General features: G+C 42.1%; 2 protein-coding genes and 1 non-coding gene across 11 annotated transcripts in view; 2 read left to right on the top strand and 1 right to left on the bottom strand.

The window, feature by feature from the left end:
• Positions 1–686: 686 nt before the first annotated feature.
• Positions 687–63,156, bottom strand: PCYT1B (phosphate cytidylyltransferase 1B, choline). Of its 3 annotated transcripts, none has more exons than XM_019495134.2 (9): positions 62,002–63,156; positions 29,474–29,573; positions 27,367–27,483; positions 24,454–24,605; positions 23,475–23,553; positions 17,178–17,320; positions 15,489–15,545; positions 11,536–11,724; positions 687–4,001 (listed from the first exon to the last, which is right to left on the bottom strand). In XM_019495134.2, the coding sequence occupies exons 1-9, from the start codon at positions 62,071–62,073 to the stop codon at positions 3,789–3,791; spliced, it is 1,122 nt and encodes a 373-aa protein (XP_019350679.1). In that variant the 5' UTR covers positions 62,074–63,156; the 3' UTR covers positions 687–3,788. The 3 variants fall into 3 exon arrangements, with proteins under 3 accessions (XP_019350679.1, XP_019350678.1, XP_019350681.1); XM_019495133.2 differs by lacking the exon at positions 62,002–63,156 and adding an exon at positions 45,431–45,729; XM_019495136.2 differs by lacking the exons at positions 15,489–15,545; positions 62,002–63,156 and adding an exon at positions 45,431–45,728.
• A 7,800-nt stretch (positions 63,157–70,956) lies between these two features.
• The window catches only part of POLA1 (DNA polymerase alpha 1, catalytic subunit), a 301,656-nt gene continuing 250,716 nt past the window's right edge, over positions 70,957–121,896 (top strand). For 2 of the 7 annotated variants that reach the window (XM_059720836.1, XM_059720835.1), the window contains exons 1-24: positions 70,962–71,121; positions 75,344–75,468; positions 77,483–77,579; positions 78,220–78,300; positions 79,277–79,386; positions 80,083–80,145; positions 83,810–83,899; positions 88,612–88,819; positions 89,001–89,166; positions 90,349–90,527; positions 96,403–96,515; positions 97,007–97,123; positions 101,225–101,299; positions 102,569–102,707; positions 108,847–109,001; positions 111,319–111,403; positions 112,721–112,782; positions 114,187–114,276; positions 115,317–115,433; positions 116,884–117,059; positions 117,457–117,586; positions 118,028–118,147; positions 119,635–119,731; positions 120,588–120,712. In XM_059720836.1, coding sequence (XP_059576819.1) covers positions 71,094–71,121; positions 75,344–75,468; positions 77,483–77,579; positions 78,220–78,300; positions 79,277–79,386; positions 80,083–80,145; positions 83,810–83,899; positions 88,612–88,819; positions 89,001–89,166; positions 90,349–90,527; positions 96,403–96,515; positions 97,007–97,123; positions 101,225–101,299; positions 102,569–102,707; positions 108,847–109,001; positions 111,319–111,403; positions 112,721–112,782; positions 114,187–114,276; positions 115,317–115,433; positions 116,884–117,059; positions 117,457–117,586; positions 118,028–118,147; positions 119,635–119,731; positions 120,588–120,712 — 2,748 coding nt within the window. In that variant the 5' untranslated portion in view covers positions 70,962–71,093. Of the gene's footprint in view, positions 71,122–75,343; positions 75,469–77,482; positions 77,580–78,219; positions 78,301–79,276; positions 79,387–80,082; positions 80,146–83,809; positions 83,900–88,611; positions 88,820–89,000; positions 89,167–90,348; positions 90,528–96,402; positions 96,516–97,006; positions 97,124–101,224; positions 101,300–102,568; positions 102,708–108,846; positions 109,002–111,318; positions 111,404–112,720; positions 112,783–114,186; positions 114,277–115,316; positions 115,434–116,883; positions 117,060–117,456; positions 117,587–118,027; positions 118,148–119,634; positions 119,732–120,587; positions 120,713–121,896 lie in introns of all 7 variants that reach the window. The other 5 variants (XM_019495021.2, XM_059720837.1, XM_019495025.2 and 2 more) reach the window with 5 other exon arrangements.
• Positions 120,021–120,156, top strand: LOC132248051 (small Cajal body-specific RNA 24). Its single transcript, XR_009459406.1, has one exon. It is a non-coding gene; the product is annotated as a small Cajal body-specific RNA 24 (non-coding RNA).

The following is a 121,896-nucleotide window of genomic DNA, read 5'->3' as shown; positions in this document are numbered from 1 at the left end:
ACAGGTTTAAACAAGTTTCCAATCACTTAAACTGGTTTATATGTAACTTTTGTCCCTAGCCTTGGGCGATAGGACTGTCAACAAGCATGTCTCGTCCAACACTGCTAGGGATGTTTAGATTTGAAAAAGTGAGAAGATGAGGCCCAAAGCCAGAAACATTTCATGCCCCTGAGTAAACTTTTACTGCGGAGCAAGAGGGGGAAATCCAAAGTTTGGTGTAGAGAGCTGCATATCATATGCAGCTATATCAAAACTTTTCTGCTGGAGTTTTCCATCAAAATGGGAAAGCTGCAGATTCAGTTCATTTGGCGTGTTTGGGAAGTGGGATGCAGCACTCTGTTTGGTGACATTTTATCTGTTTCTGGCTGTCTCTTGCATGATATTGGAAAAAGGAGCAGCTTGATTGTTGAGAGTTCAAGGTCAAGATCACAAGGTGTGGAGTGACAGGAAGTAGCGGTTGCTCAGTGCGGTCAGAAGCCAATGATGGGTCAGCAGAGCTTTGGGCAGGTGGCAGTGGCTGACTACATTGCTTTAATATTATTTAGTGTCGTGGCTTTACAGAAATTGTGGGGACGACCACAAATACAGCCACTGGGGATTAGCAGGTGGGCTTGATGTAAATGAGAATGGTCTTGTAATGACCTATCAAAGACATGCTAATCAAGTGAAGTTGACAAGCAGCCATATCTGTTGTACTTCCATTTATTTTCTACATGGAACTTGGCCTTATAAATAGGATCATGCTAATGCAACACTCATTACAAATAAAAAAAAATAAATCCTGACCATGACCAGAAAGTGCAAAATCACTGTCCTTGCGTCCAGAGCCAATGGCAAGTTTGCCGCCCTATCTGTGAGCAGTTGGAGACCGTATGGATGTTGGTGTTTGTACTAGAACAAAGGCTCATGCTTATCATTATCCTAAATGCAGACAAAATGTCTGGCACAGCTCTGTGCCTTTGTCACTGGGCAAGCAGCCCGTGAATGAGAGAGCGTGAAGGTCGTTTCGGTACATTTCTTCTTCCAGCTTCCCATTATGAACCAAGCCTGGTGTTTTCTTTTTACATGCCCTGCTGCATGGTGAATGGTTTCAAAATGAATGTGTGTGTACATGCTGAAACTTGACTGCCTCCACTTTGTTTGGCCATGGCTTCTGGTTGTAAATTGCATCAGTAGAGAGCAGGCTGTTCTCGCTGTGAAGGGGTGGTTGGGATGGGAGGACTGAGACTCGCTGAAATCGTAGAAACTATCAAGTGCACCCCACATCTGAAATCACAGCGGCATGTCGTCTAAGGCAGATGGGAAGGTTTTTAATCACATGATCCAATCACACACGGTAGGCAGCAGTCAAAATGGCTATAGCAGTCTTGTCACATGAATGAAGTCATTCACCTGGCATTGTGTTAGTGCCCATTGTTGCTGTGTTGTATAGGGACTGTTTTTAATCCCCAGAAAGGTAGTTATGCAACATGAGCTTTCCCTCATAGTCTTGTGACAGTTGGCTAAGAGCCTGGCTAAGATTGCTTCAGAGAAAGCTGCTGGTTTTTATGGAGTGAATTCATATGGGGGGTGGGGGACAGAGTGACTCAGGGCTGGCTTGGAGCCTAGTACAAAATGCTTCCCGGTGACTGGGGAACCTGCTGATGGCAACTAATGTTTCCAAGCTTTCTTTGCCACAGCAGATGCAGCTCTACCCCTGCCTGACTCTCTTATGGTTCCTATGACCCTGTACCCAGCAGTGTGTTTGGGGTTTGAGGGTGAGATGTTGCCCCCCCCACCCTAAAGAGGCTTTGCTGTGGAGGGCTGAGCCCTGCGTCAGATGCGGAGGAGAATGGGGCATAAGGAGGAGCCCTTGGGGAGTTCATGCTGGTACCTGTTCCTCAGCTGTAGCAGCCTGAGTCCACCCTCCCCTCTGCTCTCCAGCGGTCAGTATAATCCCATTCCTACCTCCCTTGCTCCAGCTGCTGAAAGAGATCACTATGCCTCTGTGGGCAGGAAACCAACAAAGTGAAGGATATTCAAATTTATTATAAGTTTCAGCCTGGAACATAATCGTAGCTCAAGGGAACCCAGTGGAACAGATAGCTTTTGCTCCTGTTGGTCATTGCTTCTCTTGTTCTGGCTTTTCTACAGGCTGCATACAGAAAATATTAGGGTGCCTGCCTTTTCTGGTTTGGTGCCCCAAATGCTCAAAGAAACATCAAGTATTGTGCAGAATCCCCTAGAGGATGAAGCAGATTTCAGTCCTATTGAGATATTGAAGCTACCAAAAATCAATTTCTAACTCGCTTTCTGGGCTGGAAGGAACAGGGAGCTCAGAAGAGCAGGTATATAATCTCAGAAGAACTTCTCCAGGTGGTTACTGAGAAGGTATAGGTGGAGCCTGAAGCCAGTTGCATCTGGATGCAGAATGTTTTCAACAAGGCACAGTAAAAGGGAGAAAACTCCTTAAAGTTGTTGTCCTTGTGATTCTTTTAAGGATTTAGGGATACTCTTCTGGAAAGCAGAAAGTCCTAGTCCCGAATCCCATTCATGAAGTTTTCAATATTTTTCCGGTTGGGTGTCCCCAGGTTTGGTTATCATGAGGCCAGAAGGCCATTTGCCAGAATCCCAAGCTGGGAATGCAGCATGTATGGCTGTGTATACATGTATTGTATATGCTGTTATAAAAAAGCATAGCATGTACAGATTTTCATATTATTCAGAGATTTGCCCAAAGTTTTACTTAAGTTTGATATTACTCATAATACATGGGAGGGGGAACACTATTGCATTTACAGTCTGACAATTTTGTGGTTGTTCCAGGAAAAGAGTGTTTTGAGGGCCTCTGGGTCCTGTTTATACCTTTAAATTGAGCAATAAAATAACCAACTTGATAAAATTATTTTTCCCCTCCAAACAAAAAAATCCCAGCCTGGACATTCTCCTATTTACTTTGCAGCCTTCAAATCAACACCAAGGAGAAAAACAATGTACAGCAAGTAGCGTTTGAGGCATGAGGGACCAAAGATAAGATTGATAAAGCAAGTGGGATTCACACAGTCTCAGCCTTTACAAATGCCCTGTACAAAGGCTTGGTCAACAAGCAACAGTCCTCAGATTGACTATATTCGACATATTACTAGTGCCCATTACACAAGTTTCCCATTCCCCAGGCATGGTTTGGTGGGGTTTTTTGGTTTTGTCTTTCTTTCTTTCTTTCACGAATTCGTGAAGCGTTCTTTCGTTCTTTCTTTCGTTCTTTCTTTCTTTCTTGTTTTTTAAAGGGGAAAAATAGTTCCTGGATTGAAGAAGCCTTCAGTTGCTGAAAAGAGATACTTAGTTGCATACAAGTTTAGTAGGGTCCAGGTGAATGCAGGTGAATCATCTGCTTCCCACAGTATCACTGCTGCTTGGCCTGTCTGTATCTGGGGCTCCCCTACACTGCTCAAGATGGTCCCTGACACTTTTGGCCAATCCTGCTGGCAGCAGCACTAAATATTGATTAACAAGAGGTACTGGTGCAAAGGTTTATGTTTCAGTGAGGTGTCCAGTGCCATTTTGGCAAATGCCATTTAAGGCATTCCTGAGCACCATGAGGAAATGAGACGGGGGAAGCTGTTCCTGAGATCCTGTCTCTGGCAGTGCTCCAGTCTCCAGACAATGTCTCCTCATTAGTGCACATTTCCATCTGTCAGAAATATCCCCCTTGTTGTTCTTCTCCCTCCATCCAGTTGCAGGTTACATGACTGTTTTCTTTTTTGTTTTGTGTTTGGGGTTCTTTTGCCCCTTTTAAAATGACTCTTACTTTATTTTTCATCCTCATCGCCCTCACTCATGCTGCTAATGGAGGCTGAGGCGGCTTTGGGAGAAGAAGGAGGCGAGGCTTTATTGGAGAGCCATGGGAAGGGTGGTGATGGAGAGCGGGATGGTGAGCGGCCTCGTGTTGGGCTGCTGGTTGGGCTCTGTCTTGGTGAGAAGGCCTGGAGCATCCGTCCACTTCGCTCCTGAAACATCTGTTTCTGAAAGGCAATTTGAGAAGAGACCCTGTGACTAACTCACCATGGTTGGATGGTTTGCCCACCTGGAAGCCCAGTTTAGGGGGAGGGCTGTTTTCTGCAGAGCAAGAGGGCAGGGGTGGATCCAGGGGAGGTGTATGGGTGCACTTGCACCCCCTTTTGATTTTTGCTGCACTGAAAATTTAAAACCAACTACCTGGCAGTGGCAGCAGCATTTCTAGTCAGGCAGCGTGGAGAGAATCACTTGACTTCCTGGCTCAGTATAATTTCTCTGATCCCTTCTGAGTGATTCATTCTAATGAATCGAGTCTGTGTTGATGCGCTGGAATGCCAACATGCTGGAGCAGCCTCCATGTTTGTATATAGGTGCCCCATGCTCTTTAGTTAATGTGCATTCAGACAGGCTAATGCACATTCTCTTAGTAACTCATAATGGAGGTACTAGATTTAATGCGCATTAACTAAAGCATGTTAATGTATTTGTAGACGTGCCCACCAAGTACAGGATTTGAGCCTACTGTTGTAATGCAGTTAACAGTTCTACTGATGGACGGGCAGAATAGATCTATTTACTACTGCCCCTAATGGGTTGCTTCTGCAATACCACCAGGAATCAAAAGTTATTGGAAGCCCATGGTCAGATTTTGCAAGCCTGGTGCAGCACTGGCAGTTAACTGCATGTGAGCACACCTTTGACCTTCACCTTGTCACTGTAGCAAGGAGAGAGGAAAAATACTGCATATAGGCATGAAGTGAAATCCAGCACTCGTTCAAATTAATAGGGATTTCCCTACCGATGTCAGTAGGGCCTGAATTTCAACCAAGGAAAGGACTTTGTAAACCAGAAGATGCCATTCTTTTTTTATACAGCATCTTTATAGACACCAAGTCAGAGAGAGCCCCTGTCCTCCAGACAGAAAAAAAATGAATGCTACTGGACCATTTATGGAGCTAGCAAAACATTTATACTGAAAATAACGTCAGTGAGGATTGATAGAGAAAACTCTTCATGCTTAGGAATATTATTCAAGTTTAGTTGAAATATGGCAGGTCTGGAAAAGCCTGAGCATCACTGCACAAAAATTTGCCTCATATAGCTAAATAAAACGTTAATTTATGCAAGATACTTACTATATTCCCACTTGCTGGAGATAATTTCATTCATAGCCTACACTCACTCCCCTTCACCCTGCTCTGCTGCCTCTCTTGAGGTTAACTTTTAACTTCTCCACTGTGAGTTAAAAACGAAGTCATCGAATTACAGAGGATCATAGTATCATTGGGAAATAGAGCTGGAAAGGAACCTCTAGCGATCATGTACTCCAACCCCTTCCCTGAGGCAGGATCACCCCTTTCCAAACTATCATATACAAATCCTTTGTCTAACCTGTTAGCAAACCTACATAGTCAATCCTCACACCACACAAGTCCTAACACCCCAACCTGCCACAGCTAAAGCAGAGGGACCACAATGGCTAATGCCCTGCTGCTGCACAGGTTGTTAAAACATGCTTCAGAGAGCGCAGGAAAAGGGCCACATCCCTGCTGCAGAAGAAGGCAAACTCTCCCACAGTCCATGCTAGTCTGATAATGGAGTGCAATTCCTTCCTGACCCCAAATATGGTCTGACCCTGAGCAGTGGGGCAAGACCCTGTGGCCAGGAACCTCCAAGTCCCAGAAGGAGCACTGGCACACCCCAGTCCAAATCCCAACTCTGGGTTTCAGCAAACACCCAATGCCTCTGAGGAAGGGTTAAAAACAACAGCAACAAAAAAGCCTGATGTAGCAGAAAGAAGGGGACAATTCTTTCCTGGTCCCATAGGGAAACCAAAGCCCAAAAGCATGGGAAATGCCCAAGGCAGAACATAGGCATAGCTACATCTTGATCATCCCTGAAAATCCTTATCCAGTCTATTCTCAAACACCTCCAAAGATGGAGAGTCCACAACTTCCCTAAGCAGTCTATTCCACCGCCTCACTTCTAACAGTGAAGACGATTTTCCTGGTATCAACTCTAAACCTACTTTTCTGCAACTTCAAGTCACTAGTCCATGTCTCTCTGTAGCAAGAGAGAAAAGGTGTTTTCCCTCTTTCTTATGGCATCCCTTCAGGTATTTGAAGACTACTATCTTAAATTATACTCTCTGTTGTGAGGGCCTTGTACTTTAAGGCACCCAGTTCCCACCACTTGCTCATGTTCACCTTCTAACCACCTGGCCTCCTCTGACCACAGTCGCACACTGAGGTGTGTCTGGACAAAGACAATAGATCATGCATGAATATGTTTGCCGCTATGTCATCTTTAGCATGTTTCTAAATAGGAATGTAGATCATGTTTAAGACATGTTAACATTGGCCAAGAAGAGTTGATTTTATTCTTTTCTCTAAGAATGACCACGACTAAATGACTTAGATTTAAAAGTATTAAAAGCTTATCTAAACCACTGGCTAGAAACATGCTATTTTAAATGTGTTAGGTAACATGCTTTTTAAATATGTCCTATTTTCCTAGATGCAGAGGGCAAAAGCTAGTGGCTGATGGCAGCCAAGATTCAAACAAACAAACAAACAAACAAAAAGGTCTTTTCATGCAGAAGTTGAAGTTGTACCACTACTCTAGATTTGTTTTCAAGCTGATTGAGTTACAGTAGTTCAGTCTCTATGTAGACACTCTTTTTATTTGGCTTAAGAACTAAAATAGACTTGTGTTGAACTAAAATTGAAATATGCAGCCAGTCTGTTCAGTCTGTTTAACTGAAACAATTTAGAAACATACCTGAAATGAAAATACTACAGCTTTGTCATGTAAACAAACCCTAAAACTTTGGAACAAATTATTTATATGCAAAATCAGAAGAAGTGTTTTTTTTTAGCTAACAGTTTTCAAAGCAAGATGAGGGTCTGCCAGCTGTTGTCCAATGAAATGTTGTAATGTATTCTCAGTCAACCTGGGGAAATGTCATCTGCCTGTTTTAAACCACCAAACCACTTTTAGTTCAAGAAGCCTGTTGTGTATTTGTCTAAGTTTCAAGCGTGGCCCAAATATAGAGCACTTCCTAAATCTCAGCAGGGAGATTGCTCTCTGCAGAAGCTGCTAGCCTACCAATCTGAGGCAGTGTTCAGGCAAGGGAGTGGGTTCATCGTACCAACAACTGCAGAACACTGTAAGGATGTAATCAATGCTGGCAAAGATCCTGTTGCCTAGAGCAGCGTCACAAACAATGGAAACAGCCCTAGCAAGGAGAGGCCTTCGTGGGGACTGGGGCACCAGCTGGATCTCCACGTAGGGCAGTGCAAGTAATGGAACATTTCGGTTTAGCTGCCAGGTTGAAAACCTGTTTTGGATCAAATGAAATTTGTATTTGCTCCTGATGAACATGAAAAACAAAACAAACAAAACCTAGGCTATTCAGGGTGGAAGTACTCTCCAGCCCTCCGGTCCACACTGTTCTACTCTGCATAAAACCTGCCTACTCTGGTGCTGGGACTGGCATCCAGATGTCCCACTTGCTATGCTATATTGTACATTAGGTGGGTTCCCTTTGTTCCTGTAAGTGGCAGGTCACGCCTACAGAAGAATTAAGTATTCACTGAGACAATGAAGCGGCTAAGACATGCACCTGAGAGATTGACTGGTGTGGTTCCACCTCTTGTTCCAGTGAATGTTTAATTATTTGAACAAGAGGGACTGTAGTCACCATATCCTATGATATCCAGGTTTTACTGGTTAAAAGAACTCTGCTGGAAGGTGGGAGATGGGGTCTTCAATAGGAAGAGGTGGGACATGGACCTACGTCATCCTTGGTGAGTGCTTTAACCACTTAGTTATGTAGAAGTGGAAGCGACGAAACCAATACCTTCACCAGCACTATGTTTAGCACTTTGTAAAGCTGGTCTTGACATTTTGGGGGTTCCCTCCTTCCCCCCCCCCCCCCCCAGCTGAAACTAATCAGCAAATTTAGATACAATTTTCAAACCATTTTTGAATGACCAAAATGGTATTTTGGGAAAATTTGCTATTTGTCACAACACTTTTGCCCAATTATATTTATACAATCAATCAGTGCATTAGTGCTGGCTATAGTGGAGCCTTTATTGGGTTTAGGTCTTAGGAAGCTACATGAGGTAGTGCCAGAATTGTATTTACTGTGTGTGGAACTCTCCATGTCTTTAAGAAAGAAAAGTGACAGCATGAAGTTTTGAGTGTGACCACTCATGAGTTTTAGAGTCCATACTAAATATCTAGCACATGCTAAATATGGGTTTCCAGTTTGGGATTTTGATTAGATTGAGCATTAGCAGTTGAATGACAGCTTGGACACTGGCCATCAAACCCTTCATTGGTCAGGGAAACTCTGCAAAGGCTGAGAAGTTACCAGAGGCTGTTTTTTTGAAAAAAATCTCAACAATGTGGATATAAATTTGAATATATTTTTTAAATGACACCTTTTGGAATATCTTCAATCTAAGTCAGAATAGCAGAAGATGTTACACCCACCAGTCCCATGCTGATGTTATCTTTTTCACTGCTACTGAGCCAGAGTACCTTTCACTATATGGTTAGTGCTTTACTTTGGTATGCAAGTAGGAGACTGTATGACACCTGTCAGCCTGGCTGGGAGTTTTTCTACCCCATTCATCACTGTGGTATTGGAGCACCCCTGTGACTCTCTAAAGGAAATGAAATGTGTATAAATCTCTCTTGGTGAGCAAAATTATAAGTAAATAAAATATCTGCATCCTTTGCAAGTTTGAAAACTGACATTTTTGACCTTTTCTAGAAATTGATATTTTGGTGGGTTGTTCAGCCTTTACCTTCTAGAAAATTGATGCTAGCACAAAGTGTATTATTTCACAAACAGTTATTATAATAATAGCGTATTAATGGGATGCAAATTACTGATCTAGGAATCTAACATGCCTATAACTATTTCTGTACTTTTAACGTCAACATTAAAAGCAACATCTAACTAACTGTGTTATGGCAAATTAACATTAATAACAGTTTTGACACTAATAGCAAGTTATCATTAGGGGAAAAGAAAGCCTTTCCAGTTGCCAGGTTTAAGTTGATTTAAAAAAAACAACCCAAAAAAACAACCAACCTCCACTCACTGTCACTAGAGCTTTCCCTAGAACAATTCCAGCTGTGATTTCACTCTTTAGTGGACACTTTTATGGGATGTTGCTCTGCAGTTGTCTTTATTGTATATCTGGCATCCAGGAGCAGATCCAGGGAGGGTGCAGTTGTACCCCTCTTTTGATTCCTGCTCCACCCCTAATTTAAAACCAGCTGTCTGAGAGGGGCAGTGACACTTCTTTGAGACAGCGCTGAGGGACTTCGTGGCTCATTGTAACCTAGCTAATTCCTGCTACTGTCTCTTCACTCCACAGATGTTAATGATCCTCTCTCCTTTTTAGTGGTCTTCTCCCCTTTTTAATGTTCTACTAATCACGCTACCCTTTCCTCAGCAACTTTGCTGTCTGTTAGCCATTCCTGGTAATATCTCTTTCCTAATTCACAACCCTGCAGTGTGTGACGTGGGCAAAGTGTTACTTGTGTGCACACAGCTATACTGACAAGACTGCACTTCAGTTGGCATAGTTTAGTCTCCCCACCCTGAAATGAAATAAGCTTTACCTTTAAAAGAGAAGTTTTGCTTGTACAGTTGTATCTGCGTTTGGAAATTCTTTCAGCACAGCCATGTTGGTCAAAGATGGCACCTCTCTGCACTACTACCAATACAGCTGTGCCTTCTGCACAAGCAAGCCATAGTCCCTTGTTCTGAATGATTTACAATCTCATTTTAGACCCAGCATAATACATTAGAATACTAAACAATGTGGCCAACTGAGGGAACTGGTTAAGCTGCAATCGAGCAAAGATGCTTAGATTCACATATATGTGTTTTGATACTACTCTTTTTATATTTTTCATTTATAAAGCAGATGTAATGCAATCTAACTTCTCACGAAGTTGGGAAACTTAACTGATGTTTGCAAAACCTGCTGATATTCTGCTTCAGGTCAGTATTAACCTTACAGTATTAACTTTGCACCTGAAGCAGAAGCACAACAAAAACAGTCAGCATACGAATTTAATATTCTTTTTGTTTTGATAGACTAACAGCAATTTACATTTACTTCTTACAGTTCTAACTTGTTGAATGCAGTGGTTGTTCCCCTCATCTTTTAACCTATACATGATTAAAACTTTGTACAAGTTTCAGCTACAAGGTTCATTTTGAAATGAATGGGAACTGTATGAATGAATCCATACCCACTGCCTTTGCAATGCACTTTTGATCAATCCCACATACTCTGGGGTACATTTTGGTGGGCAATAGCTTGCTTACACTATTACCTTGAGTTAATTTGCACATTGTCTATTCATGTCACTAGGAGGTCCTCTGCTGGGTTTATTTTTAATATGACCCTGCAAAACCCTTAAACAAGTGCATAACTTTAAGCATGAGACTTAAAACTTTACAAATGTTTTAGGGTTTTGCTAGATGGCCCAGATTCCATATATACCATAGATTTGGTTGGGATGGAATTAATATGTTAACACCACTTCCAAACCACTGTTTGCTTTTACATGAACATTAAGGTTTTGCAATTAATTATACCATCACAAAGAAGCAGACATGAGAATTATCTCAAAAGATGGAGTAGACTGCATCCCTTGGGTTAATTAGAAAATAGAGCTGGGTGACAAAGACTCGTGGGTGGCTTCTTCTCCTAACTGTCACTAATTCATTCATGATGTGGTTTGGGGTGTCTCAGTGCCTTTTTGTGGAATTATAGCTTTTTTTTAAGCCTTTGAAGAGCAACTTGAGCTCTTTGAATAAAAAGTGTTATGTAAAGCTGAATGAATCATTGACAAGAGATGAATTAACAAAACTTTGAAGTCCTGCCTGAAATTGCCTTGCTGGTTGACAAGTACCTGAAATTCATTTTTGAAGGTCTCAAATAATTCCTCAATGTAAGTTTATATAATTTTTTTCTTAACTATAACAGTGGTCACTATACCACATAGAACAGACAATGAGAGAGAAGGAGAATTATTTGAGTTTTAAATAATCCAAAATTCAGATTTTTATACTTTGCCCCTCTGCAACAATTTTTTATGGTATCATCTCACTCTGCTATATGTGTTTAATTTCTTCTTAATGATAACAAAAGGAGAACTATTCCTACAGCGAACTACAGGGAATAGTTTTCCTTGTACTACTGCATAATATGTATGTTAACATGCAGAATGTAACATACCTGGGCAGTGCATAAATGTTACCAGAGCCTTACGAAAGATAAAAGTACAGCAGCAGTTCAAAAGAGACTTTCAAACTGGGAGATCTTTGCAGTGTGGTTTTGACACATGTTGTTGCTGGCTGAGATGAGTGGAATTGTTTTTGGTTTGCTCTACTGACTTTCAAAATGAAGGCTGCAGCCTACTGTAACCTACTGTAAGTTTGTGCAATAACAAAGAAAATAAATAAAAAGCAGACATTATGCCTGGAATGATGTAGATACATACCCATGCTCCATCAGGTCCAAACAGCTCTAAAAAGTTGCCAATGAACTCTCTGGATTTCTCTTCCCATTTCTGGATGAGGTCGTGGCTCTTCTCTTCCACTTTGTTAACAAATTCTTTTGATTTTTCCTCAACATTCTTAACTTTTTCCTTCATTTTGTCTACCTGGTTCTGAAAGCGGTATTTCTTCTCCTGGGTGAAAAGTACATATGGATGGATAAGAGATAATCAAGTGAATGTGGGGGGGAAAAAGAAGAGAGTATTATTGATAAAATGCACAGGATCTATATGAATATTATCCTTTAATATTTTAACACACACATCTATTATTGTTCAGTGCTTTATCACATGCTACCACTTTCCACCAAAAAAATTATTAGACAGGTGGGTGTGTAGATACACATATGCATGTGTGCACACACACAGATACAAACTTCCCACAGGAAAGTATGCTTGCATGTTGTTTACTACATGACTGAGTTATTTCCCCACTTGCATAGGTACTGCATTTATACTATGTTTAAAAACACCTTAAGCTCTCTCTCTTTCTCTCACTCATATAATGTGAAACATAACATAATTATATAGATTAGCTAGGTCATTGTTTAAAGCTGCTGTAAATTTAGTGCTTATGCAAGTCAAGAAATAACTCAGTCTTGTGGTAGTCAACATAAAAACTTCCCACAGCTTCCTGCAAGTGCCATCCCACTATTGCCTTGCAGCCCTTTGTGCTATCTCAGTCTGAAGTTTCTCTTGTGAAAAGAGAAAAGTCTTCAAAAATAGGCATTTGGGATAATAGGTGTTCCCCTAGTTATAACATAAATAAGCGCTGAGCCACTGCCCAGGTGTCCTTCCAGTGAAGAACTGGAGAGGAAGAGGGAGCTGATTAGTACGTAATGCTACACAGCACAGCAGAAGAGACAGATCTGGGTTGACATGCCTATTTCACAAGAAACTATTGTCCAGAAGGACCACTCCAACATCTTTTGCACCTCATAGCCACAAAACATCCAAATAACATAGGAGAAAATCAATTTATTGCAATCATCTGGAAAAAAGGATCATGTTCCATGCTACAGAAGGCAGCAGTCCCAGTGGTCCTTGCCAATTTGACCTGTGGGAAGATTCCTTCCTAATTCAGATCTGGCTGTTGATTTGGCACTATGTGAGCAAGACCTTCAAAGGTAGGAACCTTTGAGCAGGGGTAACTGGTGCCTCCTGAGTGTGTGTGTGTAGTGGGGGGTGGAGGGAAGGGGGCAGGCACAATTTGTGGATGGGCCTGGGGACGGGCCAAAAGCCCCATATCCACTCCTATACTTCTGTGCTGTGGCTTAGTGCCTCCCCATCCCCAACATGCTGCTGGCCTGCGTGGCAGAAAAACTGCCCTGTCCTGAGCAGCTCTGAGTTGGGGCCAATCTCAGGGGGGACACGTGCCCCCCCATGTCCCCTCTACCAGTCTCCTGTGCCTGTGCAGTTTCTCTCTTCCATTAGGAAAACCAGCACTGCCAAGCCAATGGCTGGTGCTTCAAAGGAAAATGACAAACAGAAGCAGTGAAGCATAGGATTACAAGACACCTCCTACATATGCGAACAACCCTAAGGGAGGTTGGTCCTGCCACCTCCTGAACTTCTCAACACTGAGGTTTTAGAAGAAAATTTCTGAGCTCTTTGGCAGCTCAACTTATCACATAAAATGTTAAAGGCTCTGTAGGACTGAAGTTGTTTTTCTGAAGATGATATGAACCCTGAGGGAGCAGATTTTTCAGTCAGTTCATCACCAACTGTGAATTTTGTTTAACTGGAGCTGAATAAATGGCAGTGCTATTAATTTCTCTCGAGGAAAACCGTTCTTTAGCTCTCCTAGGGCTGTTCAATACGGCAAAGTACATATATGGTAAAAAAAATGGCAATGTAAATTTATGACTCAACAGAATCTGCTGCTTGTGTATGTTCAGACTAGTTTCTTATTTTTATCTTTGCAGTTATGAAAGTGTGAAATGGTGCCTACGCTAGCTCCTGGCTCAACGATACAACTGATTAGATATCAAGCAATGATGCATAAGCCAGAAAATACAGGGTTTGGCTCTTAAATTTTAGTTTGTATTTTTAGGGCTGGCATGAAGACAATCAATTTTTTTTAAAGCCTGTAAATTGATCGAGTATGATATAAGGGTTCATTTCAAATGTGATCATACAAATGCATATGATGTATACATTCATAACACTGAATGCTGTAGAACCACAAACGGTTGATGTTCTCAGTGTGCATCTTAGATGGTTGTTTCTATGTGTAAGTATTCAAGTCAGATACTGTGGGAAATGCACAAAACAGACATTTAAATACATAGTGGTATGTGCACCTGAGCTTTTAAGAACTGGCACTGAAATGTAATAAAAATGATTTTTTGTTGCTATTATAGAAGTACTTTTCAAAGTATAAGTGCACTTTAAAATTTACAAGCTAAAAATATGCCCAAACTGCTGCTCAGTAGGGGGTCTTTTAATGCCAACCACAATGTAGAATTAGTATTTTCATTTTATTTTTAATTCAGTCAGGTACTTCTGTAAATCCTCCTGTATGCCTAACTTCCTTTGAAAGGCATTGGGCCTAATTTAAACCAATTATTCCCCATTTTCAGAAGCTGTTTAAAAGGACATCCTGAAAAAACTACATTTGCATGGAATAAGTTTGCCAGTTATTGGAACAAGGAGCTGAGAGCTTAAAATGAGATCCTTATCTTACTATCTGTTTCCCTATTTGTTTCCTTTGTGTGTTTGGGAACTATCTGTGTTCTGGCACTTTTCTCTGTTCTTTATGTAGATCTACAATGCAGCAAAAGGAACAAGAAAGGAAAAGAAATGAATAGGAAAAGCATAACTGGCAGCAGACTTGAGGCAGGTGTAACACCCAATAATATCTTTGATTAGTTTTAAAAAAATAAGTTAGATATCAAATTGAGAGTAATATTACAGTAAAGGTAATCAAATAAATATAACCACCCTTATCAAATAAACAGGGGAAATATGTTTTATGATGCATCGCTTTTCCTTCAAAGAAAAAAAGAAGTCCTCATTAAGTACCCATATTCAGATAATAATTCCCAGTTATTCGGGTAAGTGGGAAGTTATGTTCTGGAATAATATTCCAAGAACTTAGTGGGGGATGAAGAACATGAATCTATTCAAGATGGGATTTGACCAGTTCAGGGAAAGAATAGTGTGATAGTGTAGAGCCGTGGTGCTCAACCCATCCAGCCTGATGAGTGACGTGAGGTCACCAAATCTTGCCCCTTCCTGACCCCAGATCTGGCAATCCATTTAACCATGAGCAGAAGAGAAAGACATCTTAGCCAGATGCCTGAAAAGTTTTAAAATACTGATGGGAATACCAGTGTATCCTTGTCAAAACTCCCACCCTGTAATTATGGCCTATCGCCAGTGCTTTAGAGAAAAAAGCAAAAGACAGACATGCATACATGCACACCACACACAGAAACCAATAAAATCTTCATAAGGGGAAAAAAAATTCCTTCCTGGCCCCAATAGACAACCGGCAAAGGCCCTGAAGCCTGGTATTTTCAAGCACCTTCCATAGACAGAGTTACTGCCCATCCTTACCATGGGGATTGCAGATAAGTACTTGAACCCATGTATCACATGCACCAATTACTGATCCAAGGACCCTATGTACCAGTGGTGCTCAGCCTATGGCCCACAGGCTGGATCATGGCCATGGAGCTGGGTCATCCAACATGTGCTATTTCCCACAGGTCCAGAAATTTAGTGGTTTGCTGTTTACCTTTTGTGATTTGACTTTCAGGCACCTGACTAAGCTGTCTTTCTCTTCTGCTCATAATAATTAAACTGATTGCCACATCTGGGGTCAGGAAGGATTTTTTTTCCCCCTAGCTTCACAAGGACTGTGGTTTGTTTGTTTTGTTGGGGATTTTTTTTACCTTTCTCTGCAGTGAAAGGCATGGTCCTCTTCCTAAGATCTTCTGAGCACAGATTAACTGCAAAATACTTGGAGTGTCAGAGCACTGGCAGTGTGCTAGTCTCCTCTGCTTTTACTTGTGGCATGTTTTGTGGGGTGTTATTTTGTTTTCAATGGATGCCTATACACGTGCAGGGCAGGCGTATCCAAAGGTGCTGTAACTTTCGTGCTTTACTTAAAGTGCTTTAGGTACAGCGCCTTAAAACTTAGTTGATGTTCCATGGCTTGGTGTGAGTTTCATGCCTTGCTGTAGTTCTGTAGAGTAGGAGGCGCTGGACACTGGTAGGAGATCTAAGTACCACTTTAAAAAGCTCCAGTTAAATACATGTGCAAAAAAGAGAAACCAGGTAGTCTGAGGCTCAGTACTGCAGTTCGACTTGCATTTAAAATGCATACAACAAGGTTTAATTAAGGCAACTACCACCCTTTTAACAACGTTCTCAAGTTGCTGATGTGTATTATGTGATGGCTTTAGAACACTTTAAATGGCAAAAACTGTCACGTGTAAAGGCACCCATAATGTGCTTTGAGTTTTGTGGCATATGCAAGGTTGGATTAAATCAGGGATGTTCAACTCATTAGGCTTCGTGGACTAGATGAGTGATGCTGAGCCAATCTGTGGGTGGATAAGAAGCACAGGCTGGCCTGTGGGCCAGATCGGGCCAGCAGACTGGCCCCATATCCTGGATCCAATGTATGGGTGTTGCATGCAGCAGGCACCCTGGACCAGCCCTGCGTGCCGCATTCAGGATGCCCCAGCCCTGGTCCCAGGTCCCGCATGCACAGTGCACGCCAGAGTGGCCCTACATGCTGAAGAGCCCTTTCCAGACCTGTGTTCCTAAGCTTTTCTTTAGTACAGAACAGGACAGAGGAGCATTTCAGTAATGTGACTTTCATGGGGTTCTGATTTAAGATTTGACAGAGAAAATGGAGGACAGTAGAAAGAAGATGTGTCCTTCACATCTTTACTATTCCTTGGTTGGCATGGACAGTTAGTTCTGTCTTTAGAAATAGTTTAATTTGAAAGCAACTTTTTCTAATGTAAGCCTCAGCCACTCTAAGTTTTTATATTGGTACCTTGGCTTACATTTTGTGTTGCATAAAAGTGACTTGGTGATGCTCTCTGATTTCTGCAACTTCTTGCTACAGAGCTCTTGATTCATAGGATTGCCTTAAGCCTTTAGCTTCCATCTTTTTTTTTTAATTGCTTTGTAGAGGAATGAATTTGATAGCAGAGCTTGTGCTTTCTACATATTTATTTCTGCTCTCTAGTATCTGTCCCTGTCCCTAGCAGCAATAATGAAACACAAACTCTTGGCTACTGCTTGAAAGACTGCCTGGAAACTTGTTTTTAATCTGCTAGGCTCATTAGCAGCAGCTTAATAAGAAGTATGCTGTAGTTCACAAATACAGTAGGCAATTGGGGGTGCTGGCTTCCTCTAAACAGCTATACTTTCAACAAGCACTGACAAATGGTATGTGACAATGATAACTGCCAAGACAATTAAGGAAAAAAAACCAAACTCACAAGTCTACCAGTATCTCCTAATACATTATCCTTCAGCTTGTTTTAACTAGGTCTTGCTCTATTTTATCTCCTGTTCCAACTTGGGCTTCTAAGGTCCATCAGAAGAGAGTGCAGCATACTTACATTTATAAAACTAACATTCAGCTCTTTGGCAGTGTATCCTCTTTGGAGGTTGCGTCGGGCATAGACGTCATAATCTCGTACAATTCTAGTAATAATGTCTGAGGTTGAGATACCTTCAGTTCTTTGTGTTGGTACAAACATTCCTGATTAAAGTGGGACAAAAACGCCAGAAAAAAATAACACTGTTAGATGTCACAGCAGCTAGGAAAATGTGAATATTTAAGCACAGATATTTAAGTCCTGTGGGGGCGTGTCAGTTTGGAGCTGAGAGACTGGGCTTTTTTGCAGTGAATAGACTGCTGTCATTGATTTTGACAGAGTCAGGATTTCACCTGTTCTTGTTTCGTTCCTGGCTCTTCCTGGCTCTGTCATGGGGGTTGTTTGTTTGTTTGTTTGTTTGTTTGTTTGTTTGTTTGTTTGGGGTGTTGATTTTGTTGTTTTTTTTCATGATCTGTATGTAGAAAATTCATTTTGGGCATGTGTGTATGACACAAGGTAGTGCTGTAGAGAGATACCTGAGTTAGCATGATGTAACTGCAGAAAAGGGGAGCCATACAGACGAGATAAACTGTCTTGAGCCAGCACTTGCAAAGCTGGTGTAGACATTACTGCATAGTCCTTCCCTGTGCTGTGTAGATCAGGTCCATGACCTATACCTATACCAACTCTTTTATTTATTTATTTATTTATTTATTTTTGTGCCCACGCAACTCTTTAGCTTATATAGCTCTTCTCCCTCCCCTGTATTTGTTCCTAACCCCTATCTTAATGTATTTATAGAGAGCAATCATACTCCCTCTCAACCACATTTTTGCTAAGCTAAACAAGCCAAGCAGCTCGCATTGTCTATAAGATTTTTAGATTTCAGATAATTTTTTTAGATTTATTGAAGGACAGCTGTTATATATGGCTGTTCTCATGCCTTAAAGCAGGGGTGGGCAATTATTTCAGGCGGAGGGCTGCTTACTGAGTTTTGGCAAGGCACTGAGGGCCGCATGACAGGCAGCTAGGGGCAGAAAAATATTAATTTTCCAAATTTTTTATGGGCCCCATGGGCCGGATAGAATGGGCTGGCGGGCCGCATCTGGTCCATGGGCTGCATTTTGCCCACCCCTGCCTTAAAGTATCTGAAGCATCAGAGATTCTGCATTACATTATATGGGAAATGTGCAGCAGGTGCTGTTTCCTTGTTCTGTCTCACAAGGTCACATGAAGTTGTCAACATATCTTTATTACTGGCCTATTTCCTCAAAAACATTTCTGACTTTTATTATTTGCCACTAAGTTGAGCTCACTTCTACTGCCTACCACAAAAAAAGCAGAGACAGCCATACCAATGAGTGCTAGTATGCTTTGGTTGAATAACCTATAAACTGGCTCTTACCATTGAGGCACAGGATAGGTGTCACAACAAATATGTAACTGCAACATGAAATTGCCAGTGATATGAAGTTGTGAGGCTGGGAATAATAAAGAACAAATTATTTTGAAATAATGGTACTAAAAATGGTTGTACAAAATTTATCTACACAGCATCCCTGCCTTACTGCATGGCTTGTTAACCCAGTTTCATAGGATGAGGACGTTTCAGGGAGGGCGTCAAGATATTTAGCAGCCACTTGTGTTTTTAGGATGAATGTGCCTTTTTTCCAAATTCTAATTAATACTCTGCTAAAAATAGACCATTTTAATCATGATTACAGAAGTTTCCCCTATCATGCTTTACGGCATTGCAGCAGTTGCTTAGGAACCTATTTTAGGAAGCATTTAAACACATCTCTAAGAAGGAGGATTTAACCACAGATAGGAGCTAAGAAAACTCTTTTAGAAAATAAACCTAATTCTGATTTAGATTCATTTTCATTAACCTCTCTGTGTTTTTAATTTAGTTTGTTTTGCATACTGGAGGCTGATTGATAACACCAATTTTTATTAGCAGAACTATTTACAGATGTGCTAGGATTCCAGCCATATATAGCCTGACTGACGTCCTGGTGCCTCAGTCAAACTCTCTCCTCACTGTAACCTGTCCTGTTTCCTCTGTGCTCTGTGCAGATTGCTACATCTTCCTTTCAATTCTTTTTGTTGTGATGATGCCAGCATTTGAAGATTCACCAGCAACAGAGGTTATTATTGTTCAGCTTGCTATAGGGACATGTCTTTAATGCCAGCCCTCTGTAGCCTTTTAGGTATCAGAACTCTTTAAATGATTCTGCTCTTTCATCCAATCTGTCACATCTTGGTTTTGGTTTTGCCATTTGTGGAGCATTTGTTTGCATACTTGTTCTGTCTTCAGTCCATTGGATGGTATACTGTTGGTCATCTGATTGCTCAGATAGCTCATATAGCTAAAGGTTGATATTCTTTCTATACCTTCCTGGTTTCTAGCCAGGGCCCTGTTTGTTTGCAAGTAGCATTTGCCTGTAACTATTCCATGGTTGTCTTTGGTTTGGTCTCCACTACTATCCTGAGTCTGTAGCTGTCTCATATGAAATGTGGCCCACTGTGGCTTGGACTGTTGCCTTTGGTTATTGTCTTGTGTGGAAGTTTGCTGGTAAGAGTCAGACTTGCTCTCTGCCTCAAAGCTTTGGCTCTGTTGTAGCAGGCTGCCTGCTCAAGTTGATATTCTCGTACACTGTCCAGCTGCTGGGCTGGAGTGAACAGTCCTCCATGGACAGCAGAGTTCTCTGGTCCCCATGACCCTGCCCTGAGCTACCGTCTAGTCTAATGGCTCTCAACTGAGGTGCCACAAGACCCTTGTGAGCTGTTCCATGGTGCAGGTGCTCCCCAGAGCATCAGCTAGGTGAAACTGCCCCATGTGCCTCAGACACAGCCTGCTTGGGAAGGGCTGTAGCAAGAGTGCATGCCCATGCCTGGCTTAGGGTTATCTGATAACCCTAAAACCAGCAGAAGCACCTGGTCTTGCCACAGCCCTTCCCAGACCAACTTTTCCCAAGACTTTTCTTGAGCATCCTGGAAACAGAGGAATCTGGGGCAGATGGAGCTGTCTTGTGCACCTCATTTTTGGAGGTGGGCTGGGAGGGAGGGAGGAGTGCAGACTGGGAAGGACTGTGGCAGAAGTGGGCGCTCCTGCCTGCTTTAGGCTTATCTGGCTGCACAAAGGGTGAATGGGGCAGTTGCACTTGGCTGTGGTTGTGGTGATGCTAGCTCCCTAGTTGAAAACGATTGGGGAAAGCTGCGGCAACACAACAATGGTTCTCAACTGAGGTGCTGCTGAATTCCAAAAATGTATGGAGGGGCACCCTGAATTTAAAAGGCTGAGAACCACTGGTCTAGTTGTTGGAAAACTACCTTGTAATAGTTTAACATTGCCAATTAGCATTCCCTTCCCATCTGTTTTGCCTTTTACCTGTCTTCATTGCTGGCTCTGCTTTCCCGTTATCTTGTGCTCATCCAGGGAAGATATCTTGTGTTCAGATTCCCATTTGGTCCTGAGTAGTCTGAATTCTGCAACAGTACATAGTGGCCTGTTTTCTGAGAACAGTGTATCAAGGTTTACCAAGTCTTGAAAAAGACTTCCTTCACTTTCTGGATCAGATTTCTCGTCTAGGTGTTCTCCAAACAGTATACCTCCCAGAAACAGGAGTGACCACAATGTGCCTGTTGTCAAAAGCGAACAGGTCTGCTCCATCCTTTTACCAAAGGTGAACTGATGGTATTGTTTTATTCCAAATAGCACAGCCTGCAGCTGAGCACGTTCTCCATCAGTGTCTGCTGGACTTGCATCAGTGCTCGCTCTTTCTAAGCCTCTTTCTGAGGTACCATAGTGGTGCACTAGGTGCTCATCAGTTTTATATGAAGTTTATTTCACCACATTACTAATGTGAACAGGTTGCCTTATGGCAATATGAACATTGTCTTTTCTTGCAGGCTTGCCAGTTCCTCCTTTAGGAGTTCCACCAAGTCTCATGGAACTTGTGTAGCAAAGAATACCAGGTGCCGAGATGACAAAAGCAGGTAGGGATCATCAGCTTCTTCAGCTTGCTGCTAAGGGATGCCTCTCTTTAAATAAAACTTGCATTCTCTCAGACTACCAGGCTGTTCTTCCTTCTCTCTTGCACTCAGGATAATCTGTTGTTTTGCCATGATCAAATTGATGGTTAGTTCTGCCTTTCTGAACAGCCCTACGACACTCATGTAAATCAATTACTAAAAATTCCAGGCAGTAACACCTCTCTTTTCAGGGTTTATTTTTATCATCCAATAACAATTTGGCCTCAAACTGGTTTTATTATACATCTTCATCAATTTATTTTATTATATGTCTTGTTTCTCTGATATTGCTATTGCTGGGAACGTGTTGCATCTAATAGCAAAACTGCAAGTATGGCAGTAGAATGGCTAGCAGCCTTTTTCTGGAAGGGTACATATATTGAGAGTCTTTGGAAAGATTCTGCAAACAATCTGCTCTTCATTGGAAATCCCTTTGACAGTCACTACTTTCCTGGGGCAGCTGCAGCATTTGGACATAAAGTCCTCTTCTGCACTTCCTGCACATTGTCTACAACACGGATATCAGGGACTGAATCTGACCTGCAGAGCTGCTCCATCTGCCCAGCTTGGCTATTGGCAGGCCAAGTGACTTGGGACTGTGGCCAGCAAGATCGAGGGCTACTGTGGAACCCTGGACCCCACAAGACATGGGCACCATTGGCAACTGGGCGAGGGAGGGCTATGCCAATAACACAACTGTGTGACCTGCCACCAACACTGCTTGTGCTGCCTCCATCCTGGCAAGTAGCTGCTGGCCCAGCTGCAGTTGATGCTTCCTTGGCTGCTGCTGCCACCACAGTTTGTGGTCCCTTTGACACCATTGCTGCCTCCACTGTAGCCGCCACTTCCCTTGCAAATCCAGCCGATGAGGAAGCCCTACGGTCCGAATCCAGACTGAGGTATGGGATGAATTTAACATCTCTGTTTTATAGGTTGGGTATTTTCATTCTCACAGTATACTTGCTGGACCATGGATATTTGCATTCTTGGTGCTCTATCTCTGTCCTTTTTCCTGAGTTAGTTCAACATGATCCTACATACTTGTTCTATATTTGTGGGTATTGATCCCCTCTCTGGATAGTTTATTTGCTCTTGCTATTTGGAAGCATTTTTCTAAGGTGAGATCATCCAGTAAACTGGAATTACAAATCCCATGTGATGCTCTTGTCTTGAATTATGCAATATTTTATGCTTCCAAAGTTGCACATGGATATTCTCCATATTCTCAGCTCTGTATAGATTCCTCCTTCTGGTTTAAGGTTTTATATATATAGTAAACCGAATCTCTCTACAGTTACACTCTGTCTGAAATCATAGTACTCAAACACTTATTAATTGGTAGTATTTAGGGCTGATCACATATCTGATATCTGCCCCCATGCCTAACTAAGGCAGTAAACAAAGCTTTCCCTTCATTTTCTCATCATTATTTTTCCTGGTCAGCTCTCTGTACAAACTCATTTCTTCTTATCTGGGGGAAAGAAGGGGAAAGGGAGTTTGAAAATCAGGCATTCTTAGGGGTTGAGTCCCTTAATGCTGCCTGTTTGCTCTGTTTTTAGATGCTGTTTGTTTAACTGTTAATCACTCTCTCTTCCTTGCTGAATTTTTCATTAAACTGACTGCTGGAGGATAACATTAGAGGACCCATAGTTTTAAAAATAAGTTGGCTGTCTATAAAGAGAATAATTTAAACAGGTGCTACATCTTCAGCCAGTGTTCTAGCCTTGTGCATGCAGGCTGATTTCCTAGCATCCCCTTCTAACTCTTCTCTTCTGACATCTTTTCTCTTATATCCAAGTTCCAGGTAGGTTTCTGCATCACTCCTTTTAACTATTTTTGCTGTTCCTTTTGTACTAGCATTTGTCGATCTGCTGGAGATGACAAGACAACTGTTCCTTAGCTCAGGATCAGAAGGTGACTGAATACTGGATCTGTTACTATTAGTACATGGAGAAGTGATTCCTTTTTCAGCATTCCAGTGCTGCTACTGAAGCACTGAAAAGTACTGTAATAACCCAGGCAGGAAATGTTTTGTGATCAGCTGAATGGCTTCCTCACTGTTACAATGGGAATCAATTTTTTTAACAGCCAAGGTCATTACTTGTGGTTTCAGGGAGACACCCTTCTGTTGAAGTCAGCAACACTTACCTACTCATAGGTCACGAAGGAATGTGCATTTATTTTTTTCTTCCTGAAGTTGCAGTTACAAGGCAGTTGCATACTTAGATGGTTCTGAAAATAAAGGCTGAAACAGCAGAATTAAAAAAGTAACATGGCCCTCACCTGCCTCCTTTATGTGCTTGTACACATCATCCGAACCAGCGGAGGAGTATGGAATGTCATCGTGGGCTACAAAATCAATCTGCAAGTGACGGAGGGGAAGAGACAGTCAGGTGTAGCTAACAATTAAGACAGCACAGGACCTTTGGGCTTCTAAGCACTCTAGCTTTCTGTGTGTGATGTTGTTCTTTACATGCAGAGAAGCTGCCTCACCTAAGGAAGATTTTTTTTACCACTAGTGGCAAAAAACTGACTTCTAAAACAAAGGAAGAAGGTTTCTAGTTCCAGCTTCCTGGTGTTTCATGTGAATGTGTGCCTATCTAGCACTTAACTGTTAAAGGTTTATAACCACTGCCCTTGAGCTAATGTAAATTCCAGTCAGCTATAGTTGCATGAGTATTTATATATACCACGGATTAGCCAGTAAAATGTAAAAACAGTCACATACACTTGAACAGTCAAAATTTTTATGCATTAGATGGCAGTGACTCATGTATATATATCTGCTCAATTATAGACCTATTGACAATGGGAGATTACCCCTTGATCTTATAGGAACAGGAGTAAGATGCTAGTTATTACATAGTAGACTAGTCCATTCTCCCATTCTGCACCTGCAATTTGTGGTTGCAAATGGTTTTTTAGTGACTCCATGCTACTTGATTTTCCTCCTATGTAAATCAGACAGATTACACCAAAGGTTTTCTAGGAGTGCAAGTCTATATTGGCAGATAAGATGTTTTGGGTAAATGCGATATCTTTTATTAGATAACTAAGTAGTTATCCCCACCCCCCCACTTTTTACCTATTTTTCAGGTTTAAAAATATATAAGCAGAAAATTTTCTGATATAGTAATGGGCAGATGATGCCTTATGTTTTCTGAGCCTGAAGTTGAATGAATTAATTTATTTCAGTTACTTGAACGTCATGTCGTTTTCTTTCTAGCAGTTTTAGCAAGCGAGGAAGGAGGAAGAAAAGTACCTTGTGTTTTTCCAAGAACTCTGGTGTGAGCGTCCATGGAGCATCTCTGATGACTTCATCTACATAGCGACAGTGCCTGAGGGCCTCATACCGTTCTGTTTCATTCATTACAGTGAAGCCTTTAAATTTGTGGGTTAGATCATCGCTGCAAACTGACAATGGTAAACAGTCAACAAAATACTGCTACACAGATTTTGCAAAATGATTACATCCGACAGTTACTAGTTATTTTTTTTCAATTCTCCTGGTTAAACTTGTTTATTGGGTTATACTTTTGAAGTATTCAAAACCAAATACAAATAAAAATGTGCATATTCTTGTCCTTGGAATAGAAGCAAGTACTGCACCATAATGAGAGAAATGCTCCATAACATTCTAGAATGAGTAATGCTTTTAAAGCGAACAGAAAAATGTAGTGCCTGCAATCATAAAATGTTCATAAATTTCATTAACTTGGCAGTCAGATTTTGAATTTGCCAGCACAACTCTAAATCCCTGTTGGAAAGCTGCTTTAAAACCAGTGCATACTAAACAGGAAACAAAGGCAGTCATTGCATCTTGGGCTACAAGTATAGTAAGTTTAATTGCAAGTGGTATTGGCCTTGATGAAAACTCAAGCTGAAAATCTCTGAAGAAAAACCCATGTATAGGATTATCTGTGACAGCTTACTCTGAAGGAATGAACATTTGGTTTAGGATTTTTGGAAATCCTATATTTCAGTCCTGATTGTGCCACTGTTGTGTGGCCTTTAAAATGATGGGAAAGAATCAAAGGCATAACTATGAAGCTTTATACTGTAGGTGGCAGTGGTATCTGCCATTCTGGCACCCCCTCTCAGTCAGCTTCCATGTGCCTCATTCATGGCATCCCTTTTGTCCCCCTCCTCCCCAGCAAGGAGGCTACTCGGAAATAATGCCTATATCATAGAGGTGTTATGGAGATTAATAACATTTGTATAGCTTTTTGAAGGTATAAAGTGTAAACAAATGCTGAATACTATTTTTGGAGCAGTAAAGAGTGTTGGTAATTCAGGAGGTGGACACTTACTGAATTAGAGAATTAGCTGATCTGATGCTCCTGTGTGGTCCTATTGGGCACTATTCTACTGGCGGTATCATTGTTTGAATAAGGTGTGAAACAGAGTGTTTGCCACTATGGTCATAAAAGTTTTAAAGCACCTTTTACCAATATAGAAGGCCTTAGTTACTCTGAGAGTCATGGCCAAATTCTAATTATCAACATAATTGTATTTTTAAATGGACAGGTGATGCTTCCCTTCCTCTATAATTGCTTTGGGATATGTTGGCAACAGATGTTCCACAGATCAATGCATTTTCAATGGCGAGTAGAAAGATCCCTCTGGGATTGTATTTATACTTATTTACTGTCTGTAAATCGCATGAGAGTCTGGTTCTCCTGGAAGAAACATGCCATGTAAATGTCACTGATTATTAGCAGACAGCACTTTTTAATTGTCAACAAATATATTTCCTTTTAATAGTGCTTTATTTAAGGTACAAATTCTTTAGCTACTAAGGCACTCTTTTTGGTTACCCCTTTCTTCCTGATCATGCATTCATTAGGTATCCATAAGTAATATTTTGTGACTGACTTGTTTGTAGTTAAGAATTAAAAACTAATTGTCACCAAAACAAGAAATAAGTTGAGAGCGGGGAGGAGGGAATGGATACAGGGAAGCACAAAACACCCAGCTCTGTTACAACACAGCATTTTTAAAGGAGTCTAGAATTTCCTGCTTTACACACCTGTCAAGACAGCACATTACTGGGGAGAATCTCTTATCCCAAGGAAATCAACAGGAGGTTTGCCTTAAACTTCAGTGGGGCATGAATGTTGCCCATAACTGTCCCCTTAGTTTTAGAGAGAAGTCTCAAAGGAGCAGTTCCCATTTTTGAAATCCCTTCCCTGGCAGTCCCACTTATCTTTTCTTTCTGCTCAACTGGAAAAATACTGCGGACCAATGTGTGAAGTGTTTCCTTCATTTACAGAACAGATCTCCATTCCTTTATACAAAAGTACTATCAGAAAGCTCCAGCTGAATTGTAATCATTTAAGTATAACACTAAAGTGAGCATAAGGACAAGATTCCAATTTTCCTGGGGGTTTTTTGTTTTGTTTTGGGTTTTTTTTGCAGAGCTGGTATTATAATAAAACTATGTTTCTGATTATGCATTTGAATGCATGTTCACTTCTGTCATATTCACAGCCCCTTCATAACCACATTCATGAATGTTCGTGTAGGAGACTTCTGCTGTCAAATATTTGTGAAAAGTAAATTTCAAAGCCACAGGCACTGTTATTCAAAAGCACCAAATATATTCACCAAAAATTCCTTGCACAATTGCCAATAGAAACAGAAGCATTACCACATGCCGCCTTTGACATATAACACTTTTTGAATATCTCTTATCAATTTACACATGGGAAAAAACCCCCAACAAAGTTCACTAAATAAATTTAAATGAAATCTGAAAGAAATCACAATCTGCTCCCAGATATTTTGAGAACTGCAAAAAATGTTAACATCATTAATTCTATTATGAACGTGGACTTCCCTCATCCCTACCTCTTTTACAACACTTACACAATAAATAAAGAAGATAAATACTCATTCAGATACATTCTGCCTTTAGAGCCATTCTGGCCTTTCCCTTTAAATAGAATGTGAATAACACACATGCTGCTAAGGAAAGAATGTGACTTTTAACTTTAATTGATGCAATTTTAAGATACGCTCAAGAAAAACAGTATATGGAACACCGCGGAGAGAGAAAGTAGTGCTTGGAGTCACAGTGTAAAAACAGTTGGGGGTGAAGGCATAGAAACAGCTCTGCCTCTGCTCTAGAAAACAGAGGCAAAAACTCTGTTTGGTAAATAGCTCTGAATCTTACCTCCTACTAATAAGTAGCTATTTGGGAATAGAGTTTTGGCTTGCATAAGAGCTCGAGCGTGGCCGGAGTGGAAGAGATCAAATATTCCATCTGCATACACTCTGACAGGTCTGTCAACTGTAGGGAAACAAGCACAAAAATGACTTCCAGCTTAAATATGAGTCATGCCTAAGTCCTCTTGATTTGTTTTTGGACCTCAGATGAGAATATATTCCCCTGGTATTAAATATTATAGTTTGTGAACTTACAGCATTATATTTTCTGGTTATTATTTATTTCGGTATCCTTTTTTCTAGTTTTTTTCTTATATGTGTCCTCTTTATTACTCTCCTCCATTATTCCTGCATTCATATTTGGAGAAAATGTCATCTTCCTATCTGGCTCCCAGTCTTGCCATATGTCTTGTTTGTTTTTTTCCTTCTGTTTCTATATCCCTCACTTCTTCATTTTCGGATTTTTTAAGTTTCTATCTTTGTGCTCTTACATCTTCCTTCTTTATTCTACAACTTACTGCTGTATGCACCTGTTGGTTACTTGTATTTATCCCTTTCCTTTTCCCTTTCTCTTCACCCCTCTCAGGGTCTTCTCAGTCACCTTCCTGTCAGTCCCATTCTTTCTGACTTCTCCTGCTCCTTTCCCCATATCCCTCTCTTTTTGTACACCGCTCGCGTCTTAGTGGTGGCCTGCAAGCCAAAACAGGAAGAGCCTTGCAGAGTGGCATGCCCAGCAGCTATGCTAATATAGGAATTCACGTTCCCTGCACATCTACGAGACCAATGCCGTGGTCCTTGAGCTTCACAGAGGCTCACTGCTGTGCTGCATAAAGAAGTGTCTGCTGTAGGGTGCTACACATCCCACGCCTCAAGTAAAATGCAGAGAAAACTCTGTTTCATATGAAACTGATGGGAGAGCTAAGGAAACTCCCCTGAAGTGGGGAATAACAGTTAACTGCTCAAATTAAAAAGAAATACATCAATAAAAATATTCCCTTTCTTGCCTCTTGTAAAATATGCTGTTTTATGCATATGTTGGGCTTCCTGTAAAGCCATTCCATTGGGATACTCCCAACTACCTACAAGACCCAAGATCTAGGGCAGCAGTAGGTGACATTTCCTAGCAGCCAGCCAGAATGACCTAGCACAAGTTTGAGGTGGGCTGGCACTATGATCTAGCTGCTGCTGCTACTGCCACTTCTCTTCACAGCCCAGCAGTGGCATGAGCAAAGCTCTCCAGCTCTGGAGCATTGCTGAAGCCCCCTGGCTGCATGGCTGGATTACCACTAATCAGTGATAGAAATCACTTCTACAGAAAGGGCAATAGGCAACATGGTCAAAACCTGTATGTATGTTTTAGACAGAATAAAAGAAATATTGGATCAATCTGTCCTTTAAAACAGGCAAGGGAACGTGTGATGTAACCAACAAGGGTTTCAATAAAGGAGAAGTCAACTTGACTCTTTAGGGTCTCTTATTATTGCCAGTCACTGTGAACAAGTTCATATTCCACAGCATCTGGAAATGGGACTAGGCACCAAACATCACATTAACTGTGTAGGATGCTAAAGATTGGCTGTACATCAAGCCCTGAATTTAAATAACATAAAAAGGGACTAAATACATGCTAACCATGCTTCATATATGTTCTCTGACAAGAGTGCACAGATAGGTTTATGAGCTAAAGTATTGTAACGAGTGATACTCTAGAACTGTGAGGCAGAGGCTATGAAGTATAACTTAAAAGTGTAACAAAACCCATACATTTTACTATTAACCAAATACGATTGCATCATGCAAGTAAGATCTGAGTGTTGATTTTGCCAATGTCTGAATATCATGGCCCAACAGCATTCATTTAAAAAGTAACCTGACCATGAACAGATGCTTAAAACATTCACCTGAAAGTGTTTTTCCCCATGTGTTTTGCTAACAAAAGGTGAATATCTTTTCTTGTTATGTTTCCCTCATCCACAATCAGGCACAATCTTTCCTTTTTTTTCCAAGTGAAGGTTGCAAGAAAAGAGGAAAATCCTTTTATAACTGAAAGCTGTCTGCCCTTGGGTCCTGTTCAAGTGGATCTCAGCAAAGATAGCTTATTAATCAAGACTGACCTGGCGTTCCCAGGCGAGCTTGAGCGATGGTTAGCTTCTCATGTGGAGCTTGGCACTGACAGCTTGTTTCATCTGCAAATGGAGCAGGTGCAGTCAGAGTCTGGAGGGAGAAGCAGAGAGGGGGGAAAACAATGGAAATGGGATGAGCAAATATCCAGTTTGTTCTTTTAGTGGAAAGTCAAAACAGAATCCTTCCTTCTATGTCAGCGCACTCTCATTGCACATCATCCGGGCTTGTTTTCCCTTCTGGGTGTTTTTAAGTCATTCATAAACTCACAGAATTGATACAGATCTGTAATTAGAGTTGAAAAGAGTAAGATGTTTTAAAAGACAGTCATGCAAGCTAATTCTTCATCTTGTTAAAAAGCTTTAAAGTTTTGGAGGTGGCTACAGGCAAATCAGCAATGTATGTGAAGGCTGAATCCACCTCTGTCTGGTTACATGCCCAGAGTTTAAGTAGCTTAGTTCTTGGACTGGCTTTCTTTTTCACTGGGCAGTACACTAGGAATTCCAGAATCTGTAGCCTGACTGCATCTTGCCTGCATTTCTCAGACAAAACATCTGATTTTTGTTTTGATCTAGTGGGAACATGTGAAATAGGGTCCCCTCCACACATTACATGTATTATGGCATTAACTGGTTATTATGCAATTAACCAATTTAGATAGGCTACATGTGAAAATTAACTATCATGCCATAAATAGGTCCATCCAGATATAAAGTTAGAACTGGAAAATGTATAATAATTTTATAGCTGGTTTCTATCTAGCTTTAATTTGCATGTGTAGCAATGTATGGTCCCATGGCTGGGAGCCCTGTCAGGTGGGGGACTCACAACAGTGGGAGCTTGCTATTTGCTGGTGCAGGGGGAGCCCGGGATGGTGATAGATTGTGATTAGATCTGATGCTGGACCCCACAATCATGCATCTTGCCATGCACATTTGGCATGGCAGGAGGTGTGATTGTGTGGATCGCACTTCAGATCCTATCATGCCTTCATTCAACATCTAGAGGGGCTGTAGGAGAATTCAACTTAGATTACTTCAAATAACCATGAAGAAAACACTAAAATGACCTATATTAGAGATAACTGAAAAATGGAATAGACACAAGTATTTCAGAAGACCATGGCTTGACCACCACCTGACCTGCTTTTGAGTGTGGTATACTGGGCACATATACACGAGATGCTTTACTGTGCAGTAGACTAATTTGATGCACAGTAAAGCACCACTGCCTACATGTGTGCAGCATTTACTGCACAGTAAATTAGTCTACTGCATGGTTATCTACTACCTGTAAATACAGGTAGATTTATTGCACAGTAGCTACTATGCAGTAGTGCACATGTAGACAGCTGACCAGAAGCAAATTGCTCCCAGTCAGCCTATGCAGCAGGGTTGGGAGAACAGTTCCTTCCCCCAGGGAGATGCCTGCTTCCCAGCCCCCACTCTGAGATCTTGGAGTAGGAGTCTGGCAGCAAGCAGCTGCCTGGAGCAGGGGTGCCAGGCTGGGAGGCAGCTGGCTGGGAGGCAGGACAGCTCCTCCACCCCCCTGGAGCCCAGGCCTGACCTCAGTGGCCCCTGCCAGCTGGGGGCTAGTGCCCAGGAGAGCCTAGAGCTCCCCCTGGCTGCTGTAGGGGAGCAGAGCAGGGCAGGAGTAGCCCTGCACTGAAGTGCTCCCATCAGGAACAAATTTGCTCCTAACAGGGACATGTGTAGATGTGCTCTCAGGGAAAGCTTACTATGCAGTATTTTACTGTGCAGTAAGATTTCAGAGCATTAACAGCACATGTAGATGGTCCCACTGAATACCAGTTTCATGCCCAGGCAATAATTAGAAACATATAACCTGTGCTAATTTTTTCATCAGAAAAGAGGCCTTAATGTTTTTTTAAAAGGCATGCTAAATAAGGGCTGGGATGAATTAGGAGAGTCCAGTGAAAGTATGGCCAATTCAGAAGGTTTCCTTCCACTACTACTACTTGTATTTAGTAGTTTTTAAAAGTTCCAGCTGAGATCAGAGAGAGACTGTTATGTGCCCCGGAGTTGTAACTAGGAAATTTGGCACCATTGGTTAGGGAAAAGGATACTGAGCACTGGAGACTCCTACCTTGTTGCATTGGGCTGCTGCCACTGCTGTTCCAACTGCAGTGTGGGCTCTCCTCACATGGGCTTACTGTTGTGGCACAGACACCTCAGGGGCTGCCCTTCTGCTCTCCCCTCTAAAACGGCACCCAGGACTGGTGCCACTTTTGCCCCTCACACCCTACAGTTATGCTACAGAGGTGCTGTAGAGGATACCTCCTGTCCTGAAGAGTTTACACTCTTAGGGCATCTTTACACTTGCTTAGGGGTGGGGGGGGGTTGGGGGGGAGAGGTGCTTTAATTAGAGCAGCTCTCGGGAGCTGCTTTAATTAAAGGTCCCACAGTGCCTCATATATTTAGTGTCCTGTGCTTCAAAATGGCAGCAGGGGCACTTGAAGTAAAGTTCTTTCAACTATAAGGTGCCCTTATCGTCCAATAAAGATAAAGGATGAGGGAAATGAGGTGAATAACTATTCGAGCCTAGGTCACCCACCCAACAATCAGAACCACTAATATAGCATCATGCATCTTGTGACTTGTTTTGGAAAATTCTGCAGTGTTTCCCTGATAGCCTGACATCTCCAGGGCTTCAAAGAATAAACAAATTAATAATAAGTTTTCTTTGAGAAAAACACATATATCTCTGATTGGCTTTTGCTATAAATTACATGGGATTTCATGACCTTGCATCAACTCTGTACTGCTCTTTGGCAGGAACTTTGTGAATCCTATTAAGGATTCACTGCTCTTTGTGTTGCTGTACTGCTCTTTGTGTTGTCCTATATGTCATCTGAGTTCGTGCCGGCCAGAGCAAAATATTCCTTGCTCTTTATGAACAGGTGTTATGCATTTAGGTGTTTGCTTTTTTGTTCAGTGGTCATATCTTTTCTGATTGTTGCTATATCATTTGAACCTAGATCCCCAATGGTAGTTGGGCACCTAATTTGCATTGGTTTCTGGTGCTATAGGCTGGTTTAAATGAGGGAGCTAGGGCCAAGTAAGCTAGCATACATATTTACAGTTTATTAGGTACTCTGAAGATACACCAATGTAGATACACTGGTGCAAGAGTACCTTTGCATGCTGAGGTCCAATATGCATTGGAAGTGTGGACAAAACATTTTTACATGTGGAGTTAATGTGAAGTAACTCCTGGATGTAAACTCGTATCTTGGGTTACACTGCACTAACTTTCCACTGGAGACAAACCTTCAGTGTCTCCTTTTAGCAAAATCTCTTACTTCTACCTAAAATTGGTAGTACAGTCTCAGTTTGATGTCTGCTTCTTGCTTGCTCTTGCAAACTACTTCCTTCTAATGACAATTCATCATAACTGAGAGACTCTTCTTTTACTTAACTGTGGAGCCTTTTGTTTCTCAAACTGAGAGAATAGTTTCCACTGAGACAGTGAAAGTCTAAAGTAAATGTTGGGATTAGTTTTTAGCTTATCCTGATTTAAATTCACTATTGATATTTCTTTCAAAAAGTTGTCATCCATTACATACATATCCTTTTTTTTAAATCTCTGACATGGTATTGTAACATATTTGTGGCTGTATCACTTCACTCTGCTAAATACAAGTTCAATACAATGACACTATTCAAAATAAACAGAATATGGCAAAATTAAACTTCTGTTCAGGATCCACAGAAGGGAATCCTGCTCAAGCTGGCCACCCACATAGCACAGTGCACAATATTACACACGATCATGCATCATGGGCTCTTTTCTTTATTTTCTAAATACCATCTTTCTGCCTCTGTCTTTATGATTGTTGAGTGCTAAACTGTCTTTTTATCTCCAAGCAAGATCAAGTTAGACAACATCCCATACAGCCTGGCTCATGCTGGGATAAAGGAGAAGGCAAGGATGTTAAAACAATAATGGCTATGGTCTGAAGCCTATAACGGGTAATCAGATCCTAGCTAGGTGGAAGCTGTTTCCTGGGAGATTATTTGAAGAAAATAGGCCTCACTTGCAGCAAGAGACTTCCCGCCCCACCCCTCATTTAAACTCTTCTGCAATATTGAAAAGCTCTTGGTTCTTGCTGAAGTCAAGACAAGCTTGTGTTAACTTCTTATCAGTCCGGTTCTTGTAATCACTCAGCAGCAGGGACCCTAATTTTCTCTTTGCCACAGAAAAAACTGTGGAATCCACATTTTTCCATGACCTACAGAAAGCACAACAGTGTCCCATGGTGAGCAGTGCTATTTCTGTTCTATTTTTCCCATGGTTTGGCCTCTTGGCCAATCAGCAGTAGGGTTAGGAGAAGAAGGGTGGGGAACAGTGCTGATTGGCTCAGAGGCAAAAACCGCAGGAAAAAAGAAAGAGAGTAGAAATGGTGCCACTTGGTGTGGTACACCACCACACTTTCCATAGGTCATAGAAAAATACAGATTTTTGTGTTGTCCAAACAGGGGTCTTTTGCTTTTTTCCCCACAGAAAATTAGGATCCCTGCTCATCAGTGTCACAACCCAAAGTTGTGGGTTTTTTTGTTTGTGTGCGCTTCGGCACTGCTAAATTATTTTCCCGCCAATTGTAGCTTTCTTTGCACGATAGAGTTCTCTGCTGCGGGAGAGAACTCTGGTGCAACGGGGATTTCCTGCCAAATTACAGCTTCTTTGCAGGGTGCATTTCTTTTGCATACTGGTAATGCACATTGCAAAGGAGTTCCCGTCATTTGTATTTGGATTCACGCCACATTATTGGCCAGTTCCAAATGTAGGCACATGTGGCGGCTAGCTATTGGCTTGCTAGCTGTACAAAAGGCTTGGGTAGTTTCCGCCCAAGTCGGAGAGGGAGAGGGAGAGAGAGAGAAAACTGGAGAGAGATAGAACTTGCCAGGAGGAGGAGACTTCGTGCTGTGTGAAGATCTCCAAGCGCTGTGGACCCTTGCGGACCCAACGCGCCTCTCTCAAGCTTAATAACCGAACCCGCGGAGCTTTCGCTTCTAGCCTCTCCCCGTCGCCGATCGCAATCCAAGATGTATCCCTTTCCTGTAAACCCAATTTTCGAACCCATGGAGCCTAAACAACTCCGGGGGACCAGGGAACTGAACCGAACCCGCGGAGCCTAAACAACTCCGTGGGAGCAACCGAATTTGTCGTAGTCCTCTAGCGAGGATTTAAGCGGAGCTGCACCTGGAAACCTGTCCAGCCTACACCACTACCATCTTTGGGTGTAAGTAAACAACCTTTTCAATCAACCACTACGTGTTTGTGACTAATTCTAGCTCGCCACTGGTTTTCTCCGACCCCGCATGCCCGGGCTGCTGGCCACAGCCCGCGTGCGCAAAAGACGGGCCGCGGATCGCCCCCCCCGACTCGCACTTGGCGGCGGGATCGGGGCCCGGCCCGCACAATCAGTAATGCCTACTTTACAACAAATGGCTTAGGAAAAGATGTTGGCAATGCTTTTCTTATTACGTGAACTCTAGCAACTAGGAACAATAGATGAAAATCAAGAATATCCTGTCAAAGAGGAACATACATTATAGGTATATGTGTGTGTAACTGTGTGTGCGTGTATGGGTGTGTACACATCATATATATATGATGTAGTGTGTTTAGAAACCAACATAATACAACGATGATTATGTGTCAGTAGCTATGAATGTGAAATTGGATCTAGTTTAGGAAAAACTGGGGGCTTCTACAAATGTGCTTTGCTGTGGAGTTGACTAATTAGCTCAGGGGTGGGCAGTAATTTCAGGTGAAGGGTCACTTACTGAGTTTTGGTAAGCTGTTGAGGGCCACAAGGGTAGCCCCACCCCTTGACAGGTGTCCCACCCCCGGTCACCATTTTGGGACCAGAGCTCCCGGCCCCTAACCCTTTACCTTTGGTCCTCCCCTGGTCCTCGCCCACGGTCCTCCTCTGCCTTTACCCCATTCTTATCTGAATTTCCCTCTCTGGTGGAGGCAGGAGGGGAACAAACCCAGGGTCCCAAGCCAGAAGCCTCTGCTAGACTTCCAGTTGGGGGTGGGGGGCTAGGGGTGGGGCGGGGCCAGGTGGGTCTTGCTGCTGTGGCTTCTGGGTCCTGCCACTGGCTCCCCTTGGATCCTACTGCCCCTGGTGCCTTGTCATCTTTGACAGGCAGCCAGGGAGAGACAAATATTAATTAGCCAGAGTAAACTAATTAACTCTGCCATTGGATAGTACTGTCCTATGGCAGAATTATTTAGTGCACTGTAACACATGTGTAGACAGTGACTGAGGCTGGCTGGGGCATGAAGGTACTACAGACTGGGGGCTGCCTGCTAGCTAACCTTGCACTGTAGCACCCTCATGCCCCAGCCACCCCTCTGCAGCATGTTGAGCTGGGGTGGAGAAGTTCTGAGCTAGCAGGCTGACCCCCTTGGGCTCCTTGCACCACCCTGGTTCAATGTGCTGCAGTGCTAGGCACACATGTAAATGCTGTGCCCAGAGGCAATAACTCTGGCATGAACGGTGCTCACTCAGCTGAACCAAGCAAATACATCTTGGGCATGTCTACACATGCTATTAATACACAGCAATAAACTCTGGTGCAATATGCGCTGGAGTTTATTGCATCTGGGCACCACATTTAAACATGTGCCCAGAACCACAGCACATTGAGTTGGGGTGGAGAAGTCCTAGCTGGCAGGGGGCCCAAGGTGTTGGTTTCCCAGCCAAGGCCTGCTCTGACCTGGCCAATGTGCTGCGGTGGGGCTGGCTGGGGCACAAGAGTGCTTCAATGTAGAGTTAGCCAGCAGGCAGCCCCCGCATTGCAGATCCCTTGTGTCCCAGCCAGCTCCATTAGCATCTATACGTGTGTTGCTGTGGAGTAAAAAACTCTCCTACAAGACAGAACTTGTATTTACAAGTACTAACCTATTGCATAGTTAATTAGTTAATTCTGTCCTAATAGCACTGCACGTGCAGACACTGAGATGTTTACTTTGGAGCTAATTAGGCAACTCCACAGTAAACATCTCATATAGATGCACCCCTTATGAAACAAAGTCAGATATGGCTACATCGCTTATGCATAAAAGGAGAAGATAAAATGTTGTTTTTAGCTGTCTCTTTATATTTTTAAAAGCAGAATCAATGGCATTAAGAAAAATCTCAAGAAACCTTAAAATTGAAATTCAGTGTAAAACTGTTCAACCTGTCTTTTTACATGAGTATGTATCCTGGATGTTGACAAAGGCAAATGGCTGAAAGTGTTTGTAAACAAAATTACTAAGGAAAATATTTTGGGCAGGACAAAAAACAGAGTATGAAAGACAAGACTTAATCAAGAGCCTGTGAACCTTTACAAAAGACCTGATGTCCCGAGCAAGACAAGAGCATAGAAAGTGAAATGGGCAGGGCATGTTGCAAGGGCCAGTGGGACGCAGATTTTGGAATCTGAAGTGGAGGGTATCAGACCTCAGAGGAAAGCAAGGCAATGATAGAAAGAGAATATAAAAACTGATCTGGAAGAGACAGGCAAAGATGAAAGGTGTAAGGAGACTGTACAAGACAGAAGAAGATGGAAGACTGTAGTTAAGGTGGTTATAGGGCATTGAGGCCTGTAAGAGCAGAGAGAAGGTATACATAGAAGGTTTTTTCCTATGTATTTGTATTTCTTCCTATTTCTTTACCATATATTCCTGCAGAAGTGGCTTCAATTTCCAATTACATTCAGTATGTGACCCCTGAATAATTTGGGCTGAGAGAAACAGCAAATAATTTATGTAGCCCTTCCTTCTGTTTGATTAATTCACTGACACTTTCTTAAATGTATTACATTTTCACATATAATCATATTATGAACATGAACACATTCTGAAAGTGTATTTCTGATTGTTTGTTTGACGATTATTCCTATCATATTTATCTTTGAATATTCACTAGGTGTTCATGTTTTGTGACTGGGCAAGGGTGTTTTTCTAACTCCATGAACAAATACTTTTTAAGGTGTTAGGTGCTGCACTACTCAGAACTACAAAGCCTAAGTCACTAAATCACATTTTCAGAAGTCATGTAGGTATGTAGAGGTCTCCTTGATTTTCTACTTAGAATAGGATTGAGATTCCACCTTGGACTTTTTTAAGACTTGGCTAGACAAAGACTTGGCTGGGATGATATAGTTGGGGACAGTCCTGCTTTGAGCAGAGGGTTGGACTAGATGTCCTCTTCAGGTCCCTTCCAACTCTAATTTTCTATAATTCTATGATTCTATGGGCCCAATTAATTGAGCGTGCTGGAGCATGATAATTACCATGCTTCAGCAACCTCCAACGTCTCATGTGTCAACCTTCCTGCTTTTAAAAATGGCAGTGGGGGTACTTTATCTAAAGTTCGTTCAACAAACTTTAGGTAAAGCACCCCCCACCACTAGTTTCCAGTGTGGGGGCGCTGATACATGAGATGCTCCTGGCGCTTTAATTACAGCAGCTCTCAGAGCCGCTCTAATTAAAGCACCTCCCACGCCCCCCACACCCCCCCCCGGAGCACATATAAATGCCCTATGATTCTAAGTTCTATTCTTGGTGCAGTTTTGATGTCTGAAGCATGTAGTGGAACAGTGGCAGTATATAATCTGGTTTGCTAGTGCTATCTCGTTAGTCTTCCACTTTATTTTTTTGTGCTTGGTTTCATTGAACCCTAGTTGATTTGCCATGAGCAAGGACAGAAGCAAATGGAGGTGAACTGGAGGCAATAGGCCATAAAAATACTGGGACTAACTACATTTAAATAAATAAACAAAAGGGGAAGTATATGAAGTATGTCAGTTCACTTCCTCTGATTCTCTGCTGAAACAAGAAATAGGAACTTCTGCAGGCAGGAAGAAATATCCCCGGAGAACTCTTGCCAGAAATAAAGCCCGTGCTCCTTCTTCTTAACAAATGGAGCTAGACATCCAGCTTCACTCCTCTTGCCAGGCAAATTTTCTAGGAGGGTTTATCTCAGATTGCAATGAGTCTGCTGCAATTTCCGCAATTACTTTGAATAAGCTCATTAAGCCAGAGAAAACAGAACAGCTCCACAAGGAGGAATTTGGCCTGTTGATTACTACAAATGTTCTGCATCCATGTGCCATGCAATATTAGCACTGTTAGATGTGCAAACACCTACATACGTTAGATGTGCAAACACCTACATATGATTCACAAGATAAACCCAGAGATTTCATATAAAAATCTATAGGGTCAAAAACATTCTGACCTTTTGTGGTCTTTCTGAGTTTTTTGCCACAGAATTGCTCTGTTATTTATTGTAGTCAAAAAGTGAGTGAAAGCTAAGAGCAGGCATTTTCTGAGAGGTGGTTAGAGCAAAGAAAGGTTGAGAACCACTGCCATAAAAGAACAATCTGAAAGCAAGACATTGTTTCATCAGTTAAACCAACTCAGTACTTTTGACTGGAGCTTAACCAGTCAGTCAGATATCTCAGGATTCAGAAGAAGTATGCAATGCTTTGCGATGGTGAAATATGAGGCCAAATTCCCCAGTCCTCTAAGGGCACTCTGTGCCTTCGTGGGATATAGGATAAAGTATCTTGCAGATAATGTCAACCTGAAGTTCTTGATTACAAAAGTTTGCTTCTTTTTTTGCTTGTACACTAACATACGTGCATAATGTATAACCATACAGCAAGAGGATCAAATTCAGCCTTGGCTGAGGAGGGGCACATCTACCAAAGCCACCTGAGTTGTAACAGTTTACATTAGGGAAGAATTAGATGTCATATGTTCTGCACATCTGCATCTGTTGCAGTTTATGCCTATCTGATATCCCACCTCAGATATCTTCTGCATGAACCATGACCTGTTTGTTCAGGAAGATTTGAAATAGAGATATGTGGAAGCAAAAATATTCTTTTTCTGATCATACTAAAGGTATTTTTTGTACAGATATGTTTTTCTTTCAAATCCCTGTTGCGAGCATGGAATCACTACCCCACCTCCCCCATATTTTTTTTTATATCGAAGATGTGCTGTAACAGATAACAGCCCTGTGGCTTTCATGAAACCATTTTGACCCTGTGTCTTCAGTCTTTGTGTGGAAAATGAAAAACAAATGATGTGAAAAGGAAGGTATATGGGTATCTAGTGGCATATAGCTTTGTTGGGCAAATGCTTGTATATGATCTACCTTCTGGGGTCCATTCTATAGCTGTGCTTCCACCAAATGTGATTAGTACATATATCTCCTTGCCATGGGTTTCCTCTTATTTGTATGTTTATTATATAGCAAGAACCTTGTTTTTACTGACTTGAAAGGCCACTGTAACTAGTCATCTTCTTTTCGAATGTCATGTAGATTCACAGTTATTGAAAGCAGCAATGTGCTACTTGACACAGCTAGCTCCAAATAGCATGACACCTGTGTATGTAAAATTACAATAAATTGTGCAGGGTATATTATACACCCCCTGCTCTCATATTTGATTTGTGGTTCTTGCAGTCAAATATGTAGAACTACTGAATTTTGTCAAATACATATTGTAGCATTTAGGGACAGGAGCAAGGGTGTTGTGTGCTTCAATGAAGTGACAGGCAAATTACAATCTAGCTTTTCAGTGATGACTTACTGTAGAAAAAAATTACAAAAATGTGTAAACATGTGTCAGATAAAGTTATACACACAGAAATGGAAGCTGGGTTTGGCAGCCTTTTAAAATTTTGGTTCCCAAACTGCACAGATGAAAATGCTCTAAATACTGGGCTTTTAGTTTTTCTTTTTCACTCTGTCCCAAGTAATATACATTTATTCATATAAAAATGGAACAGCTCAATCACAAAGAATGTGTGAGACCCACTCCAGAATACAGTCACTCAGGATGTGGGAGACTTAGAACTGGCAGAGCAGGAAAAGAAACCTGGTTTCCATGTATCAAGTAAGTGCTGTAACCACTATGTCACTGGCTATTTTGGGTGTCTGTCAGTCTTTTTCAAGATGGGAATACTGGACTTTTGCATCTAACACCAGGAGGTGAGGCTACAATCCTCTAGTGCAGTGGGACCAACATTTTTGACAGGAGTGCCGGAAATTAGCCTTGAGTACCACTATGATCCTCTTCCTCTGCCCAGTCTTCTGCTCTACATTCTTCTTTTTTCCTTGTGCTCCCTGCCCCATCTGCTGCTTTGCTTTCCACTTCCTGCCCTATCTGCCACTATGCTGTGTGTTCCCTTCCTGATGTACCACATGCCACACACAGAGGTTGTCTATGCCACCTGTAGTACATGTGCCACAGGTTGACAACCCCTGCTCTAGTGGCTGAGGGTGCTAAGCAGAGGGAAATACTACCTGGGCTAGAGGTGACTGACTGACCTGGCCAGTACTTGGCAGTGGCATCCATGACCAACCCTTTTATTCTGCATTTTACTCACACCTAATTTCGGTGGCTCTCCGTTCAGCGGGTTTTTTGTGCAGATCTTTTCCTGGGGTGTTCAACTCTTTCTATGCAGTACACTATACTGTACAGATCATCTGAGCCTAGGAGTCTACTGGATGACAAGAGCATGAGGAACTGTGTTGCAGTGTCCCGGTAGGACATTGATTAAATGCTTAACTCAAGCACTGAAAATGGGACTTTGGCTCACAAATCCCCAGCAAGCTTTTGAAAATGTTAACCCCTAGAGCTTTATTTAGGAAGAAAGCAACAGGCTTAGATTAAGCGCTTTAAAGGCAACACTCAACATATACGTTAGAGAAATATACGTTAAAAAGTGAAATCAAGCAGCAATTTTTGACGTTTACTTTTTAGGTCAGTTTCAATGTGTATTCGTTTTTGTTGCTGTTTTTAGTTGTAGCCCCATACCTATAAATTGCCATTGCTTCTGTTTTGTAGCAGACACTGTCTGGAATTGTTCCCATTCATACTCTGGAACAGGTGTGTAGAGCAGTCTTTGTTAAATTGTGGTAATTCCCTCAGTGTACTAGAATGATTTCAAAGTACAGAAAAGACATATGCTGTGGTCTCACAAGAAACACTGGAATTCATTGCAAGGTTTGGGTCAAAGATAAACATGCAGTTTCATATTGCTGCATCCTCCAAATGAACCCCCAGCAACCTTCTGTATGCCTTTTTCATGTGCCTCTGCCCTCCAGGTAAATGAAGGGCTTGCCTCATTGGGCTCTTTTAGACATCTGTGTAGCTGTATCTCAGGTGCATCAGTGTAAGGCAGTCTTTCATACTTACTCAGCTTATCCTCATTTCAAACAATAGGAGCATCCATAACCAGACTCTGTTTGCACTAGGGGCTTAGACTGGTTAGAAACACTTGCATAGATTGGTAGCTAAAATCCTCAATGTACAAGAGGCTTGAGACAATGATGTACTGGACTGTTGTACTGCAGTGTTCTGAGCCTAAGGTTACTATATAATGTGATATTGTCAGAGATATTGATTGGCAAATACATGGGAATAGAATTAATAAAGTATACAAAGTTTGAGTGAAGAATGGACTTGGGAGAATCTACTCAACAAGAATTATCATTGGAGTCTCTGGTCTAGTCTTAGTTTTTGTTTGTTTTAATTCAGAAACCCCAGACAGTGTCTACAGTAGGAAATAATGCAATTTATATGAAAACAGTGCTACATTTAGAAAAACTCAGGTTTCAATACACATTGAAACTTACCTGGAAACTGATTTCTATGTCCCCTGCTTTCTTCATAGGACAGAGATTTCCTTTAGTCTTATTGTGCTACTTCCTGTTAAGATAGCAGCCTCCATGACATAAAGTTAGAGGAACTGACTGAAAAAGAAATATTGTAACAGGTATTAATTTAAAATATTTGTTGTTTTGGGGCTTTACATAAGCAACTCCTTTAAAAAAAGTAAATAGCCAACCCCACAGTGAATACTTACTATGCAGAATATCCATTTAAGAGCCCAAATTTCCTTTGGAAAAATACCAGCATTTATTTACCTATGCAATGCTTCATTATCATTTAAGGGCACTGTTTAATAACTTCCTGGTAGTTGGTCCATTTTGAGTTGTGTTTGTTTTATTTTTTATTATTTTAGATTTAAACATTAGCTTTGAAGAACACTCTCACATAACAAGCTCAGGGTGCCTGCAGTATTGGTTTAATCCCATAGCATCCTAAGGACCATCCAGTAACATTTAAAATCATCTCTAAATAATCCAGAAATAGCCAACCAGCATTACATTATCACATGGTAACAAATGATAGTACAGGATAATTGAACCATGGCAAAATTGATTGAATTAGGATGACCCTGTACCTTTTATTCTAATGAAGCAGCTATCTCAGTTAATGACCCAATATAACCCCTGGAGATGGATAAGGAGCTGAGAAAAGATGCTATTTAAAATAATTAAAAAAACCTAAAAGAGCCCCAAAACTCTCAAAACCAAATTCTAAATGAAACAAACTGAACTGAATACAAAATAAACCAGATCCTCTACTGATGCAATGACATAGTTACATTGTTTGCAACCCACTGTATGCTGATTCACCAATTGAGTGCCTCTGCATGTCCTTTCACAACATATGATGATGAAGTGAGGTCAGGCTCAGAAGAGTTTATGCTATACATCTCTGATTTGTTTAGTCTATAAAGGGAAAATCTACCCTGTCTTCAGCCCACATATATTGCCTTTCTTCTTTGCTAATTATTTTAGTGTTTATCAATTTTTGTATAGGAGGAATAGTGCTTAGAAATGAATGGCTTTTTAATACTCATCAAGCACCATTTCACTCTTTTGAGTATTGGTTCCTAATTCTTCCCATGCAAGACAGACTCATATAAAAAAAGTCCTGGTAAAGCAGCAATCAGTACCATTCACTAGTGCATAATTAGGTGGAGTATACTGAATTACTTTTAAATAGTCTTACCTCTCCTCTTTTTTCTAACATTGGCACATCTCTTTCTGAAAGGTGGGAGATGAGGCAGATATGCAGTCCCACAGACTTTCATCTCAGAGGTACAAGCTTCCATATATTTTTATTAAAGTGTGTCTGTTGTTCAATATAAATTTATTGGTATCCATGGATATCAAAAACAGATCATTATGAATTCCTACTTTATTCAGATAGTCTGGCTGCTACTTCCATTTCCATAGGGATTCTTCTGGAATTAGTGACACTGTAACTATTGGCAGCAAATTGACTTTGTGTGTGTGTGTGTGTGTGTGTGTGTGTGTGTGTGTGTGTGAGAGAGAGAGAGAGAGAGAGAGCAGAGAGATAATATTTTCAAAAGGTTTTCTATTTTGTGTATGAAAGGTTTTCAACAAGAAAAGCCTTAAGTAGAATCTATGAGTGCATTGCAATACCAAAATATTTACTAACTTCTCCATTTAAAACCCACTAAAAATCTCCTTTCCATTTAAAAATTAACAGGTATTTAAAAGTTGTTAGTTAATTATAAAAAGGAGGTAATAGAAAAAATGTTAATTTAGGTCAACCCCAGCAACTGTTGCTGCTACTTGTCATAACAGGAGAATGTCTGAAATATGGCATTGAATGTAATTACTGAAGTTGGATTAAAAAATGTTTTAATTAAGGCAGTGATGAAATTTTGGTGTTAAATGGTCTCATTTCTAGTGCTAAACTATTGCATAAGTCATGCAATCTCACACATTGGTGACATATCTGCACTTTTTAGATCTTGCTTTCATATGTGTCATTATTATTAGTGTCTTGCAGTGATATGTACTGTAAGGAGAAGAAGAGTGATTACTATTGGTAGGAATAATAAAGCAAGTCTGAAAGAACAAGAATAAAAACATCCCCAAACTTAGAATGATGAAAAGAATTTTAAAAAATGCAGCACTAGGATGTTAACTGTTATAGTGCTGCAACCAGAAAGAAGCCAATCTTTGTGCAACTAAAAAGTGGCCTGCACTGCCTAGAGAACCTCTTTGTTACTCTTCCAAACAACCACCTTCAACTTGAGGGTTTTTTTGTTTTATTTTGGTTTTTTTTACCAGCCCCCTTCATCCTTTCACCAAAAAAACACTCCATTTCTCCATTCTCTATGCAATACCCTTAGACTCAACTTCAGGGAGGGGAGGGCAGGGAAGCTAGGATTGGTCTTGGCCATCATTAATGCCCTGAGTTTGGTCAGAAGGCTTCCAAGTTCTTTATGACTTAGAAAAACTGCAAGGACACCTTTGTCTTATTCAGTAAAAAGCTGAATCCTGGCAGATACAGAACAAGCTTGCAGAGCTCTGAATAGCAATGATTTGGAAGCAGTTCTCCTTCCAGACAGCATACATAAAGGGATGCTCTAACTGTATGTACAGCAGTTTCTTTGAATGCACTGTTCCCATACATTAATTATTAAAGACATGCAGCTCCTTTTTTAACGCAGCTTTCCTGAGTCACATGCCTGCATTACCTGGAGTGGAATCATGGAAGTGTACACCAGCAGTCTGGTGAGAACCTTTTAAAATGTGGGTAATTTTGTCATATCATTTTTCAGATGCATTCTGTATTTACTGCTATCTTAATTAGGGATGTGGAAATTCTGCTTAACAGTCATTTTATTTCCCAAAGTCAGCATAAAGACAAAGAACAGGAAAGGACAAAATAACCAGCATTGCTATGAATCTGAACCAAAAAATGCAGAAGAAAAATGCCATTTCTACATTGACTAACATTTTTTGTTATAGAACAAGACCTGCCATAACAAAGCACTAACTTCGTTTTCACTCACAAATGCACTGTACCCCAACTGTGTTTTTTTTCACAATCAGTACAATAGTGCTTTGTAATTCAAGTTCTCACAGTGCAGACATAAAGCACAAACAGCTGAGATAGACTACGCTGTAGCTGAATTCTTATTTTATACATTCAGTTTTTTTAAACATAGATTCTTTTACATCCTAATAATGCAAAGAGCTCTTGGATGGCAAATAATGCATCCTTTGTCTTTTTACTTACCAACCGAGGCTGAGGGCATGTGTGTTCTATCTCCTCCATGGTTTCTGACAGAAGCTCATTAGAAAGGGATTTTGGGATACCTGTTTCTGACTCAGCATCGGTTGTGAGCACTGGCATGACCAGTGAATGTTTCCTTCTGCAATGCCCTCTCTGTTATTCTCTTCTCAGGCAGATGTTTTTCTTTGTCATATAATTTCCACTCCCACCCCCTTCTCTCACTCTCCCTTCCCTAGAGGAATTAAAGGTTTTTCTTTGAAGGCGAAGCAAAGAGGCAAGGCCTCAGTTTATCACTATAACAACCATCCGGCAACAGAGCAGCTGGTACGGGAACAGGATACAGTATTCTCATTTGCATGATGTCTTCTGGTTGGTTACTGTCATCATAGTACCACTCCATCCGAGTTATGTGCTGTACTGACGGACCAGAGGATACACACAGTGCTAGAAATGATGGCTTTTCTTATTTAGCAGTGTAGGATTTTTACTGTGAATAAACACACCTTCATCCTATACATCTGACAAATTGTCTTCCCAAGATGCTTATTAAAATTACATCCCCTAAATGTCTTTTGATTAAAGGAAAAATGAACTACAGTGGTAGTACTGTAACTAGTAAGTAGGAGTACTGCACTCCAGTACATAAAAACTTGCAGATGCTCACTGAGGCCCACATTTTCATATCTGAAAATTAAGTTGTATGTGCAAAAAAAAAAAAAAAAGAGAGAGAAAAAGAAAAGGAAAAAAAAAGCATATTTATTACTTGCCTTACAGGTGCAAAGGTAAACTGTAGACATACCAGTGCTAAAATAGTTCCCCAAAGTCTTGGCTAGGACACAACTACAGGCTCATTTGGTGAAGCTTGAACGCCAGCTGTCCATAGATAGAATGTGGGTTAGGAGTCAGACATCTGACGCTCTATTTCTGACACTACCATTAGCTACCTGTATGACCCTGGAAAATCATCTGACCTATTGCTGTTTTAGTTTCCACTGCAAAATGGGATAATGATATCAGTCAGCTTTCAGAAGTATTTGGTGGTGTTTGAATGAATTGTGCTATAAGGTTGCAACATGTTACTGCTTCTAAACTGAAATTCAAAGGCAATTTACCAGCTTGATAGTTCTGTTAAAAAGTGTAATGACCTGTTCTGCCTTCTGTGAAGTGAATGTGTACTACTGAGATACTGATGCTGTTTATAAATCATAGATTCATAGATTCTAGGGTCGGAAGGGACCTCAATAGATCATCAAGTCCGACCCCCTGCATAAGCAGGAAAGAGTGCTGGGTCTAGACGACCCCAGCTAGATGCATATCTAACCTCCTCTTGAAGACCCTCAGGGTAGGGGAGAGCACCACCTCCCTTGGGAGCCCATTCCAGACCTTGGCCACTCTAACTGTGAAGAAGTTCTTCCTAATGTCTAGTCTAAATCTGCTCTCTGCTAGCTTGTGGCCATTATTTCTTGTAACCCCCGGGGGCCCCTTGGTGAATAAAACCTCACCAATTCCCTTCTGTGCCCCTGTGATGACCTTATAGGCAGCCACAAGGTCGCCTCTCAACCTTCTCTTGCGGAACTTATTCATGCAGTCATCTTCTTTTCTTTAATTTTTTCTTGACCTGTGCTTTCCCCTGCATTTTAGTGCTGAAGCAACAGCTTTTTCTGAAGAAATGTTTGAGGCATCAAGTAAGGAAAAACCAGGACAGAAATGGACTGGTTTCCAGGGTTTGTTCCTGCTAACATCAAGCTTAGTTCTTACCATTGTACTTCCATTGACTTTAATGGCTTTGGGTCTTGGGCAATTCTTCCATTGATTCAGCTCCATTTTTACTAATGTTTGAATGGATCCTGAGTACTTTCAAATTCCAAATAAAAACAAATGATTTTTTAAATTGCCCAAATCAAGCTTTATAAAAGAAAACAGAAGTTAGAAGCAGCAGTGTTGAATAAGAACCAAGGCTTATGATCGTTCTTTGTCAATAAGGAGCTTTATTTTAAAATGTTCAGCCAGACATGGCAAAGGAAGTAGACCAAGAAAAGAGGAAATGGAAAGATGAAGTACAAAAGTAATACATAGGTGTGAATAAAGAGGAGTAGATGGGAAAGTGAACAGAAAAAGAATCAAAGGAAAATGATTTTTCTGGTTTATGTAACTAAATTCTATAGTAGAATCTGTTTTATTTGTAATTAAGTTTCCTATCCGTTATTCTCTCTCCCTGCTGTCCTCCACGTAATGGAAGATGTACTCAAGGGAAATAATTAAAAGCATGATTAATATAGCACCACGGCCTTAATTTGTTATTCATTTCCTTAGGAAAAAAGTTAAAGGATGTTGTACTAGAAGAGACATCCATATCCAATATATACATAAGGTACCACATTTACTCATATACCATGCATACCTTTCCCATAAGAATCAGCCTTCCAAAATTGTGATGTGTTTTAAGTAGGGAAGCTCATTTTTCTGCCCAGAATAGAGTATGGAGATGCTATAAAATGGCCACTACTACTTTTCCTTCATTTAGCTTCAGGAGTTGCACAGAGGGAGGAACAGAAGCCAGCAGGGGCAGATCCAGGGGGGATGCAGTGGTATGGTTGCACTCCACTTTGATTAGTACTCCACCCAAAATTTAAAACAACTGCTCTGCAGCATCAGTGACATTTCAGGGGGTGCTGATGGAGTCAACTGACATCATGGCTCACTATAATCTTCCCAATTCCTGCTAATTGCTTTTTATTGCATAAGTGTTAGTGACCCTCTCTTCTTTTTAATGGTTTTGGTGTTCTGCTAATCAAGCTATCCTTTGTTCAGCATTTTTTCTCTCTGTTAGCTACTACCAGTCTCTGTTCTCCTATTTCACAGCCCTGCAGATTTTTTTTTTGGCTCTTTTCAAAATCCTAGGTCTGCCCATGAAGTCTGGTCTTCAAGAGCAGCTACAGTTTCAGCTTTCAGTTTTTGGCTGAACAGCCAAGAGATGTTGATAATTCAGTGAAAGGGTTAAAACTGTAGCTTTTCCCTGAATAGGAAAGGGAGGGTGAGTGAGCTGAAGACTAGGCTCTGTCCCTGCTCTATGCAGCCAAAACTCTAGAAAAATCGTCCCAAAACAAGATTATTTGCAAGTAGGGTATGATATGAGAAAATACAGTATATGTCTTATATCAGGAACTTGGGCTGAGTGAAGTTGGACTTGGGTAGAGTCACAACAAGTAGTCCCTGCCTGGGCTCTGGTGGCAAAGACAACTTTGGCAGCAGACAGCTCCCAGGGGCAGGGAGCAATCTCCTACCCCCTGGTTGATGGCTGACCAGGAGCAGATTTGCTCTCAGTCAGGTGTCTACACGAGGGCTACTGCACTTGTACGCTACTAATCAAAAGTAAATTTGCTATTTGCATTTGCAGGTAGCAAATTTACTTGCAATTAGCAAGGTTTACTGTGCAGGAAGCATGTGCACATGTAGACGCACATTCTTACTGCACATTCTTAAAGTGTCTTGTGTAGACACACCCTTTGTTATCTGGATTCCAGGTGTCCTGGGTGAGCCAGGGAGGCTGCCTACTAATAAAAGGGACAAAAGGCAGGTAGAGAGCTCGCTCTTTTGATTATTTACACCCAAATCACAAGATATGCATTTATAATCCCATCAGGCTGCTTTTTACAGTAGAATATAGAGACTTATCTATAGTCACTAGAGCAGGGGTGGACAAAATACAGCCCATGGGCCAGATGCGGCCCACCAGGCCATTTTATCCGGCCCATGGGACCCCTAAAAAATTTAGAAAATATTTATCTGCTCCTGGCTACCTGCCAAAGATGACAGGAACCAGAGGCAGTAGGACCCAGGGGGAGTCTCAGCAGGAATGAAATGGCCCAGCCCTGCCCTCAGTGCAGCCCTGCCATGTGGTGCTGGAGCAGTATGGGGGCAGGAAGGCAGGGAAATCCCCAGCCATTTCCCTGCCTTCTTGCCCCCACACTGCTCCGGTACCACGTGGCTCCCGGCTGCAACACTCGACTGGGAAACACAGGGCCCGTGTCGGTACCAGGCGTGTGTGTGTGTGTTCATAGGGTGAGTCCCACATGCACACCCTACTATACACCAGCACTCACACCCCTCCTTGCACTGCCATACACAGACCCCCAACACCGACACCCCTTCATACACCCCAGCCACCCTCCCCCCCACACACAGCCTCCCACAAACCCCATATCCACCCACACCCCACATATCCATGCACACCCACATACTCTCTCACCCCACACCCAGACCCCCCACACCTATCCATCCCTACAGGCACACCCACACCCTCACCCACAGTCCACATACCCACACACCCACAGCCCCCCACAAACCTATACTTCCCCACAATATACAAGTGCAAGACTTCATTTTAAGTTATTATATACGATCACCTCTATATACACTACACAAAGACATGTAAACCAGGACAAAAATATTTTTTAAAATCAAATTGATGAATGTTGTAGATGGTTGCTTTTTAGAATATAATTTGGTATTTTTCTGGTTTCAAGATGGCAAAACCCCTTGTTGAAAGGTATACTTCCAGGGGCAAGGGGAGGGACTTCTGGCGGCAAAGGTCAGGGGTTAGATTACCATCTTCTTTATTAGCAGCCTTTTTTGTATTTGAAGACTGTTTGTTACATGCTTTTCCTAAGTAGTCAGTGGGCACAGCTACACATGTCCCTATGGTGCCGTTGTTATTGTACTGTCATTTAGTACTTCCTTTTGAAAGTACAACATGATGTCACAGTAACAACCCGTACTGCACCATGCCAGTGGCGCATGGTTATTTTTAGCTGCTACATCACCCTATCAACACTCTATAGTGAGGGAGTGCGTTGCTACAGCGATGTAGCTGCAGCATCACAGTTTGTGCCTGCTGATGCTATGTCCCCATAGTGCTTTGCTATGACAATGTAGCATCATGTGTAGATGCACCCAATGATGAGGTTTGCTCTTTTTATAATAATGTTAAAGCAGGACTATGACTTGCCATCCTGGCAATATTTATACTTAAGCTAGTTAAGCTAGTTGATTAACACACATTTGGCTCAGATGACCAAATTCTCCTAAGCAGCACTAAAGGAAATCTTTAGAAAGCTCCCTAGGCTGAAGTCCTCTATTTGTGCCTTTTTAACGCAGGAGAATTCAATTTTTTAAGTTCTCCCTGAAAGTACAGGAAATAAGATTTACCACAGGCTTTAAAAGAATTGTAGTGGTAGAGCATCTTACATCTAGTTAAGAGTGCTTATGTGGATTCCACAGTATGCTTTATAGAGAAAAAAAAAGATCTTATTTAAAATGTACTGAATATCAGAGGGGCAAGGCAAAAACTGTATCCTTTTCTGAAGTCATAATAAAGAAACAGGGATATTGATATATATGCGCTGGGACTTCCCAACAGCTACCAGCAGTGGGAAGAAGTGATATGACACTCAAAATCATTACTTTTCTGATTTGAGACTTAAGTGATTACCTGAAGTCCCTAGCAGATGTCACATTTATGGCACTATTAATGTGTTAATCATGCACATGATATTAAAACCACAGGGCACCTGTGACATCAAAACTGGAGCAGCTGAGCCAGTAGGCAGAGACTCAGCACCACTAGGCAGCTGGTCAAACACTACCCCTGGCCCAGCCTGGTCCTTCCCATGAGGACATTGACAAGGAGTCAGGTGACCAAGGAGAACCTATAGAAACCTGACAGGGGGGCTTTAAAACCCCTCTTACTTCCTGTGGGGCTTGTCCCAGTAACATCACTTGTGTGTGTGCTTCTTGGACCTCCTGCCTTGCTCCTGCCTGACTCCAGCCCTGCTCCTGCCTTGTTCCTGTTTGCTCTTGCCTGGTCCTAGCCTTGCCAGAGTCCCTGTCCCTGCCTTGTTTGGATCCCTTGGCTCTGCTCTACTATCCACCCTGACCATCTCAACCTGACTACTTGGACTGCAATAGATACTTGGTGGGACCCCAGCCTGTCTACAGTGACCACCCAGGGCCTGATTGATCCTGACACATACCACATGTTTAGCAAATTTATGGTCCTATACAATGGCAAAGATGTTCCATGTATAATTGTCAGTATGGGGAGGAGGGTAGCCTTGACCTGGTTGGAGACCCTGGACTGCCCAGGTCCCTAAGCTGACAAGCAGCTAATTGTTGGCATGGGGAACAGCCCACATAAGTCTTCAGCTGGTGTTGTATGGACGTCTGCAAGTAACAGGTTGGGGGAGCTGATTGACTCTGCCTGCTTGGCAAATTCAAAGCCACGTATATTGTAGCCCTGCATGAAGGGCTGCCAACAATCAGCTTTAAAGTTGGTGGTGCAGCCTGGGAGCACAATCAACATGACAATCAACTGCAATGGCAACTAGAAAAGGATGATCGGGATCCGATTCCTGATGCGCAAATCATGCAGCTTGCCACGCATGTATGAGGCCAGAGGTCACATTCTATGGTGCCATTAAATTAAGGTCTGCCAAGGTCCTGAGATCGTAAAGCAAACAATTATCTTAAAGTTCCTAGTGATAAGCCCTGACCTACATTAACTATACCTACTGGTCTGTGTCATTTATTTTAAATAATGTTTTCAGATAAATTGAGAAAAGTTAGGATATTGCAAGCTAAGTTTTAGCTCTTGGCTCAAAGGGGGCATCTGCATGAGACTGTAAACGTCCATGCATTACCTTGACCAGACACCTACATCCTGAGGGGTTGTCATCTGTGCACCCACCCTTGGGACCTGACAGTTTGACCTCTGATGACCCTTGTTAATGGTGCAGTCTCTTGTCTTGCCCACCACGCTTTGATGTTATATAATAAGGAGAGGGAAGTTTCCTATTTTGGTGTGCCGCTAATTGATTGGTCAAATGATGTTCCTCAGGGCTTCCCCCCCACGCTGTACTCCGTCTAAATGCCAACCTGATGGTGTTGGTCTCTATTCAGTTGTTACAGTCACTAACATACCATAAAGTCCCCAGATATGTGATACAATGATAACATAAATACAAAAAACCTACAATCCAATCAGTCTGCCAGACTGTCTAGCTGCCTATATCCACAGTCCTATGCCCCAGATGGGGCTTTGCCCCTCATCAAACTAATAAGGAAGATCCACACCCACTATACTGTTTGAGGCTTGCAGGAATTCTTTCTCTGCACCTCAAACCACCCATGATTAGTAGTTTTCTTTACTTCTGCAGTACGATGCGCGCTCGTTGTTGCTCCACTGATCCAGGGACAGATCCGGGTCTTGTGTTTGTTATCCCCCAAGAGAGTAATAAGACTCCTCCGAGTCTTCAGAGGCAGGTAGCCGGTGCCAGTTCCTTTCCTATGCCCTTCCTGGGGCTTGCTGCACAGAAAGCCAGCTTTTCTTCTACTGTGCTTCCCGTTCCCCACTCTCCCTCCATCAGGGCCGGGTGCACCATTATGACGTGGTGCAGCATGCACCCAGCCAACTGGAGCTGGCACATGCTGACAAAGCACAGCAGCATTGGTGTCATAGCTTCCCATGCCCATGCCACCAACATGACTGCATGTAAGTCTCAGGACCATGAGCCCCCCCCGGCACTTCTGGGTCATCTCTTGCCTTGGTGGTTTGTGCCTTGCTGCCACAGAGATGTTTTATGCAGTTGCTAGCTCCACAGTAAAGTGTCACCATCTATACGTGCAGTGCTATTAGGCCAGAGTAAACTAATTAACTCCACAGTAGGTTAGTACTGCCCAAAACAACTACTATCCTATGGCAGAGTTATTTACTCCACTACAACGCATGAATAGACAATGACCAGGGCTAGCTAGGGCATGAGGGTGCTACAGTGCAAGGGCTGCCTACTAGCTAGCTCCACACTATATCACCTGCCCCAGCCAGCCTCTCTGCATCATGTTGAGCTGGGATGGAGTAGCTCTAGGCTGGCAGGCTGACCCCTCAGGCCCCCTGCCAACCAAGGCTGCACTGCCCCAAGTCAGCGTGCTGCAATCCTGGATACACATGTAAACACTGTGCCCTGGAGCAATAAACTATGGCCTAAACTGCACTGGAGTTTATTGTTCTATGCCAACAGCACGTGTAGTGCACCCAGTGAGAACAAAAGAAACTGGTAAAGATGGAATATCTATCATAGTTTGTGCACTTTACTTATTGCATATTGTTTTAATTAATCTTTTTTGAAGTTCACATACCCTCTTCTTTATTTTATACCTTCATCTACATGCCTTTTGTGAAATATTACACAGCTTAAAATGTGATCCTGCTCTTGAAAGTGACTGTAAAAATAGAAACTACCTACGCAACAGATTTGATTCTGATTCATATCTGCAGACTTTAGTGACAAAATAAGATTTTTTGAAAGTTTCCTGTTACTCCAGCATTTACATTTAATGCACCTAGGAGAAAGATTTGGGTCCCATTCATCCTTCTGCATAGACAAATTATGAATGAATGAATGAAGGAACAATTAATCAAATTAATTTCCAATTGGCTGTACCAGCACAATCAAGCCATCATTAGTATACAGGAAAATCATGGAGGACATTAAATAAAGTTATTTTATATTGCAATGTTCCTATTTATTTGAAAACATTTTTAAATGCACAATTGAACAATAGGCATGGTCAGAAGGCAAAAAGCCCATAATGTCTAATTTATTTCTGATTTTAAAGATTATCAGCATATTTCTGATTAAGACGTATCAGCGTATATATTGTATAGACCATGTTATACCCCAAGACGAATTATTAGGAAGTCATAAAAATCTGCATTTTCAGAAATGTAATGGTTCCTTAATAGGTGTTTTATGGCAGTGTGACGAAGAAAACTGCAATATGATGTGGCTGAACACCTTGTGCCTACTATAAGCTAGCTTCATTTCATTTGGCAGTGGATGCTTGCTTTCATTTTTCTTGCCAACAAGTCTCTGGTATCCTGCTGTCTCCCCCTATTTCAGGGACTCACAGCCACTCCCTAATTCTTTCCTTATGCCAGTGCCTTTGTGTCCCATCTGTTTCTCCTTCCCTTCATGCCAGAGTCCCCATTTTTCTTCATTCTACCAGGACCTCTCTGTGATTCCCATTGCTCCCATGCCAGAGATTCAGTGCATTTTCTACTGTCCCTCCTTTCTCCATGTCAGGGACTCCATGCTTGCCCTTCTTTTGCCCAGTATTATTTCTCTTCTTTCAGTCTTGGAAATAAATTGTTCAGTGTCAAGATGAAACTCTTCTGAGAGGATGGGCAATGTTGAACCAGCCTTTCCTGCCTCTTATTTCCCCATCAACAGGGTTCTGTCCATTTGTGTTTAGAACATGCTCTGAAATTTTCGAATTGATCAGACACAGCATTCGAAAGTTAAGACATATGTGAAGAAAATGCCATCAAGTTTTATATTCCTATTATTACTGGGGTTTTCTACAATAAGATAAGTGATATTTTTTTCAGCTATCTCATTGTAAACTCCTATGTAGGCACAAGGTACTTTGAGTTTTACCGTAAAGTACCCAGATATGGTCAACATTTTCTTCCTATCTTGGGCTGACCTCGTGGCTTGGCACAGGGTAAAGCTAGTGGACTTTGTCTCTACTATATTTAATTTGTATTAATTATCCCACAGTAAAACCATCCCTTTGCTGTCAAGGAAGACTTAACCAGTGAGTAACTTCCTCTGTCTTTCACAGATTTACAATATGCCTGATCTAGATCCAGCTTGCATTCAACAGGAACCTTGGGGACTGGTTCTATTACATACTGCAGTGGCATAACTGGCCAGGGCTGCACCCTGGGCAGTCCCCTATTCCCTCTCCCCACCTCCCCCATAGCTTCTTTGCAGGGCTCAGGCCCCAGAGACTGTGCCAGTGGGTGCAGTAGCAGGAGTTTGCTGATGCAGGGGGAAGATGTCATCTCATTGTTTTGGCACTGACACTCACGCTGATTTTTGTTCAAGAAAAAAAAAGGATGACATCTCCCTGCAGCAGCAGTGAACTCCAGTTGCTTCTCCAGTGACACTGCCTGCTGCTGCTTGAAAGATCCACATTTCCCAGAATGCCTTTTAGTCACTCACACATGCTCCTGCAGTGTTGCTAATGCTCTCCTGTGGAGTTGAAGCTAGAACATTGCTGAATAGGGAGAGTGGGCCAGTTTGGCACTCCCTGTTTAACATTACTCGGGGTTTATGCTCTACTTGTCTATTAGTCCTTAGACTACCGATGTATTGCTTTTGTAAACTGACCTAAGAGGACAATAGTTTTTTTTGACATTTCCACTGCTGTCAGATATGTAAGAAAGATCTGGGTAATTACTGCTAGGACATTTCCTGAGTGGCTTGTTTGATTCTCTTTGCTAATTTTAACAAGCATCTTTCAATTATCTGGTGTCAGAACAGGACAGATTGACAGCCCAACATTACTGCAGTAAGACTCATCCATCAGTTGCACAGAGATAGGACTTTGAAGCATGTAGATAAAGTCAACTAAAAAGCAGTAGGCCGTTTTCTCCCTGGAATTGAAGAGAGATTAATTTTTTTTCATTTGCACATGTGGTCTTCCCCTTGGCTTCACAACAAATCTGGCCTGAACTTGGCCAAAGTTAATACTAGACAGGCCATGAAGTTAAAAAAACAACATATTATCACTTCAAAAAATAGAGCCTGAGAAGTTTTACATCAGATCCTTTTCCATAATTATCTAAAAATCGGTGTCTTATTCATGTCCAAAATCATATCTTCTTCATGTCCAGGTTGCCCATAAGCAGCTTTGATTTTTAACTACTAAAACTTCCAAAAGTTCTATCCTCACTGAACCTGCTTGAACTTCTCACAACTTCTTGTGCCTTTCCCACAGAACAACTCATCATCAAGTCAACTTTCTCTGATTCTATGATCATATTCTAGCCCAGGGTTATAGGGGTTAAAAGAACCTTTTCTCTATTTTTTTCCCAGCTGCTCCAGGTCAAAAAAGCACCAGACATTGAAACTGGGACAAGCCTCTCTCTTCTGCTCTCAGTTATCCTTTCCAGACAGCAAGGAGAAGGAACCCAATTGATATGAATGCAGGGGGGACACATTTATGTGGGGAAGGTGTGGGAGAAAGAGAAATTTGAGATAAGGACAATTGGAACTAGGTAAAGTTGGAAAAAAATGGCAAAATTGGGACTAGGGGCAAGAGGAATTGTAACTGGGAGTGGAAGGAGAGGGGATACTAGGGACTGATGAGAGAAACAGGAGGGAATGTGGACCAGGTGCTGGGAGTGGGTGCTCTAGATCAGACATGGAACTGGCAGGCACTAGATCAGACATGGACCTAGGAGGAGGAGACAAGGCATGGTCATGGAAGGAAATAGGGATGGGAACAAGCCCAGGAAGGAGGAGAGAAAGATCTGATAAGTGCCACATAATGCTATATTCTGAGAATCAAGTCTTAGACATCTCTAACTCGGCACCTAAAATTAGTGGTAAAGTTTTATCTCAATCTCTCTCTGCTCCAATTCCTCTTCAGTACTACGGGGATAATCCCAACCCCTCCTCTTAGATATGCTGTGAAAACAGCATTTTAAAGCTCTCAGATACTATAATCATGGGAGCAACTTTTGAAAAAAAACTACATAGGAAAATAATAATTCCGAGGGCAGGGCTTGAATGCTGTGCAGTAAAGAAGGCCTAGGTTATGTAATAATGATAAAAACATAAGATTGAATAGTCTCCCCCTCCAGTTGGTGCATAGACGGAGAGAGGGGTGCCATGGGAAAATAGTACCATATTTCTTTGCATACAGCACACCCCCACATAAAACTTGCTCCTGATTTTTTTGAAGGCAGAATGGGGGGGTGAGGGAGGGAGAGAGGAGGATATGTTTCTAGGTGGCTGAGTTTGTGATGTGGAATCAGTACCCTGGGAACAGAGATTGTCCAGGAAGTGTGGCATCCTAGGACACAGGCTGGGTGAGTCTCTATATGTCACACAAGGTTAAGCCCCAGACCCTTGTAAGGCAGGCAGCAAGACTCTTAGTTCTTTACTGTAAGTTGTTCTTTATATAAGTTCCTGTAAAGAAAGTACTGTTTCCATGTCACAAGACTCATCAAGATATTACCAACAGCTCACTTGCTGCTTCCTATAGTGCTCAACCAATAGCTATATCTGTGAGAAGGCTAACACGGGACACCGCCTTTTCAGCTTGCGGAGCCAGACAAGTGTTAGCTATCTTGGCAGCTGCCTGGCATGCGCAGAGCTGCTTCTCCAATGAAATACAGGTTCCCTGTTTTATACATGCACTCCAGTTTTGCGGGGGCTGATTTTGGGGGGAAAAGTGCATGTTGAATGTGAGAAGATATGGTATATTGTCATGTAGGTAAAAACTTTACCATAATACATATACAGGAGAGGGTGAAAGAAGATTGTATAGGCAATCTTGATTCTAATTTCTGGATGTTTGATTTTACAATTGTGACAGTATTCTTTTAACATGGTGTTTTGGGTTGTTTTTTTTTGCCGAATTTATACAATTTGTTTATTTAGCTGTATTCTTTTACCCCATCAGTTTTCTTCACTGTAGTTCCAACTTTTACTTTCTCCATGATCTGAAAAGCCCAAAGTCCTTTCTTCCCTCCTTTTAGCATCCACTAATATTTTTCTTAAATCCATGTATAGTTCAAGTTCTTAGGAATCAGAAGGCGAATTGGCATTAGGACTGTAGTAACTGCTATTATTAAAAACAAGTATAAAAACTGTATGAATCTAGTAGTCCATTTATTACTCCCTTCTAGTGTTTTATTAGAAAAAAGGCTGTGGGAGATGAGAGAGGAACTTTATGCATTTCCAGCTCAAAATTGTTTAATCTAAGAACCAACCTTTTAGTTTAATATAAAGTCCTCTTCAACACTATGCTTTACATAGTTTAAAGTAACCCTTTCACCGCATAATTTTAGTAAAGCTCTTCTAGCCTTATCCAAGCATACACACTATAAACTCACAAATGCTCTACACTTATAGAATCACAGAATCATAGAAGTAGGGTCGGAAGGGACCTTGTAGGTCTTCAAGTCCGACCCCCTGCCTGGGCAGGAGGGAAACTGGGCTCAAGTGACCCCAGCCAGGTAGGCATCGAGCCGCTTCTTAAAGACCCCCGGGGTAGGAGCCTGTAAACTATTTTTATAGTTTGTGCTTTGCATTGAACCCATAATATGCAGTGAAATTACACTACCCTCATTTTTGGCGCTCATGCACAAGCACAATGTAGATATGACTGTGTTTGACAAGAGATGGTAGGTACTGCGCCTTTGGAATAATCAGAGGAGTAAGGTCATCGATTAGACTATGTAGAAAGTCCTATTCTAAGCACCAGGAAAGAGCCTGAAGAAACTAGAAAGAAGCAAAAAAAAATCTCCTTGTAGGCTACTTTGGAGAACAACCACTGTGGGAAGTTTGCTCTAGAAAGAGGATGACACCACTAAGATAAAACAAACCATAATCTTGATAGGAAGTAGAGCAGACAGACAACTGAAAACGTGGAGTTATGGGACAAGTTGGAAAGCTGGGGGAAGTAAGGTTGAAGGAGCACAGAGAGGAAGTGGAAACGGTGTATTCATCACTTTTCCATTCCAGTTTGAGTGCTGGAGGATGGTTTTTAAAAAATAATCCTTTTCCATTGGTCTGAATTTGTATATGGTTGTTTATAATACTAATGTATATAATAGGGCCCCTGCTCCATTACGGAACGGGAGAGGGAGCCAAGGGTCAGCTGGCCAGCCACAGCCTCCTAGACAGACTGATAATGGCAGAGGGCCCTTGAATAAAAATGGCTATGTGCCCCTTGGTGCGGGCCTGGAGTGGAAGAAGAGGGTCAGGTGACCCAGAGAAGAGGCGCATAAGCCTAGGTCCTGAGCTAGAGAGAGACAGTCTGGCCTTAAAAGCTTCAGGAAGCTGAGCTCAAGGGAGTAGATGGCTGGGCTACTGGAGGAGAAAGGACTCCAAACTGCCAGGAAGCTGGAGGGAAGTCCCTGCACCACTAAACAGCAATAGATAAGTGTTTTGAGCCTGTGTTGCAATGCTGCTGTGGTATAGGATTAACCCTGGGTAGGGAGCCTTTTTTTGGAGTAGATGCTCATGCTTTTCATTGTATTTAAATACCAGAGGACCAGATATGGCTGACTGTGGTGGCCACAGGGGTGCTGCAGGGACACCAAGCACAGACCCTTCCAGGGTCTGCGAATCAGTGGGATGCGTGGGGGCAAAAGCCCAAACACTTTAGAAGGAGGGCTGCTGTTTGTCTGAGGACTGTGATACCAGACAGGAAAGACTGGGTCAGTGAATGAGCCCAGTGCCCACAAGGGACAAGACTAGGGGCCAAGGGACAAGACCAGGGGCTGAGGGACCTGCGAGGGGCGAGTTGGAGCCGGGAAATCTACGGTCCTGACTTAATGGACCTCAGGTGGAAAGACCCAGCTAGAGAGACCAAAGTGGCCAACACAGTGGGGTCCAGTCAGCGGCCAGGAGACGTGACTTTGCTGCTGCAGTGCCAGGCATGTTACCATGTTAAATGGAGAATTTAAATGACTGTCATCAGTAGGATTGAAACTGAGCTTGTGTCACTGAACTGTCCAAACATAGTAAAATCTAGAAATAAGTATACATAAACAATGAAAGCGGTCTGGCATTTTTAAATAGATTAGGCCTTATAATAATAATATAATAATTAATCCTATAATAATCCTGATCGACTAACGGGTACAAAGGTCCACCTACATAAATCCAGTGTCAGGAAACAGGTGAATTACAGGGTTACTAGTATGCCACTAATCATTTGAAATATGTATAGGTTTATTATGATGACTTCCTTTTGTCTGCTGAAGTGACCTGAACAAGTAAACACAGAGAGAGACTAGTGCATTATCTCAGGGCTTGTATATACTACTTCTAATTCACCAGCAGGTGTGTATTTGATCTTCAGCCAGGGCTTGAACTGTAACAGCTTTTCTGCATTAATGTTCTGCTTATACATTAATTGTTCATTTTTGTGAAATTGTAAAGTGAGAGCACTGAAAGTGTTTAAAACAGAGCCTTCCATGCTGTGGCAATAATCACATGCTTTGAAAACTATTGGCACAAGAATTAATTCTTAGACATTATAATTACGTGAAAGTTCATTCTCAGTGAGTTTGATCTGGCTTCTCTTCCCTATCTAATTTACATTATAATATTTTTACTTTTCTTTCAGGCTTGAATAAGAATATGATTGTAAGCAGGCAGGTGGTTAGATTCTGATCTTTGTTATGGTGGTGTATATCTAGTGTAATTAAATTGATTTCAGTGGAGTTGTTTGGATTCATTCTAATGTAACTATAATCAAAATTCAGCCCACCCTTTTTATTAAAAATAAAAAACCAAAAAAAACCCCTACTGTCTAGAGGCTCAGCTTATGCACCTACTTTTTTTTTCCTTTTCGCTTCTGTGTCACATATGCAGCCAGGCCTTACAACAAATAGCTAAAGATGCCATAGTGCCTTGTTGAATTTAAGATTTCAGTCCCAGAACCTATTGCCTCAGAAACAATTTGAATCTGATGGCTCTAAGGCTTACTGTCAGTACTGTAGGATGTTAGCAAGTCTGGTAAACAGGTAGCTCCTGTAGTTTGGAAATAAATGTTTACTAGAATTCTATAGTATTTATTTTCTATCCAGAAATGAACAGAGAAATAATGTGCTTGTTTTCATCATTTCTGTTGGCTAAGTTCATGTGAAGAGATTTGGAGATAATTATAGATTCTAGGTAGATCTTCTCATAGCTGGTATATGTAGGAATCTTATCAGAAATCTATTTCATCTACTCTCATTTGAATGGCATATTCTTCCAAAAAGTCATTTCATTTTGGCAATTTAAGATAGTTAAAATATATCGTATTAGCCTATCAGATGAGTAACTCAGTTTGATAAGTCATCCTCCGGCAGATTACAAAGGGCTCCATTCAGGCCTGATGTGTAAATCCTGAATTTAATGGAGTTACATCAAGAATGAATTCAGACCAATATGTAGAGAAAAAGAATTACAGGAATATACATGCAAACACATTCAGTAAGATAAACAGTATGTAAAGGTGAAGAGTAACTGTTAGGCATTTCTAAACAAAGTAGTGCTGTGAAATTTGCTAAAAAATGCCTAAATTTATGATCTACCCACATTTTATACCTGTGAATTTTCAAGTGGTTTCTAACTTCATTTTAAAATTTATAACAAGCATAAGCTTTATGTATGACACCGCAGGTTGGTAATATTATTTTAAATATTTGCCTTAAAAGAATACTTTTATTATTTTTTATTCAGATAAAGGATGCATTATGATGATTACACATTAAAATAAGTGCTGAGGAAAAATCTTCAGTCTTATTAAATATTACATTGTCTTCCTTTAAGGCAGACTTACAATATTATAACATAAGTTCTCTGTTGAATGTGTTGCTATATAATGCTACGTATATCTACTCAGATCTCTGAAATGATCATTCATAATATGTTTCATTAATGACCTATATATTTATATTATGGATGGCAAAAAAAACACACAAAAAAACACATCTTTATCACCTGTCGTTGATGTTTGGCAGTCTGCGTCTCTTGAGTTTCCTCTTCTGTCCTGCGTTTTTGACGGCCTACCATCTTTGTGTTTAATGTACTTCTGACAAACTTCTCCCTGCAGCTTTTTCTTTTTGTCTCAGACCAACACGGCAACCAAATACACCCCTGCAGCTTTCACACTTTCCTTGAGAGGACCTTGAGCTGTTCTGGCCACATAATAAAATTTCCACTTCTTGTACTTAAAACAATTGAGCAAAGGTCATGCCAAGTTGTTCTTGTATGACTGTCCCAAGGGAGGTTAAAGATCAGCTGAGAGCAATCTCTGGTGATAAAGTAATTTAGTATCTGAAAATCCAACTATGATCCAAGAAGCTTTTCTTTTCCAAATCCTACAGTCCCTTTTTCTCTAGAACAGTTGTATACTTGCTGTGCTCTGGGAAACAAATCCATTGCTGTTGAGCTGGAGCTGAATGTCAGACTGGACCAGCGTGAATGAACAAGGCTATTGTTTAATCTGCACTGTCCCACAGTGGAGCTATGGCAACAATTTCAGTTTGATAAATAACTGTGTCATTGTGTACTGACTCAAATGCTGGTACTGCCTGAATGACAAACTTTATCTTGTGTGTTTGACAGTCAGCACAGAGCCAAAAAAAAAATTCTTCAAAAAAAGAAAATATGATAAGTTCAAGCTCCAAAATATTTTAGAAAGGAACTTTTGTGTCATTTTGTTTTCTGTTTTCTCTGTAAAATCAGTCTTTTTCTGACAAGTTTACAAATATTTGTTTGATATCATTTAAAAAAAGCTTATTACATGATGGTAATTATCTGAACATTTGCTTATGAATCCACTGCTTTTCCTTAAAGTTAGAATCTTGTTTTCTACATATAAAAAAGCACTGGGAAAAATGTATATGCATCTACATTGGGGATTATCCCTAGGTCAAATATAGGGTGGCCATATATCCCGATTTAGTGAGAACAGTCCTGGATTTCAGAGTCTGGTCCCGGCCAGCTATCGAGAATTATAATAAGTGTCTTGGAAACGCAGGGGCACGGGACACAGTCTGGCCAGGAGCTGGAGCGGCACAGTGCACCTTGCAGACTGCAGGCCAGAAGGCAGGCAGGCACTGCTACCTGCCCAGCACACCACCCCGCCCCACCAACTTGCAAGAAGTGTCCCAGACTTCTGGGACTTTCATATGGTCAGAGTAGTCAAATTGAAATTTCTCTTTAGCCTTCAAGGTTTGCTTATGCTCTAAGGCTTAATTCTGAATAAAATATTGGTAAGCAAGTAAGAAACTGCGTTTACAGGCTAGCATTTCTTCTTACGTCACCAGTTCAGTAGGTGCTATTTTCTTTGTAAGTTTTTCTCATAAAGGGCAAACTAAGACAAAAGTTATGCTAAAGTGACACTGGCTAGGGCCAGACATTCAAAAAGTCTGAGCCTGAATTGATTCAATCTTTGCAGGTTAGTCTAACCTGGCTAGGCTAAACTGATTTGTAACTGTGCAGACATCCCCATTGGACTGGGGAAATGCTGGCACATGCCTGCAGTGGCTTAGGCTAGAAGCTGGGGGGCAATAGAGCAGCCCTCCTTTCCCTTCCACAATGCTGAGCTGAGGCAGGGTGTGTTGCCAGGCTCTGGCAGGACGCTCTACTTAGGGAGGGGTTCCCCTGCCCCCACTGTTGATAACAGAGCATTTAGTTACACAGCAGAAAGTTACACAGGGAATTGTTAGCATTTATCAGCTCATCAAACAAAACAAAACAGCTTCTCTCATTAGTTCAAGCTTTTCTTAAACAACTTTTTCCAAGGAAGGAATGGAGGGAGATTACTAGCTGCCTGTCGATTAGCTCCAAAAAGCCCTAAGTGCACACTGTACTTTGTACCTTTGTCCTGTCTCCCACAGCACAGACCTGTAGTCAGTATACGGTATGCTAGCTAATGCTGAGAGGTATCTGTGTAAGGCAGAGGGGAAGGGGGAACCCCTGCTTGAGCAGGGAGTGGTGAGAGGGAGCAGAAGGAAGCCAAACAGATCCCGCTGTATGTGCAGTCCCTGCCAGAGCTCCAGCCATGAAGCAAAGGGGCAGGGCCAGCTCTGCTGGGCTGGAACAGAGAGCAGAGCACCACCCTGGGTTACAAAGCATCTGGGATGCTGTGGGACTCTGGTTTAACTTAAACCAGGAAGGGGTCTGGGACAGACATTGCATAAATCATGTGACCCAAATCAGTTAAGTCTGATACTACATTCAAACAGGTTTATCTCAAACCAGTTTTGGCCATTTTCAAATTGGTTTATGTGCACTGAACATCTATTCTGTTACAGTTTTAAACCAGTTTTTGATCACTTAAATTGGGAATGTCTGTCCCTAGCCATAGTGTTTTAGGGCTCTTAATACTACTTTATTTTAGGACTAGCCCAGCAGTGTTAAAGAGGATAGTGTGTGTGTTGAATTGTAGATTAAAGTGCAACATTTTTCCAGATCTAACCTTGGCTTTGTCTTTGAAGACAGGAGTAATAGTCTGTTGAGTGACATCTGCCTCGAAAACAAAGCAACCAAGGTCAAGTTGTGTGCCAGGAGAAAGGAGACGGGCTCTCTGGGTGCTGACAGCTCCCTGATTTAACTCATGATGCTTCACAGAAGGCACCATGAGTTAGACCGATCCTCCACCCCACCTTGCGGCCTTGGCTGGGCAACCCCCAGACTGAACTCACTCTCCTCCCTGCTCCCCCCCCCCCCCCGGTCACCCTGGGGCTGTCCGGTCACCAACCGGACGCCGGAACTACCATCGGCCACCCAACCGGGGTGGCCCTAAGATCCAGATGCAAAACTCAGACTTTCAATAGTCCCAGGTCACCCTGGGGAAAAATTTCTAAAATGTCTAGGTAAAAGTCATTTGAGCTTAAGTTCTTTACTTGCCTAAGTCTCTTTGAAGTTTTATCTAATTTCTTTCAAGTGTGTAGAATTCCAAAATCTCATCTTCCCCTGACCTTTTTATTTATGGACTACAAGAGAAAAAGAAACCTTCCTGTTTTTTCAAGTCCCAGTCAGGTTCTCAGTTCTGAATGAACCTGTCTAAATGATTTATTCAGTTTACAATCAAAACAAAAAACAAATATAACTATTGGAATGTGCACTAGTATATGCAAATTTAAAAAACCACAATGAACTAGGTAAAAACTCATCAGAGGATACTGTATTGTTAGTCCTATAGTCATTATAGTTAAATGTGCATCTCTTATGTAGAATCTTAAAACGAAATCTAGCCTTCTTGAATGTCTTTACATTGCCTCCACTCTTTACTGTCTGCCATTTCCACACCTGAGTTTAATATTACCACACCTGAGTTTTAGCTGGAGCTAAAAACAGTCTGCAGAGCTGTAAAATAAAAGAGTGACATTACCAGGAATGGCACCGACACACAGTGAAATGGCAGAAGAAAGGATAGTTTGAATAGTGGACCATTAAGACCATTATAAAGGAGAAAGGGTTGTTAATACCTGTAGAATGGAGAGAGATTAGCAGGAATCAAAGAGATGGCAATGAGTCATGAAGTCAATTGACTCTCTCTGTGCTGCTTGATGCCGCTGTTCCTCCCAGGTAGTCAATGTTCAAATTTGGATGGAGAAGGAATCAAAGGAGAGCAACTGCACCACTGCACCCCTGGATCCACCTCTGACCACCTGAACCAAGAGTTATCCCTGATGCCATCCCAAAAATTTGCAGGACTGCCCGTGTACTATGGCATTCCCCTCCCAGCATATACCACAGGAATTCAAGTCCCCTATCACCATCTGACCTTGCCATCTGGACCTTTCAGCTAGTTGTTTGAGGGTGATACCTGCAGTGCTATTCATTTTCTTTCATTTGGGCATTTTAAATACCCATATGTTTTTGGATTTCTGCTTGAAGAGTTCCAAATAGGTCTAGCATTTAGGTTCTGTTCTTAGATTATGGCTTTTCTGCCACCTTACGAGTATATCTTGTGTTTCATAAGAACATAAGAATTGCCATTTACTGGGTCAGACTGTAGGTCCATCTTGCCCAACCTCATGTGTCATACAGGACTAGTTTGAGGGACATTGGGCACTGTCCAGTGCACTCTACCTTTGACCTTCACTCCTGTCCCTGTTTTCTTTAGTTGTCCCCCATAATCACTTGATGGGCACTTAGGCTAGGGACAGACATTACACATAAACTGGTTTAAGCAATCAGAAACTGGTTTAAACCTGTAACAGAACAGATGTTCAATACACATAAACTAGTTTGAAAATGCCTGAAACCGGTTTGAGATAAATCTGGTTGAATGTAGTATCCGACTTAACTGATTTGGCTCAAACCAGTTTATGCGATGTCTGTCCCAGACCCCTTGCTGGTTTAAGTTAAATCAGAGTCCCCCAGCATCCCGACATGCTCTCTGGGCTGGGCAGGGCTCTCTGCTCCACAGCAGGGCTGGCCCCTCCCCTTTGCTCCCTGGCTGGAGCTCAGCACAACCTTGCAGGCACAGCAGGGTCTGCTGACTTCCCCATGCCCCGCTCCACCCCCCCTCACCACTCACTGCCTAAGCAGAGATCCCTTCCTCCTCTTTGCCACAGCAGGGACTGTAGCCAGCATGTGGTATGCTAGCTAGTGCTGAGAGGTGTTTGTATGTGTGTCTCTCTCCAATTTCACTGGGATAGGCAGACAGAATATGGGCTTTTGGAGCTAATCAACAGGTCAGCCAGTAAGCTGTTTAAGAAGTTTGAAGTAATGTGGAGAGAGGCTATTGTTTTGCTAATTGGGTGGTAAAGACTGTTATTAGCCCCTGTCCCTGCCACCACCCCGCTTGCTCTCCTGTCAGTTTGCTGCAGACAGTATGATGAAGCAGGGAGAGAGATTGAAAACGGATCAACAGATGCATGCACTGCACACTCCCCCTTGCCTCAGAGTGCTAGCCCGGGCTGGGGGTTGGTAATACTCCCGCCTCTTGAGGAGTCAATGGGGAAAAGCCTGGGACTATGCAGAAAGACGTCCCTAATGAGAGCATCCTGCTGGGGCCTGGCCACAACCTCTCAGCTCAGCTCCCTGCAGAAGGGAAGGGAGTGCTGCTCTAGCTCCCCCCCAGCTTCTAGCTTGAGCCACTGAAGGCATGTGCCTGAATTTCCTCAGTCCAGAGAGCATGTCTGTCCAGTTTCAAACCAGTTCGGCCTAGCCATGTTAGATTAACCTGCAAAGATTCATAGATTCATAGATTGTAGAGTCAGAAGGGACCCCGAAGGATCATTGTGTCCGAGCCCCTGCCCCTGGCGGGAAAGAGGACCGAGGTCAGATGCCCCTAGCCAGGTGCCTGTCTAGCCTCCTCTTGAAGACCTCCAAGTTAGGTGACAGTACCACCTCTCTTGGCAGCCTGTTCCAAATTCTGGCCACCCTTACTGTGAAAAATTTCTTCCTAATGTCTAACTTGAATTTACTTTCCACTAGTGTGTATCCATTATTCCTAGTTATTCCTAGGGGTGCGCTGGTAAATAGCGCATCACCAATTCTCTGTTGTCCTCCCTTGATAAACTTATAGGCTGTTACAACGTCTCCCCTCAGATGTCTCTTGTGAAGGCTGAAGAGATCCAGATCCCTCAACCTCCCTTTGTAGGGTGTTGTACGGAGGTCACTAATCATGTGAGTGGCCCTCCTCTGGACCCTCTCCAGATTCTCTGCATCTCTCTTGAAGTGCGGCGCCCAAAACTGGACACAGTATTCCAACTGTGGCCTGACCAATGCCACATAGAGTGGGAGCATCACCTCCCTTGGTCTGTTAGTTATGCATCTGCTAATGCACAATAAGGTCCGATTGGCTTTGTTGATGACTTCATTACACTGCCGGCTCATGTTCATCTTGGAGTCAACTATGAGTCCAAGATCCCTTTCAGCCGCTGAGCTGCTGAGGAGGTCATCCCTCAACCTATACGTGTGCTGGGGATTCCTCCTCCCTAGGTGGAGCACCTTGCATTTGTCTTTGTTGAATTGCATCCTGTTTCGTTTTGCCCATTGATCCAACCTGTCCAGATCGGCCTGTATCCGCTCCCTGCCCTCTGGTGTGTTAACTTTGCTCCATAACTTGGTGTCATCTGTGAACTTAGACAGAGTGCTCTCCACACCCTTGTCCAAATTGCTGATAAAGATATTAAATAACACCAGTCCAAGGATTGAACCCTGCGGGATACCACTGCCCACCTCCTTCCAGGCCAAAAATAACTCATCTACCACCACTCTCTGGGTGCGGTCCCTAAGCCAGTTTGCCACCCACCTGACTGTGTAAGCATCTACTCCACAGCTTGCTAGCTTCCTTATGAGAATAGGATGCAAAACTATCGAAGGCCTTCTTAAAGTCCAGGTAGATGACATCTGCCTCAGCTCCACTGTCAAGGCAGTGTGTTACCTGGTCGTAAAAGGCTAATTGATTGAATCAATTCAGGCTCAGGCTTTTTGAATACCTGTCTCTAGCCTTAGCGGAACCCTAGATTAAGGGGGGCTTTTAGCTTTACTTGATGGGCACTGGCCCTGTGCTCCCAATGAACATCAAATAGGCCTGTCACACAGTGGCAGAGAATGGATGCCAAAAGAGAGAGTGAACTGGGGAAGATCAGGGTTTTTTTTCTACTGTTCCTCTCTCACTTGTAGTCTTCAGGTTTCCTTTTTAAATCTTATATCTGAGAAGCATAGTACAGCAACTGCTAGAAAAACAGAATGCCATTGTGATTCTGGGTGTCCCTGTGTTTGGGGGGCACCTCTATCTGGGGAGGCTTCTCCAGGAAATGTCAGTGTATTTCACTGCTTGGGATGTGAGATCCTGGAATGCAAAACTGGGTGTTGCTAGCAGAGTTTGGGCCTCTTTCAGAAAGGTCTCCCAAACAGAGTTCCCCTTATTCTACTCTCTAGAGTTCACCTTATTCTACTGCTACCAAAAAAAATTGTCCTCCCATTTGGGCTCTTTGCCTGCCAGAAGCTAACATGTGATGTCTGGTCAGTTGTGTGGGTGTACATGTGTGTGTATGTGGGTATACATGTCTGTGTAGATTCCTGTGTGATGTGTATGTGGATATACAATGAATCATAGAAACTGAGGGTTGGAAGGGATCTCAGGAGGTCATCTAGTCCAATCCTCTGCTCAAAGCAGGACCATCCCCAACTAGATCAACCCAACCAAGGCTTTGTCTACCTGGGTCTTAAAAACCTTTGCCGGGTCTGGTGGTCAACATCCCCTTTGTTGCTCTTCCCTCTGACCCTAACCCAGAGACTTTCAACAGGCCTGTTTCCAGTTTCATACAGGAACTCTGAGCTATCATATGGGTCCTTTACATAAAGTGCAACTTCTCCTTTTCTCCCCCGCCTGTCCTTCCTGAACAGTTTGTGCCCATCCATGACAGTGCTCCAGTCATGCGAGCTCCCACCAAGTCTCTGCTATTCCAAGCACTGTATATGTGTATATATGTGTGTGCGCACATAAATACCCCACATACACACGTGTGTGTATACATGTGTGTCTGTGTATATACATATATAAAAATGTGTGTGTATGTGGGGTATGGATATTTGGATGTATATGTATATGTACATATCTGTATGTGTCTGTGGGGGGATGTGTATGTTTTGTTATACACATGTATGTGTGGGGGTGTATGTGGTGTGTGTGTGTCCTTTCCTTTTTTCGGGTTCTTGTGTGACAAGATATTTGGTGGAAGTTGCAGATTCGTTGGTACCTCACAGGGCTGCGCTAAGTGCACTTCTGCTATGGCCTCAAACTTCCAAACTCTGGGCTATTAACCCCGTGCTTTAGCACCTGTGCCACTCCAGCCCATCTGTGTCGGGGATGGAAGGGTGTATGTGGCTGTACATATAGATGTGTGCACGCATGTATATATGTGTGCATGCATCTGAGTGTATGCATGTGCACAGACAGCCACTTACACCTCCACGCATGCGTGCACACACGCATACACTCATGTGCACACACATATATACACACATGAACATGTAGGTGTGTGTACACCAAGTACACCCCTGAAACATAGAAGATGCTGAATTTTAGCTGATTTTGGATTTTAAACTTCATTGCAGAACAACAAGAACGGGTTTTTTTTACCTCCCTCCCTACCATCTGACACCTCCAGGGAAGGAATTCTACCTGATCAACACATCAAAGAGCTACTCAGCACAGCTCACAAAGACACTCTCATGGACCCAGAGGGACAGCTTTCCATCTTCAGCTCCCTCTGTGCAAAAATGAAATTTATTTCCTACCTATGGGGACTTTTTACCATCTTGTACCATCTACGCTTTTCCCAGAGCCTGATGAAGGGACTTTGATCCCGAAAGCTTGCAGAAAAGGACAATTTTTTTGCCATTTTCCAGTTGGTCTAACAAAAAGGTATCGTTTTGGAACCAAGAGTTCTAGTTTTTTGTATGTATATATAATACACACACACCTGTGTGTGTGTGGGTGTACATGTGTGTAGCTGTACATGTAGGGTGTGTGTGTGTGTACATCCCCTACATGTACACCCACACCCCCTACATGTACAGCTACACACATGTACACTCATGCAGATAGATATGTGTATATATACATACATACATATATACACACACACACACAAATATATGTATATATATGTATGTACACACACACATATATATGTATATGTGTGTATTATATATACACACACACCCCTACATGTGCGTGTGATATCTATGCGTGTGGGAGTACGTGTGTGTACATGCATGTATACATACGTGTAAATGCACGATCCTCCCCTCCCGGGCACCCCCGGGCGGTGGCAGCCACTTTCCTCCTCCCATTCCCCGCCCGCCCGCCCGCGCGCGCCGCTCCGTACCCGCCCGGCGGAGCCGCGAAACACAGCATTTCCCCGCAGCTCCGAACGCGCCCGCGCGCCCCTCCAGCTCCTCCCCCTCGACCTCGGGGCGGGCCGGCGGCGGCGGCGGCGGCTGCGGCCTGACTGAGTCTCCGCGGCTCGTGATTGGCTGGCGGGCCGGCCGGGGCGCTGGGGAGGCCTCTCGCGCCACTTTCAGGCGCTTTGCCGCGCGGGACGCCGGGCGACGTCATGGCCGAGAGCGGGGTCGGCCGCGCGGGTGAGAGCGGCGAACCCTTGGCGGGAGCTCGCGCACGGCTTCCCCCTCTCCCTCTCCCAATCGCCTTGCACCGCGCGCGCGGGCGGGTGGGACGGGCTGCAGCGGCGCCTGCACGTTTCTGGGTGGGAGCCCTTCCATGGCCTTGAAACCTGGTGCTTCTTCCTCCTTGCATGCTCTCCCTTGCCCCCGAGCCGGTTGGGAGGGGTTGCACAACGCGTCACTTGTGGGGGTAGGCAGGGGCTCGCATAGATGCAGGTGACCGCAGGCACAGATACACTCCCCCAGACAGGCGCGCACCGCATGGACACATACCTCAGGCAGACGTGTGCACATGCATAGACATGCGTCCAGACGTGTGCTCATGCATATATTCCCGCATGTGCACACATGTGGGGGCACACGTGAGACAGGCATGGAGGTGGGCACACACCTGGGCAGGTGTGCATGTGTATGTAGGCATGTGCGCACATACACAGACACAGAGGTGCATGTGCAATGAGACTGGCGTGTGCACCTGCAGGCACCCATTCACATGTAGGTATGCACAAATGGACACAGAGGCACATGTGCACTCAGATGCAGGCATGCATGCGCAGGCACGTACAGACAGATGCATGCGTGCGCACAGACACACATGCACACACCTCCCTCCTGTCCCCTCATTTGTGTGGGCACAGGTAACAGAATAGCAGCTTGCGTGAGTGTCCCATGTGGGTGCTGGTGCAGTGGGGCTGAGGCTCCTGGCTGCCTTGGCAGCATCACTTCCCTTAGCCCTGGATTTCTTCCTCTTCCTCCTGTAGAATCAGAGCAGCCCAGGGGTTGGGAATCTCCTGTGGGTTTGCTTGGAGGGGAAAAAAAAAAGCTCTGCATATGCAAAGTCTGCTTTTTTCTTTCACATGGCTGACTTGGAGCAACAATTATAAGACCAGTTTAAGGTTAGTTAAACAATCTAATGCACTTGAGGAAAGGGAATGCATCTACAATGCTGCTGTCAAATTTGTATAGAGGGCAGTGTTATGTGGTCCATAGTTTGATCAGGATTGCCACAATCATATTTTGCAAAACTCCTAATATCCCGTTTGTGCATCAGGTGACTGCAGTGGCCATTTCCAGCTCAGATCCGATTTACAGCCTTCCATATTTTCCACAGAAGGTCAAAACCAGGAGGCTTTGTTGTTGGGTTGGAAATTAGGTGTTTATTCCGAATGGTGGTTTCATTCCATGCTTTCCTCCAAGCTGCTGCAAAGTAACTGGTGCTGAAGCACATGCATGCTACATCACACGATTTTTCTGACACTTTCTGTAGCTTCATAATTGCAGCAGCTTGCTAAGTTAATGGTGTCTCCCACCCAGTTCCAGCAGTCTCATCTTAGTGCACATACTACAAGCAGGGCCAGTGTTTTGGGCAACACAAATCAAAATCAGTCCTGTTGAAAATTAAGCAGGTGGTCAAGGTTTGTAAGTGAGAAATGACAGAGCTGATGGTCTTGATGTTAATTCAGGACTGGCCAACTGGCAGCCTGTGGGCTGCATGTGGCCTGTGATTGGTTAACCTGTGATTCACCTGGCCACTGCTTCCTTTATTTTTCTAGCTGCAGTGCTCCTGCTCCCTCCTCTGATTTCTGCTGCTTGGCCCAGCCCCAGAGGGGCAGTCCATAGTGCTGGGGGAGTTGAAGACCCAGAGTTCCCCGGGGGGCATGGTGCAGTGGGGCAGTCCTTTGGTTGTGTAGCTGCAGGTGAAGCAGGGTACCGTGTGCAGTGCAGTAGGGAGCAGGGGAGTGGGGCTGGAGGACACCTGTACAGGTGTTGTGTGCATGGGGGAGCACCCATGCATGTACAGCATAGGGCCCGTGGCTCCCACAGCATGTGGTCCCCACTGGTGCAGTTCCTGACCACTTAGAAGGTACCCTGATGTAGTTCATACAAGTTGCCAGTCTCATCCTTCGTCAAAAAATTTGCATTCTAGTTCGGAGACCAGTGTAGTCTTGTATCTTATTTGACTACATACTGGATTGTCAGAAAACATTTCATACTGTGCATGCATACTTGTGTACCCAAGTTCTGGTGGGAATAATTGTTTCAATATGAATGTTTTTACAGTTTTCTCTCCTTGCCCTTGGATGGACTTTTCAGGTAGTGGGGGACAAGTCACATTTAACTTTTAGCTAGGGTGTTGGACCTATAACGTGGATTAGGGCAAGTCTCGTGCTAGCTTGCCTGCAGAAAACTTCATCTCGTTGGAGCTCGTCTAACATGAACGAGTCTCTACTAATGGGATCTGTTTACTGAATCTGGACCTTTTGTGATAGAACATTTATAAGTCTTTTGCCTTTTACTACATATTGCTTTACCGGCATGAATTTCTGGTCTGTCTACCCTATTGTTCTGTTTGTCAGCCTTTTGTCTCTGAAAAAGAATCATAAAATTTAAACTGGATAATCTCAACAGTGTGATTCTGTTGTACAGAGCAGATGACAGTGACCCCTAAGGGTGCTTGCTGTACAGGCTTATCCTCTCTGTTGCCACTGTGAGGGACCTAATAACCCATCAAGCCACCCTTAAAGGTCCCAGAGGCTGGCTTTTAAGGGTACTATGTGGGGTCATCTGCTCCATCATGGTGGCAGGCTTACCTCACACAGGGAAGGAGCATAATGGCTAGGTGACCCAGGTTACAGCCATTCCACAGTTCCCTTGGATCTCCCTTGGATTTCAGTCTGTTGGAGCAGGAGACAGGCATTAATCTTCCAGTAGGAAGTGAGGAGCTCTAAAACCCTTAGTGTCTTGTGTTAGCTTGAAGCTTCCACAAACCCTTGGCTCAACTTCAGAGGAGAGGGAAGAATTGGGTCTCCAGCTTTGGGGCAGTCCATGTGGCAGGTCACCAGTGGAGCCACAGAGCCAGGAAGGCATGTTGAGTAGCATATTCTTCAGAACTGAGACATCTTATAAAATAAAAAATATTTTTTATTTTTGTGTGCATTTATTAATTGAAAAAGGTAGCAATCTTGAATTTTGAGCTGTAAGATAAAAAATCTGGAGTTAATTTTTAAAATATTTTTAAGGACAGCAATATGTTTCATTCTTCCAAAACACAAGCTGTCCGAATGTACTTTGTTCATATTTGTGAGAGAGGTCAGATCTGGGCTGACACCTGCACCTGACAGTGGTAGAAATTAGGGATGCACTGATATATCAGTTGACTGTTGGATCAGTTCTGATTAAAAGGAGAAATGACATCGGCTTATTTTGGTCAGTTTAGCTGATGATTATGGCCGTGTGCCTGGAGCACCCTGGCGAGCATAGTCTGGTCCTCACGCCTTGCTGCTGGCCTGAGCCCACAGCAGACTACATGTCCCAGTGAGCAGCGAGAGGGGGCTCTGGGGAGCAGTCGCAGGGTACCGTGTTCAGAAACAAAAGGACCATTGCTGGCTCCTGCTGTCACTGCCATGGCAATGCTGTGTGCTCAGTGGGGACCTGAGCACTGGGGCTGCCGTGGAATTGGGCTGTGCATGGACAGGGTAAGGTGCTGCACAAGGGACATTCCTCTTCACTGGGCAGTGCGTGCCTTTGGAAAAGCAGCTTTTCCCCAGTGGTTGTGGGAGCTTGGCTGTGTGGGACCCACCAGTGCTGAGGCAGTGGTGTGGTCTGGGGCTCCAAATGTGCCTGGCACCACTGTCCGTGCAAGGGACCACCCCGCCTGGCGGGGATAGCAGCACAAAAAGTGCATGAAGTAGCTGCTTCAGCATGGTGCCATAAGCATGCCATGGTAAAGCTGTGCTGCATCTATATTTGGCTGTGGGCTTAGTGGTTCCCCCAGTTTGTTTTGAAAACAGTGTCGTCATGAACTTGGTGTAAACCAGGACTGTCCAACACTCATGAATAGGTCTGGACTGGAGCATTTCTTGTGGGCTGGATGTCTCATCTTCGGATTTGGCCTGTGGGGCTTTTCCGTGTAGCTGCTGACATCCCTGCGCTGCTAAAGTCCCATTGCTACAGTTGCTAGAGCAATTATTTTGAGATGGTGAAGAAGTTGTGTTTATGGTAGCATATGTATAATGATGCAGAGTGGTGCTGACTAGTCTGTCTTTCTGTCTGTCTTTTGTCAACACTGGAACTATCATTTTGTTAGGACATTCTCTCATAAAATGTCACGGTGGATTAAATATTGGAAGATAAAGGCACTGAATGATTTAAAAATTCACTTCTGTTTCCAATGAACTTTCAGATATGTCTGATTCCGGAAGTTTTGCAGCATCACGTTCTCGGCGTGAGAAAAAATCTAAAAAAGGGCACCAGGAAGCTCTTGAACGTTTGAAAAAAGCCAAAGCTGGTGAAAAATTGAAATATGAAGTAATTATGTATTTTTTTTATTCTTTTTGTATAAAATATTTGATTGCAGGGGGGAGGGTGCTGGTGTGGGTTGGGGGGCAGTGAATATCACTGTTTACTCTCAGCAATGAAAAGCCCTTTATTTACTTTAAAAAATGGTGTGAAATCAATTAACACATGCCTTTGATACCAGTTTGTGTTAATATTTAATAACTTTCAAAATGGGTTAGTATCTGTTTCAGCATTTCCACTTCCCTTGTGATTGTAAACTAAAGGCACGCATAAGAAATATTCTCAGTTATTAAAATGTTTCTTCCTGTTTAAGCACAAAGGTTGATCTGCCTTGACTTATTAAGCGGTGAAGGCCGTATCTTCAGGATGTCATGACTTAATCAATACATGCTGCAGCAGGAAACACTTTTATTTAGGAATTTCAAATTATGTTACAATCCAAATAGGATAACATTAATACATGACACTTCTGCAAGGAAAGCAAAATGTATTTATATTGCTATAATGAAGAAATGGCATAACAATTATCCAAATAAAGGTCATTTGACACTTGAAATTTGTACTGTTTATAACATTCATAGAATCATAGAAAATTAGGGTTTGAGGGGACCTCAGGACATCATCTAGTCCAACCCCCTGTTCAAAGCAGGACCATCCCCAACTACATTTCAGCCAAGGCTTTGTCTAGCAAGGTCTAAAAAACCTCCAAGGATGGCGATTCCACAGTCTGTTCCAGTGCTTTACTACCCTCCTAATGAGAGAGTTTTTCCTAATACCCAACCTAAACTTCTCCTGCTGCAACTTGAGACTATTGTTCTGTCATCTGCCAGCATTGAGAACAGTCTGTCTCCATCCTTTTTGGAACCACCCTTCAGATACTTGAAAGCTGCTATTAAATCCCCTCTCAGTCTTCTCTTCTCCAGACTAAATAAGCCCAATTCCCTCAGCCTCTCCTCAGAAATCATGTCCCCTAGCCCCCAGCCATTTTTGTTGCCCTCTGCTGGAGTTTCTTCAATTTGTCTTTGTCCTTTCTGTAGTGGAGGGATGAAAACTGGGCACCGAGCTCCAGATGTGGCCTCACCAGTGCTGAGTAGAGGGGAATAATCACTTCTCTTGACCTACTGTCAACACACCTCCCAGTGCAGCCCAATATGCCATTAGTCTTCTTTGCAAAGGCACAATGGTACATATTCAGTACTGTCCTTTGTAACCTTTAAGTCCTTTTCTGCCAAGCTGCTGCTTAGCCAGTTAGTCCCCAGACTGCTCAAGATGCAGATTCACCTTGAGAGTGCATGTCTACGTTAGTTACAACATTTTTTTAATCCTTGCACATACTTCAATTAACTCTGACCTTCATCTACCTCATCTTGCTCACAAGAGAAAAGAACCTTACATTTTAGCACACATTTTTAGTAAAAGTGGCTAAAAATGATGTACCAGTTATTGTGAAACTGGCAAACATATGTTAAATGCATTATTTACCATAGTGTGTGTGTGTACACAACCTTGAATTTCAATATAGTAGGTTATTTTTTTGATTAAAAATACTTTCCCTATAAATACAACAGCAGTTCAATTCAATTCAATTGATTAAGGAAGGATTCTAGCTGAAAGCTATGCTCCCGAAAACAACAGAAGGCATACAACCATAATATAAATTTAAACAAAAATAAGAGAAATGCAAATATAATAATAAAATACGGCCAAGCATTATAGAAGCATTATTCCTACTTTTAAAATTAACATAAATACAAATATGGTGATAAATCAGACCACGAATCTATACAAATGTTGTGCATAGGTCCACAATTAACACAGTAAAAAACAAGTATAGTGATAAAGTTTATTAGTCATATCAACAGTAAAGGATGTTTAATTCTGATCTCTTTAGCCTTGTGATACACTAGCATTTAAAATAGAGAAAACAACTGAAGCTGAAAGAATATTTGCAATTACTTTGTGAACGGTTTCTTATGCCTGTATTAAAAAGTAATAGCATGAGATATGTATACCTTCTTTGTAGGTTGAAGAGTTCACAGGTGTTTATGATGAAGTTGATGAGGAACAATACTCCAAGATGGTCAGGGACCGGCAGGATGATGACTGGATCATTGATGATGGTGCGTAAGATTTATCTAGATACAAAAATAGATAACTAAATACAAAAAATAAATGTGAAAAGCAGCTAATCTGAGGCACGGGTTTGGCCCGAGTGTGTTCAAACATCTTTTTTTGTATTATTTAAAACAAGCAAACAAAAGTAGTGAAAGCATGCTATTGTTATTGTAACTGCAGCAAGATTTATGCAAACCTTCCTGCAAAATGCCAATACTTCTGTGCATTCTCACAAATTATTTTTAATAGACAAGTAAAAGATGAGTCACTACGCACAGACTTTAGGTCTGTGGTCTGAGCTAATCATTCAAGATCAAGGATTTTGAAGTTATATTACTGACTGGAAAGGTTTAAATGCTAATTAGCAAGCGACTCAGTTCTGCTAAGCAGTTTTATGTACTTACAATGCTTGATTTTAAAAAAAACACCTTTATAATTTACCTGTTTTGACTATGAAAAGATGCACTGAGATTAGCCAACCCAGTTCTAATGGCTTTTGGATTTGAGTAAGTACCTTAATATGTAATAAATTAAAAAAAAAAAGCAGAAGTGTTATTTAATAATTGAAATTAAATGTATAGTTTTATCATTACAAATTCATAAAGTGTCACTTAGGATTAACAGTTATGACCTATTTTTGTACAGATGGCATAGGTTATGTAGAAGATGGAAGGGAGATATTTGATGAAGATCTAGAAGATGATGCTCTTCTTCCTAGCAAGAAAGGTAAACAAACTTAACCTTTTTGTCAAGTTTTCCCAACTGCTCATAAAGCTAGTTAAGAAATCTTCTAAAGCCAAATGTCAGCTTGTATTGGTGTCACTGCTGTTTAAATGCACTGTGGTTCCTTAAATGATCCTAGGAGGCTGGTATGGGCTACAGAGCCTCTGTTTATTGCTGTGAGATGGAGATAATCAAGCTTGGTTATCAGAACGTTAGCATGAACTACTGCCAGTCAAATAATTCATCCTTAAAGTACTCCAGTGAAGTCTGCTCTTGAATGACAAGAAGCTCAGATGGGGGGCATTTATTCTTCCAGGATAAAATATTCTAGAATAAGATAGCTTTCTTGGGAGATCACATAGTCCATAAAGTGCAAGCTGCTTTAGCAAATGTTGAGGCTGATTATTTTTCTCCTTAAGTATGGTCTCTAGAGTCCAAGTATATTTTTAACAATGGGGCATTTTACTGTCCAACACTTTTACCCAGAAAACCATGGAAAAAGCTACACTTGAATAACATTCTATTGTGAACGTTCTTCAGAATAGAAAAGTCTCAAGTTTGTTATACAATCAGTGCCATGCAAATAGATGCATTGGTGGTTGTAGTCCATTTGTCTCAGCAGTGGATTATTTATGATAATAGAAATATAAAACAGCATTTAGTGAAGTAACACTAAGTCATGCTCCATAAACACTTAAAAAGATGTTGTCTTACTCTGACTGGACCACCGATAGGAATGAAAAGCAGTTAGTTGCTGACCGCTATGAAAGTCACATATAGGATATCACGTATGGTGGTAATTTCATTGTTGTTTACTTTTGAACTATGAAATGAGATCCAAGAAAAGATAACACTTTTTAGTCAACACTAACCTTAGATTTTAGCCACTGGCAAAAGATGAAAGATGTGTCCCAGTGCAAATTCCTGGACTCTTACCTGAAGTTTTGAGAAACTGCTAACTTATCTTTTGCCCTACTAGGAAAAGGTGACAAAACAAATGACAAAAAGAATGTGAAGAAATCTGTGGTAACAAAGCCAAACACTATCAAGTCTATGTTTATAGCCAGCGCGGGGAAGAAAAACACAGATGTAAGTTTCATATGAAGATGTTGGAATTGGAACTAGTTTGTTTTAACACTGTGTAACTTAGTGACTTATTTTGGCCCTGGACAGATGTAACATTTGAAGTGCTTCAAAACTGGAGCACTTCAGCTGTGGACAGATGTATAGGCCTGTCCCCGCTGTTTTGGGAGTAAAAGATGAGGCAGAGAGTTTCCTGCGCTCCAGCCCTGATGACAGCTGAGTGCATGGGAGAGCTCTCATTGGCTATCTGCCTCACTTCTCCCTCTGGGAGGGGGAGAACAAACACTGTGGGATGCCCAAGGCAAGAGCAACCTCCTTTTGTACTCCATAGGTTGGGCATGCATAATATGAAGCACTTTGTGTTCTCTAGGGTTTTTGAAGCACTGGCCATTTTTGGGGTGCTTCACATGAGGTGTACATCTTTCCATTCACCCTTTCCAAACACTTGGTGTTTGCAATGCTGTAAAGGTTATGTCTGTCCAGGGCCTCTGAGTGGTGCATGAGCTTTTATTTCCTACAGTCAGTTAGTGACCACACTAGATTTAAACAGTCCCCATTGGGTGGGCATGGTGCTCAGCACTTTTGGAAAATATGGGTCCTGGTATAAAGCAGCTCATTATCCTTATAGTGGCAGCTTCTTGGTTTGGCAAACAAACGCATTTAAAAATTCTAGATGGCTAATTGCTATTTAATATTCTACAGAAAGCTGTAGACCTGTCCAAGGATGATTTGCTTGGGGATATCTTGCAAGATTTAAATGCTGAGGTAAGTGCATAAATTGTTAAAATGTGTAATATACTTACCAGTTTCACCCATGATAATGGTCTATTGATTTGTCACGTTAAAGAGATTTTTTTTTTTTCTGCTTAAAATTAGACCATCTTGACTTTCATCACTGTTATTCTCCATTCTTGGCCACAACAACCGCTGTCCTGATGAAGTCATTTTTAAGTGTGTAAAATGTCAGCTTGGTTAGTAATTTTTCGTTAATTGCATTGATGGTGCTTCGGCTCTGTTAATGGACTTCCTCTAAACCGCCAAGCTTAACCTTTACAACAACATCAAAGCAAACACCATCTCTTTGGGGAATATTGTAAATTGGGGCTATCAAACTCTTGTCCCCACTAGCCAGATGAGTGCAGGGCTGCTGTGCAGACTGGATTGGGCCTGCAGATTGGTCTTGTGCAGGTGCCACATGCAGTGCATGCCCTGGACTGATGCAGTGTGGTGTATGCAGTGTATACAGTCCAGCCCTGCAAGCTGCATGAAGTGCCACGTGCCACTCCTGGGCACGTGCTCCATTTGAGGCAAGTCTGGGACCCAGAGAGCTCTGTGGGCTGGATCTTTGACATCCCTTTCATAATTTTTATTCATGTTTTAAAATATAATTAGCTCCTTTCTGTGGCTATAGTGTAAATTTTGTATAGGAATCTGATTCCTGACTTACTACAGGTGATATTCCCCAAGTGTTAACAATATTCCAATCCCCTAAATAGTTCAGGAAATGCTTTTATGCTGTAATATGCCATTGAAAGGCATGGATGAAAAAAACAATATATGTGGAGTGTAAGTGAGTAAAATACATTTGAATACAAAGTAATTTTATCTTTGTTTCATGAGATCATATATTTTATTGACTTGGAAGTCAACTTTTGAAACCTTTGGCACTCTCTAACACTTTGGTCCTCATCCTTTATATTACATTTACTCTGTTTTTTGTCTATATGGAAGCATAAATGTGCATTTTACTGTGGCTTGTCTGTTAGCCTGTCAATGCTGACAAGCTGAAGGTCATCCTAAATAACATGTTTTTTGTGCTGGAGTATGGTGACGTAGGGTACATAGACTCTATAACTCTTCTGATAGTTGTGTTATTTCAGGAGGAAGTTGGCTGACAAAATAGTTTACACCAGTTTGTTATGGTTGAAAGTCATAAATTTAATTTTTGTTTTGCTTTACTTTGTGTATAACTTTTAAAAAATGGTCTGTAGGAAGGGCTGAAAAAAAGCATTTTAAAAACAAATGTTTTCCACTGCCCCATGCTTTTTTTTGAACAGTACTTGTCCTCATGTATCTACAGATTTTAAGTTCCTTAAAACTAAGTTTGTGAATGTGTGCATATGCTGTATTTACTCAGTCAGAAGATGAAGTTTTTCCCCCCGGATTTAACATGAGGAGGAAAAAGCCGCACCTCTTACAATCAAGTATTAGGCAGTGGGGAACAGGCAGTTGGTGTGGCTCTGAGTTGGATCTGCAGCTGCTGCCTGCTCCATGCTGCCTCTGCACATAGTGCCACTTGTTCCCCTGCAGTCCTGCTGTCCCTCCCTGTGTCACTATTCCCCCCCTTACTCCCTCTGCCACATTCCTCCTTACCTTTGCACTGGACTGGCAGGCTCCATCCTTGCTGTTGGCCCCCATACTGCCCCCCAGTGCCTGCCTTAACACATGTTCCCCTGCTGCCTCCCCACTGTCTGTCCCCCTACTGCTTGCCCCGTTACTGCGTGTCCCGTTCCCCCCCCCTCCCCCCCAGGCCCTACTGGTGACTTTCACTCACCCCACAGCCCTCCTAGCCCTACTGGTGCCCCTCTCTCACCCCACAGCCCCTACTCCCCAGCCTTGCTGGAGGGGGCTCCCAGCTGCCAGGGCTACAGGGCCAGGGACCCAGGTCTGCAGCCCTCTGCCCCTGACAGAAGTCAGTGGCTGCTGCAGGAAAAGGAGCATGGACCCAGTTCCCCCCTGCTGCCTGCCTGCTGAGGGTGGGAGTGAGGTCAGCTCCCAGCTGCAGCATGCAATCCTGGGAGGTGTGGGGGACCTGTACCCCTCAGATCTGTGCATGTGGTGGGGGCATGCTGTGGGCTCATGCTCTGCACCCTGCTGCCCTCTCCCAGGGCCTCCGCAGCGCTGCATGTGTGACCTGGCATGGCAGCGCGCAGCCGGGATGTAGAGGAAAGCTGCTTGCCTCTGCGAGCTCCACACTACTGTGGCGACACTTCCCCTGTGTGCGGGGGTAGCAGCAAGGGACACAACCCTGCTCTGTTGCCCGTGCATGCAGTAGAAGTGGCGCTAGGGTAGCGTGGAGCTCACAGAGGTAGGCAGCTTTCCAGCGCAGCCCTGCTGTGCGCTGCCATGCCGGGTCGTACATGCTGAGCTGCGGAGGCCCTGGGGGAGGGCAGCAGGGCAGAGAGCATGAGCCCACAGCATGCCCCCCCCCACCCCCTGCCTGCAACTGCCCCCACCCCATGCATAGATCTGGGGGGCATGGGTCCCCTCTGCCGGCCCCCCCCCCCCCCCCCCGAAAGTGCATGCTGTGGCGAGCTGGCCCCACCCCCCACTCCCAAACAAGCCACCCGCAGCCTTGTCTTGCTCCCCACTGTGGCTCTGAGGCCGCACATTGCAGTTTCGGACTCCAAGCCCCACACACTGCCCAGCTGGGCAGCAGTCCCAACCCTGTCCAACTTCCTCCCTATGGGGGCCTCGCTCTTCCCTACTTACCTGCAGGAGCTTCTGTCCAAGCTGCTTGGGGCCATGTGCATACATGCACATGGTGCCCCCTGCCCGACTGCCCTGCTCCTGCTCCCTTCCAGCCCACTGCAGGCTGAGCTCTGCTCCATGGAGAAATCCATGGGTTTCTCTGCTAAAATGAGAAATCCGTGTTTTACTCTAGTAAAAGCGAAAATCCATGGTTTACTTCATTTTTCTGTGGGAAATGGAAAACCCGAATCCCTGCTCATCACATTTCTCCCCCTCCTCCCACACTGCCTGTAGTAGTGGGGGAGACCAATTATAAGATGATCTTTAAATAATTTAGACTCAATAACCTTATTCCATAAAATTTCCCATTTTTTAATCTAATTATTGGGGGTGGGGTGGGGAATCATGTAGTTGGGTAAATACAATATTCTAAGGAGTTTTAATTGAAGTCCAGCAATATGCTTGATGCTGTGCAACAGTCCCTTTCTTGAGGACTTATGGGCCAAAAAATAGTTAGACTTTACCCCTGGCTTTGTGTAGTACTATTACCAGCTGGCCCAATGCTCTCACAGCTTTATTGACTCCTCAAGATTGCTAAATCTCAGCTGTTGTTTTGGATAGCCACTCTTGTTATTTAAAAATACTGGTTTCTCACAACTTAAATAGCTAAAATAGAATCCTTGTGGACTTATCACTTGGTTAAAATACATTTAACAAAAGAAAAGTGGCTGAGCTGGTGTGGAAGGATATGTTTTTCGTTAGATGCATAAAACAGGTACTTGAGTGTCATTTTCTACAATACTCTGGTTCTTATGGAGTGTGCAGTTTGACCGAGAGACAGAGAAACATGGGGGCCATGTAGGGATTTTTTGTTTGCTTATTGTTCTTTTTGGCAACTTCTAGTAATGAAAGGGTTGTTTTTTTTTAATTTCTCCATCTTCTTGTCTTGACTGTTCAGGTAACTCCTCCACCAGTTGTAATGATGAAAAAGAAGAGACCAGCAGGAACTTCACTGAATCCTTTCTCTGTACAATCACAAGTCCCAAAGGTAAAAGTTAGCGATCTAGTTTGAAATTTTCTCTTAGCCAGTGTCTTAATTCTTATTAGTCTTTTGAATAAGCAAGTCCCTGTTTTGTTTTTTGCTTCTCTGAGTAATTTTAATCACTGGTTTCCTTTAAATAGTATAAAGTTTGTGGTTTCCCTACTATGTACTCTTATCAAAAATATGTTTTTTCTTGTTATCTCCATACAATGCCATAAGTGCTGTAGCTTCCATCATTACTAAATAATGATGATTTCAGTAGGCTCATGTGAGAGAGCTGTACATCAAACCAGATAAGATGGAGGGATATCTAGTAAGTGAAGAAGACTTGGAAAGTGTTTTTGAAGAAAAAACCTTGGCAGATGAGACACATTGATATAGCAAGCAGCAAGAAAAAGCCTGAAGCTCACGTGGAATAAAGAGATAAGATGTCAGAATGGAAAGGTGGGGGGAGTAGGAGAATATATGGTAGTTGGGGTTGGGGTTGTTGTGGAACTTTTTGTGGTGGGGAGCCAATGGAAAATTCAGATTTGAATTGAAAAATAATCTTGCACCAATTTTAATCTTTGAAATTTAATTTATTACAGCTAAGAGGTTAATAGGGGTAAAACTTGGATGACTGGATAACAAGAGAGGATGCAAGCCAGCCACTAACAGACATTGGTTAGGAAGAAACTTTATCTCCAGACAGGCTGTTTCATACTTGATCAGGGTGATGTTTTCCTATGAAGGACTTTGTGCTGACTGCTGTTGTAAAGGATACTGTATATAAATCTTCTTGGCTGGTATGCCATAAATTAACCCTGCACCCCGCCTCCCAAGTGACACTCCAATCCCCTTTCTCTGCCTGATCTGCTGCTTTGCTTTCTGTTCTCTGCCCTCTGCTCCCTACCCAATCTGCTGCTCAGCTGTCTGCTCCCTGGCATATCTGCTGCTTTGCTGCCAGTACCCCTTCCTGATCTGCCACGTGCCCCACAGAGAGGCTAGCCATGTCATTCAGGCATGTATGCCACAGTTTGGCCACTCTTGCTATAGGTGATCTGATCTGGGATAACAGTAGTCCTAGGCTGAGTAATGGGAGGCTATAGAGCCTGTCTGTAAGTAAAGTCAGAACCCGAAACTCAGCTTTGGAACACAAGTGGAAGCAAGGGGAGAGAACAGTTTCTGTCTCAGTAGTCAGATACTGAAGCATGCATATAGAGAGAAGTGGATGTAGCCAAACTAGAAGTTCATCATTTACACTGGAGAATGTAATTCAACAGTTTACATCTGTTAGCAGGCAGAGGCTGAACAGAAGAATGTATGCCTGCATATGGTTATAGTTAGGGGCCTACTGAAATCACGGTGTAAGTAGGCTGTGTGGCATGTATTTAATCTTGCAGGTCCCCCCACAAACATCATTCCCCATTTCCCTGTTGCTGATTGGCTGAGGGACCCCAGAGGTCCTGCTGTTTGTTGCTGACCAGCTGGGAGGCAAAAATGGCACCATATTTTAAAGGTGCACTGATACATTGTTCCAGTATTGGATCAGCACTGATTATAAAGGAAATGGAAATCAGCCTGATGTGGCTCATAATTTGACAGATAAATGCCTGTGTATGCGCACAGCCACAGTGCAGCATGTAGGCACTGAGGAGCACATAGCCCAGCAGCTTGGAGAGAGCTGTGTCCAGCTGGTAGGTCTGGAGTGGTGGAAGTGGAGTGGAGAGGGAAGGGGCATGGAGGCGGGGACAGATCAAGGCCCCTGCAGTGCGGGAGGGAGTGGGGCTGGGGCAAGGCGCTACCCAGGTGTGGCGGGGTGCGGGACAGAGCTGCAGCTTGTCTGGGGTACATGGGGGGAGGCTGGGCTCCACAGCTCCAGCATCAGCTCCATGCTGGCAGTGACTGCGCATGCACCTCGGGGCTGGCTTTGCTGCCCTGCTGTCTGCCCCGAGGTGCCTTTGCAGTCGCTGCCAGCATGGAGCTGATGCTGTAGCTGTGAAGCCTGGTGCAGCTCTTTGTGGCCTGCCCGCTGCTTGCTGCAGCTGCCCAGAGTCCAGGCTGGCCACAAACAGCTGCGCCAGGCTCCGCAACCCAGTCACCAGCTCCGTGCCAGGAGCAGGGAGAGACCAGGGCTGTGCTGCCTCAGGCCCCTCCCCCCTGCCTGCTCTGACTCGTGGGTACAGGCATCGGTACAGAGCTGATGCCAGGGCTCTGGAGCCTGGTGCACCTGTTTGTAGCATCCCGGCTGCAGCCAGCCCCGGCTCTGGGTAGCTGCTGCCAGCCGGGAGCCTGGGCTGCTCCCAGCAGGCATCTGGAACACTGCAAGCACTGCTGGGAGCAGCCCGGGCTCCAGCTGCTACCCAGAGCCGGGGTAGCTGCTGATGGCCACAGAGCCTGGGCTGGGGGGCAGAGGCTTTCGCTGGGGGGGCAGGGGCAGCAGGGCTGAGGGGCAGGGGCTTTGAGTGGGGGGCATAGGGCACCAGGGCTGGGGGGCAAGGGGCACAAGCAGGGCATCCTGCCTCGTATCCCCTGCCCTCATTTTATTTTTCTGGCATGCCGGTACTCCAGCACCTTTCAGGGTAGGCATTACTCCGGCACCCTTTCAGGGTGGTGTTTTTTGTTACTCCGGCCAAAAAACATTGCCTATCCCTGGATTAGAGGGTATACAGTCCCTGAAAAGGACTGTGAGAGGGACCAGGGGTCTGAGGGCCCAGAAAAAGAGGGTGGAGAGACCCAGAGGGTCTGAGAGTCCTGACAGGGGCTAAGAGGAACTAACATCACAGAGAGTGAACACCTGTGAGGCTTGGGGCGTGGTGTAGGGGAGGAATGGAGACATGCAATTTGCCCTTAAGGCTATAGGTGCCCTGTAGTGGCACAGCCAGGCCGAGAGAGCATATTTAGCGTAAGGACTGGATTGAAACTAGTAGGGTCTGGGAGAGACCCATTGAGGAGTTGATTTAGACTCAGGCTCGCTCTAAGGCCTGTGGGCAGCCTCCCTTACTGAATCTTAGTAACAACATGGAGTGGTGCTGAGTGATTAAGGATGGGCCACGTTAGAGACAGAGCCAGGCAGGAGCCACACAGCCATTAGGGGGCATCTCAGCTACCCCTGTGGCTTGAACCTGCCACACAAGTGTAGCCAACCCCTGGCATGGGTGCCAGAGTGGGGCATGTGAAGGCATTTTGCTTGGTGTGCAAGCCTTGTGGGAGATGGCAGGGAAGAGGCCAGGGCTGTGCTGCCATAACAAAGATTGGGCCCCTTGCAGGGCCCCTGCTTTCTGCCCCTGGGATGCCAACATCTTACAAGTTGAGGTTGCAGGTGTTTTTGGCACTGTTCAAAAACATTGCCAACCCCTGATCCAGACTTGGCAAAGAACAGATAAGACAGCTCTGCTGAAGGGATAATAATGGGGTGGATGAAAAGTTTAAAAAAAAAAAAAAAAAAAAAAGTTGAAGAGCAGGTTGAAGGGTTGAGTCACCAAGTAGGGGAAGGACTTAGTATGTACCGACATCTGCTTAAGCAGTGGATGAGAGTTGCATTTGCTGCATCAGAAGTAGGGTTCTAGTTGTAGTCACGTGGAAGTAATGCCATGTGAAGCAGAGGTTATTTTGTTTTTGTCGGTTTTTTTCTTTCAAAGCCACTTTCTAAAAAGCTGCATGTGTACAAATGTTCTTATAGCTTAACCAAATCTAATTGGATTTTCACGTGAACAGAAAAAGCACCTCTGTGGCCTCAAGGGCTACCAAATTTCATGTCTCTTCTACAAAGCCCAAGGATGTTGGAATTCTTGAAATGGTTGAAAATGAATTTTAATGCTGGAGCGATTCTGTTTTTTCTCATTGCTCTTGGAAATGTGTGATTTTGTTGAAACCTAACAAGTCACCTTGAGGTAAAGAGCTTGGAGAAAGTGGTTCAGATAGTTTAAAGTTTGACAAACTTAAAAACAGCTGAAGCATTGATTTTAAATTGGGACTTGTTGACTGAGGAATTCACTCTCTTGTTAATAAACTGGTTTCTAAAATTGGACCTTTCAAGAAAAAAAAGTCCCAGCCTTGAATATTGGAGAAGAAACCCAGAAAGTCTCAAGCAGTGACTGATGCGGTGTCATGTGTCTGGAGAGAACCTGAAATTTTAACTCTGTCTTGTTCGTTTCAGTCAGGGTCCCATGGGCTCTGCAATAAGTACTGTGGCTACATAAATTGAATTCTTGCCAAGACACAGTGGAATTTACCATTCAGCTACAGCCAAGCACATATCTTAAAAGTCTTGCAATGCTACTGTGTGTTTTGCAAATTACATTACAAACTGGAGCAGGTAGTCATTCCCTGTACTATCCTATGGCGGCATCCAGCAATCATCCTTACTACAAATTGGGAGTGGGGCTTTCTAACCTTGGGCTACCTTAGAAGCTAAAAGGAAAGCTTATACTCTGGACCAGCACAAACGTGGAGAATAAATTCTGAGGTCAAACTCTTTATTCCAAAGTGGAGGGCCAGGGATTGGAGCTGGTCTATGTGGAGAATGGTGACTGACACTAATCAGTTAACATTATCTTTTTTTTCCCTCCTTTTGCTTTTTGTGTGGGAATAAGAATGAGAACTTTGTGGCAGAAGAATAAATTCCATCATGGAATTTAGAGAAATTCTGGTATCAGTGTGCTACAGAGTATATGGGGACCCTAAGTACAGGCATGTTTGCCATGTTTATGTATGTATACTTAAAATATTTTTTTCAGGTAATGGCCCCTGTTATGCAAAAAGCTCCCACTCCAGTCAGAAAAGAAGCTGTTTCTCTAACAACATCCTGCCCTAAACAAGTCAATTTTGCAGCAAGGTCTGTTGCAAACAGTAAAAAAAATGGTACTGCTGACTATACAGTAAAAGCTGAAGAAAAGGCTCTTGAAGGAAGGCTCTTGAAGGTGAAAGAAGAGAAAGCTGTTGAAGGTATTTTTAAAACTGGACAGTAAGGTGGTAGTTTTTAGAGCACTCGTTATGATTAAGGTTAAATATAAAAATAGCTTAAATATTGTGTATTGATGTTCCATAGTAATTCTGTTTATAGTATATATGTACTAATAGCTATGTAGCTTACAAGTGATTCAAACCCTTTGTGCATTACTTACAGAAGAGGATCAGGGCATGATGGACTTTGATGATGGAGATTTTGATGAACCTATGGAAGCTGGGGAAATGGACACTGCACCTGAGACTGTCAGGGCCCTGAAGAAAGATCAGGAAGTAGAAAAAAAAGAGAGACAGCAAGGGAATTCTGTGAAGGAAGAACCTGTTGGGTAAAGATTCTGGGGTTGTTGAAGATCGGTTAGCTGAATGAATTACTTTCCAGGGACCTTGTATTTGGACTTCATATTTAACTTTTGTTATTGGACTGTTTGTGTAACACGTTTTTCAAGGCACTGCCCAGTAGAGCCTAGCAGTGGATAGGTAGCAAATTGACTGGCTGCTGCTTAAGAAAAAAAAAAGAGTCGTTTAGTATTTACCTGGAAGAATATGACTTTTGGAGTGTGTATTATATTTGGTTAAGTCCTTACTCTGTATTTCATTGAGAACAATGTGCTCTTTAGTGAGAAATTAAGAATTGCTAAAGATAGCTATAATTATAGAATGCTTTATAATTACTTAAAGCTAGTAAAAGCTAGCTTCCTATAGCAAATTTGTATTTTTAGCCTAAAAAGATGACTAAAATAATAGATTTCAAGTCCTTTTTCTTAGACAAGAACACTCTTGAGGCAAAACATGTTTTATGGCTGCAAACTATGAGAAATCCAAAGAATTACATCGTTTTAAATACTTGTTGCACCCAAAAGTGTGCAAGTGGCTTCTTAGTAACAGATAGGGACCTACCAAATTCATGGTGGAAGTGGGCTGTGCAGCAGCTTCTTTAATTTTGCAGGTTCTCCTGTGTGCCCCTCCGCCGATTGGCACAGGGGCCCTGCAGCACGGAGGTGAAAACCGAGGTTTTAAGCATGGCACTATTTTGCCTCCTGGCTGGTCAGCAGCAGGTAGCAGGGCCACTGGGGCCCCTCAGCTAATCAGCAATTGGAGGGTGCGGGGAGGGAGGGTTAGGGGGCCACGCAGAGGAACCTGCAAGATTAAAGGAGCTACAACACGGCCTACTTCTGCCATGAATTCGGTAGGTCCCTAGTTATAGGTGAAGTCTTTGCTTTATCTCAAATAGCTTGTACTTGAAGGTACTTTCCTAGTCTGATGGGACTTCTCATTGTCTAAAGGTGGCATGACTAGGGTCTGAGTACCTAAACCACTTTTAAAAGAGGTATGCTAAATATTTATTCAGTACGTTGGTTTTTTTTTTTTGTCTATTTGTTTTTAAACTTGCATGTACTTCTTGGAAGTTGGCTAGGGTGCTAAATATCTTGAGCCATATCTTCTTACAAAAGTGGCAGCTATAGCAAATACTCAACCTTACTCATAACTGTTTCTTTTAAAACTTGCAGACATTCTTCTCTCCCAGATATTTCTTGTTGGGACAGAATGGGTGAGGAAGAAGTTGATTTAGTGGCTTCAGAAGTCCAGGTGGATCCAAATGTCTTCCCACTAGTGAATGGGGAAGATGGTGATCAAGTCTTCAGGTTTTATTGGCTGGATGCTTATGAAGATCAGTATAATCAACCAGGTATCAACATGTTTAAAAATAGGCATATTTTTAACCAGCTATCAAGGTATTTAAAAATAGGCTGATTTTTATTCTCAGCTTATTCTAACTTCAGGGATGTGGATTTTTGAAGGAGCCCTAGATAAGCCAGGCTCCTTACATGGTCTGCTGAATTGCCTACTCCCTCAAAGTTTCTCTTTACATGACACAGGGTTATTTCTCTCTCTGTCTTCTTATTGCTTGAGAAAAGGAAAGTTTTGTATAATATGTATAGTCTGGTTTATTGTTGAGGTGAGCGCAGGAACTGTCTATAGTAGGAATGAATTAATGTTAACTTTATTTTGACTTAATGATACAATAAGTAAATTCATGGGCTTCTTGCCTTTAACATCCTGTTAGATAATTAATTTTGTCTCTCTATGTCTTGATCGAAATAGCTCTCTATTATAAGTAGCGCATGTGCTGTGTTGGGGAGAACTAGGTCTACATATGCAATAAAAGATGTCAAGTCTGTGCCTAGATGTTCATACAGTGCTGCAAGACACCTCGGCCTTATCTCACTAGGTTCATAACTCTCATTCCCTTGATCTCATCATACTTAATAACAAAACTAGAGGTAGAAGAAAAATACCTTTTGAGAAGTTTGGAGCTGATGTGGAAGATGTGAAATCTAGTTCATATTGGTGTTATACCTTTTTTTTTAACTTGTGGAGCAATGGGTTAAATGAGTCCTGTTTCTCCATGCACCTCCCTGCTTCCCCATATGCTGAGTATGCTTTATGATGACAGTAGGTAATGATCACTGAAATCTTGGCAAAATCAATGGCTCTAATATAAAATAGCTACTTTTAAAGACCCTGCTATTGTTCTTTACTTCTATCTTGGCTTCTAAGTCGGTAGTTGCTGAATGGAACGTAATTATGAAAGGATTTCTATTCCTTGCATATGAGAAGAGAGCCTGTCTTCATTATGACTTTTCAAGGTTGAATAATAAAGACTGCACCTGGTTTCAATTAGCAGTGTAGGGGGAAAAATGTGATATTACTCTTTGTTTAACATTCTTACAATCTTTGTTTATGCCTCATTTGCCATAATGTCAAATGTATTGCTTGAAGTCTAAGTACTATAGCTTGACTATAAGAGACTATTTCAAATTTTAAATTTAAATGATTTTAGAGACTTTTTTGCTTCATGATTTCCTTTAACTATTTTTGGGAAGGAATTGGAGAATAGTACTCTTGCTGAAAAAAAAACAAACCCCTGAAGAAATAATCACCTGACTTGTCAGCCCTTGTAGCCCCCTCTCTCTCTAGCAAGTGACTTGGCCATTCCATGACTTCCAGTCCATCAGTGTGGTGACATCTTCTTGCCTGTCATTGACTCACCTCTCACTGCCCCTGTTCTTTCTTGATATGAGAGTTGAGTCGTCCTTGCCCCCTTTTCTTCTTTGCTCCTGCATTTGGAAACATTTTTGGTGGAAATTCTTTGACCAGGCTGACTTCCTTCATTACTGATTTATAGTCTCCTTTAATTCTTTCATCCTCCTAGCTAAACAGTACTTCAGCTAATTGATGCACAATTTTTTTCCACCTGGATCTGGTTTTCAACCTCCCCTTGCTTCTCTTTCTCTCTGCAGGATCTTGCCAGCACCTTGGAGAATTGCAGTATCCCATGTGATGTTACTTCTTCCAGTGCCACGTCCTCCCTTGTTACGATGCAGAAGTTACTTCTGCTTGCTTTCTCTAATCATCCCCCCTCCCACAGTGATTTTATCCTGTTTCCTAATCTCTTCCTTTGTACATCTTTTTACAAAACGAACATGCCCAAGTTTTTAAGGTGTTTGTATCTGTGGTTTTTTATTATTATTATTTCGCCTCCTCTCCCTTTTATTTCTAAGATCATTGAATATATAGTTTATAATCCATGTGAAGATACAACTGTCAAAGTTTCTTAAAGATTTCTCTTTAGAAAAATGTTGGAACCAATACTCCATCCTCATCCTCCTTGACCTGTCAGATGATTTTCTTGATGGTGCCCGTGTTCTTGACCTACTGTCCTCCCTCTAGATTTTTATGAAGGTCCCACCAGGTTCTTTGGTGCTCCCTCTCTCCTTCTTCCAAATCTTTGTGCATTTTTAACTGCAGAAACTAATAAAGCTACCATCTCTTTGCAGGTGATGCCCAGATCTACTTTGTTACTCCAAAACCTGTCTACTTGAATTAAAATTTCAGCCTATATATGTTTGAGGTTACATGAAACTCAGCACAGTTAATTCTCTTGTCTTTACATTATGTCCCTTCTTTCTAACTGTGCACCAAACTACCATCTTTTCAATAACTAAGGGCTCCAACCATGATGCCGTTTTTAATTTGGACCTCTCCCTAGACCCTTGTATGTAGGTTATGTCTAAATCTCGGAGACAGCCTTTCTTATCTATCTACATGACTAAAATACAGTGTTTCTCATATCAGTTCAAACTATTGGTGCCAGAATAATTCTCCCCTAGTTACTTTGACCATGCCATCTGTCTTTGTTCTTCTCTCTGTTACTAATTTGTTTCTAAGGCTGCTTGTGATCATCCTCAATTTATCTAGCACTTCTCTCATTAACTGTTGAGATGCTGACTCTTGCCTCTGGTTACCCATAGTGTGAGAGTCCCCATTACACACCTATTAAATAACACCTATAAGCATCTCTCTTTATCCTGTGCTGCCCTTCACTTTGGGAAAAGTTCTTTCAAACATTATTAAAGCCACCTCATTACTTTACTTCATATTCCTTTTCAAAATTCTTCTTTTTTGTGAGGCTGTGTATCATGTTGACTAGTATTGTCTCCTGCTTCCATCTGTTGCTATCCACGTAGTTCGTAAAGATGTAGTGCAGATCGCAGAACACTGAGTTGTCAACCTGCAGCTCCACTCAATATGTGGACTGCAATACTCTCTGTTAGCTTTGGTTTCCTCATGGTTAAGCAATAGAACCCCATGTAAAACATGTTACAGTAACTTAATTCAAAGGTGACAGAGAGATGTATATTTGTGGCAAGGTCCACAGTGAAGATTAGGTTTTATGTGTTTTGCCAGCTGCAGGTGGACCAAAAAACTGCACCAATTACATTTGCTTCTCGGGCATCCAAGACACTCCAGAACTTAATTGTATGTACAGGTAGTCACTTATATTAGAGATAGTAGTCACAGTCTATCTACAATGGGTCCAGGTTCCAGGTTCCCCCAATGTTTGCTCCATCTTAGTTCATAGATTCATAGATGTTAGGGTCGGAAGGGACCTCAATAGATCATTGAGTCCGACCCCCTGCATAAGCAGGAAAGAGTGCTGGGTCTAGATGACCCCAGCTAGATGCTCATCTAACCTCCTCTTGAAAACCCCCAGGGTAGGGGAGAGTACCACCTCCCTTGGGAGCTCATTCCAGACCTTGGCCACTCTAACTGTGAAGAAGTTCTTCCTAATGTCCAATCTAAATCTGCTCTCTGCTAGCTTGTGGCCTTTGTTTCTTGTAACCCCCGGGGGTGCCTTGGTGAATAAACACTCACCAATTCCCTTCTGTGCCCCTGTGATGAACTTATAGGCAGCCACAAGGTCGCCTCTCAACCTTCTCTTACGGAGGCTGAAAAGGTCCAGTTTCTCTAGTCTCTCCTCGTAGGGCTTGGTCTGCAGGCCCTTAACCATACGAGTGGCCCTTCTCTGGACCCTCTCCAGGTTATCCGCATCCTTCTTGAAGTGTGGCGCCCAGAATTGCACGCAGTACTCCAACTGCGGTCTGACCAGCGCCCGATAGAGGGGAAGTATCACCTCCTTGGACCTATTCATGCATCTGCTGTTGCACGATAAAGTGCCATTGGCTTTTTTGATGGCTTCGTCACACTGTCGACTCATGTTCATCTTGGAGTCCACTAGGACTCCAAGATCCCTTTCCACCTCTGTGCCACCCAGCAGGTCATTCCCTAGGCTGTAGGTGTGCTGGACATTTTTCCTCCCTAGGTGCAGCACTTTGCATTTCTCCTTGTTGAACTGCATCCTGTTGTTTTCTGCCCACTTGTCCAACCTATCCAGGTCTGCCTGCAGCTGTTCCCTGCCCTCCGGCGTGTCCACATCTCCCCATAGCTTTGTGTCATCTGCAAACTTGGACAGAGTACATTTCACTCCCTCGTCCAAGTCACTGATGAAGACATTAAAGAGTATCGGTCCAAGGACTGAGCCCTGTGGGACCCCACTGCCCACACCCTTCCAGGTAGAGACCGACCCATCCACCACGATTCTCTGGGTGCGACCCTCTAGCCAATTCGCCACCCACCGGACTGTGTAGTCATCCACGTCACAGCCTCTTAACTTGCTCACCAGTATGGGGTGGGATACCGTACCGTATATTTGGTATGCAGTCTCCAAACTAACCATCTTGGTGTGTGTGTATATATATGTGGAACAAGAAAAATAACACCTTAAAAATGAGTGGTTTGGGAGAAGAGTTTCCCTTCTGAGGAAACCTTACATTGCATTTCAGTTGACTTGATCTTTTTTTTTTGTTCATTTGAGAGAGATGGATTTTATGTGAATTATTGCCACAAAACTTAATAAATTAGGTTCTCAACATTTTAATGTGTAAATAGGAAGAGGCAGCAGTAGGTTATAAAAGTGTTTTCAGTAACTTAAATATCAAAGAGTCTTTAATCCTGGAGTGCTAAGTGTGAACCATAACTTGGCATGGTCTGCTGAAAACAGAAAAAGTAAGTTAAATGGCTCAGCCCTTTTATGAAGGGATGAAATTCAGACAAATTCCAGCATCTTCTGCCTTTTACTGACCCCATTTTTTAGCTTGGAAGTTCTTGGAGTAATTTAGCTAAGTGAAAGTGTAAGGTGGGATTTCTGAAGTTATACCTTTTGCAAGAGTGTTTTCCTAGCTGGGCTGTTCCCAAGGGTGCTTTAAACCTGGAAACGTATTGGTCAGCCTGCTCTAAGGATCTCCTTCTGTGGCTACTTCCAAGCATGTTGGGAGCCAAGTATTGAGAGCAGTTGTACTAAAAAATAGTACTAAGCAATAAACACAGTGTTGTTTGTCTATTGTGATGAAACATACTGTACTTGGATCTTTGCTGATGGTCTGATAGCTTCTAAAACACTGAGGTCCAGACTATGACTATGACTATTCCACAGATGCCTAGAGGGCCATGAGTGGCTTAGAAGGAGGCTCCAAACATTAGTATGTTTCTGGATTTGGAGCTTGCAGGTTGGGTGTGAGGCTAATGTCTGCTCAGCAACAGCCTAGCTGGGATATACTGCTTTGGTGTAGCCGCATCCCGAAGAAGCAGTTTCTGCCACCTTTGTATGTGACATATCTTGCTGATTGGTTGTTATGGTGATGGAAGTGGTAGTTGAAGAACCATATTAATATTAGGACTATAAAGCAATTGCTTAGACCAGTGGCTGGCAACTTCTATAATCCATGGGCCAGAGCAACCTGAAGGCGGTCCAGCATGGGTCCAGGTGGCTTTGACAGTGCATTGGTAGTGATGGTGGTGTTCCTGTGCCCATTCTGGGGCCAGACACTACTGTTGCTTCTCCCTCTTTCCAGCTGATAGGGTACTGAGCTGGGGCTGGGCCTGGGGCCAGGCAGCTGGGAGGTGTGTCTGTATTGCAGCCGCTTTTTCCTATGTACCAGATCCAGGGGCTGCATCAGCCCATCGGGTGCATGCTGCCAACTCGTGGTTTCAATATTTGAGAACATTTGACAGCTCCATTTGCTGACAGTCAATTAAGGGCCGTAATTCTGATCCCTTCTGTCAGAATGTGTGCGCGTGGTGGTGTTGCAGCGTTTCTGTTAGTAAGTAGCTTCATTTTAAGCATTATAGATCCTGTAATATTTTCTTTTCTTCTTCCTTAGGCGTAGTATTTCTGTTTGGTAAGGTTTGGATTGAATCAGCCAAGGCCTATGTCAGCTGTTGTGTGACAGTTAAAAACATTGAGAGAACTGTTTATCTATTGCCACGAAAGATGGTAAGTATGTCTTCAAATGTAAATAAATACCTTTTCTTTTGTAATGCTAAGGGTGGCTTATATATTTTGGTGCAATATTTGTGGAAAGGTGTTGAAGCAGTATGCTTCTTGACTTGGTTAAATGCTAAAAAGTTATTGTGCTGATTGTTGTATACATTGGTATTTGTTGTGTTGGTATTTTTATGCTAATGAACTATGGTTACAAGAAGTGCAGGGCTTTTATTAGCTGAAACTAATGGGAACAGTTATCTTGAATGATTGTGGAGAACTTCAGTGGTTTCCATATTAAAGTTCTGAGTACTCTGCTTTAAGTGGTATATAGTAAGTTGGACATTTTTGGGCTTCTCATATTCTTCTGGTTCTGTAGCATTTGTTGGATAAGAGTTTTGTTTGTGTATATTAACTTGTCATTAACTTGCTGGATTTTGTGAACTAATTGTCATGACTCTTGTTGCAGTCAATTAACATTTGATGTAACTTTTTGTTTAAAGGAAATGAACCTATCTTCTGGTCAAGAGACAGAGAATCCTGTAACAATAATGAGTGTCTACAAAGAGTTTAATGACCAGATTTCCGTAAAATACAAAATAATGAAGTTCAAGTCCAAGGTTTGTCTACTTAAACATACTACATGACTGTTAGTAAAATTTCAGTCATAGGACATTTGGCTGTTGTCTAAATTTTGACCAGTAGAACTACAATAATAAAAGCTTGCCTTCTAGTTTGTTTGAAACTCAAACTGCTAATGAGCAGGGATCTGGGTTTTCTGTTCACTGCAGAATAATGCAGATTTTCTCCTTTAATGGCGAAAAATGCAGGAAATGGCAGGTTCTAGCCTGCAAGGAGCTGCTTGGGGCTGTGGGGGGAGTGGGAGGAGGGCAATCTCAGGCAGGAGGTGCCACGTGCATGTGTGAACATGCATGGAGAGCAGCTCCCTCCCAGTAAGTCGGGGGGGCACCACGGTAGATTAAGGCCCTCACAGTGTGGGAGGGAGTGGGGCAGGGATGGAGCTGTGGGTGCTGCCCAGCCAGGCTGTGCATGGGGCCTGGGGCTAGGGTGGGAATGTGGAGCCTGGCTGGGGGAGCAGGATGGAGCCATGGTTATCTTGTCCGGGGGGGCAGCAGCAGGGACTGGCTCCTGACTGCTATGTGCGCTCTCAGGATGCATGGGGGGGGCCATGTCCTCCATATTTGTGCGTATAGCAGGGGCAGATGCGAATTGCCCGCTGAGGGCCCCTGGCTCCCCGCTGTGCTGCCCTCCCCCTGGGGACCTCTGGCCCAATGGGCAGGACGCAGCACTGGAGAGCAGAGTGGGGTGGGCAGGCTTGGTACTGCCGCCAGGAGCCCCACTCGCTGTGCTGCCATGGCAAGGTGTCCCTTGCCCACCTGGTGGGAGCAGGGGGCACAGCTCTGCACCACAGATTTTTGGGGTTTTAATCAGAGAATTTGTGATTTTTAAACAGAAAACCATGATCCCTGTAATGAGACAAGATCAGGCCTCAAGGAACCATTCAGTTTCACTTGTAGTTGGTTTTAAATTTTAGAGCAGCCAAGTCAATATGTTAAATTATTATGATGATGATGATGATGTAGATGGTTTCTAAATGTGTTCCTGTAGTTTTGTTGTTTATAATCAGTTTATTTTTTAACAATGCTGTTGCTGAAAACAGTTAGAAGAGGACATAATTAAATCATAATATTAATGTGTTTTGAACGAGTATAGTATGTGAAATTCTTCCTGAAAAAAAAAATGGTTTGCTTTTTTTGCTATACGTTGACAAAGCTGTAGTGTTTGTTCGTAGCCATTCACTACTAGTGAATCTCCCCTGCTTGGCTTTCTCAAGAATATTCTGCTGTTTCACTCTTTGAGGTGATAATGATTCAATGGAGGTTAAGTACATTAATCAGGATTTGATTATCCAAGGGAACAGTGAGTAGACTGATTTGGCCAGAATAATACTTCGTGCTATTAGTACTTAGTATTATTCTCACATGCTTGTTTTTTTTAGTTGTTTATATGGTTAAAATTAAATGGAAAATCAGCCTGGACCTTTGTCAGGTCTTGAGAAGTAGCAGCGTAGGATTCAAAAATATTTTTATGGCTCAGTTCTGGGCTAAATCCTGATTACAACAGGAAATGCTTTCTTTTATAATCTTTTTATTCTCTGTTCTGTAGAATACATTGCATTAAAACTTTTTATTAAATCTCAATAAAATCAATGCTAAATGTCCAAATAAAATTATTTGAAGGCCAAAACAGTTTGTAATTGGCTTCTTTTGAAGTCTTTATAGTTGTTAGACAACACATCTCTTATTTCTGAAAAGTATTATATAAGGACCTATTATATAAGATCAAAAACTACTATTAAAATGAAGGCTTTCAAGTGAAAATATGGTAGTGACAAGAATCATAGAACTAGATATATTCCATGGCCTCATGATTTCATATGGACAAGAAGAGAAGCCAACTTAAAGGGAGTGCATGCATTTAGGCTGTGCCACTTTGTAGAATTGACCTAGGAAACTTTTTTTTAAAGAAGATTGAAAGCACAATGGATTTATGACTTAACTAATTTTGTTTTTGAAGTAATTTCAAAGTTGCAATACTTGTGTAATACTCTTAGAGAGCAGTAGGTAATAAATGATGAATTGGTTTTGTTAGTGTGTACCTGCTTGTGTATTATTAAAAACATGCTGGCATGGGAAGTTCCTATTCTCCCATCTTTTGCTGGAGGAGCAAGGAAAACTTCTAGAGATGCTAATTAGGTACATCTATTTTGAAGTGCTGTAAGTTGTGATGATGTGTACCATTTTGCATGTTCTGTTGCTTAGTGTAGTGATTTTGTTTGTGGCTATGATAAAGACATTTATTTTCTTCCTTATGACCTTGCCAATGTCAAACTTGTCACTGTGAATGGATTTTGTATAAGTTACAGCTTTTCCTTTTGCACCTGGTACTAATTATATCCTCAATGAGCTACACTACTGCCAATTTGGGTAGGTTTTCATGAATTAATTTGAAGGCAGTGTTACTCCATTTTGAAACTTAGAAGCTAATCATTTCTGCTCTGTCTACTCTCAGGAGGACCACTTGAAGGGCAGATTATGCCGCAGTAAAAAGTTCAATTCACCATAGTTATGTGACCAGAAGCTCTCATAATTGAGCTGAGCCTGACAAAGTAATGCTGATGAATCACTGCAGCACGCTTATTCAGCTGACATTCACAAGAATTTGTTTAAAGCCTGGGCTTAAAAAATAGGTCCAATTGCACTTGCCAAAAGTGACTTTTTATAATCCTTGTTGCATAATGGTCAGTGGACCATTCCACTTCCTGTTGTAGCTGAGGGACAATAGCATAAATCTCCCATGACTACTAGTTTCCAGGATGTGCTATATTCCCTGTGAATACATGATGCACTTAACCTCCCCCCCCCCCAAATACTTAATTTAAAAATGACCTGCATCTTACATTAGAGTTTAAAAAAACCAAAACAGAGTAAAGAGTTCTTATGCTCTTTAGTGGCTTTATATTTTGTAAATGTTTCCTTTCCTTTGTCTTAACTTGAAAAGAGACATATTTGGGTTGGTCTTAAAATCAGGGATAGCTTATATTTAAATGAATACAGTATGAGCATTAAGTGTGGGTGCTCTTGTACCTTTCCTATTCCCCCTCAGCCTTTGCCATTGATTCCAGACTTGCTTGTTCATTTCTCTGTAAAATGCTTTGATGCTTACTTCCAGATCCTCTTTCCCTATCTATTGTAATTCCTAACAAACTATTTTGTCAAACTAGTTTGTCCACTCTGAGTCCACTGAAATGGAAGTGGTTATGGCAGTTCAATAAGCAATTATCTGACAGCTCATAAAAGATTAACTGTTTTCAAAATCTCATCCTTTCAATTTACAGTTAAAAAGAATTAATGGCTCCCAAGCCATCTAACTGCATGCTTAGTTGTTCTGGAACAGCATATTTCTGTTGCTGCTAATCTTGAACTTGTTCAATTTCCTCCAGTTATTTGGTATGCCCATTTCACAAATCTTACCCTAATTAGATTAGAGGTATTTATATGTAGAGACCAGCAAGATGGGAGGGCTCTTAAGACTTGGCAGTGGGCATGGGGATGTGTTGTGTAAAATAGTTTGTTATAACAGGGGCAAACAAGAGAGGAAATAATGTTTTAAACTTCTCTCTGATAACCCTGAATTTAAGATCATACAAAATTTATGTCTCAGGTGAGTGTTGGTTGTAGCTGTGTTGGTCTAAGTACATAGGTAGACAAGGTTCTTTGGGTAAGTGTGATATCTTTTATATCTTTTTTTTTTTTTAAGATTAATTTCTTTTTTAAAACTTGCAAAGAACAATTTTTCCAACTGTTTAGTTGGTCTACTAAAATATCACATTTACCCAAAGAACCTTGTCTGTTTCAGCTGAAATTCTTTCCCGCAAAATGTTGCTGTCAAACTGTTGCAACAAAGGTGACGAAGCCTACCTTATTTAGCGTCTCTAGAATTTCATGGAGATGATGCTGGAGAGAAATATTTGTCCAACAGCAAGCTGTAAAGCTGTAATATGAAATACAATGTTTGAGTTCTGCTTTGTGTTCTCTGTGGGAACGAATTTATTTCTCTTTTTTAGGGGATAACAAATACACAGGTATGAAGAATCTTAGTATCTAATACTTTATTTACATTGTATTTATTTTGCATAGAAAGTTGAAAAGCATTATGCCTTTGAGATCCCAGATGTTCCAGCAAAGTCTGACTATCTAGAAGTTAGGTACTCGGTAAGTAAAACTAGTATGATAAAAATACAAAATAATAACAATTCTTCTTTTGTAAGTGAAAGTAGTCATGCTATTGTATGCACTGTTTCTATGTAGGTATGGGAGATTGGTCTTTAATGACTTATGGCTATACCCACATTGCAGCATGGGAACTAATTGCTCCTTATATTTTAAATAGTCCTCTGGAGTTTAAGTTTTATCTTTAAAAAGCTTTTTTTAATTGGTGATATTACAACTAATTATCTCTGCTACAGCTAGCTGTTGGTTCATTGCAAGGGAACTCTTGAATTTGTTTTAATTTTTAGAGATTTTTTTAAGTAATACAGACTTGTGGAAGCTTCTGATGTGTCTGTCAGCTGCACTTTCAAATGATTAAAGTTAAGAAATTTTAAAACACAAAAGCCTGTAATTCCATATTGCTACCTTTTTTGTGGCAATATGCATACCTGATTAGCTGACCGCTGTCTTTTTTTTGCCTGTTGTTTTTTGCAGTTTGCCTTCAGTTTAGTAAGGCACTAAACAGATGTGAGTAGTCTTGAGTTAGTGCATGAAGTTATGTATCTGTTTTAAAACCATTTCTGAATCAAGAGTTTTATGTTAAGCCATTTTCCTCACTTTTAAGGGTTTTTGATTTGCACCCAGGCCAGAGAAATTTGAATTAAAAATTTCCTGAAGGACCCTGTGATAGATATAATGACACTAATTTAATCTTAATTAATCTAAAAACTAGTTTAGGCTTCAAATCTGAATCTTTTTGTCCATTCCTGGTGCTTTCGATGTCTGCTTAATGCTTTTGGGCATTTCTCAAGAGTTAAGGTCACTTCAGGGTAAAGTGAAAAGCACGCTGGCTACCCAGAATGCTTCTTTAGCCCTTCATGAACAATATAATTTTGACTGTCTTTGCAAACAGTGGACAGAGCTGCCAGATGTCTAGAGTAATGTAATAGGTTGCAATATTCATTTAGGCAGTTCCTCCTAAAAGTAGTCACTGAGCATTATCTGGCCTCTGGCTGATGCTAATACCTTTCAGTTTCCTCATGTTTCTCCATCAATGCATATTTTTGGCATGTGTAGTTTTTAGAGCAGTGTTTTGGCTTATGTAGAATATTTTTTTAATATTTCTTGTATTATTATAATATCATATGGTCTGGTGGAACATCACTAACTGGTATTGTTTTGTTATGCTGTTGTTTAATCACACTGTATTAATGTGATCTTTTTTTTCTGGGTGTGTATAATCATTCATTGTCATTTTCTTCTAATTGTCAGGCTGAATTTTCCCGGCTTCCTCAGGATCTGAAAGGAGAGACATTTTCTCATGTTTTTGGAACAAATACTTCTAGCCTGGAGCTTCTGTTGATGAGCAGGAAGATCAAAGGACCGTGTTGGCTGGAAATAAAAAATCCACGTACGAGGGTTTGCATATTGAATACTTAAAACATTGCTAGAAAAATATGTGCAAATAAACTGATAGAGGGATGGGACATTGAGAGTTTACCTGTACAGTTCAGTTTTATGAAATATTTATTAGACATGGGGTGCTAGAAAGTGAGGGCCATCTTATATGAACAGATGTTTTGAAATTCCAAAACAAGATGCATCTGGAAGTAATCTGTTCTGAGACCAGGAAAAACCTGGGAGATGACTTTCCTGTCTGGAATAATCCCCCAAACCAAACCTGATAGAACAGGAAAAATATAAAGATTGGGAATGACTCCAGTCTGATTCTTAGATTTTGTTAAATCTGCCTTCTCAATGACCTTTCTCACAAAAAAATAGAACCCAACAAAACAAAACAAACAAACAAACTGTTCCCCCCCCACTCCCAGACACCAACAACAGAGTTAAGTGGCCTCCTTGCTTCCTCTTAAATCCACTGGAAGAGGTTTGAACTCCTTATGATTCTTCACTTTGAAGAAAAAGGAGGGTCTTCTTCCTTTTGAGCTAAAAAAATAACTGAACAATCATATATGCACCATCTCAAAATCAGGGTAGTGATAAGTCCCACTTATTCCTTTCTCAGATTCAAAATCTGTCCCTGCTTGTGGTTCCTATGACCATAGTTTCCAAATGGCTTATAGGCATTTTAATGTATGTATTCTTGCATCGTTGTGAGGCCGGAATGTGCTGTTATCTCAGTTTCACAGAAGGGGAACAGAGGCACAGGGAGGCTGACTCCCAGCATGTCTGTAGAAGTTTGGAGTGTGAACTTGGAACTTACCTTTTCAGTCCTATATTAGTACCATTTCTTATGGGACAATATTTTAAGTTGGTGACTTTCCAGTGGGGATGCCATGATGCCAGCACAACCAGGGTGAGTGGACAGTTCTACCTGGTGGCAGATGCATTTATCTCCAGGTGGCTACTGCCACCGTGGAGTGAAACTGTCCCTTGTTTTCAGGAGGTACATCGGAACCAAACTGGGAAGAGCTGCAACAAAAGCAGCATGCCTGCCCACGTAATATAATGCAGGCAGGTGCGCCTTTCCATTGCAGCTTCTTCTCCAGTTTGGTGCTGACATTCCTTCTGAAAACAAAGGCACGTGGTACAGCTTTTCACCTTGTGGTGGCAGTGACAGTGCTACAGCACTCCCTTAGCCTGCCCCCACTTCCCTACCAGGCCTTGTATGTCCTTTTGCCCACCTTCTGCCCCTCCCACACCCGTGGTACTCCCCACATGCTGTGCATGCACCCCAGCATCTTGTTTTTGCTTGCCAGGTCCCCAGACACTGCCCCAGGGTCGGGTTCAGGGGCATCATCCTAAGGTAACTAAGGGAATAACTTGGCCCAGTAGTTCCCAATGCCCACCAGTGACTTGGAGCTATGTTTTGAGAGTTCAGTGCTTCACTGGGAGCAAACCTACTATTGGCCAGGCAGTGCTAGGGGAGTACTCCCCAAACACCTTGAGGTGGGGAATATAATTTAAGTATGTCAATGATTAATTCTGTATGTACATATTTATGATATTTGTATTATAATGTTCATGATATATTTATATTAGTTTTTTAAATGGGGTGCTACTAAGTTTTGAAAAAATTTGAAGGGGTCTTGAGTCTAAAAAGATTGAGAACCACTGATCTAAGTGAGTTACTCAGTGCTTTTAGTGTGCTATTACATGTCTGGTATTTGTTTTCCTCCTTGTATGGAAGCTCATTTGATGAGTTCGAGCTTCCCTATCTGGGTCAACTGGAAGTATCCCCAATTCCAGTAGCTGTGAGGCATATCCTTGCTTAATTCCCATTGACCTGGCCTTCCCTGGATACCAGATCGGAGAAGGCAGTCTTTTAAACGTGATCTTTTAGAGAGTTTCTGGGTTAAGACTAGAGGGGAAACCAACAAGAGTGATGTTGTGATGGGTGTTTGCTGTAGACCACCAGACCAGGAGGATGAGGTACAGGAGACTTTCTTCGGACAGTTATTGGACGTTTTTAGATCACAGGCCCTAGTTCTCAAGGAGGACATTTGCTGGGAGGGCAATATAGCAGTGCACAGGAAATCTGGGAAGTTTTTGGAGAGCATTGGGACCAGCTTCCTGGCTCAAGCATTGGAAGGACCAACTAGGGGCTGTTTTCTTCTTGACCTGCTGCTTACAAATGAAAGAGTTGGTGGGAAATGTAGATGTGGGTGACAATTTGGGCAGCAGTGACTACGAGATGGTTGATTCAGGATCCTTACAAAAGGAAGAAAGGAGAGCAGAAGCGTAAGGAATCTGGATGTCAGAAAAGCAGACTTTGACTCCCGCCAGTAACTAATGGGTAAGATCCCCTGGGAGTCCAGTCTGAGGCAGAAAGGAGTCCAGGAGAGCTGGTAGTATTTTAAAGAAATCTTACTGAGGGCACAGGAAGATACCATCTTAATGTGCAGGAAGAGTAGCAAATATGGTAGGTGACCAGCTTGGCTTAGCAGTGAACGTAAACACAAAAAGGAAGCTCACAAGAAGTGGAAGGTTAGGCAGATGACAATAGAGGAGTATAAGAATATTGCTCGGGCATGCAGAGATGAAATTAGGAAGGCAAAAACGCAACTGGAGTTGCAACTAGCAAGGGATGTGAAGGGTAACAAGAAGAGTTTCTACAAGTATGTTAGCAACAAGAGGATGGTCAGGGAAATTGTGGGTCCCTGACAGATGATGAGGAAAAGGCTGAAGTACTCAATGCCTTTTTTTACCTCCGTCTACACAGGCAAGGTCAGCTCCCAGACTACTGCACCTGGCAGCACAATTTGGGGAAGAGGTGGGCAGCCAACAGGGATGAAAGAACAGGTTAGGGACTATTTAGAATGCATTACATCTGAGGGTGCTGAGGGAGTTGGCTGATTCAATTGCAGAGCCCTGGTCATTATCTTTGAAAACTCATGGCAAGGGGAGGGTAGGTCCTGGACAATTGGAAAAGGGCAAATATAGTGCTCATATTTAAGAAAGGGAGGCAGGAGGATCTAGGGAACTACAGACCAGTCAGCCTTGCCTCAGTCCCTGGAAAAATCATGAAGTAGGTCCTCAAGGAATCCATTTTTAAGCACTTTGAGGAAGAGAAGAAAGTGATCAGGAACAGTCGGCGTGGGTTCATCCAGGGCAAGTCATGCCTGACCAACCTGATTGCTCTCTGATTAAATGACTGGCTCTGTGGATGTGGGGAAAGCAGAGGACGTGATATACTTTGACATTAGCAAAGCTTTTGATATGATCTCCTGCAACATTCTTGCAAGCAAGCTGAGGAAGTATGGGCTGGATGAATGGACTGTAAGATGGATAGAAAGCTGGCTGGATTTTCAGGTTCAACAGGTAGTGAGTAATGGTGCGATGTTTAGTTGGGTTGGTCCTGGGGCTGGTTTTGTTCAATATTTTCATTAACAATCTGGAAGATGGGGTGAAGTGCACCTTCAGCAAGTTTGTGGATGACACCATGCTGGGGGGGTGGGTGGGTAGTAGATATGTTGAAGGATAGGGCTAGGATTCAGAGTGGCCTAGACAAATTGGAGGATTGGGCCAAAAGAAGGTTGGCCCAGTGAGGTTCAACGAGGACAAGTGCAAAGTCCTGCGCTTAGGACAGAACAAGCCCATGCACTGCTACAGTCTTGGGACCAGCTGGCTAAGCAGTAGCTCTGCAGAAAAGGGCCTGGGAGTTACAGTGGACAGTAATCTGTATATAAGTCAATAGTATGCCCTTGTTGCCAAGAAGGCTAACAGGGTACTGGGCTGCATTAGTAGGAGCATTGCCAATAGATCGAGGGAAGTGACTCTTCCCTTCTCTTTGGCACTAATGAGCCACACCTGGCAAATTGGACACATCTGTGTCCAATTCTGGCCCCCTTGCTATAGAAAAGATGTGAACAAGTTGGAGAGAGTCCAGCCAAGGGCAACAAAAATGCTTAGGGGGCTGAGGCACATTTACTTCTGAGGAGAAGCTGAGCGAACTAGATTTATTTAGTCTGTAGACAAGACTGAGGGGGGATTTGATAGCATTTAATTACCTGAAGCGAGTTTCTAAAGTGGCTGGAGATAGACTGTTCTCAGTAGTGGTAGATGACAGAACAAAGAGCAATGGTCTTAAATTGTAGCAAGGGAAGTTTAGGTTGGATTTTAGGAAAAATATTCTCACTAGGAGGGTGATGGAGCACAGGGACAGATTACCTAGATAGGTGCTGGAATCTCTACCCTTGGAAGTTTTTAAGGCCCAGCTCGGTGAAGCCCTGGCTGACATGATACAGTTGTGGGCGGTCCTGTTTTGAGGAGGGGGTTGGACTCAGTGACCTGAAGTCTCTGTCAACCCTAATTTTCTATGATTGTGTTTGTTTGGGAGACGTGTTAGACATGTTTTGAATGAAGAATGCCTTTAACTTGAAGAAGAGCACTTTGTACTAGAAAGCTTATTTTATATCTAGTATCAAGTATATGCTGTATTTTCTCATATACAACACACCCCAGAATAAAATATGCACCTTGTTTTTGGGAAGTTGGAATTCAGAAAAAGTATTTACCTAGTTGCAGCTGCTTAGAGCAGGAACAGACCTAAGGAGTCCACAAGGCTCTGAAACAGGAGAGGAGACCAGGAATAGCTACTGGACAGCAAAAGAAAGGTAAGCTTGATTAGTGGAATATCAAGACTATTAAAAAGGAGAGGCTATTGTTAAAACCTGTGGACTGAAGAATGAGCCAGTGAAGAATAATAACCCCCTCATCTGCTTGAAAAGAAATTCCACTGCTGCTGCAGGGCAGTTGATTTTTTGGCGCTGGACTCAAAGTGGAGGCTTCTGTGTTGGGCAGAAAAATCAGCTTTCGTACGTGCACTCTAATTTTGGGGTGGGAGGGTTGACTTTTGGGGAAAAAAAGCATGTGTTATGTGTGAGAACATAAGGTAGTTGGTCCAATAAAAGATATTACCAAAAAACACTTACTTTTCATGTTTCCTAGACCGGGGTGGCCAGCAAGCATCACAAGCAACATTGGGGAGGGGACAGGCAGCATAGCTGCAGGTAGGGCAGGAGACCGAAAGCAAAACAGCATATTGGGCAGGGAGCACGGGGAAGGAAGCAGAAAGCAAAGCAGCCAATAAGGCAGGGGAAGAAGATTGCCATGCACTCAGGGAGGGTGTGGGGCTAACTTGTGGTACGTGTGCCAAAATGGTTGACTCCCACTGTTCTAGACTGTTGAAGCTACAACACTCCAACCCTACATTTGGTCAGTGGCAGTCAACGGTCAATCCCACCTTCAGATACAGTATTGGGTTTCCTACAGACTAATACTTGAAGATGGCTGTTATTCATCTTGCAATAACCATTTTTCCAATATGTTTTGTCTGCGTATATCCTGACATTCAGAAACTCTGAATTAGTGAGGGAGCTCCAGTGGCTATAATTAGTTAGCCTTTAGACCCTTGGTTATGGGGGATTCACATGGGTTTACTCAGATAATGCATTTCTTTTCTTTACTATTTACTGTCTGTTCTTTACTGTCAACTGAGGGGTTGCTTTACAAGCAGTAATTGCCTTGGCCAGACTGTGCCACAAGTGGTGTCTACTTTAGACTGTCCGGAATTTGTGCTGCATGCAGTCCTGCCAGCTCCACATTCAGTACAAGTCCAGGACCAGCTGGAGTAGGTGCCACGTATGGCACAATCCAGCTAGGGCAGCCACCATGTGCAATGCAACTGCTGCTTGCTACTCTGGCTGGACTGTGCTGCATGTGGTGCCTGTTTCAGCCGCACCGGCTTATGCGCTGCATGCAGCGTGGGTCCCAGACCAGCTGGAGCAGCTGATGGATCAGCTATGCTGGGGGAGGGTAAAGTCCAGGATCCAGATCCAGTCTGGACTGGCGCTGCATCATAGGCACATGCTGTACCCCATGTGAGTCTGGACAGACCCAGGGGAAGCACTGGGGACTGGATGGTGGAGCTCTGTGTGCTGGATCTAGCTTACTGGCGGTAGGTTTTTGTCTGTATCAAAGGTGTCAAGTCACAGTTACTGTAAGGTAAGTGACTGTTTTTTGTTTTTTTTTTTAAATTGATGATGGCTTTTCCCTTTTTGTAAATGTCTTTTTTTTTTCCCCCTCAGAGCCCTCGAGTCAGTCAGTCAGTTGGTGTAAAATGGAGGCAGTGGCACTGAAACCTGACCTGGTGAATGTGGTTAAAGATCTGCCGCCTCCCCCTCTTGTGGTGATTTCTCTCAGCATAAGAACAATTCCAAATCCGAAGACTCATCAGAATGAGGTAAGTGAACCGTTTTGAAGAGGAGTTTAATTTTCTTTGGCATATGCTAAATACCCATTGGTAACTGAAATAGTTTTACCTAACAAGGGGACTGTTTGCTACTTTCTGTAGACTGGATTCTGTAGCAGGTGACTTGTTTTAGGATGAAGGAGGTGCAGGATATGTAGACTGAGCAAGCCTATATCCTGAACCATCATAGCAGAATCAGGGACTACATTTGTATTTAAACCTTTTTAAACTAAATATCTTCCACTCCCTAAAATCTATTTTTGACTACTGTAAACTAATGTTTTAAGACTATTAAAAAACTCCAATGTTATAACCAATAGCATAGCTTTAAATATTACATCCTAATTGTCCTACATCCTACATTGCAGTATTCTGTCCCTGTAATTTTGAAGCAGAATGGAGAACTGGTTAGAACTCTTCATCCGTTATGCTGCTGTCACCTTTTTTTTTTTTTTTCCAACAAGAGAGCTGTCTGTAGTAGTAGTCTAGCTAGACAGAGACAGTTGTCTTAGATAAATTTCATGTTGTTACAGTTGGTTTGAGAAAGTTGTGCAGATTTGTTATTTTGTAAAAAATCACCACAGAACACTTAATTTTTCAATTTTTAATGAAATTGGGACAGAACCCAGGCAGGATGCTAAGGGAACTTTGCTTACCACACCTGTCTGGTTCCTTGTGTGCCCAACTACCCAATCCCTGGCGTCTAGGACTTTCAGGTTCCTACCTCCTTGGCAGTCTTTCTGGAAACTAACAGCCTGGAGTCCTCTACTCCAGAAGTACCTTATTAAGAAGAGTGCCATGGAGTTGGGGCTACTTTGCATTTCTCAGGGAATGTTTACATTTTGGGGTTTTATTCAGATTTTGGAATGAATTTTTGTAATAAGGAAATCATCTGAAAGGGGAATTACCTTTGTCTGCCTAACTCTGTATGATGATTAAAACTATGAAGTATCTTTTGAATTGTGTTATTGTAGGGACCCAGGCTGAGTGGCTACACTGGGGTGGGGCCCGGGTGCTGCACACTCAACAGGTGTCTTATTCCCCAATTTTTGTATCTTTCCTGCCACAACTTGGTGTACTTATAAAGACTATCAGGAGGTGGTACCTGATCGTACAGGGTTCATTGAACCTGGGGAGGGTCATGATGCCCGAGAGTATTCTGTGGGTCTCCAGCTCCCCTACACCCCATCCCTTTCTACTTGGGTGTTCTGTTGGTGATATAAGTAGGTGCCTGGTCTTCCTAGGCATTTGGCTTTGTTTGCTAGGTAGAAGGGTTCATGAAGGAAGGAAACTGAAACAGGGCCAGTGTAAATTGGCTGAGCCCAGGGGTCTTGGTAAAGTTTTGTGTTCAGTGTGGCATTCAGCCCACATAAGAAAATGAATAAACTAATACAACTTAAATAATGGTGTCTGCATCTGCTTCAGGCCTCGCTTTGTCCCAGCAGCATACCTTGACTGTCTTTCTCTAGGCAGTTAGAGCTCTTTGGGTTTGTACCCTATTATGAGCCCAGTCCAAGCGGGCTGGCCTGCTTTGGGCCAAGCCCTTTGGATAGTTGAAGGCCATGGGTACTATGAGCCCCTGTGGGGCTCCTTAAGGTACCTGACCTCCAGTGATTGCATGACGGTCGGGGTTCCATGGGGAGAGCTGGTGTTGAGCTGGTCCTTGGCTCTGGTTTAGGGAAATGGTGTGGGCCTGTGCCTACACCAGTGTTTCCCCTTTTCTGAAGCTGGTGCTGCCTTATGCAGGAAGTTCCAGATTGGCCTGGTGCCAATCTGGATTCCTGCCTGTCCCCATGTGTCTTGTGGCCACTGCCAGGTGTTGAGAGGGGCTCATCAGCTCTTACACCCACAGCTTTCAGGCCCTAAGCGGCACTGGTTTGCCAGCAGCTTGCTGTCGTATCAGGCTGGGCCCTGGCCCCTTGTGGAGCTCAACTTCTGGGTTTCACTCCAGAGCGTCTGCCTGCTGGCTACCCATCCCACCCCAGGAGCAGGGGTACGACAGAACGTGGTATTGGCCTGTTAGGTCACTGCTTCTCCTCAGGGCCAGCTGTGGAGCACGCCGGCGGTCATTGCCCCGGTAAATGTGGGGCTTGCCTGGGTCCCTGCTATAGTTATCTATTACTTTTAAATTAAGTGAATCTTTCTGAAAATATTTGAATTTTCAGCAGAAATTCACTCAACGGGCAGTATAGTTTTTGAATGGAGGAAGAAGTAGGGCAAGTTGGTATTTTCATTCAGTCTGTTGTAAACCCACAACAGCACATCTACGTGTTTACTGATATGATATTTTTTTATTTTTGTTGTACAGGTTATGGCTATTGCAGCTCTAGTCCATCAGAATTTTTGTTTGGATAAAGCTCCACCTCAGCCTCCTTTTCAGACACACTTCTGTGGTAGGTGTTTCTGTAATAATGTTGTTTGGCAATACTGGCTTAATGGTTGGGTGGTTGTGGGAGAAGTATCTGATTAGGTTAGTGTCTAGATTTTTGTAACATTACAACTGTTTTCTTTCTTTAACTTAGCTGACATTCTATTTAGTTGGCTATGAAGGCACGGTAATCCACTTCTAAATATCCTGGTCTTCTCTCACTCTGTTCCATGCTGGTGTTTCTTTTAAAATTCTTTTGTTTAACTTAAAACCAGTGTAGTCCTGGGAGCCAGTTTGGAGTCCTTCCTTTTAAGAGATGCTCAGTGAGTTTTGAAGTAGTTTGTCCATAACTTTGGTTGGTGCTTCTTTTTAAAAAGCTGAGTTGAGATCCGGCTGTTATATTATGAAATAAGTAGTGGAAAAACTTGAGAGAGCTGAGTATGTGGGTGTCATAAACCAGAGCTCCCATATGTTGGTTCTAAATTCATTAGTGGTTTAAGTGTTGTCTCAATTTTCATCACAGAATGATTTTTTAAACCAAGCTATAAACTCTGAAAATGATTTTTATACTAGATGCCAACTTGGTGACTCAGCAAATTTAGGTATGGGCTTGCTTACCACTTTGTATCTTGTATAATGGCAAGAAAATTTGTTAACACATAATAAATACCATCTTTTCTTGCACGCAACACATATACTTTCTGCAAAAAAATCAGCCCCCCAAAATTGGGGTGCATGTATTTAAGTGAGGAAACTGATTTTTTGGCTGGGTTTGAAAGAACCCTGCTTTGATTCCTGCTCTACCATTCCATTAGAGTGGAGAAGCTCTAATATTATTTAGGCAGCTGAGGAAATCAGTTGACATCATGTTTCATTGTTCTTACACAAATACCTGTAAAGTGATCTCTCTTTTTTTAATAGTCTTGATGTTCCACTAATCAAACTAACCTTTTTAAGGACAATGTTTCTGTCTGTAGCTTGTGCTGGGCTCATCTCTTGTTTGACAGTTCTTTAGCTCTTTACAAGATTATGGGTCCAACCATTGAGTCCAGTCTTTAGCAGCAGCTAGAGTTTTAGTTAAGCAGAAAAGGGAAGGTGACTCAGCTTTTCATTGCTCTGTGCAGCCATCTCTCTGGAAAAATCTTTTCTTCTTCATTCTGACTTTGAAAGATAAAGGTGAGTTTCGTGTTCAGGGACATGTTGCACGCAAGAAAATATAGTAAAATAAGACTTTTCCTTCCAGACCATTGCTTTAAAGATTATATTAAAAAGAGAAACACACAAAATTACATCTGTACCATACACTTGAGTGAGGCTAAGATGCTTACAATTTTTTTTGCAGTTATTTCCAAACCAAATGATTGTATCTTTCCTTATGACTTCAAAGATGTCATTAAAACCAAGGTAACTCTGTTTTGGTTTTTTTTGTGTTTGGTACTGTGCTGATAACAGTGTCTTCTTAGATTGAAGGGTATTTGGAAAGAGCAGTGGGGTTGGGAAAGGGCATTACTGCTTCTGGAAGGCAGTCATGCAACTGGGATCTAAGGCAGTTTATTTTCCATCCTTAAAATTGCATGACTTTTCAGATGTGCAGGTCATGCAATTTTGGGGAGGGAACATAAAATTCCCTAGACCACAGTCACACAATTGCCAGCTCCCAGGACTGCCCTGTGCTGATCCCAGTGAAATTTTTGAGATTGGGTAGGGGACAGTCCCTGGATCCAGGACACAACTGCTGTGTGAGATTGGGCACGGTACAGCTACAGATTCCAAACCAAGACCAGGGGCTGTCCCTTGCCCAATCCCAAGGGGAAGGCTTCCCTTCCCAGGTTTCCTGCTGTGCTCTGTTCTGGACCTGGTATTTTAAAAAGCCCTGCCCTGCCCTGCCCTGCCCTGCCCTGCGGAGGCAGCAAGGCAGCAAACCTTAAAAAGCCCTGGGACTCTGCATCCAGTCCTAGACCTAGGGCTACCACTTCCCTATGCTGACAGTTAGCTGATTGTCAGCATCCAGATGGGGCAGCCTTGAGTTTGGGACATGGCACATGTTCAATTTATCAATATGAACGTCAAATGAATGTCTTTGTGGCTGGTTTGCCATTTTAATGTGCTATAAATTGGCTTAGCGTAGGTCATGTCTCATATTTATGGTGCGCTTAGCATGTTAAAACATACCAAAATGTGTTGTCTTTCATTTCTGAAAACTCAAGTTCATATCTTTAGATCATTTCTTAAAACCTGTTGGTCTGGCTTGTTATTATATTAAGCCATAATGCTATAATTTCGGACCATTTACAGTCATGTAAAAAAGTAGCAGAATTGTTACTGTTAAGGTTTTTGAGAGATGCTGGCAGAGTTCCTTGGGTAAGCTTAGTTCATACTCTTTTTGATATCTGCTCAAAGCTGTTTGTATCAATCTCCCGTTTCCTTGGTCTGTAGAGTCCATCAGATTTTTAATCCTTATTTTTAAAGGGTACTGAAAAAAATTAGAATAATAACAGTAACTTACTCTTCTCTCTCCTTTTTTCTTTTTAACAGGATTATAAACTGATAGTTGGGACGTTGTTTAGCTCTCATTTGATTTGTCTGACTTATAGTAAAGGTCTGGAATGTTACTCTTTATTGTTACAAACAAAGCAGAGTAAGGCATCTGAGATGAGCTTCCTCTGTCCATGTGCATGGGAACAGGAAACCTTCAGTTATGGAGGAGGAAAACTACCCATTACAGTGCTTTTATTATCGTCATCTTCTAACTAGTGGATGAGGAGCAGGTTGTTTCGACTTTAAACTTTTTATTTTTTCCCCTCTTAGAATGCTAAAATAGAAATTGCTGCGACAGAGAGAACATTGCTGGGTTTTTTCCTTGCAAAGATTCACAAAATTGACCCAGATGTTGTTGTGGTGAGTAGTATTTTAGAACTAAGTTAAGGAATATTTTTACTTGGGTGTATTTAACTTCTTTTGTTTCTTTATGTCCATTCTAGCCTTTTGCATTTAATTTAGTTCACATCATGGTTTTGACTTGTATTAAATGCTTTATAATACAGCAGATATACCTTCTTATGGACATGATGTGGAATTGCTCCCCAGCAGCAAGTTGTATACCCTGCTGTTTTGAATAGTGCTTAAAACATCTGACCTCTAATTTTAAAAATGGTTTGTGGGTTTTCCAAAAAAGTAAAAAGCTGGTACTTAAGGGTCTGTTCATTGGTCCAAATGCTCATATAATTCCAGCTAATTTCATTTGGATCGTTTGATACCAAATCAAGATGGTAAAATCCATAGATCAGAGCAAAACTGTGTTCTGTGACCAAATAAACATTTTTTACATTTGACATGGGACAAAGTGTTTGTTATATGGGCAATATAACTATAAATGTTCAGATAATGCCGCAATACTCTTTTAATCTAAGGTATTATAACAATTAAGTAAATATTGGTTTAGCAAACTAAGAAGTTTACCTTTCTGTAAGCTGACCGACTGAACGTATAATATTACTATGGTACCTTGTGCATCTTTTACAGCAGTAGCAGGGCTTTTTGTGGGGGAAGGGACAAGGCATTGTTTAAACACGTCTTCATATTCTGTACAAAGGGTGTGTGGCTTGACTAGAGAATTTAAATATAAATCTGCTAGTGGCTGAGGGGTGGGGGTGAAGGGGGAGACTGGAATTGGAAAATGATGATGTATGAACCGGAGCCACTTTGATGAAACAGTTTATTTCAGTATTCTGCTGAGCAGCGTTGTTAATGTTAAGGCTAATGAGTACTGATGATGAATAAATTCCCTTAGAAGAAAGGGCCTCCTGTAAGAGGTATGCAGATGATGCCATCAATTAGATTACAAAATACAAAGGGCAAAGGAATGCTAAGTATATGAAAATAAGCCCTTTCATTTGCATTTGTTACAACCTTTTTTGTTGCTTTCTTTCTGTGGCAAGGGTCATAATATTTATGGCTTTGATCTGGAAGTGCTCCTGCAGAGAATTAATGCGTGCAAAGTCCCTCACTGGTCCAAGATAGGTCGACTGAGGAGGTCCAACATGCCAAAGCTTGGGGTAAAATATTGCCTAAGTATCTCAAATTCCTTTATGTTGCATTTTAATTTATGTTTAATCATTTTGCTGAAGTATTTTGTATGCGCCACTAATGCATTTTGACTGCTGGTCATGCTGAAGTATTTTGAATGTGCTATTAATATATTTTGACTGTTGGTCATGCTGGATTTCTTGTGTCCCAGTTCAGACATGATGAATGTTTGTATGACTGTTTTATTATAGTAATGAGCTAAACTAATTTTCAAGTTAGGCTAATTTAGTTTACATATCTCAACTAGATGGTAATAATGACAGATTAATTGTAATAGTCTTTACTGTAGCTGTCTTTGTCTAGTGCAACTGTAAAATGAGAGGAAAATGTAGCTTGGATTGATTGGTGAATCATCCCATAGAGAGTAGTTTAAATTTAATATTTCTCTAGTTCTTATTATGTGCTTGTTCTGAGGACACTTCATGACATTCTGAATACTTAACTATGGTACCTTCTCCCCCCTCCCCACTCTCTTTTTCCACAGTGATGAAAAATGTTGATGCTTTAATTTGTCCGTAAGGAATATGCTCTGTCTACTGTGTACTAGCCTTCAAATTTGGAAAGGGTGGAGGAAGTGCAGTTATTTCCTAAGGAGGAATTTTTTAATCTTTTTTTTGGGTTATAAATACAGTAAGCGTATTAAATCTGATAGCCAGAACTCCACTTCAACTTGTATGTTTATTTTATCATCCTTGATTCTCTTTCCATTTTATTTACCTGTTGCCAAGTAACAGTATATTCTTTTTGGTCTCTGCTTCTTTCCCTGCCCTTTCCCTGTCTCTGCTCCTATGTCATCCAGCACATTCTTGTTGGCTTCCTCCCCTGTTTGTGATGTATCACTTAGTAACCAGCCATTTGTATTCAGAAATTATAGGGTCATATCTTATTCCACTGATTAGGTGCTGTAGTGCAGTCCTATTGCACTCTGTTCAGGTCTCTGATAATCCATTAATTTATTTGTTATAACGTGCTGTCATCATAGTTCTAAGGCTAAGCTGCACAACAGCAGTGAGGACTCACCACTTGGGTACCGCTGTATGTCCAATAAGATCTTGCCAATACCTTTCAGGGAAAAAAATGAAATGACTAATTCCATGTCAGATGCTTAGTCTTGGGCATTGATGCTGTAAAATTAAGTGAATATGTAGGGGTTTGCAACTATGCATGGGCCTATGGAAGCCAATGGTTGGCTTTTACTAGAAGAAAATAACCATTTGCATCGGGGCTTGTAGGATCATGCCCTAATGTGAATGAAGTTTCCCAGGCGTTCATGTTCATAAGTTCTTCTAAGTGTATCCTGAATTTCTTAGCGCCTGGTTCGATACTTATGATTAAAACGAAAGATTCCAACTGACTAGAGGCAATTGGCTCAGACCCTGCCCAAGTGCATTATCTTTTCTTTATTTTCACATGGCTAAGGGTCGAGGTGGCTTTGCTGAAAGGAATGCTGCCTGTGGTCGAATGATCTGTGACGTGGAAATTTCAGCAAAGGAATTGATTCGTTGCAAGAGCTACCATTTGTCTGAACTGGTCCATCAGATTCTGAAAACAGAGAGGATAACCATTCCACCAGAAGAGATACGAAACATGTACAGGTATATTGCTGGGTTTCATTAGGGAGTGAAGGAGCTATTTAATTTAGGTTATTGTATATAACTTTATTTTTCTTTCTTAAGCTTGCCAGCAAATGTACATTTAAGCATTTGTTTTTACATTAAAAAAATTAGAATTTTTATTTTACAAATACTAAATATTCCTTATAACACAACTGGTGGTGATAGCTTACAATGAATACATCAAAATAATTTGTGAAAATGTTACTTACGATACATTAATAAACACATCTTGAATGACTTTCTTCAACTACATATGACTGTGGCATTATCTGCAGTGGTATGCTGCAAATAATATGGGATCACAATACAGAATATATGTCCAGTGTTCTGCAAAATGTATAGGACCTTCAACCTGTCCTTCTGTCTCTTTTCCCAGTAATTCTCCCCACTTAATGTGTATGCTGGAAAACAGCTGGACAGATGCCAAGTTCATTCTTCAGATCATGTGTGAGCTGAATGTTCTTCCTTTAGCCTTGCAGATCACAAATATCTCTGGGAATATCATGGTAATTTTTTTCTTCCCCATCTGTACTACAGTGTAACTATTCCATAGTGTTTTCAGTGTTTGGATGTGGTTACTGGTTTATTAATGTTTAGTCTGAGTCAGTGATTGCAGGGTATATACCTCACTTTGCATTAACTTTGTGCTATGACGAGAGTGCTTCCTTTGTCCTTCAAAAGGATTAGAAATGCTGCTACGTTCAGTACCTTCAAATCTGGATGACCAAGACAGAATTTTGACTTTGGACAGTGTTTGTGGTGTGGAGGTATAAAAGTGATAAACTACTGAATCATTTGTTAGACTATTTATGTTATATTAAAAACTGCACAGACAAAAAAGAGCAACAATTAAAAGAGCACACATTGTAAACAGTTCAAATCAATGTCCTAGGTTCATTTTTACTTTCTGTAGTTTGCTTTGAATTCTTCTATTTTTTTCCTCTTAGTCAAGGACAATGATGGGTGGGCGATCTGAACGTAATGAGTACTTGCTTCTTCATGCATTTTATGAGAGAGACTATATTGTGCCAGACAAGCAAGTTTTTAAAAAGCCTCAGCAGAAGCTGGTGGGTCCAAAATTTATTTTTGTTTCTCTTTGTTCTTTTTTTCCTTATAAAAATGTTAACATATCTTTTTTATTTGCATGTGTTCGTTATGAAAACATTAAAGGTAACTGTAGCAGCTGCAGAAATATGATCAGTTCAACCAGAATTTTTACTAAAATTGATAAGACAAGTTGTTTGAAAAGTCTGTGGTGTAAAGGGATGCTGTCATTAGAAGAACTGATGTTTTTCTCTTAAAAGACCCCTTACTTTACTTATAGTATAACCATTTTTTTCAGTGTCAGTAATTGAATACATTTTTCTTTCTTGGTATTTAATGATGCATATTCTGTTTAATTATTTTCTCATTGTTGAGTCACTTTTTACCATTGCAAAAACCCTTGTCTGGTCCATCATAACCCCCTGCCTGCCCAAACAAACAAACATGCCTAGATGAGCTGTATAAATAATGCTCTGAGAGAGGAGCTCTAAGATGAATATGTCCTTTTAACAAATACATTTTTTAATGAAATTGGAAAGTTAGAAGAAATTACAACTTCAGTTAATTTAGTGGTATTTATAATCCTTCAATTTGTGTACTTCTATGTATTTGGCTTCCTTTGCCATGCTGTTATTTAAACCATAGTAGTCTGAAATACTAGAAATGAGGGCGCCATAGGGAGCAATTCTGTATGAGAATAGCTTGGATGACTTAAGGCTTTTTCAAATTGTACTTAAAGGCAAATTCATGTTCTATCTAGGAGCAATATTTCAAATATGAAGCAGTAAAATAACAGATGGCTTTGGGATGTACATGAAAACTTTCATAGTTAACTTCAGATAATCTCTTAAAAGAACAGCATCTGGTTAAAGATATTTTAAAGTACTTCCTATTTTGTTAACAAACTGTAGGCTTAAAGCTGAAAAACTAAATCTAATTTAAATTTCACTGTTTTGCTTTTTGGTTTTATTTATTTATTACTCAAGCTGAGCGCAAAATAGATTAATTAGTTTCACTTCACTCCACTCACCATAGTATTTGGGTTATAAATACAGCAGAACAGCGTGGAAGTCCTAAAGAAGACTTCTTCCTGAAGTAAAAAATGCAAAAATACTTTTACTCCAAGGTGTGTGTTTTTTTTTTTTTTTTACACTCATACCCCAACAATCATAATCTTAAAATAAATTTGCTGTTTCTCCATTATTGGTTGTGTGTTAATGCCAGAGAACATAGACTAGTGCCGTGTTTCATGATGACAGTTCTTTAAAGCCTGTGTAATCAGTCCATTCTCATAGTAGTAATACATTGGTCTATTTTGTGAGATAGGGAGCCTTAATCAGAATACTAAAAAAAATATTAATTTAGCATGTGCATTTTATAAAACTCCCAAACCCATGCCATGTGCTTCGCTCCCCCTGTGCCCTCCCTTCTTTTTTTCTTTTGTAAATTCAGACTTCTGTATTGCTGTGTAAGGAGAGTTAAATTTTGGAAATTTTTATACCAAATATAGGTAGATGAAGATGAAGACTTTGAAGATCAGACTAAATCTAAGACAGGGAGAAAGAAGGCAGCATATGCTGGGGGTTTAGTCTTGGATCCAAAAGTTGGTAAGTTTTAGTAACTTCATTTTCTTTGACAGCATATCAACAAGAAAATAAGTTTGACTTCTCCAGAATATAGTACATCTCTCTTTTTTTAAGAATATAGAGGTATAAGTAATTTTGTATGTTTTTTTGGCCTGGCAATGGGGCTTTTCCAGACAACGTGTCAGCCCAGGCATTTGAATTTCATCATGTTTGCTGGTAGCGTAGTGTATCTCTCTTTGTTTAGTGTATTGGAGAAATAAGGCTTTATTGGGGGTAGTTGTGTTGTGTATGCATAGGTATGTTTTGCTTGTGGATGCTTAAGGTTTTTTTTACAGTTTCTCCTGTATATGGTGACAACTGAACAAAAGTATCCTACAGTAACACAGAAGCTATCTGTTCAACCCTGATAAGTTAAAAGGGTTTGGATCGTTCCACTTCTGACAGCTTTTTTTATTACTGGCTATTAGTATATGTTACAATTTAAGAGTATTACTTGGAGAATTCATTACGTTGTGCTGCTGAACTGGATCATTTGGATGAAATCTAGACTAGATTTCCAAGGTAATTCTTGAGCCATACAGGATGTAGTATATACTGACAATTGGGTATTCAGTTAGAGTTCATCTCTGAAGAACGAGACCTGAGAAGTTTCTGCAGGAAAAGACAGTCTCATGATTCACTTCTCCCAGATTTTTCACACTGCTGTCTGAAGTATTCTCTTTCCAGTGCAAATTCATTCAGTAGTCAGAATACTTATTTACAGTTGGTGCATTAGAACCTGAAAGTCAGTGGAATTTTTTTATCTAGTTCTAATGTACATTGAACAGATACTGAGAGGGGCTGAGTAATTATACCTTTTCTCTGAATTCTGTTTCAGGATTTTATGACAAATTTATTTTGCTTCTGGATTTCAACAGCTTGTACCCTTCAATTATCCAGGAGTTTAATATTTGCTTTACCACAGTACAGAGAGTGTCATCAGATGTGCAGAAAAGAACAGAGGTTTGTATGCCCTAAGTGTTTTGATTTTGAGGTTGAGTTTGCATAGAAAAAAATCAAAGACTGTCATTTAAATTTTTTTATGCTACTAACTCATTTTTATTTTTAGTAGCACCCTCTAAGTGAGAACTGACATAGAGCGCTCAAGGAGAGTGGTCCCTGTTTCAAGAAGCTTACAGTCTGGGGATCTCCTCTTTTGCTTCCAAGTTCTTTGGACAGATGAAACAATTACACTGACTTAGAAGGGAGGAGGTACTGACAGCATTTTAAGCTTGTTTTTTGTGTCTGCTCTATCCCACAGTAAGTGGAAACTAAACTGTAGCAGTTCAGCTGCTATTTCATTTAATGGAAAATTGGCCTAATTTAAGATAAAGTGTATATACAAGACGGTTACAAAATATCAGCTGATTTGCTGTCAGGAGAGGTAATTCTCTTCATCCTCACTTCCACCCTCTTAAATCAATCTAAATGTTTCATCTGTCCACAACCAAACTACTTCCTTTTGTTAATTATCATCATGCCTAGGATCTTAGATGCGTGTGGGATGATGAAAGCTAAATTCTCATTTAATCCTATCCTTTTCCTTTAGGTTGCTATATAATCTTTTTCCGGCAGCTTAAAATGTTTGTCCAAGTCTAGTTATCGCATCCAAACTAAACTTTTTTTTCCCTCAGCCTTTGCCTCTTATTTTGTCCCGTATTTAAAATGCATCCCTTTTTCTAGGACTTTTCATGGTCCTCTGTGTTGTGTTCCAAGTTCAATCTTTACATCTTTCTCTTTTGCTTACTGTTTCATTCCCTTATGCTCTCATTCCTTCCTACAGTTCCTTCCAAACTGTTTTCTTAAAACTGGCCATTCTCTGTTCTCTTTCTGCACTTGTATTTGGATATTTTTTATGCCTGGGACTTCTTGCTTTTTGGCTGTACAACAACCTTTTTTCCCATATCCATTTCTTCCACCAAACCCTTGGGTAGAATTCAGGTCTTCAGTTGATGAACTATGTCTTTGAAATGTATTTGTGTGATTTAGAATGTAAGGTCCTTGGTGTATACTCCAGTTTCAGGACTGAACACCAAAAGTGCTAAACTAGAAAATAGGAATTGTTTGCAACTCTTGGCCTGCTGTCTGTGCCTGTAGTATTGGTATTTGATATCCAGTCAAGCAATAAACACCTACAGCTGAGCTTA

This window comes from Alligator mississippiensis, chromosome 1, assembly GCF_030867095.1.
Source record: "Alligator mississippiensis isolate rAllMis1 chromosome 1, rAllMis1, whole genome shotgun sequence".
NCBI classification, from domain to species: domain Eukaryota; kingdom Metazoa; phylum Chordata; order Crocodylia; family Alligatoridae; genus Alligator; species Alligator mississippiensis.
Note: the sequence above shows the minus strand (reverse complement) of the source record. Positions and strands in the feature narration are given on the sequence as shown.

Coding starts and splice junctions, on each gene's coding strand:
- PCYT1B (XM_019495133.2), bottom strand. CDS start 45,547: ATGCCAGTGCTCACAACCGATGCTGAGTCAGAAACAGGTATCCCAAAA. Junction 15,546..17,177: donor TGAATGTTAGTTTTATAAAT/GTAAGTATGCTG, acceptor AGTATTTTGCAG/TTAATCTGTGCTCAGAAGAT. Junction 4,002..11,535: donor TTGGACCTGATGGAGCATGG/GTATGTATCTAC, acceptor ATTGCCTTTCAG/AAACAGATGTTTCAGGAGCG.